Genomic DNA, 144,179 nt, shown 5'->3' with positions numbered 1-144,179 from the left:
CTTAGGTCTTTACTTCATACCCACAGGCGGGAACTGAGGGGAGATCAGTACCCGCAGTACTATTTATACCCCTATGGCCAGGAGTGGTACTACGGTATCACTACGCCCTACAAAGTAGTGCTGCCCTGGCCATAGGGTTAAAGTAGCATACATATTACATACACAACATTCCTCCCCTTTTAATTAAAACGTACCCGTGCAATTAAGTCAACAGATGCACCATAACTAGGGCTAATAACATTTGGTAACACAACATACATAACATATTTACATCAGAGTTGTCTACCTATATATATATAAAAAGAAACATGTTATAGATTCAGTCTCTGAGGAGGCCTCCTGTCTCGACTAGGGTAACGTCTTTCTCTAGTCGGTCTCGGTGTAGGCGGCGGTACTTCCGTCACCACTTCATCGCTGGAGTCGTCGGTGTCTGATGGCACATCCTGTGCCGTGGAGCTCACTGGAGTGCTGAACTCCTCGCCATCCTGAGACTTCTGTAGCGACGAGCTGGGCCGTGATTCCGCTGGAACAATGTGCTGAGACGTTTGAGGTAGTGAATCAGTTGGGTTTCTGGACTCCACAAGTTGATCAGCATGTCGTCTGATTATGCCGTCCCCAGTATCCACTGTGTACATCAAAGGTCCCTGGCGGGCCTTTATCGTACCAGACCGCCACTTTTCATTTCTATAATCACGGGCCAACACTTGCTGCCCCACCTCGAAGCTCCGTGTCTGTCTGTCAGGAGCCCTACGAAATACTCGGTTTTCCACATCTCTCCGGATGTTTGGTCTGAGCAATTCGAGGCGAGACCTTAACCTTCTATTAAAGAACATGACAGCGGGGGCCTGGTTGGTCACCGTATGTGCAGCATTACGGTACGCGAATAGGAAATTGTCCACCTTGTGTTGTAGTGGCAACCTTTCCTCCCCCATCGCCTTGATGGCCTTTTTAAAAGTCTGTACAAATCGCTCTGCCAGCCCATTTGTAGCCGGATGATATGGTGCGGACGTATAATGTCGCACTCCATTCCTTTTTAGGAATGCTTGAAATTCTTCTGCCACAAATTGTGGCCCATTGTCCGAACAGACTTGCTCGGGCACCCCGTTTCGGGCAAAAATGGTCCTTAAGGCTGCGACCGTCTTTTCGGCTGTCGTTGATGACATCTTTATGACCTCCGGCCATTTTGAGTGGGCGTCCACTACAATAAGGAACATCGCATCCATGAAGGGCCCAGCGAAGTCCACGTGGATCCTTTGCCACGGCGTTGAGGGCCACTCCCACGGATGTAGTGGGGCTTGGGGTGGTACGTTCTGTACCATCTGGCACCCTTGGCATGCTTTTGCTACTTCCTCGATGTCCCTGTCAATGCCGGGCCACCAGACGTAGGCTCTGGCGAGGCTTTTCATTTTGACACCCCCCAGATGACCTTCGTGTAAGTCCCGCAACACTTTATGTTGTAATTTTTGAGGGACCACCACCCTGGCTCCGCACATCAATGTGCCCCGGCATACGGACAACTGGTCCTTCCTTGCCGAAAACGCCGGCAATGATGCGTCACCCTGCGCCGGCCAGCCTTTCACGGTCAATTCGTAAACCCTTGCCAGTGTCGGGTCATTCTGTGTTTCCCGCTCGATACATTGGCTGGTGATGGGCAAGTGTTCCATAACCGCCGTATGATATATTTCCACGGGGTCCTGTACTATCTCTTCGATCTCTGCAGGCAATGGTAGCCGCGACAGGCCATCCGCATTGCCATGCTGTTTGGTACCCTTATATTCGATAAGGTACTGGTGTGCTCCTAAGAACAGTGACCATCTCTGTAGCCTTTGGGCCGTCATCAGGGGCACCCCTTTTGTTGGATTAAATATCGACACCAACGGTTGATGATCCGTCAGTAGTGTGAAACGTTGTCCATGTAGATAGTGGTGGAATTTTTTTACACCCCACACCAGACTGAGGGCCTCCCTGTCGATTTGCGCATAGTTTCTTTCGGCTGTAGTTAACGACCTTGAGGCAAATGCTATTGGCCTCTCCGTCCCATTGGGAAATTTGTGTGACAACACTGCCCCTATACCGTACGGGGAGGCGTCACATGCCAACCTCATTGGCATTTTTGGGTCAAAGTGTGCGAGCACTTCCTTTGATGTAATGAGTTGTTTACCCTTTTTAAAAGCAGCCTCACACGCTTCGTCCCAATTCCAGGAGACTCCCTTTTGCAGCAATGAATTTAGTGGATGTAAAATGGACGATAAGTTCGGGAGGAACTTATGGTAATAGTTTATAAGGCCTAAGAATGATCGTAACTGAGATACATTCTCAGGGGGCGGGGCCTTCACTACTGCCTCGATCTTTTCTGGGGACTTATGCAGGCCTTCCTTATCTATAATGTGACCACAGTATGAGATACGTTCCTGGAAAAACTCACATTTCTGCTTGTTCGCCCTGAGTCCGTATTGTTGCAACCGCAGAAGTACTCGCTCCAGGTTAGCGAGGTGGTCGTTATCCGTTTGTCCTGTCACCAGGATGTCATCCAGGTAGCACTGCGTTCCTGGAATGCCCTGTAGGACCTGTTCCATGGTCCTCTGCCATATGGCTGGGGCGGACGCCACACCAAATACCAGGCGATTGTACTGGTACAATCCCTTGTGGGTGTTAATCGTTAGGAGCTTTTTCGAGTCCTGCTCCACCTCCATCTGTAAATAAGCTTGACAAAGGTCAATCTTCGTAAAGTGTCTACCCCCAGCTAACGATGCGAATATGTCCTCTATCCGTGGCAGCGGATACTGTACCGTGTGCAGGACTGGGTTAATAGTTATTTTAAAATCCCCGCAAATGCGAACCTTCTTTGGTTCCCCCGGCGTGTTATTTGCAGATTTCTTTATAACTGGGACGATGGGCGTGGCCCACTCGCTCCACTCAATCTTTGTAAGGACACCTGCACTCTCTAAGGCATCCAGTTCTGCTTCCACAGCTGGCCGGATGGCGTAAGGCACCAGTCTGGCCTTACAAAACTTGGGGTTTGCGTCTTGAGCAATAGTTATTTTTGCTCTAATGTCCTTTAAGGTCCCCAGCCCTTGTTGGAACACCTCTGGCGTTTTTGCCAATAGTTTCGACAGCCTGCTTGTAATGGTTGTATCATCCTTGGTGGTCTCTACTTTTATCTCGTGTATCGACTTCCAGTCGAAATGGATTTTTCTTATCCATTCCCTACCCAAAAGTGGTGGTCCGCCGTTTGGTAGGACGTATAAATAAAGTCCTGGCACTTTTCTGCCATTGTATTTAACTGTTACTTGCATTTTTCCCTTCGGGTAAACTTTTTGTCCCGTATATGTTTTTAATTTGATTTCGGTATCCTTTAAGGGAATGCGTTTGAACAGCCTGTTATAATCTTGTTCATTAATTACTGATAGGGCTGAACCCGTGTCCAGCTCCATATTAACTTCGACGCCTGCTACCTTCATTTTAACCCACATTGTGCTGTGGTCCTCCGTTTTGTCTACACCATATAACTTGAGACATCCCAGACCTTTAGGCTCTGCTTTTGTGCCTTCCTGTGACTCGTCTGAGCTACTGTCAGATATCTTATGTATTTTTGTCCTTGCCTTGGTACTGCTCGGATTGCCCCCACTATTGGGTTTCGTACCCGACCGACAAACTTTCGCTATATGCCCTTTTTTCCCACACTGCCGGCATATTTTATCACGAAACCAACAATTACTTTGGTCGTGGGTGGTTTTGCCACAACGGTAGCATTTACCTTTGTGAAATGTCACCTCATGGGTGTCATAGCCGGTTGTATTTTGTCGTATTTGGGCAGCACCCTGTGCTGCTGCTTCATGTGCCAATGCTATTTCTATCGCCTGATCTAGGCTGAGCTGTTTCTTGGCCAGCAACCGTTTTCGTGTACTCTCATTTAACATGCCACAGACAAATCTGTCTCTGATCGCTTCCGCCAAAAAGGCTCCAAACTGGCAATGTTTGGACAACCGTCTGAGCTCAGCCAAATAGGCTGCCTGCGACTCATCATTCCTTTGGTCGCGTCTGTAAAAGCGGTACCTTTCCGCTATAAATGGTGGCTTAGGGTTTAAATGTTCCTTTAACGTATCAACAATTTGAGCATACGTTTTGTCTGCTGGCTTTTCTGGCTTTCCCCCTTTTGTCCACTAGATGGCGCTGTTCATTTTAAACTGCTGAAGAGAAAAACTTTTCCCCTTTGTCCACTAGATGGCGCTTTTCCCGCCTTTTCTCCCTCTGCTGTCAACGACGTCTCTCCAGGTTCGTTATTTTCTTTTCTTGCAGCTCCCGTTATTGCCACCGCCGCTATTACAACGACCTTCCCCTCTCGTGGCCCACTAGTCCTCGTGGCTCCGTTTGTTCCCCAGATCGCCTGCCCGTTCTGGCCCTTGCAGCTCACGTTCCCCGGGAAGGATTGCAGTTTACCTGACCCTGGGTGGACTTTTGCCCCGTGGCTGGAACGCCCGTTCAGCCTCTTCTCTCAGCTGCTGCAGCCTTCGCTGGAACCTCTCTCTCTCGCTCCGTTGCTGCCGCTCCTCCTGAACTGGGTGGCCTCCTTCGGTCGACGCTGGACTCTGCAGGCTGGTGAGAAGCTTCTCTCCCCGTACTGCTACCGATCCTTTGTTGCACCTTGTACTGGTGAGTTCGAACGTTCCTAGTCGCCAGTGTAAAGTATGCGCATATACTTGATACAAAAAGGAAGAGACAGCTTGGAAGGGTTTAACTTAGGTCTTTACTTCATACCCACAGGCGGGAACTGAGGGGAGATCAGTACCCGCAGTACTATTTATACCCCTATGGCCAGGAGTGGTACTACGGTATCACTACGCCCTACAAAGTAGTGCTGCCCTGGCCATAGGGTTAAAGTAGCATACATATTACATACACAACAATTATAATCGCTCAACCATTGGTGGCCGTGCCTTCTGTTGCCTGGGCCCCAAGCTCTGGAATTCCCTGCCTAAACCTCTCCGCCTCTCTACCTCTCTTTCCTCCTTTAAAACGCTCCTTAAAACCGACCACTTTGACCAAGCTTTTGGTCACCTGCCCTAATTTCTCCTTATGTGGCTCGGTGTCAAATTTTTTGGCGAGTAAAATTGCGTCACGCCCCCTTTGGGGCACTAACTTCGTCGGGGCGCTAAAAGTAGCGCCCCCGTGGCCAAAATTCACCGGTAGCGCCCCAAGAGGGAAGCGGGGTAGTACTGGAAGTGCCCCAGCTCCCTCTTGGGGCGCTGCGAGTGAATGTCGCGCCGTGGTACTGCAGGCCTTCCTGCCCTTAGTAAAGGGGAGGGGCCTTGCGCAGCGCGACCCGGGGCCCAGCTGGGCCACCAGGGATCGGTATGCCGGCGAAAGATCCCGGCACTCAAGAGAAGTGCCAGGCTCACGGAGCGCAGCCGGCAATCCGCGGGTGGGGGGGGGGGCTGCAGGGGAGGCCGGGGACGGCAGAGGGGGCAGGTGCTGGCAGGCGACCAGCAACAAAAATGTCCGCCCGGCACCTCCCCTTTAATTAGCGCCGCCCCGGCTGCAGGTAGGCCCCCCTGACCCCGTCGGACATAGCGTCCGGCGGTAAGTCAGGGGGCGCTACTGAAGATTGCGGCCGGGGTGCGAGCGGGGTGCTGCGCACGGCGATTACGTCAGCGCTGGCGGCGCAGCCCCACGGGGCGCTAACGGTTACTGACCCCGTTGAATTTCGCGTGAGGCGTTGGTGGTGCCACGCCTAGGCGCGAGTTGCTTTGTACCCCGTTAGCGCCCTAAGAGGGCGCAAAGCAACCAAATTTTTAGGCCTTTGTCCTTTAATACTCCTGTGAAGCGCCTTGGAATGTTTTACTATGTTAAAGGCGCCATATAAATAGAAGTTGTTGTTGTTGTTCTCCTTCGCTGCAAGCGGGAGGCAAACGCGACCTTCGGCCTCCTGCTGAGCTTAGCGCTGGAAAGAGTGCGGTACACCACAAAATCAATGCTCCACTGATGTTACCCAGCCAGCAGCGCCAAAATATCACGGTCGGCGCTTGTCACCGGCGGGTTTCCAGCGTACGTGAACTTTTAGCCCTCGATGTTTCCACTAGTGGGCGAGTCCCAAAGTAAAGGCCAACATATCAGATAGTCACTAATCAATCCAAGAAGGAATTCAGGCGAACCATCTCAACCCAGAGAGTGGTGAGAATGTGGAACTCGCTACCACAGGGAGTGGTTCAGGTGAACAGCATAGATACCTTTAAGGGGAAACTGGATAAGCACATGAGGGAGAAAGGAATAGAAGGATATGGTGATGGGGTGAGATGAGGTAGGGTGGGAGGAGGCTCATGTGGAGCACGAACACTAGCTTCTGTGCATGTAATTCTATGTACAGTAATGTCACCGTTAATGATACCTGGGATGGCAGGAATGACGTATGAGGAGAGATTGGGTCGATTGGGCTTATACTCGCTGGAGCTTAGAAGAATGAGAGGAGATCTCATTGAAACTTATAAAATTCTGGCAGGAGTAGACAGACTAGACGCAGGAAGGATGTTCCCGATGGCGGGGAGTCCAGAACCAGGGGTCACAGTCTAAGGATAAGGGGTAGGCCATTTAGGACAGAGATGAGGAGGAATTTCTTCACCCAGAGAGTGGTGAACCTGTGGAATTCTCTACCACAGAAGGCAGTTGAGGCTAATTCATTAAATATATTCAAGAAGGAGTTAGATATATTTCTTAAGGCTGAAGGAGTCAAGGGATATGGGGAGAAGGCAGGGACAGGGTACTGAATTTGGATGATCAGCCATAATCTCATTGAATTGTGGAGCAGGCTCGAGGGGCCGAATGGCCTACTCCTGCTCCTATCTTCTATGTTTCTATGTTATGCGGTCTTACTGGAATTTCCGTTGATCTTCCACTGAAGTTGCAGCAACCGATCGGGTGGATCCCCTGAGGAAATTCTCAGCCTCTATCACTGGGCCATGCAGAGCAGGAAGGTCCCAGGTGCCTATGTTCCTACGTTCCTGTCAAAGCAGCAGGTTGAAGTCTCTCCCCGCCTCCCTAGCCCTTCGTCCAGTCCACTGAAAAGGTTCGGCAGAATTTAGGTCGCCCAGGTGCAATTGTTGAGGAACAGCAGTGGCCATGTTACTTGTGCTTTTTTATCTTAAGACTTGTGAGAAAAATTATATCGTCAGTAAAGCAAAACAACAGACAGAATGTTAGGAATAGGAAAAGGTTAATACGACAAAGAAGGCAGTCCACTTTTCTGCCATTTCCCTCAATTTCTTCTCTCTCTGACTGTTTCTTGAACCCTTTGACATTGTCCTTTCCTGCTGACTTACTCTGTAACTCAATCACCTTCAAGGTGACAAAGATCCCACTGACTCCGCATCTTACTCTGAATTTTTAACTCGCACCCCCTGAGATTTGACCCCTTGTACCGCCGGGAGCAACGGAAGTCGATTTGTTTTGTTCATGCCTTCCTGTTTAACGTTTTTAATACGCACCCCATGTGCAGGAACCGCTTACATTAGTGCCATCGTCCTCAAGGGCTCGGAATCTGGAATGGACGCGGACTACTTAGGAAAGGATTATGAAACAAAACCAAAGTTGGTTTCTGATGTGCTGGCAATCAGCATCGGCAGTCTGAAGACAGGGAATCTCTCCTCTCCAATCACCATGAGTTTCTCATTGAGTGAGGTTGGTTACTTTGTGCTGTTCAATGTGCAAGAACACCAGCATTCTGCTTCCACGATTTTATGTGAATTTATTGATGACATCAAGATGAGAAATGTCAATGTTGAGGAATGGAACATTTTGCATTTCAATACTCAATAGCGGCATCAAACCCTCCCAGGGCAGGTACAGCATGGGTCAGATTCAGAGTAAAGCTTCCTCTATGTTATCCCATCAAACACTCCCAAGGCAGGTACAGCACGGGTTAGATACAGAGTAAAGCCCCCTTAGCACTGTCCCATCAAACACTCCCAGGGCAGGTAGAGCACGGGTTAGATACAGAGTAAAGCTCCCTCAGCACTGGCCCATCAAACACTCCCAGGGCAGGTACAGCACAGGTTAGATACAGAGTAAAGCTCCCTCTACATAGCCCCATTAAACACTCCCAGGGCAGGTTTAAACACATGTTAGATACAGAGTAAAGCTCCTGCTACACTGTCCCATCAAACACTCCCAGGGCAGGTAGAGCACGGGTTAGATACAGAGTAAAGCTCCCTCAGCACTGGCCCATCAAACACTCCCAGGGCAGGTGCAGCACAGGTTAGATACAGAGTAAAGCTCCCTCTACATAGCCCCATTAAACACTCCCAGGGCAGGTTTAAACACATGTTAGATACAGAGTAAAGCTCCTGCTACACTGTCCCATCAAACACTCCCAGGGTAGGTACAGCACGGGTTAGATACAGAGTAAAACACCCTCTACACTGTCCCATCAAACAATCCCAGGGCAGGTACAGCACAGGTTAGATACAGAGTAAAGCTCCCTCTACATAGCCCCATTAAACACTCCCAGGGCAGGTTTAAACACATGTTAGATACAGAGTAAAGCTCCTGCTACACTGTCCCATCAAACACTCCCAGGGTAGGTACAGCACGGGTTAGATACAGAGTAAAACACCCTCTACACTGTCCCATCAAACAATCCCAGGGCAGGTACAGCACGGGTTAGATACAGAGTAAAGCTCCCTCAGCACTGTCCCATCAAACACTCCCAGGGCAGGTACAGCACGGGTTAGATACAGAGTAAAGCTCCCTCTACACTGTCCCATCAAACGCTCCCAGGGCAGGTACAGCACGGGTTAGATACAGAGTAAAGCTCCCTCTACACTGTCCCATCAAACACTCCCAGGGCAGGTACAGCACGGGTTAGATACAGAGTAAAGCTCCCTCTACACTGTCCCATCAAACACTCCCAGGGCAAGTACAGCACAGGTTAGATACAGAGTAAAACACCCTCTAGACTGTCCTATCAAACACTCCCAGGGCAGGTATAAACACATGTTAGATACAGAGTAAAGCACCCTCTACACTGTCCCATCAAACACTCCCAGGGCAGGTACAGCACGGGTCGGAAACAGAGTAAAGCGCCCTCTACACTGTCCCATCAAACACTCCCAGGGCAGGTACAGCACGGGTTTGATACAGAGTAAAGCTCCCTCAGCACTGGCCCATCAAACACTCCCAGGGCAGGTACAGCACAGGTTAGATACAGAGTAAAGCTCCCTCTACATTGCCCTATTAAACACTCCCAGGGCAGGTATAAACACATGTTAGATACAGAGTAAAGCTCCTGCTACACTGTCCCATCAAACACTCCCAGGGTAGGTACAGCACTGGTTAGATACAGAGTAAAACACCCTCTACACTGGCCCATCAAACAATCCCAAGGCAGGTACAGCACGGGTTAGATACAGAGTAAAGCTCCCTCTGCACTGTCCCATCAAACACTCCCAGGGCAAGTACAGCACAGGTTAGATACAGAGTAAAACACCCTCTACACTGTCTTATCAAACACTCCCAGGGCAGGTATAAACACATGTTAGATACAGCGTAAAGCTCCCTCTACACTGTCCCATCAAACACTCCCAGGGCAGGTACAGCATGGGTTAGATACAAAGTAAAACACCCTCTACACTGTCTTATCAAACACTCCCAGGGCAGGTATAAACACATGTTAGATACAGAGTAAAGCTCCCTCAGCACTGTCCCATCAAACACTCCCAGGGCAGGTACAGTACGGGTTAGATATACAGAGTAAAGCTCCCTCAACACTGTCCCATCAAACACTCCCAGGGCTGGTACAGCACGGGTTAGATACAGAGTAAAACACCCTCTACACTTTCCTATCAAACACTCCCAGGGCAGGTATAAGCACATGTTAGATACAGTACCCGACCACATTGCTACCCAGGAGGCCACCAATGGCATCACCATGGCCAGATTTATTTCACTTGACGCTGTATGCCCTGGCTGCCACATGATGTGTCAGGTTGACACCACCCCACACCAGCACCATAAAGCATCCCTACAATGTCCAAGTTATTCCTTTCACACTCATCACATTTATGGGGGCTGGGGGGTGGAGTTATGTCTCAACATTCACTGGAACTCACTAAGACACTTCCAAAGGTGAGCACAGATCTGTCCAATAAGGCAAAGTGTTGAAAATAAAGATTTCAATGTTTGACAACATATTAACAGAAAATTTACATGAACATTGCATTAAACACCCAAGTGCCTACCCTTGTGTGTTGTTAGTTGCTATGATTGCACTAGGATGAGGGTGAGTGTGAGGGGTGGCTCATGAGATGGGGATGTGATAATGTAGATAGAGAGGGATGGGTGGAGGTGTAAGGTAAGTTGGTGTGAGTAAGGATGTGCAGGAGTAGGGTAGGGAAGGCAGAGTGATGGGGATGTGATGAGTGGCACAGCAGGATGAGGTTGAGTGTGGCTTTGCAGTAACGTTTCGTGATCTACTGAGATCATTGAAAGGTTTGCACCACTGCAGCCAGGTCCTCCTGACAACATCCCTGCTTGTGTCCTCCTGTGCAATGGCTGCGTTGGTATCCTGGGGAGGTCTCTTCCGCCCATTGGAAGGGACAAGAACCTCCCTGCGTGCTGTGACTGCCTCCATAAGCATATGGAGAGAGTCATGGGAGAGCCTGGGTGCAGCCGTCCACCTTTGTGCAGTGATTGTCAGTGTTTGCAGCACCTTAATGCTGTAGAACACTGATAGGGCAATAGGCGAATAGCATAGAATCATAGAATGGTTACAGCACAGAAGGAGGCCATTCAGCCCATTGAGCCTGTGCTGGCTCTCTGCAAGAGCACTTCAGTTAGTCCCACTTCCCCCGCCCTTTCTCCGTAGCCCTGCAAATGATTTTCCTTCAGGAACTTATCCAATTCTCTTTTGAAAGCCACAATTGGATCTGCCTCCACCACCCTTTCGGGCAGTGCATTCCAGATCCTAACCATTCGCTGTGTAAAAAGGTTTTTCCTCATGTCGCCTTTGGTTCTTTTGCCAATCACCTTAAATCTGTGTCCTTTGGCTCTCGACCCTTCCGTGAATGAGAACGGTTTCCCTCTATCTACTCTGTCTAGACCCCTCATGATTTTGAACACCTCTATCAAATCTCCTCTCAACCTTCTCTACTCTAAGGAGAACAACCCCAGCTTCTCCAGTCTATCCATGTAAATTAAGTCCCTCATCCCTGGAACCATTCTTGTAAATCTTTTCTGCACCCTCTAAGGCCTTCTCATCCTTCCTAAATTGCGGTGCCCAGAATAGGTCCATGCTGGTGTTTATGCTCCACACAAACCTCCTCCCACCCTATTTGATCTCACCCTATCAACATATCCTTCCATTCCTTTCTCCCTCAAGTACATATGTAGCTTCCCCTTAAATGCTTCTATGCAAAGGTACTGGCCATAATCTTCCAATCCTTCTTGGATACGGGGCTGCTGCCAGAGGGCTGGAGAATTGCAAATGTTACACCCTTACAGTCATAGAGTCATAGAGTTATACAGCACAGAAAGAGGCCCTTCGGCCCATCGCATTCGCGCCGGCCATCAAGCCCTATCTAATCTAATCTCAGTTTCCAGCACTTGGTCCATAGCCTTGTATGCTATGGCACTTCAAGTGCTCATCCAAATACTTCTTGAATGTTGTGAGGGTTCCTGCCTCTACCACCCTTTCAGGCAGTGAGTTCCAGATTCCAACCACCCTCTGGGTGAAAAAGTTTTTCCTCAAATCCCCTCTAAACCTCCTGCCCCTTACCTTGAATCTATGCCCCTGGTTATTGACCCCTCTACTAAGGGGAAAAGTTCCTTTCTATCTACCCTATCTAAGCCCCTCATAATTTTGTACACCTCAATCAGGTCCCCCCTCAGCCTTCTCTGCTCCAAGGAAAACAACCCCAGCCTGTCCAGTCTTTCTTCATAGCTGAAGCGCTCCAGCCCAGGTAACATCCTGGTAAGTCTCCTCTGCACCCTCTCCAAAGCAATCACATCCTTCCTATAGTGTGGCGACCAGAACTGCACACAGTACTCCAGCTGTGGCCTTACCAGCATTTTGTACAGCTCCATCATAACCTCCCTGCTCTTATATTCTATGCCTCGGCTAATGAAGGCAAGTATCCCATATGCCTTTTTAACCACCTTATCCACCTGTTCTGCTGCCTGCAGGGATCTAGGTACATGCACACCAAGGTCCCTCTGATCCTTGTTCAAAAAAGGGTGTAAGGATAAACCCAGTAACTACAGGCCAGTCAGTTTGACCTCGGTAGTGGGGAAGATTTTAGGAAGCTTTATAAACACCAGATTGGACCTATTCAATCATATCTTTCAAAAGGGAGTTGGATAAGTAGCTGAAGGAAAAAAAATTGCAGGGCTACGGAGAAAGGGCGGGGGAGTGGGACTAGCTGAAGTGCTCTTGCAGAGAGCCGGCACGGACTCGAGGGGCCGAATGGCCTCCTTCTGTGTTGTAAAATTCCATGACTGCAATATAAAAATGTTTCAGAGATAATTATTTCGTGTAACTTTGTTGCCTTGCTTATATACAGGAGAAGAACTCGCATGACCACGCGTATTGTGTCTTCTGGACAAGTGTCAGCGATATGATCGGTTGGCTGTCTGATGGTTGCTCAGTGATCTCTTCCAAGGGGAAGATAATAACTTGCAGTTGTACACATCTGACCAGCTTTGCTGTGCTGGTTTCACCATACCCGATCCCGGTACAATCTATATTTGGTTAAAATGTCTCTTTGGTTTATGCTGAATGGAACAGTGGGCCTCAAAAAGAACATCTTGGAGGGTATCAAAGGCTGGCGAGTCTAGAACCTGGGGTCACAGTTTCAGAATAAGGGGTCGGCCATTTAGGACTGAGATGAGGAGAAATTTCTTCACTCAGAGGGTGGTGAATCTTTGGAATTCTCTACCCCAGACGGCTGTGGAGGCCAAGTCACTGAATATATTTAAGGAAAGAAAGACTTGTATTTCTACAGCGCCTTTCATGGCCACCGGATGTCCCAAAGCACTTCACATCCAATGAAATACTTTTTGAAGTGTAGCCACTGTTGTAATGTAGAAAACGTGGCAGCCAATTTGCGCACAGCAAGCTCCCCCAAACAGCAATGTGATAATGACCGGATCATCTGTTTTAGTGGTGTTGGTTGAGGAATAAATATTGGTCAGGACTCCGGGGATAACTCCCCCTGCTCTTCTTCAAAATGGTGCCGTGGGATCTTTTACGTCCACCTGAGAGAGCAGACGGGGCCTCGGTTTAACGTCTCATCCAAAAGACAGCACCTCTGACAATGCAGCCCTCCCCTAGAGTGTCAGCCTGGTTCTTTTATGTTCAAGTGTCTGGAGTGGGACTCTGAACCCACAACCTTCTGACTCAGAGTTGAGGGTGCTACCCACGTAGCTACATCGATAGATTTTTGGATACTAAGGAAACCAAGTGATATGGTGATAGTGCGGGAAAGTGGACTTGAGGTAGAAGATCATCCATGATTTTATTGTATGGTGGAGCAGGCTCGAAAGGCTGAATGACCTACTCCTGCTCCTATTTCTTATGTTTCTTATTTTCTTAGGTTCTTAAGGCGGTTAAATGGAATTGAGGTACAGATCAGCCAGGGTCTGATCAAATGGAGAGCAGGCTCGAGGGGGCCTAGTGGCCTACTCCTGTTCCCATGTTCCCAGTTACGGTGGATGTATCCATGAAATTGTCAGGACAGTGCAGTAAACAAGGCAGATGAGGTACTGGGTACAAGAGCAGAGGGATAGAATACAACTCCAAAGAGGTTGTATTGTTGCTGTATATGGCCAGACCACATCTGGAGCCCAGAACCGCTTACTTGCAGTCTCAGGCACAGCTCACTAGGAGCCCTTTTCCCTTTATGCCAGAGGATTGTGGGTTCAAGCCTTGCTGCAGGCCTTAAGTACGTCATCTGGGCCGACCGTCCAGTGCAGTGCTGAGGGGGCGCCGCACTGTCGGAGGTGCCGTCTTTCGGATGAGATGTTATACCAAGGCCCCATCTGCTCTCTCAGGTGGACGTAAAAGATCCCATGGCACTATTTCGAAGAAGAGCAGCGGGAGTTCTCCTCGGTGTCCTGGCCAATATTTATCCCTCAACCAACATCACTAAAAAACAGATTATCTGGTCATTATCACATTGCTGTTTGTGGGAGCTTGCTGTGCGCAAATTGGCCGTTGCGCTTCCTACAGTGACCACGCTTCAAAAGTATTTCATTGGCTGTAAAGCGCTTTGGCACATCCTGAGGTCGTGAAAGGCGCTGTATCAATGCCAATTCTTTTTTTTGGTCTTTCTTTTAAACTACTGAGTGATGATAGGGCATTCCAGGATATATTTTTCCACGAATCGAAGACAACTTAATGGGCTTGTCCACTTCTTCTCTAACATTACCGATTGACGGAATGTATATTTACCATTATCTTTCAGGGTCGAGAGATATTTGAGTGAAGATGTCTGATCCTGGGCATCAACGCTTTAGTTTTGTGTAGAAAGTTAAACAGTGCGCGGGCACTACCCTGATAGATCAGTGTGTAAAGGTATAACTCATATAGTACAGACCAGAAGGGTCCCTGTCCGAAAACCAATCTGCGCTGAGTTAATTGAGTTCAATTGGGCAGCCGTATGGAGCTCTATAATTGGCCAGTGCACCCCTGGGTCAGGCAGCTGTATGGAGCTCTACAATAGGCCGGTCGGTCATCAGTATGAAACTTAACTGGACCAGCCACTTAAATACTGTGGATGCAAGAGCAGGTCAGAGACTGGGTATTCTGCGGCGAGTGACTCACCTCCTGACTCCCCAAAGCCTTCCGCCATCTACAAGGCACAAGTCAGGAGTGTGATGGAATACTCTCCACTTGCCTGGATGAGTGCAGCTCCAACAACACTCAGGAAGCTCGACACCATCCAGGACAAAGCAGCCCGCTTGATTGGCACCCCATCCACCACATTAAACATTCACTCCCTCCACCACCGGCGCACCGTGGCTGCAGTGTGTACCATCTACAAGATGCACTGCAGCAACTCGCCAAGGCTTCTTCGGCAGCACCTCCCAAACCCGCAACCTCTACCACCTAGAAGGACAAGGGCAGCAGGCGCATGGGAAACACCACCACCTCCAAGTTCCCCTCCAAGTCACACACCATCTTGACTTAGAAGTATATCGGCCGATCCTTCATCGTCGCTGGGTCAAAATCCTGGAACTCCCTCCCTAACAGCGCTGTGGGAGTACCTTCACCACACGGGACTGCAGCGGTTCAAGAAGGCGGCTCACCACCACCTTCTCAAGGGCAATTAGGGATGGGCAATAAATGCTGGCCTTGCATGAATTAATAAACAAAAAAGTAGGCCGGTGCACTCCTGGGTCAGGAGAGGGGCAGGGGAAATCAGTCAGGGCGACTTTTGCTGGAAAGTGCAGGTGTGGGTGTTGGGTGAGAACTGGATTGGACTTGATTGTGATGCCCCCCCACAAGATGTTGTTTGTGACTTTTAATGCAGAGGAGCAGGGATTGATCAGCTGAACGGCTCTTCAAAGATGTGCTGCTGGAGAGCTCTGGTTGCAGGCAAGGGTTGCAGCCCTCCTCTAACTCAGCAGTGTCCTCTCCCCCATCACGTTGATGGTCCTTGTCCAGTTGTGGCTTGGCGCCCCCCGCCCCTTGCACAGCAAAGTTATGGAGCGCAAAGCAATCTGCTATCATAAGGGACGCGGTTTCTACCCTGCAGTGCAGGACTTTGCCAAGGTTCAAAAGATGAGATAGGTCAGAAAGCAGCGGTCAGCTGTCCCAAGTTTAAGTATTAAAAGTTTTGGGGCGAAAAATTTCGTCGCACCTCCTTTGGGGCGCTAACTTCGCTGCCTGGAAAAATTAGCGCCTCCGCGACCGAAATTGAGTGGTAGCGCCCCAAGAGGGAAGCGAGGCGCTACTGGAAGCACCCCGCCTCCCTCTTGGGGCGCTGCGAGGGAACATCACGGCGCTATGTGCCACAGTATTGCAGGCCTTTCTCCTCTTCTTAAAGGGGAGGGGCCTTGCGCAGCGCAACCCATGGCCCAGCTGGGCCCCCGGGGATCGGGAGTGCCGACAAAAGAGCCCGGCACCCAAGAGAAGTGCCGGGCTCATGGAGCACAGTCGGCACTCCGCGGGGGGTGGGAGGGGGTGGCTGGTAAGGGGGCTGGGGACGGCAGCGGAGGCAGGTGCTGGCAGGCGGCCAGCAACAAAAATGGCCGCCCGGCACCTCACCTTTAAATAGCGCCTCCCCGGCCGCAGCTAGGCCCCCCTCTGCCCCGTCGGACATAGCGTCCGGCGGTAAGTCAGGAGACGCTACCGAAGATCGTGGCCGGGGTGTGAGTGGGACGCTGCGCACGGTGATGACGTCATCACTGGCGGCGCAGTGCCGTGGGGCGCTAGCGGTTAGCGCCGCCGCTAACCTCCCGCTGAATTTCGCCCGGGCGCGTGTTGCTTTGCGCCCCATTAGCGCCAGGGCGCTAACGGGAGGCGCAAAGCTGCCGAATTTTCCCCCTTTTGTTTGTAGGAAGGATGGAAAACAGAGGGGGAGTTCCACAGATATGAATCCTTGCAAAAAGAATGAGTACAAGATGGTGAGATGCTTTCCACAGAGTGAAGGATCACCATCACTGTAATGGTTTTTTAAATTCTTTCTTGGGATGTGGGCGTTGCTGGCAAGGCCAGCATTTATTGCCCATCCCTAGTTGCCCTGAAGAAAGTGGTGGTGAGCCTTCTCCTTGAACCAGTGGTAGCAGTTTGACACAGAGTGGCTTGCTAGACAGTGCTGTTAGGTAGGGAGTTCCAGGATTTTGACCCAGCGACATTGAAAGAACGGCCGATATATGTCGGGATGGCGTGTGACTTGGAGGGAAAAATGTACCAGGAGTTTAATGTCTTTTTTTTTAATCCCTTTCCTCAATGCGTTGACCCCTTGCTGGGGTATGGTTCCAGGGTGCCCTCCAGCATCTCAGCCAAGTGGCCACCACTGATGCGTGAGTTGAGACAGTGAGTATAAGCAGGACGTTCCGTCCCGTGAGAGCCTCATAGACTGACCTGATCCATTCTGCACCCAATACCCAAAACATATGCATGAACCTCTAGCATGGAACATTGGTTCGAGATGAAGAGTTTGGCTAATCTTCACCTCCTCAAATGGGGGTAATTACGGTCAACTGTAGCTTACCTGACATTGAGCACAGACTGGGAATCAAACCTGGGACCTTTCTGGACTGCGTGGATCTATCACTCACTGGTGAACTCGCTGAGCACGGTGAAGTTTAATTTCTGTATATTTCAATGTATTGTTCTTTGCTCTTCCTTATCAAGCCTCACGATGAACAGGGACTGCAATACATCACTTATGTCGGAGTTGGAGTGTCATTGGTTTGCCTCCTGCTCTCTCTCATTGTCTTCTTCATTTGCCGTTCAATTAAAAACATTAGAATCACTATCCACACACACCTGTGCCTGAGTCTGTTCCTGGCAGAAATCCTGTTCATTATGGGCATCGACAAAGCCAACAAGGTAAGTCCGCAACTCTTTACAGCGAGTAACATCATTGTTCAACAGGTAGCACTCTCTCACTCTGAGGCAGAAGGTTGTGGGTTCAAGTCCCCACTCCAGGGACTTGAGCACAAAATGCAGGCTGACACTCCCAGTGCAGTGCTGAGGGAGTGCCGCACTGTCGGAGATGCCGTCTGTCGGATGAGACGTTAAACTGAGGCCCCGTCTGCTCTCTCAGGTGGATGTAAAAGATCCATGGCCACTATTTCGAAGACGAGCAGGGGAGTTCTCCCCGGTGTCCTGGTCAATATTTATTTCTCAGCCAACATCACCGAAACAGATTATCTGTGACTACACTTCAAAAGTACTTAATTGGCTGTAAAGTGCTTTGGGGTGTCCTGAGGCCATGAAAGGCACTATATAAATGCAAGTCTTTCTTAATACAGATACTGCAGTCTCATCTGACTGCTTCTGAAATGAGCTTGGGGCAGTTCTGAAAAAAGGTCCTGGTGGCCACGAACATATAGCATGAAACTCCTGCTAGTTTGGACCTGATTGGTATTAAATTGATAATCTCACACGGGGAATTTCTGTCTGATTGCCCTCCTGTGTAGCACCTTGGGTCATTTTAAAGGGTTAAATAAATACAAGTTAAAGTTGCTTCATGCGCTTCAGTGTCAGCCCAGATTACATGCTCAAATCTCCGAGGTGAGACTTTAACTAACGATCTTCTGGTGCAAGGCAAGACTTCTACCCACTGGGGCAAGGGTGGCAGTGCAGAGCTCACCCTCCATTTATCCAATGAGGTGCCTCCCCATTGCACGTGTGTGGCATTTTACCATCGTACTTGATGTAACAAAAGAGTCTCACACATCAAGGAACTTTAAAGTAAGCTTTAAGCAACTTATAATTAAACTATATACAAGAGCGGTCTTCACCATGCCTCCAGGTGAAGCCCTTTTACCATACTGAGCAGTTCAGTATTTATACTAGTCCAAACACAGGAAGTGACGTATGCACAGGAAGTGATGTATGCACAGAGTTCACAGTTCACAGGAAGTGATGTGCACATAATTTCCCGGAAGTTATTATTATTATCACAGTACTCACCCCACCAGCCTACAGCCATCTTAATCTTCATTAAGTGTCGGGCCAAAGGAGGAGATATTAGTTGGGTGACTGAAAGCTTGGTCAAGGAGGTAGGGTTTAAGAAGCGTCTTAAAGGAAGAGAGGCCAAGGTAGAGAGGCGGAGAGGTTTAGGGATGGTGGGGGGGCGAAGGAAATTGAGGGTGCATAAGAGCCAGAGTTGGAGGAACGCTGCTTTCTCAGGGTGTTGTAGGGCTGGAGGAAGCTACAGAAATAGGGAGGGGCGAGGCAATGGAGGATTTGAACACATGGATGATCATTTTAAATTTGAGTGTGGGCCGGGAGCCAATATAGGTCAACGAGCACAAGGTTGGTGGCTGAGCCAGACTTGATGCGAATTAGGATATGGGCAGCGGAGTTTGAGATGAACTCAAGCTTTTGGAGGGTAGAAGATTGATGGCTGGCGAGGAGAGCATTGTCGAGTCCAGGATATGGGATGAGAATCTGAGCTCAGGGTCAAATATGACACCCGAGGCTGTGAACAATCAGGTTCAGCCTGAGACAGTGGTCAGGGAATGGGATGGAATCGATGGCTTGGGAACGGAGTTTGTGGCTTTGGTTTACCCAACGTTCAATTGGAGATAATTGTGGCTCATACAGGACTGGATGTCTGACATTTCAAGTGGTGGAGGGGTCAAGAGAGGTGGTGTTGAGCTCAGCTGGACAATGGAGCAGGGGCATTGGAAGTGGATGGTGTGGTCGGCCCTGTCAAAGGCTGCAGATGGGTCAAGAAGGATGAGGAGGGATAGTGCACCATGGCCGCAGCCACATAGGAGGTCAGGAGTACAGGAGTAAAGAAGTCTTACTCCAATTATACAGGGACTTAGTGAGACCACACCTGGAGTACTGTGTACAATTTTGGTCTCCTTACCTAAGGAAGGATATACTTGCCATAGAGGGAGAGCAACGAAGGTTCACCAGACTGATTCCTGGGATGGCGGGACTGTCGTATGAGGAGAGATTGAGTAAACTAGGCCTGTATTCTCTTGAATTCAGAAGAATGCGAGGGGATCTCATTGAAGCATACAAAATTATTACAGGGCTTGATAGGGTGGATGCTGGGAGAATGTTTCCCTTGGCTGGGGAGTCTAGAACCAGGGGCCACAGCCTCAGGATAAAGGGTAGGCCATTCAGGACTGAGATGAGAAGAAATTTCTTCACACAGAGGGTGGTGAATCTTGTGAATTCTCTACCCCAGAGGGCTGTGGAGGCTCAGTCATTGGGTATATTCAAAACAGAAGTCGATAGATTTCTGACTAGTAAGGGCATCAAGGGATATGGCGATAGGGCCGGTGAATGGAGTTGAGGCAGAAGATCAGCCATGATCTCATTGAATGGCGGCGCAGGCTCGAATGGCCGACTCCTGCTCCTATTTCTTATGTTCTTATGTCATTGTGACTTTGATGAGGGCAGGGGCAGAAACCTAATTGGAGAGATTCAAACCTGGGGTTGGGGGAAAGATAGGAACCGATTTGTGAGGCGACAACAAAACCCTGGCGAGGGTTGGATCCGGATTGCCTGTGATGCCCTTCACGGGCACATACACCATCTAGGCTCACAGATAAAGAACGCCCAGTTGAGTAGACGCAATTGGCCAAACAATACATGTGGAAATGTAAATATTATCAGGAGAGGTGGGAAGAAAACTGGTAAAAGATGCATAAGAGCATGTAAAAGAACTAGGGGGGCATAATTTCAGAATAAGGGGGCACCCATTTAAAACAGAAATGAGGAGGAATTTCTTCTCTCAGAGGGTCGTGAATCTTTGGGATTCTCTTCCCCAGAGAGCTATGAAGGCTGAGTCATTGTATATATTTAAGGTGGAGATAGACAGATTTTTGAAAGGTAAGGGGGTCAAGGGTTACGGGGAGCGGGCAGGGAAGTGGAGTTGAGGCCAAGATCAGATCAGTCATGATCTTATTGAATGGCGGAGCAGGCTCGAGGGGCCAAATGACCTACTCCTGCTCCTACGTCTTAAGTTCCAATGTTCTGACTACTAATTACAGTTGTCTACTGTTGATCAGCTGAGATCAGTAACTCAGCACAGACCAGGGATCAAGCAAGGGACCTTCTGGCCTGCGTGAACCACAGCCGATAATGTGTGTGATATCCTCACTGTATCTTTGGAATTTATGATTCTTTCAGATTGCGTGTAAGGCCGTAGCCATCTGCCTTCATTACCTGTTCCTGGCGTGTTTTGCCTGGATGTTTCTGGAAGGAGTCCAGCTTTACCTCATGGTGGTGAAGGTCTTCCACTCAAGGAGCCTTCGACGGAGATACCTGTATCTGTTTGGCTACGGTACCCCTCTTATCATTGTTGTAGTCACAGCAGCACTCAATATAGATGCTTATGGGACCGAAATGTAGTAAGTATGGGATGTCCAAACCTAAGTACACTATCTGTTATTTCAACAATGTCTTTAACAAAGATACTTCTATTATTTATACTTCTATAAATTACTAAATGATCTGAAAATAGAAAATTCACAAGTGTTAAATTAAGTTGTTATATTGTTTCTTCCTCCTCCCCCAACACACATTTGGGATGAACTCGAATCTCCCAATTATATAATTGGGGTACGGTAACATAGTGGTTATGTTACTGGACTAATAATCCAGAGGCCTGGTATAATGATTTGGCAGCAGTGAGTTCAAATCCCACTAACAGCAGCTGGGGAATTGAAGTTCAGTTAATTGAAAAGCTAGTATCGGTAATGGTGACCATGGAACTACCGGATTGTCATAAAAACCCACCTTGTTCACTAATGTCCTTTAGGGAAGGAAATCTGCTGTCCTTACCTGGTCTGGCCTATATGTGACTCCAGACCCACAGCAATGTGGTTGACTCTTAACTGCCCTCTGCAGTTCAATGAAGGTAGCTCACCACCACCTTATCATGGGCAACAAATACCAGTGATGCCCACATCCTATATAAAAATATCATAATGGAAAACTGGCTCAACAGTTGTCATCTGTATTTTTTGAAAACTTTGGTAAGGCACCAAGATGATGAGAGAGAAAACACAGGGACCAGCAAAGGGGTAATTCCTGATTTATGAATTTGGCACCTTGTTCATGTCAGTATTTCATTATTCTAACAGCAGATTCGCTGAATTGTTAATCGGAATGCCTGTATTACCACCTGACAGAGCCTTGGCATGTAGAGACATGCTGCATTTACACTGGGTTGGCCCTGGTAGAACAACTGATGCCAATGGGCTTAGTTGGTAAAGACACTGCCCAGTGCAGCAATACAGGCCAAGTACTGCCCAGTCCCAGTGTAGGAGATACATCAGGCATTGTCCAGTGTACCCAACCTGACCAAACACTGTCCAGTGTACCCAATCAGACCAGACACTGTCCAGTGAACCCAACCAGACCAAACACTGCCCAGTGAACCCATACAGACCAGACACTGCCCAGTGAACCCATACAGACCAGGCACTGCCCAGTGTACCCAACCAGACCAGACACTGCCCAGTGAACCCATACAGACCAAACACTGCCCAGTGAACCCATACAGACCAGACACTGCCCAGTGAACCCATACAGACCAGACACTGCCCAGTGTACCCAACCAGACCAGACACTGCCCAGTGAACCCAGACAGACCAGACACTGCCCAGTGAACCCATACAGACCAGACACTGCCCAGTGAACCCATACAGACCAGGCACTGCCCAGTGTACCCAACCAGACCAGACACTGCCCAATGAACCCATACAGACCAGACGCTGCACAATGAACCCAGACAGACCAGACGCTGCCCAGTGAACCCATACAGACCAGACACTGCCCAGTGTACCCATACAGACCAAATGCTGCCCAGTGAACCCATACAGACCAGACACTGTCCAGTGAACCCATACAGACCAGACACTGCCCAGTGTACCCAACCAGACCAGACACTGCCCAGTGAACCCATACAGACCAAACACTGCCCAGTGAACCCATACAGACCAGACACTGTCCAGTGAACCCATACAGACCAAACACTGCCCAGTGAACCCATACAGACCAAACACTGCCCAGTGAACCCATACAGACCAGACACTGCCCAGTGTACCCAACCAGACCAGACACTGCCCAGTGAACCCATACAGACCAAACACTGCCCAGTGAACCCATACAGACCAGACACTGTCCAGTGAACCCATACAGACCAAACACTGCCCAGTGAACCCATACAGACCAGACACTGCCCAGTGAACCCATACAGACCAGACACTGCCCAGTGTACCCAACCAGACCAGACACTGCCCAGTGAACCCATACAGACCAAACACTGCCCAGTGAACCCATACAGACCAAACACTGCCCAGTGAACCCATACAGACCAGACACTGTCCAGTGAACCCATACAGACCAGACACTGCCCAGTGAACCCATACAGACCAAACACTGCCCAGTGAACCCATACAGACCAAACACTGCCCAGTGAACCCATACAGACCAGACACTGTCCAGTGAACCCATACAGACCAAACACTGCCCAGTGAACCCATACAGACCAGACACTGTCCAGTGAACCCATACAGACCAGACACTGCCCAGTGAACCCATACAGACCAAACACTGCCCAGTGAACCCATACAGACCAGACACTGTCCAGTGAACCCATACAGACTAGATGCTGCCCAGTGAACCCATACAGACCAGACACTGCCCAGTGAACCCATACAGACCAGACACTACCTAACACCAATTTCACTGCGACCACGTGATCAAGCGTGTGATGCATGCATCTAGCCTCCTGTGTGCTCCCGATTTCAGGTGGGATCGAATTCCTGGGCCATTAACTCGGAACTCTGATCCATCTAAGACTTGAATACTGCTCCCAAATTTTCTATCATCTCTTGGACACTCCTGGGTAGGATTAAAGGGGAAGCTAGGGGGAGGAACTACCTCGCTCACCTGTCGCCACTTATCGGAGAACCCGGACCGCTGACCCTTCATAAAACCTACTTCTTTGGCCATACAGACTGGACAGTTGCAGGTTTGACCCTTGGCCTGTGCTCTTGCGAGCAACAGTTGCGTCGCTCCCATTGGCCTGCTCGCTTCAAGGCTGGAAAGGGAAGAGCAGCCAAGGTTCAGCTGCCATTAAGGGTATCACACAGAAGCTCTAGAAACATAGAAGATAGGAGCAGGAGTAGGCCATTCAGCCCCTCGAGCCTATTCTGCCATTTAATGAGATCATGGCTGATCATCCAAATTCAGTACCCTGTCCCTGCTTTCTCCCCATATCCCTTGATCCCTTTAGCCTTAAGAAATATATCTAACTCCTTCTTGAATATATTTAATGAATTTGCCTCAACTGCCTTCTGTGGTGGAGAATTCCACAGGTTCACCACTCTCTGGGTGAAGAAATTCCTCCTCATCTCAGTCCTAAATGGCTTACCCCTTATCCTTAGACTATGACCCCTGGTTCTGGACTCCCCGGCCATCGGGAACATCCTTCCAGCATCTAGTCTGTCTAGTCCTGTTAGAATTTTATAAGTTTCAATGAGATCCCCACTCATTCTTCTAAACTCCAGCGAATATAAGCCTAATCGACCCAATCTCTCCTCATACATCATTCCTGCCATCCCAGGTATCAGTCTGGTGAATCTTCGCTGCACTCCCTCCATTGCAAGAACATCCTTCCTCAGATAAGGCGACCAAAACTGCACACAATACTCAAGGTGTGGTCTCACCAAGGCCCTGTATAACTGCAGCAAGACATCCTTGTTCCTGTACTCAAACCCTCTCGCTACGAAGGCCAACATACCATTTGCCTTCTTAACCGCCTGCTGCACCTGCATGCGACTGGTGCACAAGGACACCCAGGTTTCGTTGCACTTCCTCTGGATGACAGAATGCCCCAGAAACTGATGGAGCCGGTAGGGACAACATTCCAGTCACCAGTGGATGTCCAAGCCCGTTAGAACAGGCAAATCAATGTTAGTGTGTTTAGTTGTATGAGCAGTTCAACTTGGAGCTTTGCACTGTAACTAGAATCTTCAATGAAAGTCCACCATGTACAATTAGAGTGACTTGAAACTTTTCTTTTCTTTCAAGCTGCTGGTTGTCACATGAATCTGGATATATCTGGGCTTTCCTCGGACCAGTCTGTGTAATTATCGGGGTAAGTTCCAGAAACAATCATCAAGGTGAAATAAGCTGCCATTCGTCGCAGTCATACCGACAGTTTTGAAGGGGAACTGAAGTCTGGAGAATGCTCCACGAAGCCTGTTCAAGAGCTGAGAACCGCTCCCTTATCTGGGAGGCTTGCCATCCCCTCTCTCGCGCTGTACAGGATGCAAGAAAAGCTGATAGGCCCCGTCACCTCCAACATCCCTCTCCGTTGCAGTCTGCCTCTTTTACCAACGGCCGATGCTCCTCTCATTTGTCCACTTTAATTCCTTCCCAGCTGCAACTATGTGACCTCCCGCACCCTCCCTCCATGGTGTTGAACTTCTTTGTTTCCTGGATCGCAGAATTATGGGATTCCTTCCCTCCCTCGCCCAACATCCGGGCTCTCCATCTGGGGCCAACGAACAGAGACGAGGAGCAGGAAACATGTTCCTGGCCAAGGGTCATCGACCTGAAATGTTAACTCTGTTTCCCTCTCTCTCTGCAGATGTTGCTGAGTATTTCCAGCAGTCTCTGTTTTTAACTGCTGATTTTACCTTCCCTCTCCCCAAAGGCCACAGCTTGGGAGGTAGGAAGCTGCTGAGGTTCCATCGAGGGCACTTCAAATGACCGGGGTGGGCGGCCTCGAGCAGTTCTGGGCCTTCAGGGCTCCGCTACAGATGGCGCCATCTTGGCCTGGGGCTAGGGGGGTGCAGTCTAGCCCAGCTGGCTACAGGAAACTCTCGATTTACCGGCACCTAAATAACCGGAAATCTCTGTTAACCGGCAAAATTCAGGAGTAGGTTCAGGTAAGTTTTACTTCATATTAGTGGCCGTTCCTGGATCTGTGGCCGTGTAACCGGGGTTCCTGCACCTGTTGCTATGCAACAGGGTCACCTGGATCTGTGGCCGTGTACTGGGCTCTCGTACCTTTTACGATACCTCTCTGTAATCCGGACTTTTTGATAAACCGGCACCACACCGGTCCCGTCGGTGCCGGATAAAAAAGAGTTTCCTGTATGTGGCGCTCTAACAAGGGCGCCGGTGGAGTGAGTGGCGAGGGAGCAGGCACGCTGTCGTCCTGAGAGAGGGGCAACAGGTGTCTCTCCCGTGGAGCCAAGGCCACTCTCCTGGGAAAAGGAGGAGAAGGTGTGAAGAAACCATGCATATCCTGGATCCGCAAAAAAAAAAAGAAACGAGTGCGTTAGCGACAGTCTTGTGAGGTGTTTAGAGGATGCGCCTGTCGTGGACGAATAGTTTGCATGCAGGTTGCAAGGTGTGAGGTACGGGGAAGTGAGGGTTGCATTCGTGGCGAGTATGTGTGAGTATGTGGAGAAGGAGGTGGAGCGAAGTGTGACGCAGTGATTGTAGGAGATTTAGCATTGTAAGCACTAAGGCTGGAGGTGTGAGCAGAGAGTAAGAGAGCAGTGTTCTTACCTTGACAACCCTGGTGAGATCACTGAACTTCTTTCAGCCATTTGCGCCATGTCCAGGGAGGTAAGCTCCTGGCATCGACCTCCTCAGCAACCTCTTCCCTCTAGCGGTGAAGATGTTACATGTGTAGCGCCAGCTGCAAGCCTGAATCATTATGAGCGGCCCAGCCCCAATTTCACCTGATCCCTGCGACCGCGTGATCAGGCGTATGATGCACGCTTGCCTCCTGTGTGTGCCCGATTTCAGGTGGGATCAAATTCCTGGGCCAGTAACTCGGAACTCTGATCCACCTGAGACTTGACTACTGCTCCCAAATTATTTATCGTCTCTTGGACACGCCTGGGTCGCATTCAAGAGGAAACATAGAAACATAGGAGCAGGAGTAGGCCATTCGGTCCCTCGAGCCTGCTCCGCCATTCAATGAGATCATGGCTGATCATCCAAATTCAGTACCCTGTCCCTGCCTTCTTCCCATATCCCTTGATCCCTTTAGCCTTAAGCTTGTTGCTAAGGGAAACTACCTCGCTCACCTGTCTCCACTTATAGGAGAGTCCGGATCTCCGACACTCCTTAAAGCCTACTTCTTTGACCAAGCTTTGACCATCTGTCCTGATATCTCCTCCTGTGGCTCCGTGTCAAAAATGGTTTTGTTAAGCGCCTTGGGATGTTTTGCTACGATAAAGACACTCTATAAATGCAAGTTGCTGTTGCTGTTATTGATGGCTAATTCATTGTTGTTAATTTTCAGCTTAATACAATTTTCTTCATCATTACTGTGGGGAAGCTGGTTGATAAATTTTCCATGCTCAGCACCGATATCCCGCACTTTAAGAAAGTGAGGTAAATTTTTAAGTTTAATCTACTTTCATTCTTCAGCCTTTCGCCTTCTTCTCTCAGTTAATCGATTTTCTATCTCAGTGAAAGACTAACATTGGTTGACTGGCTGCATCTGGTTACCAGTAAAAGTGACCATGAAGCAGTCAGATTGTTGTGAAAATTCCAATTGGTTCACCAGCGTCCCGTTCACCCATCACCCCCTGTGCTCGCTGACCAACATTGGCTCCCGGTCCGGCAACGCCTCGATTTCAATATTCTCATCCGTGTTTCCAAATCCCTCCATGGCCTCGCCCCTCCCTATCTCTGTAGCCCCCTCCAGCCCTGCAACCCCGCCGAGATCTCTGCGCTCCTCCAATTCTGGCCTCTTGAGCATCCCTGATTTTCATCGCTCCGCCATTGGCGGCCGTGCTTTCAGCTGCCTGGGCCCCTAAGCTCTGGAATTCCCTCCCTAAACCTCTCCGCCTCTCTCTCCTCCTTAAACCCTACCTCTCTGACCAAGCTTTCGGTCACCTTTCCTAATATCTCCTTTTCCGGCTCGTTGTCAAATTTTGTTTGATCATTCCTTCTGTGATGCACCTTTGGGCATTTTACTACGTTAAAGACGCTACATAAATGCAATTTGTTGTTGTTAAGGAAGGTGATCTGCCGTCCTTATCCGGTTCGCGCCACCACGTGACTCCAGTCCCATACCAACACGTTTGACTCTTAACTGCCCTCTGAAGGGACCCAGCAAGCCACTCAGTTGTATCAAAGACTTCAAAGAAGAAAGCCGACCATCCCCTTCCCAGCGCATCTAGGCGTGGGCAATAAATGCACACATCCCGAGAGTGAATAACAAAAAAATCCACTGTTGATTCATTTCAAGACCTTTCAGTTGGTTCTCCTAATTGCCTTGCAGGGAAAGCCAGGTTGCCAGGACACCCAAACCAGGAGGCCTAGGGGTTTGAGTCCATTCAGCCAAGGCTGCAGATTGAGTGTTACATATCACCTTGTATGGGGAGATTAGGCACAGACAAGATTGGTTGTACAAAAAGGAAAATACTGCAGATGCTGGAAATCTGAAATAAAAACAGAAAATGCTGGAGATACTCAGCAGGTCAGGCAGCATCTGTGAGGAGAGAGAAACAGGGTTAACGTTTCAGGTCGATGACCTTTCGTCAGAACTGGGAAAAAGCAGGAAATGGAACAGATTTTTAAGCAAGTGTAGGGGCTGGGAAAAGGGGGAAGAGGATGAAAGAACAAAAGGGAAGGCCTGTGATAGGATAGAAGGCAGGAGAGGTTAAGAGACATCGAGAGATATTCAAGGCGAGAGGAGATGGTAATGGGAGAGGTTAAGAAACAAAGGATGGCTCTAGATGAAGTGTGAATTGCGCCGGCAGAATGAAGGACAGCTGCCCTGTGGGAGAGAAGAACAGACACAAACAAAAGGTGTGGATAAAAAATATATGTGATAGGGGCCGAGGTTATGATCCGAAATTGTTGAACTCGATATTGAGTCCGGAAGGCTGTAAAGTGCCTAATCGAAAGATGAGGTGCTGTTCCTCGAGCTTACGCTGAGCTTCCGTGGAACAATGCAAGAGGCCGAGGACGGTGAGGTCTGAGTGGGAGTGGAGCGGAGAATTAAAGTGACAGGCGACCGGAAGCTCGGGGTCCCCCTTACGGACTGAACGGAGGTGTTCCGCAAAGCGGTCACCCAATCTGCGTTTGGTCTCCCCAATGTAGAGGAGACCGCACCGTGATTGGTTGTAGCTGTGCTTCTCGCCTTCAGTCAAAAGCCCACTGACTATAGTTGTCTTGGCTCATTTGGATTAGGTAATGGATGAGGCAGGGCCCCTGAATGTGAGTCAGTGCCTATATCTCAGGTGGACATCAAAGATCCCAGGGCACTATTTGAAAGAAGAGCAGGGGAGTTCCCTCCGATGTCCTGGGCCACTATTTATCCCTCAATCAACATCACAATAAAAAAAAACAGATGATCTGGTCATTATCACATTGCTGTATGTGGGAGTCTGCTGGGTGCAAATTGGCTGCCGCGTTTCCCACATTACAACAGCGACTACACTTCAAAAGTACTTCATTGGCTGTAAAGTGCTTTGAGACATCCGCTGGTCATGAAAGGCGCTATAGAAATGCTGATACCATTCTTTAATACTGATCTCCATTTTAAATAACTCTTGCTCATTTTCTTTCACTCTCTCCTGACGATTCTCACTGGGACACAGTTAACCCCATTGAGGCAGAGAGTGGCAGAAGGCCAGTCAACTGTGGAAATTACCACTCGGACCCAGTCCTACCCTCAAACATGCCGATGAGGGGTGAGATCCCGAATGGCTATTTGCTCTCTCTAGCTTGGCGGAGGCGGGGGAATGGGGGGGTAGAGGCAATGAACGCAACTCACCCTTTAATCTCTGAAGGTAGACAGGAGAAACAGTCGCAATGACTCTCAAAATACTTTTAATGGTGTTTACCTTTCCGCAGGTCATTCACAGGCACGGCGATCGCTCAGCTCTTTCTCTTGGGCGGTACTTGGTTGTTTGGCATGTTTCATTTCACCGATCGAACCATTGTCATGGCCTACATATTCACCGGACTCAACAGCTTCCAGGGGTTTTTCATTTTCGTCTTTCACTGCCTCTTAAACAAGCAGGTAGGCTACGGCGGAAAGACGTCAATATAGCGAAGTCAAGCAGTGCCGATTCTGCGACGCGGTACTCTCGCCTGGCAGCTCGAGTCCGAGGCAGGGCTGCAGCCACCGTAGCCCCCATTCTCCGACCCACACTGCCCAGGGGCATGACTCCCCGCTGGGGACCACAGGATGGTGGAGTCATTCCCTTCTGCGCTTATCAAGCCAAGGGATGTTGGTGTTGGAGAAAGGGACACTTTCCCTTTTTTGCGGGCACCAAGTGTCAGGAACAGCACATGTAGGTGCAGAATAAAACGTCAAGGTCAAGGTCTCAGCCGTGGCTCCAGTGGGTAGCACTCTTGCATCTGAGGCTTGACGCTCCCAGTGCTGCACTGTTAGTGGTGATGTCTTTCAGATGAGATGTTAAACTGAAGTGGACTTGTTCTCTCAGGTGGACATAAAAAGTCCCATGACGCTCTTTCAAATGAAGAGCAGGGGGAGTTCTCCGCAATGTCCTGCCCAAAATTTATCCCTCAACCAATACCTAAAAAACAGGTTATCTGGTCATTATCACATGTGGGCACAGGTTACAGCAGTGACGACACTAAGGGACATCCTGAGGTCGTGAAAGACCCATATCTAAATGCAGCTTCTTTCCTTCTTTTGCCCCACCCACGTCCTAATTATCTCCATTTCTCCCCCCTCCCCTGAAGGTACTAGCTCTTGTTGGGTATGGTTACAAGTGGCCTTTCTTCGTGCTAGAGTCTAGGCTGGAAGGTCACCCAGTTCGCCGTGCAGGGCACCAGCTCCAGCCCACACACTCGCGTTGTCCGGCTGGATTGTCCGGGTGGCGGATTTCTCCCCTCCCCCCACCCCTCGCTAACCCAGTGCGACACAGGCCAGTTGTCGCACTGCTGCTCCTCGCTAATCCTCCTGGTTCTGACCCAACAGAAGTAGCCGGCAGAGGAGGGGGGAGATCACTGGTGGCCGGGGGCGGGGGGGGGAGGTGTACACAAAGCAAGCATCGATTGGGATGTTACCGCAACAGGCTTGACTGAGCAGAGAGTGGCTGCTGCAGAATAAGGCTCATTCAGTACTGACGCATTTTTATGTCCTTTTACGTTTTGACAGATACGCAATGAATTTACAAACGCATGTTGCAAGTTCTCCAAAAGCACAAGTGGAACCAAAGGCCCTGGGACATCTTCCAAGGTAAGGGTCAAGGGTCAAGGGTTACAAATAGCATTGGAGTCAGAGGGAGTCAGTGAGAGGGGGAGAGGGAGGGGCCGTGTGTGTGAGGGAGGGGCCGTGGGTATTGAGGGAGGGGCTGTGTGTGTTGGGGGAGGGGCTGTGTGTATTGGGGGAGGGGCTGTGTGTATTGAGGGCGGGGCTGTGAGTATTGAGGGAGGGGCCGTGAGTGTTGAGGGAGGGGCCGTGTGTTGAGGGAGGGGCCGAGTGTATTGAGGGCGGGGCCGAGTGTATTGAGGGCGGGGCCGAGTGTATTGAGGGCGGGGCCGTGTGTATTGAGGGAGGGGCCGTGTGTATTGAGGGAGGGGCCGTGTGTATTGAGGGAGGGGCCGTGTGTATTGAGGGAGGGGCCGTGTGTATTGAGGGAGGGGCCGTGTGTATTGAGGGAGGGGCCGTGTGTATTGAGGGCGGGGCCGTGTGTATTGAGGGAGGGGCCGTGTGTATTGAGGGAGGGGCCGTGAGTATTGAGGGAGGGGCCGTGTTTATTGAGGGCGGGGCTGTGTGTATTGAGGGAGGGGCCGTGAGTATTGAGGGAGGGGCCGTGTGTATTGAGGGAGGGGCCGTGTGTATTGAGGGAGGGGCCGTGAATATTGAGGGAGGGGCCGTGTTTATTGAGGGCGGGGCCGTGTGTATTGAGGGAGGGGCCGCGTTTATTGAGGGCGGGGCCATGTATTGAGGGCAGGGCCGTGTGTATTGAGGGAGGGGCCGTGAGTATTGAGGGAGGGGCCGTGTGTATTGAGGGAGGGGCCGTGTGTATTGAGGGCGGGGCCGTGTGTATTGAGGGCGGGGCCGTGTGTATTGAGGGCGGGGCCGTGTATTGAGGGCGGGGCCGTGTGTATTGAGGGCGGGGCCGAGTGTATTGAGGGAGGGGCCGTGTGTATTGAGGGAGGGGCCGTGTGTATTGAGGGAGGGGCCGTGTGTATTGAGGGAGGGGCCGTGTGTATTGAGGGGGGGCCGTGTGTATTGAGGGAGGGGCCGTGTGTATTGAGGGCGGGGCCGTGTGTATTGAGGGAGGGGCCGTGTGTATTGAGGGCGGGGCCGTGTGTATTGAGGGCGGGGCCGTGTGTATTGAGGGAGGGGCCGTGAGTATTGAGGGAGGGGCCGTGTGTATTGAGGGAGGGGCCGTGTGTATTGAGGGAGGGGCCGTGTTTATTGAGGGCGGGGCCGTGTGTATTGAGGGAGGGGCCGTGTGTATTGAGGGCGGGGCCGTGTATTGAGGGCGGGGCCGTGTGTATTGAGGGAGGGGCCGTGTGTATTGAGGGCGGGGCCGTGTGTATTGAGGGCGGGGCCATGTGTATTGAGGGCGGGGCCGTGTGTATTGAGGGAGGGGCCACTGCCAGGAGCAATGTGTGAACCGTTTGTAACAATGATTGTGAACACCCCGTGGCATTGCTCTGGGTCAGTCCGAGGCAATGGTGGGCTTGATTCTCCTCCACAAACCCCACCTGGAATCAGGGTGGCATTGGCGAATGAAGAGGGGCGGACCACCGCTGCCTCACTGCCTGAGCTACATTTCCCTCCCCGACCTGCTGGGGCCGCTGCTGGCCCTTCCTGCTCTGCCCACCCTGAGCATATGGCAGTCACACCATGGGGGGTGAGGTCCTGGTTTCCAGGTCGATTTCCTTCTCGTTTTAGGGAAATAAATCTAGCGTCCTTACACGGTCTGGGGTTACATGTGACTCCAGTCCCTCACCAACGTAGTTGAGGCTGAACTGCCCCCTGAAGTGGCCCGACAGACCACTCAGTTGTAACTAAGGCTAGCGATGCCACATGTCCTAAGAATGAAGACTAGCTCCCACATCTCCTCACGACAGTACAAGCAACTTGAGGTCTGATGAAACAGGACGGCAAATTGATTTAAGCGCGATCTATTGTTGATGGGGGTAACGGTAGCCGACTGGACCCATCGACAAAGCAAAGCCTGGGGAGTCAGCTCTCGGCCTTATGGGAAGCTGGAGGAGTGGATTGAAAAGTGTTCTGGGACACTGGTAATCTCGTTGCTGATGCACATTCCTGTCTATTTGATTTCAGGGCCTGCAGAATTCGCGAAATACCCAAATAACCAATTCGAAAGTAGCCAGCAACATTTATGGTTGAGCAGCTGAGCTGCTCTCAGTCATTTCGTTTTGACCTGACCCTCTCCTGCCCTTTTCCTTTACGCTGGAGTTGGGCTTCGTCCGTGTCTACCCATTCTTCTGTGTTGCCCCATCCGTGCCGTGATTGATGGGCCAAATTCTTGGTCCATGAACTCATGCCCCTCCGCCCGCCTCCCTTCAGTGACCTCCTCCACTCAACATCCAAGCCTATGCATTCCTTTACTCGCAGTTCTGCTCGACGGGAGTCATTTCGACTTTGGCCGATAGTGTAAAACGGGGCGATCTCGGATCACCCGTCCCTTATACATCTCCCGACAAAAGATTCCTTCCTCTTCGACTTCAACAGAAAGCAAAATCAGGAGAGATGTATGTTGGGCGGCCGATCCGATATTACACGATCACCAAACGTTAATGCTACCGCGCCCCCTGTCCCCCCCTTCCCCCTCAAACATTTTTCAACGTCCTCCAGAGACCTGGACCAATAATCCAGTGATTGCAAATTCAAATCCCCACCACGGCAATTTGAGAATTTGAATTCAGTTTTTAAAAAAATTACAAACCTGGAAATAAAAAGCTGTCGGCAGTGCCCGTGAAGCTATTGGATTGTCGTGGCAACCCCCACCGGCTCGCTAATGTCATTTTCGGGAAGGAAACCTGCCGTCCTTTACCCGGTCTGGTGCCTCTACGTGACTCCAGTCCCCATGCCAATCTGGTTGACTCTTAACCACCCTCAGAAGCAGCCCAGCGAACTACTCAATTGTACCAAACCTCTACCAGCGATTCAAGGAGGATACCCACCACCACCGTCTCAGGGCGAATAGGGGATGGGCAATTAATCCCGGCCTTGCCAGCGACGCCCACATCCCTAGTGTGGATTTCAAGAAAAGATACGACACCATCAGCTTTGACAACCTTGCCTGTTTTTTCTTTTCACTGTGCGTGTTTTATTCAATTATTCATAATTTTTTGCGGGTTTAATTGTTTCGGTAACAATGTTACATGTTCTAGGTTAACGCTGGGCACTTCCAGGAGCGGGGACTGCTACAGCAGCGGGCTTTTTAGACTGGATTGCCATAGTTTGTGAGCCACATTTGCCTCCCTGGTCACAGATTGGATAGATGCGCTCGAGGTAACGCACGCCACACCTGCAGTGGAAGGAGCGATAGGACTCCCAGGATATTAAACATAGAAGATAGGAGCAGGAGTAGGCCATTTGGCCCCTCGAGCCTGCTCCGCCATTCAATGAGATCATGGCTGATCATCCAAACTTAGTACCCTGTCCCTGCCTTCTCCCCATATCCCTTGATCCCTTTAGCCTTAAGAAATATATCCAACTCCTTCTTGAATATATTTAATGAATTGGCCTCAACTGCCTTCTGTGGTAGAGAATTCCACAGGTTCACCACTCTCTGGGTGAAGAAATTCCTCCTCATCTCTGTCCTAAATGGCTTACCCCTTATCCTTAGACTGTGACCCCTGGAGAATGAAGTAGTTGACTCAGAGACAAGGGTCCTCAATTTAAATAAAGGAAACTACGATGGTCTGAGGAGCGAGTTGGGTAGGATTGATTGGGGAATGGCACTCAAAGGGTTGACGGTGGATAGGCAATGGCAAACATTCAAAGACCGAATGGATGAGCTACAGAATTTGTTCATCCCAGTTTGGCATAAAAATAAAACAAAAAAGGTGACTCAACCGTGGCTAACAAGGGAAATTAGGGATAGCATAAGATCCAAGGAGACGACATATAAATTGGCCAGAAAAAGCAATAATCCTGAGGATAGGGTGCAGTTTAGGATTCAACAAAGGAGGACAAAGGGATTAATTAAGAAAGGGAAAATAGAATATGAGAGTAAGCTTGCAGGGAACATAAAAACTGACTGTAAAAGCTTTTATAGATATGTCCAAATCTCCATCGCAGCCTATCCAGTGTCGAGGGAAGGGGTTGTGGGGGGTGCGGGGGCGGGGGGCGGGTAGCATTACATTCCTTCAGCTTGGCTTTGTACTGTTTCTTCCACTCGTGGGAAGAACACTTTACTGAATTTCAGCACACAGTAAAACACACCAAAACATCAGGACACAATAACATTGGAGAACAAAATGGTTGTCACAAGGCCATTAAGGAGGGAAATCAGGAAGCACTTCCTCACACAAAGGGAAGTGGAAATGTGAAATTCTCCCCTCCAAAAGGCTGAGGATGCTGGGATAATTGGACCTTTCAAAACTGAGATCGACAGATTTTGGTTAGTTAAGGGTATCAAGGGATATGGGGCAAAGACGGGTAACAGAAGTTGGTATAAATCAGCCACGACCTAATAGAATGACTGGGCAAGCTCGAGGGGCTGAATGCCTCCTCCTGTTCCTATGTTCCTCTGTTTGGTGACTATATTTAATGAAATAGGCTATATAGATATACTAGTAAATTGCATATGACCATTTGATCAATATAGGGTTTATTTTATATAGAATTACACAGAATGTACAGCACAGAAACAGGCCATTCGGCCCAACTGGTCCGTGCCGGTGTTTATGCTCCACACGCGCCTCCCTCCCGCCCCTCTTCATCTCACCCCATCAGCATGTCCTTTTATTCCTTTCTCCCTCATGTGCTTATCTAGCTTCCCCTTAAATGCATCTACGCTCTTCGCCTCAACCACTCCATGTGGTAGCAGGTTCCAGATTCTAACCACTATCTAGGCAAAGAGGTTTCGCCTGAATTCCTTATTGGATTTTTTGGTGACTATCTTATATTTATGGCCCCGAGTTTTGGTCTCACCTACAAGTGGAAAGAAGAGACTTCAGGAAACCCCCCTCCCGAGCAGAGCTACCTAGTGGCCAGGGTCGGCAACTACGCCATAACAGTTGACGTGACAAAATTGATTGGGAAATGTTGACATAGCAATTTAGAATGGTAAAGCGTGACCAAAAATTGTGACAATGGGAAGCAAGGTTTCTGAACAGGAAGAGCACAATTATTAATGATATAAAGATGTATATGAATCAGTAACTTTTCAATAATGTTGTTATATTTGTAAGTTTTGTTTTTCAATAGTTAACGGGTTAACTTCTCGGGTTAAGTATGGGCACTTTAATCATTTGAATATTACTATTTCATTGTGTACGCTTGCTTTCATTTTTAAGGATACAGTGTGATTATGGATATTTATATTGTATTACTATTACATTTTTGAACTGACATTGAGGCTGTTCAAAGTCACAAGTGTAAATAACTACCTTTGAACTTAATTGTTTCTTGCTTGCTTTGAGGTTTTTCCTGATTTTCATCATATTTACCCCAGTTTTTTGGGATCTACGGTTTTCCACCCTGATTTCCCCCTGATTTTTTTGATGCTAAAAATGAAAACTAGAAACACTCAAACAAACGTAGGTTCTTAAATCGGTAATAAAGGTCCATTACGTATTGATGCCCAAGACCAGGTATGGGTTATTATTGCCATCCAGTGGCTGGGCAAGCAATGGCAGGTGGTATTCTGCGGAGTTGCAGGTTTGACTGGGAACCGTGTTGGTGGCAAATACTGGTGGAAAAGCTTGCACGACAATAAACACTACCTGTGCGTAAAGAGCTGTTGCGTTGCGTGTCTGATTTGGCCGTGGAATTAACACTGAGACATCACAGTTTAAGATGAATAGTTAAAAGAGTAAAGGCCCTGCGATCCTGCCCCCGAAAAATGTGATTCAGCCCCAACATCATAGAGATTTTCTTTATTATTCATTCTCGGGGTGCGAGCATCGCTGGCAAGGCCGGCATTTATTGCCCATCCCTAGTTGCCCTGAAAAGATGGTGGTGGGCCTTCTTGTTCAGCCCCTGGTAATGGTTTGATATGACTGAACGGCTCGCTAGGCCACGTCACAGGGCAGTTAAGAGTCAACCATGTTGGAGTGGGACTAGAGTCACATCGCTCAAGCCAAGCGCCCCATACTGCCATTGTTTCCCATTTTTCCAAGCCAGCCACCTTTTTTTAAAATTCATTCTCGGGATGTGGGCATCGGTGCCAAAGCCAGCATTTATTGCCCATCCCTAGTCCTTGAGAAGGTGGTGGTGAGCCGCCTTCTTGAACCGCTGCTGCCCGTGTGGTGAAGGTACTCCCACAGTGCTGTTAGGGAGGGAGTTCCAGGATTTTGACCCAGCGACGATGAAGGTGTAGGGGGGTGGCGTGCGCCCAGTCAGCTTCGCCTCTGACTGTCTCTGAGCGGTTCGAATCGCTCCCACACCCCTGGGTTCTAGACACTGGACTTAGGTACAGGCGGCGATACAGAAAATCGAGTAGACAAGTGGTTTGGTGCAAGAAAACCAAAATTTTAGTAAAGGCTGAATAAAACACAATCTTACTGAGAATTACTGGTATAATTACAGGCATATACGATTAATACACTTATATGGGAATGGGGAACACACGGCACATCGAGGGAAACAAATGCATTAAAATTCCCCTTATCCTTATCCCACTCCCTATACCTAACTAGATTAAGCTATGAGGGGCCAGGAATTCATGCTCACCAATTCGAAACCTGTTGCTTTAACTGGTTGGGTTTTGAGGTTCACTCTGTCTGTCCTTTGGGGTACCTCGTCGCCACGTGGTCACAGGGCGCGGCGGTGGAGTTGTTTATGCGAATCACCCTCCTTTTCCTCAGCTAATGTCGTCGTCGAGTCGCGTCTTCATCTTCTTCTTCTTCCTCGGGCAGTTTAGTCGCTGATGAGTTTTTAAAACGTTTGGGGCTCAGTTGGCGGTTTACACTGTTAAACTGATTTTACTACCCATCCTTCAAACGCCAGTTTATTCGTCTTGGACGCTGCTATCCATGCTTTAAATGCCAGTTTATTCGTCAAACGCCAGCTTATAACTAGACGTTTGGCCCCCAACGCGTCTTTCCGCTGCCCTTCTCTGCCTTTATCGGTTTACCGTATTCTTCGTCTCGTCTCGTCTCGTCTCGTCTGCCCGTTTGTGGCCTGTGTGTCCTGTGTGTTTTCGAATTCGGGTCTCGTCCTCCTCCCGCGTTCGGCCCTCGGTGTCCTTGGTGTTGAGCAGCGCGGGGAGCGACAAGAGAGCCTGCCACGACGCCAGGGCATGAGAACGAGAGGCAGGGGGCCAAGGGCCAAGCAATGAGAGGCAAGAACAAGAGAGCGCTCACTACCAATGGGCCTACAATTATACCCGGTTCTTCATTCCTTATCTGCGCGCCAAATCAGGTCAGTCCTTTGTCTAACTTTTGGCGGGCTCGTTTAAAATGATTACTGCCATTTACTTTAACGACTTCTGGAGTGGCTGTCTCCGTGCTTAATGGCTTCGATGTCCTGGCTGTTTGTCATTCATGAAATTTAATTGTCCTCATCCTGGCTTGATGGCTACTGTGAGCTGTTACCGATTAAATATGCAGAAACCTAATGGCCTCAATTTAGGCCCATTCTAACCTGATCTGTTCCAAGGTGAATGAATGCATATTCTGTGTTTGCTTAGCTGTCTGGCTCCACAAAGTCTCTTCACAGATTCATGCATTTTAGGTTTCGTTTCAGGCTTTGAAAAGGTGCCTGCCTGTTTGCAGGGCCTTGCTTTTAAAATCCTGTAGTCTTGGTCACGAGGTTGCAGAAGCCATTTTGGGTACCCTTTTAAAAAATAATTTGTCCGTACAGGGTCCCTTTATCCATAACTTTTGGGGAATGTGGGAATTTTGAGAACCCTACGAAGGAACGGCCGATATACTTCCAAGTCAGGATGGCGTGTGACTTGGAGGGGAACTTGGAGGTGGTGGTGTTCCCCATGCACCTGCTGCCCTTGTCCTTCTAGGTGGTAGAGGTCGCGGGTTTGGGAGGTGCTGCAGAAGAAGCCTTGGCGAGTTGAACCTCTTTGAACGAACTTGCCACTTTAATACTATTGACACGGTGATGGGGTTAAGACTTCACAAACTCATTTTACAAAGCATCATTACATCTAACTGTCAATAGTTAGAGACAGGGTGACCGCGATTAGATTCGTGGTCGCTGTTTAGTAATCTCACTTACATTAAACCCCAGTGATTCAAAATCCCTAATATTGCACGGAATATACTTGGTCTTTGGTACCGCACTCAATTGACATTCTCCATGAGTGTGGGTGCGCTATTTGACTGTATGTGTCAGCTGTGGCTTAGTTAGTAGCACAATTGCCTCTGAGTCAGAAGGTTGTGGGTTCAAGTCTCGCTCCAGAGACTTGAGTGTGTAAAGCTAGGCTGACACTCCCAGTGCCAGTGCTGAGGGAGTGCTGCACTGTCGGAGGTGCCGTCTTTCGGATGAGATGTTAATTCGAGGCCCCATCTGCTCTCTCAGGTGGGCGTAGAAGATCCCATGGCACTATTTCAAAGAAGAGCAGGGGCGCTCTCCCCGGTGTCCTGGCCAATATTTATCCCTCAATCAACATAACAAAAAAAACAGATTATCTGGTCATTAACACATTGCTGTTTGTGGGAGCTTGCTGTGCGCAAATTGGCTGCCGTGTTTCCCACATTACAACAGTGACTACACTTCAAAAGTAATTAATTGACTGTGAAGCACTTTGAGACGTCCGGAGGTCGTGAAAGGCGCTATAGAAATGCAAGCCTTTCTTTCTTCTTCTGTGGGGTGGCAAATCGGAACTGAGTTTGACCCTCCCCCTAAACAACATCTACACTTTTAACCCGGCGTGTCACTGAATGGCAATCAGGGCATTTGGCACAGCTAGAGGGGGAACGATATCATTGAACACAACAAGAGCATGGAACTGGGGAGCTTCCTGTCAATAAGCCCAGTCGCACCCCCACAGGGGAGCTTCCTGTCAATAAGCCCAGTCGCACCCCCACAGGGGAGCTTCCTGTCAATAAGCCCAGTCGCACCCCCACAGGGGAGCTTCCTGTCAATAAGCCCAGTCGCACCCCCACAGGGGAGCTTCCTGTCAATAAGCCCAGACGCACCCCCACAGGGGAGCTTCCTGTCAATAAGCCCAGTCGCACCCCCACAGGGGTGCTTCCTGTCAATAAGCCCAGACGCACCCCCACAGGGGAGCTTCCTGTCAATAAGCCCAGTCGCACCCCCACAGGGGTGCTTCCTGTCAATAAGCCCAGTCGCACCCCCACAGGGGAGCTTCCTGTCAATAAGCCCAGTCGCACCCCCACAGGGGAGCTTCCTGTCAATAAGCCCAGACGCACCCCCACAGGGGAGCTTCCTGTCAATAAGCCCAGTCGCACCCCCACAGGGGTGCTTCCTGTCAATAAGCCCAGTCGCACCCCCACAGGGGCGCTTCCTGTCAATAAGCCCAGTCGCACCCCCACAGGGGAGCTTCCTGTCAATAAGCCCAGTCGCACCCCCACAGGGGAGCTTCCTGTCAATAAGCCCAGTCGCACCCCCACAGGGGAGCTTCCTGTCAATAAGCCCAGTCGCACCCCCACAGGGGTGCTTCCTGTCAATAAGCCCAGTCGCACCCCCACAGGGGAGCTTCCTGTCAATAAGCCCAGTCGCACCCCCACAGGGGTGCTTCCTGTCAATAAGCCCAGTCGCACCCCCACAGGGGAGCTTCCTGTCAATAAGCCCAGACGCACCCCCACAGGGGAGCTTCCTGTCAATAAGCCCAGTCGCACCCCCACAGGGGTGCTTCCTGTCAATAAGCCCAGTCGCACCCCCACAGGGGCGCTTCCTGTCAATAAGCCCAGTCGCACCCCCACAGGGGAGCTTCCTGTCAATAAGCCCAGTCACACCCCCACAGGGGAGCTTCCTGTCAATAAGCCCAGTCACACCCCCACAGGGGAGCTTCCTGTCAATAAGCCCAGACGCACCCCCACAGGGGAGCTTCCTGTCAATAAGCCCAGACGCACCCCCACAGGGGAGCTTCCTGTCAATAAGCCCAGACGCACCCCCACAGGGGAGCTTCCTGTCAATAAGCCCAGTCGCACCCCCACAGGGGAGCTTCCTGTCAATAAGCCCAGTCGCACCCCGACAGGGGAGCTTCCTGTCAATAAGCCCAGACGCACCCCCACAGGGGAGCTTCCTGTCAATAAGCCCAGACGCACCCCCACAGGGGAGCTTCCTGTCAATAAGCCCAGTCGCACCCCCACAGGGGCGCTTCCTGTCAATAAGGCCAGTCGCACCCCCACAGGGGCGCTTCCTGTCAATAAGCCCAGACGCACCCCCACAGGGGAGCTTCCTGTCAATAAGCCCAGTCGCACCCCCACAGGGGAGCTTCCTGTCAATAAGCCCAGACGCACCCCCACAGGGGAGCTTCCTGTCAATAAGCCCAGTCGCACCCCCACAGGGGCGCTTCCTGTCAATAAGGCCAGTCGCACCCCCACAGGGGCGCTTCCTGTCAATAAGCCCAGTCACACCCCCACAGGGGCGCTTCCTGTCAATAAGCCCAGACGCACCCCCACAGGGGAGCTTCCTGTCAATAAGCCCAGTCGCACCCCCACAGGGGCAATTACTGAGACAACGTCAGCCTAAAGACATAAGGCTAGGAGTCGAAGCCGACACTGCTCTCAGCTGAACACTTAACACACTCGTGTCAAACCGCTCGCCGCACTAACTTAATGGAGAGCTTGGCTCTTCGGGGTCCTTTTTACCTTTTGGGCGGCCAACAGCCTCGCCCGTTCTGGGGGGAAGGGTTGGCGAAGAGGCCGGAGCCATTTTGAGGCCCGGGCCTCCTTTAAATGGAACGGGCGCCAAAACGGGGCTCCAGATTCAGGCCGGCCCAATATTATTGGGTGTCCCAGAGACCATTGGGACGGCAGCTAGATAAGTGGGGTAGGGGAAGCGGGGGGGTCGCTATCCTGGAGAGGGGAGAGGAGCCCTGGGCGGCAGCAGCCCAGGTTATTTTTGCGGCCCCCGGAAATTAAACTAACTAAAACCTTCCCCGAGCCAGAGGGGGCTGCTCCTCAATGTTTGGTTGCAGTTCAGCCCTATGATCCTGATCTTTGGCCGCCCAGTGCTGACAGGAGAGGGGAGCGGGCAAGTCGGAGGACCTTCTCATGGGCCTGGCAAAGACGGCTCCTTTCTGTGGCCTTGTCCATGCCCGGGTGGGGACCTGGTGCCCACCGCTATTCTTGAAGCCTTCTGTAAGTAAGCTCTGGGGGCAGAGTGTCTACTAGACCTGTAGAACCACCTTGTGATTTAGTTACATAAGGTTTCCTTTTGGGTTGGTTGGAATGGGACTTGGTTGTTTTATTTTAATCATCTTCCACTTTAATTGAACCATATGTTAGATTGGCCCCTCGAATGGGTCGCTTGTGGTGCTGACCTTTGTCAGGTGACACTGGGGCAACTCAGCGCCCCCTCCCCCTCCCCTCCTATTCGTACAACATAAGAACATAAGAACATAAGAAATAGGAGCAGGAGTAGGCCAATCGGCCCCTTGAGCCTGCTCCGCCATTCAATAAGATCATGGCTGATCTGATCCTAACCGCCAATCTACTATCACAGAACCATCTCCTGAATCTAACAGAATTAGACACACGAAATAGGAGCAGGATCAGGCTACACGGCCCCTGGGCCCGCTCCGCTACCCACAGGGCCATGACCGATCCGAACCTAGACTCATGTCCAAATTCCTGCCCGCTCCCCGTAACCCTTAATTCCCTTTACTTCTAGGAAACTGTCTATTTCTGTTTTAAATTTATGTAATGATGTAGCTTCTACAGCTTTTTGGGGCAGCATATTCCATGGACCTACCACCCTCTGAGTGAAGTAGTTCCTCCTCATCTCAGTTTTGAAAGAGCAGCCGCTTATTCTAAGACTATGCCCCCTAGTTCTAGTTTCACCCATCATCGGGAACATCCTCCCCGCATCCACCCAATCCAACCCCTTCACAATCTTATATGTTTCAATAAGATCGCCTCTCATTCTTCTGAACTCCAATGAGTAGAGTCCCAATCTACTCAACCTCTCCTCATATGCCCATCCCCTCATCCCCGGGATTAACCGAGTGAACCTTCTTTGTACTGACTCGAGAGCAAGTATGTCCTTTCTTAAGTATGGACACCAAAATTGTACGCAGTATTCCAGGTGCGGTCTCACCAATACCTTGTACAACTGAAGCAATACCTCCCTATTTTTATATTCTATCCCCCTAGCAATGAAAGCCAACATTCCATTGGCCTTCTTAATCACTTGCTGCACCTGCATACTAACCTTTTGAGTTTCGTGCACCAGGACCCCCAGATCCCTTTGTACTTCAGTGCTTTCCAGTTTCTTGCCATTAAGATAATAACTTGCTCTACGATTTTTCCTGCCAAAGTGCATAACCTCACACTTTCCAGTATTGTATTCCATCTGCCAAATCTCTGCCCACTTACTTAGCCTGTCTATGTCCCCTTGCAGGTTTTTTATGTCCTCCTCACTCACTACTTTCCCTCCCATCTTAGTATCATCTGCAAACTTTGATATGTTACACTCGGTCCCCTCCTCCAAATCGTTAATATAGATTGTAAAGAGTCGGGGACCCAGCACTGACCCCTGCAGAACACCACTAGTTACTGATTGCCAGTCTGAGAATGAACCATTTATCCCAACTCTCTGCCTTCTGTTAGATAGCCAATCCTCTATCCATGCCAGAATATTACCCCCAATCCCGTGATTTTTTATCTTAAGCAATAATCTTTTGTGTGGCACCTTGTCAAATGCCTTCTGGAAGTCTAAATACACTACGTCCACTGGTTCCCCTTTATCCACCCTATATGTTACTTCCTCAAAGAACTCCAGCAAATTTGTCAAACTATCGCAAGCCCAGGGCCTCTTTGGCTCTCTCGCCAATGAAACCGCTCGCAGAGCACGTGGAGCGCACTCCGGCCGGTTCTGTCCTAAAATGGCGACTGTGGTCCCGTGTAGGGTCATAGGACCCCGATTTACATATTAACCGGGGGCCTACCGCCCGAAACAGGCAGCTGCTGCGACCTCCCACGCCCAGTTTAAAAATCGACCCTTTTTTTAATTCATTCATTGGATGCTTCGCTGGCAAGGCCAGCATTTATTGCCCATCCTTAACTGCCCTTGAGAAGGTGGTGGTGGTGAGACAACTGAGTGGCTTGCTGGGCCATTTCAGAGGGCAGTTAAGAGTCAACCACATTGCTGTGGGTCTAGGAGTTACATATAGGCCAGACCGGGTGAGGACGATAGATTTCCTTCCCTAAATGACCTTAGTGAACGAGGTGGGTTTTTACGACCATTACCAACACTAGCTTTTTATTCCAGATTTATTTAATTAACTGAATTTAAATTCCCCAGCTGCCCTGGTGGGATTTGAACTCAAGATCATTAGTCCAGGCCTCTGGATTGCTGGTCCAGTAACATAACCACCATGCGACCGTTCCCCTCGTTCAGTGCGGGCGCGTGCGAAGTGCTCGGACGGGAAATGGCGCTGACTGCGATCGCCACGCTACGATAAAGGAGGGTGGCTCAAGCCAAGGACGTTCTCCTTTTATTTGAAAGGAAACTGGTGATAAGATCAGACCACACCGTTGAGTGATAATAGTTATGACAGAGTGCAAAACGTGGCAATAAATTAGAAATATATTCATGACTGAAAATGATCACCAGCGCTCCTTAATACAAAGTTACCTCAGCTCATCGCTCTCCACTTGACAGACAGAACAAGAACAAAAGCGAACGCATGACGACGTCAAGGTAAAAACGCTAAACCCGTAAGGGAATATTTTGCTCGAAGTACCGATGAGCGCTGGGGGTTGCTTGGGGGGGAGGGAGGGGGGGCGGAGGCCGCGGTCAGCCCGGGGTGGAGCGCGCAGGAATAACTGGCTGGAGAGCTTCACTCACCCGTCACAGAGCGCGTCCCATTCGAAGCCGATTGGAATGAATGGATGTGGAATGTCAGGCCGGCAACCCGTGAGCGGCATTGGATCCTCCCCCGGCCCAGTTTCCCCCCTTCGAGTGGTCAAGTGTCGGAGTGAAAAGCGCTTCCCGCCACAACACCCCACCCACCCCCGCACTCGTTTACCCTTCAGCCCCGGTTTTAACCTAATCCGACCGAGCAGGGTGTAAAACGGGCATCCGACCCGAACCCGGCCTGTTCCCGCCCGGGTGGGGTTTGGTTGAAATCGGGGCCTTTCTGTTTCTCAGGCAAAGCACCAGTTTGTGAACATTCACAAATGTCGGAATCAATGTTCCCCGCGAGCTGCGCTTCGCTCTGCGCGGCCTGTTCCTTTTAATGCGCGGCCCCTTTAAATCTCGGTGCCTGCACGCTATTCATGATGTAAAAGCTGCTGAGCGGCCCCGCACGGGGCCTTTCCGAGTATCGTGTGACCGTGCGCGCCCGCCCCTTAGCGGGAACATTGGTTGGAATATAAATATATAAACAGAACAGGAGTCGTTAATCGGTGTGGTTTTTTTTATAAATAGCATTACACTTTAAAAAAAAAAGTTTTACATTTTCACATAACAGCATATTGCAACAAAGTACGAGCAGTTCCACCATCATACCCTCACAAAAACTTTCCTTTTCTTGGCTTTATTGCGCTGGGTAACCTGCATTTGGTTTAACTGCAGCGGTCACCTGGCAAACTGCGGGCAGAGGGCACAGTAACAACTCCTCCATGATTAAAGAGTTGGGTTGACTGTGGCTTTTTAATTACTTCTCGGGATGTGGGCGTCGCTGGCAAGGCTCAGCATTTATTGCCCATCCCTAATCTGCCCTCGAGAAGGTGGCGGTGAGCCGCCTTCTTGAACCGCTGCAGTCCGTGTGGTGAAGGTACTCCCACAGTGCTGTTAGGGAGGGAGTTCCAGGGTTTTGACCCAGCGACGATGAAGGATCGGCCGATATACTTCCAAGTCGGGATGGCTTTTGCGACTTGGAGGGGAACTTGGAGGTGGTGGTGTTCCCATGCGCCTGCTGCCCTTGACCTTCCAAGGTGGTGGAGCTCACGGGTTTGGGAGGTACTGTCGAAGTGTTGGGCATCCCTCTGCTGTGGCACTTATGTGTCCTGGTTCAGGCCAACTCAGTTAGGCGAGGTTAGACTCTGGCTTAAAATAACAACAGAAAATGCTGGAAAATCTCAGCAGGCCAGGCAACATCCGTGGAGAGAGAAATAGAGTCCAGGGCCTAGAAATTGAGTTTTGGCTTAGCCAGGGCTTTAGCGCCGGAAGTTAGTGCCGGCGCTAAGTCCCCCTGCGCGCGCCAAAAATTCAGCAGGGCCGCGCCCAAACGGCTGCCGGCGCTACTGAAGGGTCTTTGCGGCGGTAAATCGGCGCTAACTGCCGTTTCGCGCCGCAATTCCGGTGCTGCGGCACCCGATGCGGTGCGGCAGGCTCGGGAAGTGCAGGCCTCCTCCTTCCCTTAAAGAGGAGCTGCCTGCACCCGGCCGCGGCCCGCGAAAATCTTTTTAAAAATGAGCCCGGCACCTCGGACAAGTGCCGGGCTTGCTTCTGTTCCGGGGGGGGGGGGGGGGAAGTCCGGGGAGGGAGCTGCGGCCAGGCGGCCGGCGGGAAAGCGGCCGGCCGCCGCGGGGCCTTTAATGCGCCGGCGCAAAGACTTGTAAGACTCTGTTGCCAGAGTCTTAGTTGCGGCTGCCACGGGCGAGGCGGCCGCAACTGAATTTCGGCGCTGGGGCCCGTCGGCATGGCAACCGGGACGCTGCGCACACCGATGACGTCATCGGTGCCGGCGCAGCGCTACCGGTCTACCGCGGCGGAAGGGCCCCAGGCAATTTAGGAACCGGCGCCAATTGCAGCGCTAGGCCCTCTAGCGCCGCAAAATCGGCGCTAAGGGCACTCAATTTCTAGGCCAACGTTTCAGGCCGAAACCCTTTGTCAGGACTTCAAGTCCTGATGAAGAGTTTCGACCTGAAACGTTAACTCTGTTTCTCTCTCCACAGATGTTGCCTGGCCTGCTGAGTTTTTCCAGCATTTTCTGTTGTTATTTTGGATTTCCAGCATCCGCAGTATTTTGCTATCGTATTAGACTCTGGCTTGTTGCCAGGCACCTGAGTTAAGTACTGGAATGTTTCTGTTGATGGTGAGCTGTTGGCACTGAGCATGTGTTGACCTTAAAAGAAATGGAATCACCGCCTCCGATGGTGCCCGGGCCAATCTGAAGCTGTCATTGTCAGTGGAGAATACAAGCTGGCTTCTTATTGGCTCTTCAACAGCCCCAATAATGACTGGCTGGTACAGGAAAAGGGGTGTGGTCTTTGTAGGTCACATGTGTCCTCGTCACTTTGCTCTGTCTCTACCCAATGTGAGGAACAGCAAAAGCCCACGCTAGCCTTGCCCTATCTGCCACCTTACTTTATCTCAGTCACTTAAGGAGACAGCAGTCAGCACTCTCATTTCAAGGTTTGATTTCTAGGAACAGAGAAACATAGAAACATAGAAGATAGGAGCAGGAGTAGGCCATTCGGCCCCTCGAGCCTGCTCCGCCATTTAATGCAATCATGGCTGATCATCCAAATTCAGTACCCTGTCCCTGATTTCTCCCCATATCCCTTGATCCCTTTAGCCTTAAGAAATATATCCAACTCCTTCTTGAATATATTTAATGAATTGGCCTCAACTGCCTTCTGTGGTAGAGAATTCCACAGGTTCACCACTCTCCGGGTGAAGAAATTCCTCCTCATTTCTGTCCTAAATGGCTTACCCCTTATCCTTAGACTGTGACCCCTGGTTCTGGACTCCCCGACCATTGGGAACATCCTTCCTGCATCTAGTCTGTCTAGTCCTGTTAGAATATTATAAGTTTCAATGAGATCCCCTCTCATTCTTCTAAACTCCAGCGAGTATAAGCCCAGTCGACCCAATCTCTCCTCATACGTCATTCCTGCCATCCCAGGTATCAGCCTGGTGAATCTTCGCTGAACTCCTTCCTTGGCAAGAACATCCTTCCTCAGATAAGGCGACCAAAACTGCACACAACAGAGGTACAGGAGTGGACCATTCAGCCCCTCGAGCATTTAGATTATGGTTCTATCAACTCATACACTCTCCTACACTCCCCTCGCCAGCCCCGCCGCAAAGTCCGCCCTAGACAAGCTCCAATTCATTCCAAAGCTCATCAGCCTCATACAATATCCCACACAAAGACCAGCCCTATCCTCACCGACTTTCAAATGGCTCCCTGACCCCCAGCAACTCCGACTTCAAGATCCTTGTTTCCCAATTCCTTCATTGGCCTCACCCCAATCTTCTCTGGACCTCCTTCCCAGCACGCACTGCTCTCCCAGCGTGGATCTACTGCATGTCCACCCCTCCCTCCGCTCTACAATCAGTGGTAGGAACTTCAGCCACCACACCCTGTGTATTCTGGAATTCCAAACCTCTCTGTGTAATTATTCCTATTCACACACACCTTTCTGAACCACGCGTTTACCCAAAAGAACTCCGGGACATCCGTCCCTCATCAATACCTTGCCCAAGTTGCCTTCCTTCCAAGTGCGATCTTGGGAAAGTGTGGAAGAGCATCAAAGCCCTGCCTGAACATCCAGAGACACGCACTCTTAGCAGAGAGAGCAGTGAACTCGCGAGTCCACCTGCTTCAACTGTCTACCCAACAGCCACCCAGAAGAGTGTTTCACTCCCCCTTGGCATTCTCCTACTCCCAAGGGATTGGGATGGACTCACAGTGGAAACAGTTGCATTCTCCGCACGCTCTGTGACCCCTCACCCCCGGTCCTGATGTGCTGGTATGTCTATGACTTGTATCGAGGTCATTGAACCCAGTGCAGCTATAGATGGTGGTGCCCCGATTGACTTTACCGCATTATTGCATATAAACTATAACATTGCAACTATATATATATATAATATACACATGCACACGCACGTATACTGATAGCCGCCTCACATACAGACACACACATACATAGACACGCTAAACAATCTGTCAGCTTAAACTGAAGTTGGTTTCTGTGAATCAATAATATAATAACTTTGAATGTGATTTGGTCAGTCCTTGCATCAGCCAACACCAGTTCTATGTAACTGTGCCTGTTCGGCAAAGGGTGTTGAGGAGGAGGGCGGTTGAGGAGCTGGACATTTTGGCCAGGGAATAGTTCCATCCCAGCACCATGAGGTTGGGCTGTCACTCTGACCGCCAGTGACAGTCAGCCATGTTGGGTTCCCATCCGCCAGCAGTCACGATGCCAACACACAGGGCGACACCGAGGTGACAGGTGGCTGTGCCTCAGGAATTGCGCTAACTGCCCCCCCCCCGCCCCCTCGCACAGTCCAACGTGCCACACCTACACACCCTTCAGTGCTGAGATCAGGCGGAGGCTGGGTTCTAGGTGGTCCGCTCAATTTTTTGGACAGGGGCAGCCCAAATGTCAAATGGTTGGTCTGGAAAATGCTACAAAGTAAATCAAACATCGAAAAAAGTCTGTCAATTAAAAATAAAACGACATTTTCTTCCCCCACTTGCACCAATACCTCGCAGTGCAAGGGGTCGAATTATTAATGTTTTTGATGAATTTCCAACAGCAGCATGGCAATCCACAGATCGTAAGATGTCACCTCGGACCCTTTGCCCTCTCCGGCCCCTGTACCGTACCTGGCCGGTTCAGCATTCAACAACCGGTAGGAGGGCAATGTTGGTACTGACCCCACCCCCCCCCCCTCCCCCGCCTTTATTCACCCTTCGCGAGTCTCCCGTTTTCCAGATGGAATTCCGAAGCGCTGGGGATGTGGCATAACAACTGGAGCGGGAGACTGGAGAGAAGCGAGTAATAGTCGACTTCTTTCGAAGGTCAGGGGTGTTAGCACTGGAGAATGGAACACCTTCCAGTTCAGACACTTGCATCAAGCATGCCCAGGGTTAGATACGCCCTTCACTCTGTAACGTTCCCATCACTCTGTAACGTTCCCTTCACTCTGTAACGTTCCCATCACTCTGTAACGTTCCCATTACTCTGTAACGTTCCCATCACTCTGTAACGTTCCCTTCACTCTGTAACGTTCCCTTCACTCTGTAACGTTCCCATCACTCTGTAACGTTCCCTTCACTCTGTAACGTTCCCTTCACTCTGTAACGTTCCCTTCACTCTGTAACGTTCCCATCACTCTGTAATGTTCCCATCACTCTGTAACGTTCCCTTCACTCTGTAACGTTCCCTGCGCTCTGTAACGTTCCCTTCGCTCTGTAACGTTCCCATCGCTCTGTAACGTTCCCTTCGCTCTGTAACGTTCCCTTCACTCTGTAACGTTCCCTTCACTCTGTAACTTTCCCATCACTCTGTAACGTTCCCTTCACTCTGTAACGTTCCCATCACTCTGTAACGTTCCCTTCACTCTGTAACGTTCCCTTCACTCTGTAACGTTCCCATCACTCTGTAACGTTCCCTTCACTCTGTAACGTTCCCATCACTCTGTAACGTTCCCTTCACTCTGTAACGTTCCCTGCGCTCTGTAACGTTCCCATCACTCTGTAACGTTCCCATCACTCTGTAACGTTCCCTTCACTCTGTAACGTTCCCTTCACTCTGTAACGTTCCCTTCACTCTGTAACGTCCCCTTCACTCTGTAACGTTCCCATCACTCTGTAACGTTCCCTTCACTCTGTAACGTTCCCATCACTCTGTAACGTTCCCATCACTCTGTAACGTCCCCTTCACTCTGTAACGTTCCCATCACTCTGTAACGTTCCCTTCACTCTGTAACGTTCCCTTCACTCTGTAACGTTCCCTTCACTCTGTAACGTTCCCTTCACTCTGTAACGTTCCCATCACTCTGTAACGTTCCCATTACTCTGTAACGTTCCCATTACTCTGTAACGTTCCCTTCACTCTGTAACGTTCCCTTCACTCTGTAACGTTCCCATCACTCTGTAACGTTCCCTTCACTCTGTAACGTTCCCTTCACTCTGTAACGTTCCCATCACTCTGTAACGTTCCCTTCACTCTGTAACGTTCCCATCACTCTGTAACGTTCCCTTCACTCTGTAACGTTCCCTTCACTCTGTAACGTTCCCTTCACTCTGTAACGTTCCCATCACTCTGTAACGTTCCCATTACTCTGTAACGTTCCCATCACTCTGTAACGTTCCCTTCACTCTGTAACGTTCCCATCACTCTGTAACGTTCCCATCACTCTGTAACGTTCCCTTCACTCTAACGTTCCCATTACTCTGTAACGTTCCCATCACTCTGTAACGTTCCCTTCACTCTGTAATGTCCCCTTCACTCTGTAACGTTCCCATCACTCTGTAACGTTCCCATCACTCTGTAACGTTCCCATCACTCTGTAACGTTCCCATTACTGTGTAACGTTCCCTTCACTCTGTAACGTTCCCTTCACTCTGTAACGTTCCCTTCACTCTGTAACGTTCCCATCACTCTGTAACGTTTCCATTACTGTGTAACGTTCCCTTCACTCTGTAACGTTCCCTTCACTCTGTAACGTTCCCATCACTCTGTAACGTTCCCTTCGCTCTGTAACGTTCCCTGCGCTCTGTAACGTTCCCTTCGCTCTGTAACGTTCCCATCACTCTGTAACGTTCCCTTCACTCTGTAACGTTCCCTTCACTCTGTAACGTTCCCATCACTCTGTAACGTTCCCTTCACTCTGTAACGTTCCCATCACTCTGTAACGTTCCCTTCACTCTGTAACGTTCCCTTCACTCTGTAACGTTCCCATCACTCTGTAACGTTCCCTTCACTCTGTAACGTTCCCATCACTCTGTAACGTTCCCTTCACTCTGTAACGTTCCCTGCGCTCTGTAACGTTCCCATCACTCTGTAACGTTCCCATCACTCTGTAACGTTCCCTTCACTCTGTAACGTTCCCTTCACTCTGTAACGTTCCCATCACTCTGTAACGTTCCCATCACTCTGTAACGTTCCCATCACTCTGTAACGTCCCCTTCACTCTGTAACGTTCCCTTCACTCTGTAACGTTCCCATCACTCTGTAACGTTCCCTTCACTCTGTAACGTTCCCATCACTCTGTAACGTTCCCTTCACTCTGTAACGTTCCCTTCACTCTGTAACGTTCCCATCACTCTGTAACGTTCCCTTCACTCTGTAACGTTCCCTTCACTCTGTAACGTTCCCATCACTCTGTAACGTTCCCTTCACTCTGTAACGTTCCCATCACTCTGTAACGTTCCCTTCACTCTGTAACGTTCCCTTCACTCTGTAACGTTCCCTTCACTCTGTAACGTTCCCATCACTCTGTAACGTTCCCTTCACTCTGTAACGTTCCCATCACTCTGTAACGTTCCCTGCGCTCTGTAACGTTCCCATCACTCTGTAACGTTCCCATCACTCTGTAACGTTCCCTTCACTCTGTAACGTTCCCTTCACTCTGTAACGTTCCCATCACTCTGTAACGTTCCCATCACTCTGTAACGTTCCCATCACTCTGTAACGTCCCCTTCACTCTGTAACGTTCCCTTCACTCTGTAACGTTCCCATCACTCTGTAACGTTCCCTTCACTCTGTAACGTTCCCATCACTCTGTAACGTTCCCTTCACTCTGTAACGTTCCCTTCACTCTGTAACGTTCCCATCACTCTGTAACGTTCCCTTCACTCTGTAACGTTCCCTTCACTCTGTAACGTTCCCATCACTCTGTAACGTTCCCTTCACTCTGTAACGTTCCCATCACTCTGTAACGTTCCCTTCACTCTGTAACGTTCCCTTCACTCTGTAACGTTCCCTTCACTCTGTAACGTTCCCATCACTCTGTAACGTTCCCATTACTCTGTAACGTTCCCATCACTCTGTAACGTTCCCTTCACTCTGTAACGTTCCCATCACTCTGTAACGTTCCCTTCACTCTAACGTTCCCATTACTCTGTAACGTTCCCATCACTCTGTAACGTTCCCTTCACTCTGTAACGTCCCCTTCACTCTGTAACGTTCCCATCACTCTGTAACGTTCCCATCACTCTGTAACGTTCCCATCACTCTGTAACGTTCCCATTACTGTGTAACGTTCCCTTCACTCTGTAACGTTCCCTTCACTCTGTAACGTTCCCTTCAATCTGTAACGTTCCCATCACTCTGTAACGTTCCCTTCACTCTGTAACGTTCCCTTCACTCTGTAATGTTCCCTTCACTCTGTAACGTTCCCTTCACTCTGTAACGTTCCCATCACTCTGTAACGTTCCCTTCACTCTGTAACGTTCCCTTCACTCTGTAACGTTCCCTTCACTCTGTAACGTTCCCATCACTCTGTAACGTTCCCATCACTCTGTAACGTCCCCTTCACTCTGTAACGTTCCGTTCACTCTGTAACGTTCCCTTCACTCTGTAACGTTCCCTTCACTCTGTAACGTTCCCTTCACTCTGTAACGTTCCCATCACTCTGTAACGTTCCCTTCACTCTGTAACGTTCCCATCACTCTGTAACGTTCCCTTCACTCTGTAACGTTCCCTTCACTCTGTAACGTTCCCATCACTCTGTAACGTTCCCTTCACTCTGTAACGTTCCCATCACTCTGTAACGTTCCCTTCACTCTGTAACGTTCCCTGCGCTCTGTAACATTCCCATCACTCTGTAACGTTCCCATCACTCTGTAACGTTCCCTTCACTCTGTAACGTTCCCTTCACTCTGTAACGTTCCCATCACTCTGTAACGTTCCCATCACTCTGTAACGTTCCCATCACTCTGTAACGTCCCCTTCACTCTGTAACGTTCCCTTCACTCTGTAACGTTCCCATCACTCTGTAACGTTCCCTTCACTCTGTAACGTTCCCATCACTCTGTAACGTTCCCTTCACTCTGTAACGTTCCCTTCACTCTGTAACGTTCCCATCACTCTGTAACGTTCCCTTCACTCTGTAACGTTCCCTTCACTCTGTAACGTTCCCATCACTCTGTAACGTTCCCTTCACTCTGTAACGTTCCCATCACTCTGTAACGTTCCCTTCACTCTGTAACGTTCCCTTCACTCTGTAACGTTCCCTTCACTCTGTAACGTTCCCATCACTCTGTAACGTTCCCATTACTCTGTAACGTTCCCATCACTCTGTAACGTTCCCTTCACTCTGTAACGTTCCCATCACTCTGTAACGTTCCCTTCACTCTAACGTTCCCATTACTCTGTAACGTTCCCATCACTCTGTAACGTTCCCTTCACTCTGTAACGTCCCCTTCACTCTGTAACGTTCCCATCACTCTGTAACGTTCCCATCACTCTGTAACGTTCCCATCACTCTGTAACGTTCCCATTACTGTGTAACATTCCCTTCACTCTGTAACGTTCCCTTCACTCTGTAACGTTCCCTTCAATCTGTAACGTTCCCATCACTCTGTAACGTTCCCTTCACTCTGTAACGTTCCCTTCACTCTGTAATGTTCCCTTCACTCTGTAACGTTCCCTTCACTCTGTAACGTTCCCATCACTCTGTAACGTTCCCTTCACTCTGTAACGTTCCCTTCACTCTGTAACGTTCCCTTCACTCTGTAACGTTCCCATCACTCTGTAACGTTCCCATCACTCTGTAACGTCCCCTTCACTCTGTAACGTTCCGTTCACTCTGTAACGTTCCCTTCACTCTGTAACGTTCCCTTCACTCTGTAACGTTCCCATCACTCTGTAACGTTCCCTTCACTCTGTAACGTTCCCATCACTCTGTAACGTTCCCTTCACTCTGTAACGTTCCCTTCACTCTGTAACGTTCCCATCACTCTGTAACGTTCCCTTCACTCTGTAACGTTCCCATCACTCTGTAACGTTCCCTTCACTCTGTAACGTTCCCTGCGCTCTGTAACGTTCCCATCACTCTGTAACGTTCCCATCACTCTGTAACGTTCCCTTCACTCTGTAACGTTCCCTTCACTCTGTAACGTTCCCATCACTCTGTAACGTCCCCTTCACTCTGTAACGTTCCCTTCACTCTGTAACGTTCCCATCACTCTGTAACGTCCCCTTCACTCTGTAACATTCCCTTCACTCTGTAACGTTCCCATCACTCTGTAACGTTCCCTTCACTCTGTAACGTTCCCTTCACTCTGTAACGTTCCCTTCACTCTGTAACGTTCCCATTACTCTGTAACGTTCCCATTACTCTGTAACGTTCCCTTCACTCTGTAACGTTCCCTTCACTCTGTAACGTTCCCATCACTCTGTAACGTTCCCTTCACTCTGTAACATTCCCTTCACTCTGTAACGTTCCCATCACTCTGTAACGTTCCCTTCACTCTGTAACGTTCCCATCACTCTGTAACGTTCCCATCACTCTGTAACGTTCCCTTCACTCTAACGTTCCCATTACTCTGTAACGTTCCCATCACTCTGTAACGTTCCCTTCACTCTGTAACGTCCCCTTCACTCTGTAACGTTCCCATCACTCTGTAACGTTCCCATCACTCTGTAACGTTCCCATTACTGTGTAACGTTCCCTTCACTCTGTAACGTTCCCATCACTCTGTAACGTTCCCTTCACTCTGTAACGTTCCCTTCACTCTGTAACGTTCCCTTCACTCTGTAACGTTCCCATCACTCTGTAACGTTCCCATCACTCTGTAACGTCCCCTTCACTCTGTAACGTTCCGTTCACTCTGTAACGTTCCCTTCACTCTGTAACGTTCCCTTCACTCTGTAACGTTCCCTTCACTCTGTAACGTTCCCATCACTCTGTAACGTTCCCTTCACTCTGTAACGTTCCCATCACTCTGTAACGTTCCCTTCACTCTGTAACGTTCCCTTCACTCTGTAACGTTCCCATCACTCTGTAACGTTCCCTTCACTCTGTAACGTTCCCATCACTCTGTAACGTTCCCTTCACTCTGTAACGTTCCCTGCGCTCTGTAACGTTCCCATCACTCTGTAACGTTCCCATCACTCTGTAACGTTCCCTTCACTCTGTAACGTTCCCTTCACTCTGTAACGTTCCCTTCACTCTGTAACGTTCCCATCACTCTGTAACGTCCCCTTCACTCTGTAACGTTCCCTTCACTCTGTAACGTTCCCATCACTCTGTAACGTCCCCTTCACTCTGTAACATTCCCTTCACTCTGTAACGTTCCCATCACTCTGTAACGTTCCCTTCACTCTGTAACGTTCCCTTCACTCTGTAACGTTCCCTTCACTCTGTAACGTTCCCTTCACTCTGTAACGTTCCCATTACTCTGTAACGTTCCCTTCACTCTGTAACGTTCCCTTCACTCTGTAACGTTCCCATCACTCTGTAACGTTCCCTTCACTCTGTAACATTCCCTTCACTCTGTAACGTTCCCATCACTCTGTAACGTTCCCTTCACTCTGTAACGTTCCCTTCACTCTGTAACGTTCCCATCACTCTGTAACGTTCCCATTACTCTGTAACGTTCCCATCACTCTGTAACGTTCCCTTCACTCTGTAACGTTCCCATCACTCTGTAACGTTCCCATCACTCTGTAACGTTCCCTTCACTCTAACGTTCCCATTACTCTGTAACGTTCCCATCACTCTGTAACGTTCCCTTCACTCTGTAACGTCCCCTTCACTCTGTAACGTTCCCATCACTCTGTAACGTTCCCATCACTCTGTAACGTTCCCATCACTCTGTAACGTTCCCATTACTGTGTAACGTTCCCTTCACTCTGTAACGTTCCCTTCACTCTGTAACGTTCCCTTCACTCTGTAACGTTCCCATCACTCTGTAACGTTCCCTTCACTCTGTAACGTTCCCTTCACTCTGTAACGTTCCCATTACTCTGTAACGTCCCCTTCACTCTGTAACGTTCCCTTCACCCTGTAACGTTCCCTTCACTCTGTAACGTTCCCATCACTCTGTAACGTTCCCTTCACTCTGTAACGTTCCCATCACTCTGTAACGTTCCCATCACTCTGTCCCAACATGTCTAATGCCCACCCTCAAAAGGAACACTTAGTGGGGCAATCATCCTGTGTCCAATCAGTGCCTAATGGAAACTAGATTGAGAATACTCAAACTCAATTCACGTGGGACCTTTAAGACAACAGAGAATGGCAAAGGGTGGATAGAACCTGAGTCCTTCAGGTGAAAGGACCGTGTAACCAACTGCACCATCCAGTCCCCACTCTGGCGTTACTGTGTGTTATTGTACAGTCATGTCCAAATCTTAGAATCACACGAGTTCACATGACAGACATGCTCATTTAGAAGCAGTGAGCTAGAAACCGCCCGAGTGGGTTAGAACATCCCAGGTTGGAGATGGCGAAATGTTTTTTTTTTCCTTCCTTCCGAAGCTCGTACCGCATTTACACAGAGAGAGACGGCGGAAAATCCGGGGCGACAGGAATGGGGCAAAGTGCCGGTAGAGAGGCCGGTTTCAATCCCAAGCAGAGTGAGTCAGTGCGATGCCGTCTCTCTCTCTCTCTCTCTCTCGTATTGCACAAGTTCAAGCATCTCTCCAGGCAGCTGCGCAATCATTCACATCCCTGTCTCGTGCGTGTTTTTCAGTCCCTGAGGGAAAGCAGAAAAAAAACCCATCAGTTGTTTGAAATGGTTGAGCAATTTTTATCATAACTCAATTTCTTGGCCGACTTGCTCTCCTGAAGAAAGAAAGAATTACATTTCTATAGCACCTTTCACGACCACCAGACATCTCAACGCCCTTTACAGCCAATGGAGTACTTTTGAAGTGGAGTCACTGTTGTAATGTAGGAAACGCGGCAGCCAATTCACACACAAGCAAGGTCCCACAAACAGCAATGTGATACAGTAATCTGTTTTTGTTATGTTGGATTGAGGGATAAATATTGGCCAGGACACCGGGTAGAACGCTCCTGCTCTTCTTCAAAATAGAGCCATGGGATCTTTTACATCCACCTGAGAGAGCAGACGGGGCCTATGGTTTAGCATCTCATCCGAAAGACGGCATCTACGGCAGTGCAGCACTCCACTAGAGTGTCAGCCTAGCTTTATGCACTCAAGTTCCTGGAGTGGGACTTGAACCCACAACCTTCTGACTCAGAGGCAAGTGTGCAACCCACTGAGCCACAGCTGAGTCACTGTTGCACCAGACAATGTAGCAGCCAATTTACACACAGCAAGATCCCACGAATAGTAATCTGCTAATGCCCAGGTAATCAGTTTTTTAATGATGCTGGTTGAAGGATAAATATTGGGGCGGGAAAGCGGAGATGAGGTAGAAGGTCAGCCATGATCTTACTGAATGGCGGAGTAGGCTCAAAGGGTCAACTCCTATTTCTTATTGGGCAGGATACTGGGAAGAACACCCCTGTTCTTCTTCGATTAGTGTCATGGGATCTTTTATGTCCACCTGAGAGGACAGACGGTGCCTTGGATTTAAGTCTCATCTGAAAGACGTCACCTCTGACAGTGCGGCACTCCCTCAGTACTGCACTGGGCGTGTCGGCCTAGATTTTTGCACTCAAATCTCTGGAGTGGGAGTTGATCCCACAACCTTCTGACACTGGGCCATGGCTGACACCACAAGGTACCATCCAATACACTGAGGAGTGCTGCCTGGTTGAAGTAATGTTCCTGCGGCCATTGGCGGCCTCCTCTCTGACTGGCACAGTGCCTGATCTGACCACGTACGTACCTGGGTAGAAGAGCTTGAAAACTCTGAGTACTTCGAGGCTTTCTTCAAGTGACAAACTCTGAAGAAGACCTTGGCATATTCGTCCCTCACCTGCAAGACAAGAGGGGTTACGGAGTTTGTGTGGCTTTATCTACACCGACCATAGCGCTGGGGCCCGCCGTGGGCCTCAGCGCGCCTACAGCCCCGAGTGTCACTGAACCCTCTTGCCACTGCCACCTGGGTGAGGGCTGGTGACGGAGCCGGGCTCTTGGCTGCTCACTCTCCTTTCCTTGCTAAACCGTGAAGACATGGGATCGCTATGAGGAAGATGGGTTATCCTGATGGAAGATGGCAGCACGGTGGCATAGTGGTTAGCACTGTTGCCTCACAGCGCCAGGGACCCGGGTTCAAATCCGGCCTCGGGTGACTGTCTGTGTGGAGTTTGCACATTCTCCCCGTGTTTGCGTGGGTTTCTTCCGGGTGCTCCGGTTTCCTCCCACAGTCCAAAGATGTGCGGGTTAGGTTGATTGGCCATGATAAAAAAATAAAAAAAATTGGCCCTTAGTGTTAGGGGGAATTAAATATGTGGGGTTACGGGGATAGGGCTTGGGTGGGATGGCTGTCGGTGTAGGGACCGGGTGCTAGGGTTTGGATGATCAGCCATGATCTCGTTGAATGGCGGAGCAGGCTCGAAGGGCCGAATGGCCTACTCCTGCTCCTAGTTTCTATGTTTCTATCCCAGCTGTAGTGCGGCGAGTAAAAGGACCGCACGAACGGTGCAGTGGGGTACTAGGCCACACAGCCTGGAGTACTGTGTACAGTTTGGGTCTCCATATTTAAGGAAGGATATACTGGCATTGGAGGCAGTGCAGAGAAGGTTCATGAGGTTGATTCCTGTGATGAAGGGGTTATCTTATGACGAAAGGTTGAGCAGGTTGGGCCTATACTCATTGGAGTTTAGAAGAATGAGAGGTGATCTTATTGAAACATATAAGATTCTGAGGGGGCTCGACAGGGTAGATGCTGAGAGGATGTTTCCCCTTGTGGGGGAATCTAGAACTCGGGGGCATAGTTTCAGGATAAGGGGTCGCCCATTTAAGACAGAGATGAGGAGGAATTTCTTCTCTGAGGGTCGTGAATCTTTGGAATTCTCTTCCCCAGAGAGCTGTGGAGGCGGAGTCATTGAATATATTTAAGGTGGAGATAGACAGATATTTGAGCTACAGGAGAGTCAAGGGTTACGGGGAGTGGGCAGGGAAGTGGAGTTGAGGCCAAGATCAGATCAGCCATGATCTCATTGAATGGCGGAGCAGGCTCGAGGGGCCGAATGGCCGACTCCTGCTCCTGTTTCTTATGTTCTTATGAAGGTCTCGGCTCCAATCTCTCTTCTGCATTGAGGTTGCAGACTTCATCTGGCAATGGGGGGTTCCTGCAATTGAACTTAATATCTCTGGGACAGTGAGGGTTAAAATCAGCCTGCGTACATATCCCTCACCGGTATCTCCAGACCCTTGCTGAGATGTGCAGGTATATGGATGTTGTGGTCGGCTATGGTGCTGCCTACCCTTGTGGAATAGCCTACCAACACTCCCGCTGTAGGCTCAGACACGCAGAGCTGACATTCGTGCATGGTATGGAGAGGAGAGAACGTTGTGGGGGAGGGGGGCGATACCCGCTGGCTGGAGGCCTGACATACTGATATACGAATTAGGAGCAGGAGTAGGCCACTCGGCCCCTCGAGCCGGCTCCGCCATTCAGTGAGATCATGGCTGATCCGATTACTCCACATTCCCACTTACCCCCGATAACCTTTCACCCCCTTGCTTATCAAGAATCTATCTACCTCTGCCTTAAAAATATTCAAAGACTCTGCTTCCACTGCCCTCTGAGGAAGAGAGTCCCAAAGACTCACCACCCTCTGTGAGAAAAAATTTCTCCTCATCTCTGTCTTAAATGGACGACCCCTTATTTTTAAACAGTGAGCCCTAGTTCTAGATTCTCCCACAAGAGGAAACATCCTCTCCAAATCCACCCTAGTCGACTTCCAAGCTCCATTAAAAAAAATATTGGGGCTCACATTCCTCTCAGGGCCCCCGCTGAGCTTCTGACGGGCGCGGCAGGCCGGAGGTGCACTTGCACTGCTCCAGTGAGGGGAAGAAAGCACCCAGTTGTCCTGGCCCGGGCTATTTGCACAGCCTGGACTTTCTCTTGATGCAGGCCTACCCCTCCCCCTCTCCTACAGTAGGGCCTTGGGGTGGAATCGAGTGCGGCAAACAGGCAACCCCGAGGCCTGAAGATTTCTGTGTGGGGGGGGGGGGGGGGGAGGTGGGGGGGGGGCAACGAGGGGGCGGGGCGGGAGGGAAAATACTACAATTACCTTCAGGAAACCTGTGGCTCTGATCTTCAAGGTGCTTCCAGACCTCCCCAATGCCAGGAGGCTCTTGGCACAAGCTAGCTCCACCAGTAGGTATTATGGGCACATCTTCTGTTTGGGCACATCTTCTGTTTGGGCGCCCCATGTCAACGAGCGGCGGGGGACAGTGATCACCTTCTCCCGCCTCGTCAACAGGCTGACAGCGCCCACTACAGGCACAGCCCACTAACGGCCATTACGGGAGGTCCCGGGGCAGTATAGCTGGGGTGGCGGGGGGGAGGGCAGCCGGAACATGCCTGCATCCCCATTTCCTCTTCACTGCACCCCGGGTGTTCAACAGGTGCAAAGAATTTTTGTCCTGTAGTTTGACATTTTAGAAAGTGAAGTTGCGTTGAGAGTGTGACCCCAAGAGGAGTGACTCGTCCTGCCAATGAGTTCGGACTCTTACCTGCTTGTTAAAGAGACAGTGCAGGATAAAGATGAACGCCCCCTGCACGCTATTGACGATAGTGAAGATATAGGACATCAAAACGGTCCCATCCTGGAAGTGCATCATGCCAAGTATCCACGTACATCCCAGGAGGCAGAGCTGGGCGATGGCAGTGAAGGTGAAGGCCCTGAGGGAAAAAAACATGAGATATGGTTCACGAGGTTGATTCCTGAGATGAAAGGGGTTGTCTTATGAGGAAAGGTTGAGCAGGTTGGGCCTATACTCATTGGAGTTTAGAAGAATGAGAGGGGATCTTATCGAAACATATAAGATTCTGAGGGGGCTCGACAGGGTAGATGCTGAGAGGATGTTTCTCCTAGTGGGGGAATCTAGAACTAGGGGGCATAGTTTCAGAATAAGGGGTCGCCCATTTAAGACGGAGATGAGGAGGAATTTCTTCTCTCAGAGGGTCGTGAATCTTTGGGATTCTCTACCCCAGAGAGCTGTGGAGGCGGAGTCACTGAATATATTCAAGGTGGAGATTGACGGATACTTGCGCTACAGGGGAGTCGAGGGCTATGGGGAGCGGGCAGGGAAGTGGAGTTGAGGCCAAGATCAGATCAGCCATGATCTTATTGAATGGTGGAGCAGGCTCGAGGGGCCAAATGGCGGAGCAGGCTCGAGGGGCCGAATGGCGGAGCAGGCTCGAGGGGCCGAATGGCGGAGCAGGCTCGAGGGGCCGAATGGCGGAGCAGGCTCGAGGGGCCGAATGGCGGAGCAGGCTCGAGGGGCCGAATGGCGGAGCAGGCTCGAGGGGCCGAATGGCGGAGCAGGCTCGAGGGGCCGAATGGCGGAGCAGGCTCGAGGGGCCGAATGGCGGAGCAGGCTCGAGGGGCCGAATGGCGGAGCAGGCTCGAGGGGCCGAATGGCGGAGCAGGCTCGAGGGGCCGAATGGCGGAGCAGGCTCGAGGGGCCGAATGGCGGAGCAGGCTCGAGGGGCCGAATGGCGGAGCAGGCTCGAGGGGCCGAATGGCCGACTCCTGCTCCTGTTTCTTGTGTTCTTATGACAATGAGGGCACCGAATGTAAAGAATCTGTTTGCTGTGTTCCACTCCCACTGCAGCTCACACATCAACAACACAATATAAGCTCGCCTGGAGGAACTGGGATCTTATTCAGTGGAATTTGTTTTATTATTCTTCACCGTCGCTGGGTCAAAATCCTGGAACTCCCTCCCTAACAGCACTGTGGGAGCACCTTCACCACACGGACTGCAGCGGTTCAAGAAGGCGGCTCACCACCACCTTCTCGAGGGGCAATTAGGAACGGGCACTAAATGCTGGCCTTGCCAGCGACGCCCACAAATCCAGAGAATATATTAAAAAAAGAGAATATTATCATTACCTTCCCCGAACTAAAACTGAGGAATTTTAGTGGTCCACTTTAAATTGTAAAATGCAATGATGGATGATAGTTTGTAACACCAGGGTTGAAACCAGAGTAAGCCAAAATATAAAATAACAACAGAAAATGCTGGAAGCACTCAGCAGGCCAGGCAGCATCCGTGGAGAGAGAAACAGAGTTAACGTTTCAGGTCTGGGACCCTTCATCAGAACTTGAAAAGGTTAGTGATGTAACAGGTTATAAGCAGTTGCGGAGGCAGGGAAAGCGGGGGCGGGGGGAGGAAGGAATTGAAGTAATAGTCTGTGCCAGGATCGGAGGCAGGAGTGATTAAGGCCTAGAAATTGGGTTGGGGCGCCAAAGTGGCACCAAAGTCGCCTGAGCGCAGGACTTAGCGCAGCGTTCGAGGCTTTAGCGATCGTCAGATATTCAGTTTCATTGCCCCTAGAGGGAGACGGGGCGAGGCTCGAGGCGCTCCGCGTCCCTCTTGGGGCGCTGAAACTGAATATCGCAGCACAACGTGCCGCAGAGCCACACGCTGCGGCACGGCACGCTGCGGTACTGCAGGCCTTCCTCCCATTGTTAAGGGGGAGGGGCCTGCAACAGCGCGATCCCCGCTCGCGAGTGCCGGCAAACGAGCCAGGCACCAAGGAGAAGTGCCGGGCTCTCGGGAAACAGCCGACAATGCCGCGGGCGGGGGGGGCGGTCAGGAGGCCGGGGACGGAGGTGCTGGCAGGCGGCCGCCTCGCACCTCCACCTTAACTTGCGCCGCTGCCGGCACAGCAAGGCCCCGTGAACCAGGCGCGGGTAGCGAACGGCACAACTGCGCCGTTCGCTACCAAATATCGCGAACGGGGCGCGAATGGGGCGCTGCGCACACCGATGACGTCATCGGTGGCAGCGCAGCGCAAATGGCTAACGCCACCATTAGCGCCCCTGCTGAATATCGCGGGAGGCGCAGCCAGTGGCGCTACAGCCACTGACTGCCTCTTTAGGCGCTAATAGGTGGCGCTACTCACCCAATTTTCCCCCCTAAATGTTGTAAATGGGGATGGCAGAATCATCAACAGCCTGAAAAATGGGGGCAGGGGTTAGAGTCTGAAATTGTTGAACTCAATGTCGAGTCCAGAAGGCTGTAAAGTGCCTAATCGAAAGATGAGGTGCTGTTCCTCGAGCTTACGTTGAGCTTCGTTGGAACAGTGTAAGAGGCCGAGGACAGAGAGGTCAGAGTGGGAGTGGAGCGGAGAATTAAAGTGACAGGCGACCAGAAACTCGGGGTCACCCTTACGGACTGAATGGAGGTGTTCTGCAAAGTGGTCGCCCAATCTGCATTTGGTCTCCCCACTGTAGAGGAGACCGCATCGTGAGCAGCGAATACAGTATACTAGATTGCAAGAAGTACAAGTAAATCGCTGTTTCACCTGGAAGGGGTGTTTGGGGCTCTGGACAGTGGGTAGGGAGGAGGTGAAAGGGCAGGTGTTGCATCTCCTGCGCTTGCACGGGAAGGTGCCGGGCAAAGCGGAAGGGCTGTTGGGGGTTATTGAGAAGTGGACCAGGGTGTCGCGGAGAGAGCGGCCCCTTCGGAATACTGAAAGGGGAGGTGAGGGGAAGATGCGTTTTGTGGTGGGATCATGCTGGAGGTGGCGGAAAATGATCCATTATAATCCAAAATATAATTGGATGCCATTATGGAAGAATAAATATATTAATTCACATTCCTAATTTTACATATGCCATTATTTGTTTAAAGGCGGCTTGTCTCACCGATGACCCTAGGGTCAACCGTTCTCCCTGAGCCCTGGTAATCAGGCCTTCGAAGCCCAGGCCAGCTCAGTACTTATGTACTTAGATCTGAGTTGCTGGTTTGCCCAGTTTGAGTTTGATAGGCCTGGAGGTTTGGGAAGGGCTGTTCTCAGCACTGTTCTCTCATTGGTGGATGAATCCTAAGTCAGAACAGCAAGATCTGTTCGTCTCAGCAATTGGAAGGGGTAGGCCATTTAGGACTGAGATGAGGAGGAATTTCTTCACCCAGAGAGTGGTGATCCTGTGGAATTCTCTACCACAGAAGGCAGTAGAGGCCAATTCATTAAATATATTCAAGAAGGAGTTGGATATATTTCTTAAGGCTAAAGGGATCAAGGGATATGGGGAGAAGGCAGGGACAGGGTACTGAGTTTGGATGATCAGCCATGATCTCATTGAATGGCGGAGCAGACTCGAGGGGCCGAATGGCCTACTCCTGCTCCTATCTTCTATGTTTCTATGGAAGTTTATGATAGGGTGGCCATATTTCCTGAACCAAATCCGGGGACACACAGGGTGGGAGCACAGCGAAGTGGCCAGGACTGAAAATACAGGTTGAGCAACACAGCGAGGCAAATTTTTTGTTATTCCGATGCAAAGTGAATCTGCAAAAAAACCAGCGGCAGAATTTTCCGCCTGAATAACGGGGCAGCCGTCCACAGCATCTGCCAGTGGCAGTCACCGGCTCCTCCTCCTCCTCTCAACCCGACACTCACCCACACCGTCTGAGGCGGCGCAGCGGGCTCTGATCCGGCTCCCGGGACGCCCGCGGGCCCGGCTCCAGCCACCCCGCTCATTAGTCCCGTTTACCAGCGGCCTCCGTACTCGGGGCAGTTTGGCTCCGGGGCCGATTTCCCTTCAACCGAATTTCACAGGACTATCCGGGGATTCGGTGAGGGATGGGGGTGCGGGGTTGGGGGGGGGTGGTGGTGGGGTTGGGGGCGGAGCGCGCGTTCTGCGGCCACAGAGCGCGATCTCCGCATAAATTAACGTCCCCCCGGTGAGCCCAGCCCTTCTACTGGTTGTTCACTTCCTGGCCTGTCTGGGTCACCGCCCACCAATCGGGCTCCGGCCCGCCGCACAGCCCCGCCCACTTTACCGATCAACCACAGGGCAGCTCGGGGTCACGTGGCTCCTGCTTTGAACCCGTGTGCATTCGGGGACGAGTTTCCTGAACCGAGGACTCTTCCGGGGACATTGTTTTGCCCGGGGACACAGGGACTGTCCTTGGAAAACGGGGACGCACGGTCACCCTAGTTTATGAGGAATTAATGAGAGCAGGGATTTAAACTTTCAAGCGCGGTCCCCTGAGGTATGGATCAATATAAAGACACTAGCCTAGACTCCCTGCGTTAACGGACGTAAGGTATCATTCCATGCATCAGATCTCCTCACCTCACTTTCTTCAACTGGTCCATATCAGGATTAAGGCTTGAAAACTTATTGACGAGCTTCCACACAGTAACAATGAAGAAACCTGCATTGACCTGCCAGGGTAAAGAAAAGAACACTATTTTAAGCTAGGTACAGGAAACTCTCGATTTACCGCCACCTAAATAACTGGAAATCTCTGTTGACCGGCAAAATGTAGGAGTAGGTTGTGGTAAGTTTTACTTCATATTAGCGGCCGTTCCTGGATCTGTAGCCGTGTAACCGGGGTTCCTGCACCTGTTGCTATGCAACAGGGAAGCCTGGATCTGTGGCCGTGTACGGGGCTCTCGTACCGTTTACTATACCTCTCTGTAATCCGGACTTTTTGATAAACCGGCACCACGCCGGTCCCGTTGGTGCCGGATAAAAAAGAGTTTCCTGTACTGGTTTACTTTAATACAGTACATTGCTTTGTCGGTCAGCGCTTTCATGGACTTGCGTCTCTCACTGGAGAATGGCTACACCTGGCCTTGTTCTAATTTGTTCTATTTGAAGATCTTATCAAATGCTTTAATGAGGCATTGCCTTCATGAGGAGCTTTTAGATTAAGGGTACGGTAGTGTAGTGGTTACAGTCATGGACTAGCAACCCAGAGACGAGGAGGTCATTTTAAATCTCAACCATGGCACAACGGGAAGTTGAATTTAATAAAATTGATCATTAATGGGCTTGCAACAAGGAATGGCCATGAAAAGACAATGGGGGGAAAATTCAGTTGCTTTGTGCCTCCCGTTAGTGCCCGAAGAGGGTGGTAACGGGGCGCAAAGCAACTCGCGCCCGGGCGGGGCGCCGCCAACGCACCCCGTGAAATTCAGCAGGATGTTAGTGGCGGCGGTAACCGTTAGCACCCTGTGGCGCCGTGCCGCCGGCGATGATGTCATTGGCGTGCGCGGTGCCCCGGCCTCGATCTTCGGTCGCGCCGCCGGATGCTATGTTCGACGGGGTATGGGGGGGCCCTACCTGCGGCCAGGGCGGCGCTAGTTAAAAGGTGGGGGCGCCAGGTGGCCATTTTTGTTGCTGGCCGCCTGCCAGCACCTGCCCCTGTTGCTGTCCCCACCCCCCGTGAAGCCCCCTCGCGGGGGGGGCCGGCTGCGCTCCGTGAGCCCGGCACCCCTCTTGAGTGCCGGGCTCGTTTGCCAGCACTCCTGATCCCTGGTGGCCCAGCTTCCAGTAGCGCCCCTCCTCCCTCTCAGGGCGCTACCTGGGAAAATCGGCCGCGGGGGCGCTAATTTTTTCGCCCCAAAGTGGGCGCGACTCAATTTTTCCCCCAATGTTCACCAGTGTCCTTCAGAGAACCTACACATGACACAGTTCTACATGGTTGAATCTTAACAACAACAATGTGTATTTATATAGCGCCTTTAACATAGTAAAACATCCCAAGGTGCTTCACAGGAGCGATTATCAAACAAAATTTTACACCAAGCCACATAAGGAGATATTGGGGTAGGTGAGCAAAAGCTTGGTCAAAGGAGGTAGGTTTTAAGGAGCGTCTTAAAAGGAGGAAAGAGAGGTAGAGAGGTGGAGAGGTTTAGGGAGGGAATTCCAGAGCTTACGGCCTTGGCAGCTGAAGGCACAGCCGCCAACGGTGGAGCGATTAAAATCAGGAATGCTCAGGAGGCCAGAAATAGAAGAGCGCAGATATCTCGGGGGGCTGTGGGGCTGGAGGAGATTATAGAGATAGGGAGGGGCGAGGCCATGGAGGGATTTGAAAACAAGGATGAGAATTTTAAAACACCTGTAGTTGCTTCTCAGGGTAACGAGGGATGGACAGTGATTGTGGCCTTCCCAAATTGGGCTACATTCTGAGATTCAACAACCTGCTGAGTTAGCCCATCTCAGCTTGGGAGCGAGTGGGAGCATTACACCACAACTCATTGTCCATGGGCTAGGCGGGGAAACCTGCTGCCCCTGATACTCTCTGGGGGGACCCCTACGGAGTGTCAACAATAGGTGCGGAGAGGATCAAGTGAGGCTCCATGTAAATTATCTTTCAAACTTGTTTACATATGAAAAATGGCCCACTTGTTTGAGGTGCCTGAGAGTTGCCAGCACCGTGGAACTGCTACCAGCAAATCACAAGATAATTATGGGTGAGGAAGGCCATTCGGCCCATCTTAATCCATCCTAATGCCTCCCCTCCCACCCCGCATTGTAATATCCATTCTTTTTTCATACTTCATTGGAGGAGGAGACAGTGATTTAGTAAACCATTTCTCATGGGAGTACAGGCATACATAACGCAATGACACAAACGCCCACCTCCTCAATAACACCAAAATGGCGAGGCGTCAGGCAGCCCCTTTGAGGACCGTTGGTTAGTCCACACAGCGCCTGATCCCATTGGTCATTGAAAAGAGCACTGGGAGTCCGACAACCGGCATCGGACCCTGTCTTAAATACCGTCTGTTCTGAGGCCGCTGGAACATCAACGCGGGTGGGCCATCGGGAGGCCAATGAGCCAAACATTCCCGCTTCGATTTTCAACTGCTTACCGTCCCGGGTTTCCAGTGTGAATGGAGTGGGGCGGCAATCGAAAAATCGCCCCCAAATTTCCCACGGGTGGCGTTTCTTTATGTGAAGCAGAAGCGAAGCTGCTCAGCACATTGTGATTGCTTTTTAATTCATTCTGTGGGATGTGGGCGTCGCTGGCAAGGCTCAGCATTTATTGCCCATCCCTAATCGCCCTTGAGAAGGTGGCGGCGAGCCGCCTTCTTGAACCGCTGCAGTCCGTGCGGTGATGGTGCTCCCACAGCGCTGTCAGGGAGGGAGTTCCAGGATTTTGACCCAGCGACGATGAAGGAACGGCCGATATACTTCCAAGTCAGGATGGTGTGTGACTTGGAGGGGAATTTGGAGCTGGTGGTGTTCCCATGTGCCTGCTGCCCTTGTCCTTCTAGGTGGTAGAGGTAGCGGGTGTTGGAATTAGGGGCATTGAGAAGAACCACAAATACAGACAGACAGTCTTTGCGCTTTCATGCTTTAACTTTTAACTAAACTTACCAGAATAATTATACAGACTGGAACCAGGAAAGCCCAGATAAATCCTGATTGCAGATCCAGCCAACAACTAGAGAAGAAGGAAAAGAATTTATTGGTTTCCAGATTCACAGTGTTTTATTTTAACATTCTCCCCCCCCACCGCTTCCCCACCACATACAGACACAGTTTTCTCTCCACCTGTTCTATTGATGCTGTTCCCAGTAGCTCTACTCAAATGGCTATCCCTCTTCTGTGAGCCTGGAAAGTAAGTGCCAACTTGCTATTCGTCCAAGGGGTGCATCACTGCCCAGCTCAATTCGGTCCTCACCCTATTTTCCCACTGTGGGCCATCGGATAGCAATCAGGAGCAGGGACCTTACAATTGCTCTGTGTCCCTGGGCTGGCGAGGGGGTTCTAAAAATTCAGCCAGAGTTCTCTCTCCTGATCATTACTCAATGACTCCTCCCCCTCCATGCCCCCTCCCCCCTCCAGCTAGAAAGAGCTCGTGTGTGGAGGTCGCTTGAGGAGCTAGTTGGGCCCGGCTGTGCTGCCCTCCATGGGTGAATAGCCGACCGAGCCACTGTCGAGGCACACATGAAGGAGGGCCACAACAGCACTTGAGCGAGGTAAAAGGCAACAGCCAGCAAGAATCCAAAGCGGTTTAGGGATCCATAGAATCATAGAATAGTACAACCCAGGAGGCCATTCGGCCCATCGAGTCTGCGCCGGCTCTTTCGAAGAGCAATCCAGTTAGTCCCACTCCCCCGCTCTTTCCCCACATCCCTGCAATTATTTTCTCCTGCATGTATTTATCCAATTCCCTTTTGAAGGCTACTATTGAATCTGTATCCACCGCCCTATCAGGCAGCGCGTTCCAAATCCTAACCACTCGTTGTGTGAAAAAGTTTTTCCTCATGTCGCCTCTGGTTCTTTTGCCAATCACCTTAAATCTGAGCCCTCCGATGTACACAGATCACTAAAATGGTGTAGTCAGGTACAAAAAAAGAATCAAACAGGCTAATGGAGTGTTAGCCTTTATATCTAGCGGGCTAGCATATAAAGGGGAGGAAGATTTGCTGCAGCTATACAAAGCTCTGGTTAGACCACATCGGGCGCGCTGTGTACAGTTCTGGACACCACACCTTAGAAAGGATATATTGGCCTCGGAAGGAGTGCAGCGCAGATTCACCAGAATGTTACCAGGGCTCCAAGAGTTAGCCTATGAGGAGAGATTACATAAACTAGGCTTGTATTCCCTGGAATATAGAAGGTTAATGGGTGATTTGATTGAGGTTTTTAGGATTTTGAAAGGAATTGATAGGGGAGAGAGAGAGAAACTTTTTCCGCTGGTGGGGGAGTCGAGGACAAGGGGACATAACCTTAAAATCAGAGCCAGGCCATTCAGGAGAGAAATTAGGAAACACTTCTTCGCTCAAAGGGTGGTAGAAGTGTGGAACCCTCTCCCACAAAGAGCAGCAGATGCGAGCTCAATTAATCATTTAAAATCTAAGATCAATAGATTTTTCTAGCCAAGGGTATAAAACATAGAAAAGTAGGAGCAGGAGTAGGCCATTCGGCCCTTCGAGCCTGCTCCGCCATTCAATATGATCATGGCTGATCCTCTATCTCAATACCATATTCCCGCTCTCTCCCCATACCCCTTGATGTGTCTAGAAATCTATCTATCTCCTTCTTAAATATATTCAGTGACTTGGCCTCCACAGCCTTCTGTGGTAGAGAATTCCACAGGTTCACCACCCTCTGAGTGAAGAAATTTCTCCTCATCTCAGTCCTAAATATCAGTCCTACCCTGAGTCCTGAGACTGTGACCCCTCGTTCTAGACCCCCTGACCGCTCGTTCTTGACAAGATATGGAGACAAGGCGGGAGGATGGAGAGAAGGTTCGGATCAGCCACGATCTAATTGAATGGCAGAACAGGCCCAAGGGGGCTGAATGGAATGCTCCTGTTCCTAAGCAACAACGTCATGAGGTAAAAGTGGAGAACACCGAAGGACAATCCTTTCTCATATACAAGCTCAACTAGAGTTCCGACGCGCTGAATTAAAAGGGCTGTTCAGTTCAAGAAAGGCGCACATTTTCCATACTTACTAGTTGTCCTTTCCATAGCCCTGGGAATGCGCGGCCGCCGAAATCCCAACCACAATCAGTGGAAACCCGTAGCCAAACATGTACATGTACTTCGGTCGAAGGCTCTTTGCATTGAAGACCTTCACCACCATGAAGTACAGCTGGACGCCTTCCAGGAGCATCCAAGCAAAGCACGCCAGGAACAGGTAGTGCAGGAATCCGGCGACGACGGCGCAACTGGTCTGGAAAGGGGACACGCAAAGAACAGCAAGCTTGTTAACCTCGCGAGCATGTTGCAGGGCAGGGGGGGGGTCAGCTGCAACCCAATCCCGACGTGAAGTGAACCTGACCAGCACGCCCAAGAGCAAAAACGGGGACGTAGGGCGAGGAAAGGTCTTGCGATCAGGATCATTGTCCCTTCGCCAGGGAATGGGGACAATCTGGACATGGCATCCTGCTCCTGATCGCACCATCCAATGCTGGAAAGTTCACTCCTAGGGTTAGTAGTTGAGGCAGAAACGACGTCACCATTCAGGTTTAGATTGGACAGGCGGATGAAGGAAAAGGGTATGAAGAGAGTCAGCAAATGTGATTAGAGCTATTTGCTCGTGGGGAGGGTAAACGCCGACATGGACTGAAATAAAAACAGAAAATGCTGGAAATACTCAGCAGGTCAGGCAGCCTCTGTAGAGAGAGAAACAGAGTTAACGTTTCAGGTCGATGACCCTTCGTCAGAACTGGAAAAATTTGGAGATGGAACAGGTTTTTAAGCAAGTGCGGGGGCAGGGCAAGGGGGGAGGGGAGGAAAGAACAAAATGGAAGGTCTGTGATAGGATGGAAGGCAGGAGAGGTTAAGAGACGAAAGGGATGATGGTGCGAGGCAAAAGGAGATGGTAACGGGACAAGCTAAGAAACAAAAGATGGCTCGAGATGAAGTGTAAATGGCAGAATGATCGACAGCTGCCATGTGAGAGAGAGAGAAAAAAAAAATAGGGGCCGAGGTCATGGTCTGAAATTGTTGAACTCGATGTTGAGTCCGGAAGGCTGTAAAGTGCCTAATCGGAAGATGAGGTGCTGTTCCTCGAGCTTACGTTGAGCTTCATTGGAACAGTGTAAGAGGCTGAGGACAGAGAGGTCTGAATGGGAGTGAAGCGGAGAATTAAAGTGACAGGCGACCGGAAGCTCGGGGTCATCCTTACGGACTGGTTGGGCCAAATGGCCTGTGTCCATGTTGTAGCTTCTATGTAAACAGAGATGTCCCAGTTCTGGTTAGAGCCTATCAGTGCTTCAGTTAGGGTCTAACCAGAACTGGCTAGCATTTACATTCTCTTATACAATAGCAAAATACTGCGGATGCTGGAAATCTGAAATAACAACAGAAAATGCTGGAAACACCCAGCAGGCCAGGCAGCATCCACAGAGAGAGAAACAGAGTTAACGTTTCAGGTCGATGACCCTTTGTCAGAACTGGAAAAAGTTAGAGATGTGACAGGTTATAAGCAGGTGCAGAGGCAGGGAAAGTGGGGAGGGGAGGAACTGAAGGAACATTCTGTGCTAAGGTTGGAGGCAGGGGAGATTAAATGTTGCAAATGGGGATGGTGGAATCATCAACAGCCTTAAAAATGGGGGCAGGGGTTACAGTCTGAAATTGTTGAACTCTGTGTTGAGTCCTGAAGGCTGTAAAGTGCCTAATCGAAAGATGAGGTGCTGTTCCTCGAGCTTACGCTGAGCTTCATTGGAACGGTGTAAGAGGCCGAGGTCGGAGAGATCAGAGTGGGAGTGGGGCGGAGAATTCTCTTACCTTGTTTTCAGTCCTGGTTATTCCAACGAGGAAGAGCAACTCTGCCAAGAACAGGCTCAGGCAGAGGTGGGTGTGAATAGTAGTCCTTATGCTTTTAATTGCACGGCACAGGATGAAAGTGAGGATCGAAACGAAGAGGCACACCAGTGACAAAATGATGCCGACTGTAGTGATCACAGCTAGGTTGTAACTGTCACTCTCCTGAGGAGAAAGAAAAGGGCACTTTTAAAAACCATTGACAGACCAAAGTGAAGGCCTAAACCCCCGTGCCGCAGGACGACACCAAGCTTGCAGTGAGTACGAGCGGAAAGGCCAATCAGGAAGCAGCGACTCGATGACGCCAACGTTGGCTTTAAATGCCTGAGTGTGTTGTATGGGGAAGGGAAATCTGAGGGCGATAAAGAGGTGTAAATTCCTGGAACTGAATGAATTAGAGAAGGAGAGGCTGTCCTAATTCGCACCAAGTCCCGTTCACCCATCAGCCCTGTGCTCGCTGACCAACATTGGCTTCTCGGTTAAGCAAAGCCTCAATTTTAAAATTCTCATCCTTGTTTTCAAATCCCTCTGTAATCTCCTCCAGCCCCACAACCCCCACCCCCCTGCCGAGATCTCTGCGCTCCTCCAATTCTGGCCTCTTGCTCATCTCCCAATTTTAATCATTCCAACATCGGCGGCCGCGCCTTCAGCTGCCTGGGCCCTAAGCTCTGGATTCCCTCCCCAAATCTCTCCGCCTCGCATTCCTCCTTTTAAGATGCTCCTTAAAACCGACCTCATAGAGCAAGTTTTTGGTCATCTGCCCTCATTTCTCCTTAAGTGGCTCGGGGTCAAATTTTGTCAGATAATCGCTCCTGTGAAGCGCCTTGGGACGTTTTACTACGTTAAAGGCGCTATATAAATACAAGTTGTTGTTGCTTGGACCAAACCATTAGCAGGTAGAAGGGTGGGTAAGAGTGTCAGTATTGTAGTGCGCTGGAGTGACATGGGGGGACATGCGTAGATGCGCATCCTTGATTTCCATCGCTCCACCATTGGCGGCCGTGCCTTCGGTAGCCTCAGCCCTAAGCTCTACAATTCCCTCCCTAACCCTCTCCACCTTTAAGTCGCTCTTTAAAAGTGACCCCTTTGACCAAGCTTTTGGTCACTTGTCCTTCATGTCAAATTATGTTTGAGTATCGATCCTGAGAAGCGCCTTGGGACCTTTTACGACGTTAAAGGGGCTATATTAACGCAAGTTATTGTTATTGGGGTGCAACAAGAGGGCGTGCACCGTTGGGTGTAAAGGGTTGGGGACCTTGAACAAGTGCTGTGTTTCTCGCAACATGGTTAGATGCAGAGCAAACACCCCTCGACACTGGCTCAGGAGGTGCCCCAGGCCCGCCACAGGAAGAGCAGCAACACCAATGTGTGAAACCTTTCATTTTTCACTTGAACCACACTGTGGCTGCTCTGAGTGAGATTGCCGATCTTGTTGGACAATGGCCGGTTGGAAACGGTTTTCAGATTTTTTTTTTCCATTCACGGGGTGTGGACGTCGCTGGCGAGGCCAGTGTTTATTGCCCATCCCTATTTGCCCTTGAGAAGGTGGTGGTTAGCCGCCTTCTTGAACCGCTGCAGTCCGTGTGGTGATGGTACTCCCACAGTGCTGTTAGGCAGGGAGTTCCAGGATTTTGACCCAGCGACGATGAAGGAACGGCGATATACGTCCATGTCAGGATGGTGTGTGACTTGGAGGGGAACTTGGAGGTGGTGGTGTTCCCTTGCACCTGCTGCCCTTGTCCTTCTAGGTGGTAGAGGTTGTGGGTTTGGGAGGTGCTGCCGAAGAAGCCTTGGTGAGTTGCTGCAGTGCATCTTGTAGATGGTGCACACTGCAGCCACGGTGCGCCGGTGGTGGAGGCAGTGAATGTTTAAGGTGGTGGATGGGGTGCCAATCAAGCGGGCTGCTTTGGCCTGGACAGTGTTGAGCCTCTTGAGTGTTGTTGGAGCTGCACTCATCCAGGCAAGTGGAGAGTATTCCACTGCCCCAGACTAATTTCTATGGGACAAGTAACAGTATTCCCTTTCCAATTAAAGCTCGTTGATTGCTCTCCCCTCACCCCACCGCCGCCCCACCTCCCCCCACTCCCCAACAATTTCGCTCTCTTCCCGCGTGGACTGTACCTTTATGTCGTGCAGGGCCATGAGCACAGCGAAGCTCGACAGATGTGAACAACTGCATACGGTGTGTGTCGTGTTGAACGTATTCACCTTGCAGCCACGAGCAGACCAGGCACTCGCTGCACTCTCCCAGTAGACGCATTTCACATTTTCATTCTTGTACTAGTGAAAGAGCAAAACAATGTTTTAAGAATGACATTAATTTTCTATTCTCTTGGCGTCCAACACGTTTTGTGTTGTCATTGGGTTTGTCTCTGGAACTTTAAAAGAATACAGCTTGCATTTATATATCGCCTTTCACATCCTCAGTACATCACAAAATACTGCACAACTAATGAATGAAGAAAGAAAGAACTTATATAGTGCCTTTTGTAACATCCCAAAGCACTTTACACCCAATGAAATACTTTTGAAGCGTAGTCACTTTTGTAATGTAGGAAACACAGCACCCAGTTTGCGCACAGCAAGCTCCACAAGCAGTAGCGGAGGCGGCAGCGGCGGTGCGGACCTGCGAGGGACGAGGCTGAGCGGCGGTTTAAAAAGGGCGCCAGAGTTCAGGTGAGGCATACCAGTCTCCAGTCTCCGAGCTCAGAGGGAGGGAGAGAAGTAAAAAGTAATTGAAGTGTGACGTCACCAGAAAGCAGGTAAGTGATTGGTTGGTGAGTATTTCTCTCTTTTTAAACTTAACTCTGTGGGTTGTAGTTATTGAGGTCTCTCTGGTGTAATGGGCACTGTTGGTAAACCATTTAACTGTAGTGTAATTAGTGGGATTGATTGATTTAATTTAATTTCAATTAATTAAAGGGTAAGTCATGTCAAGACAGCCCGGCCACATGGTATGCTCCTCCTGCGATATGTGGGAACTCAGGGACACTTCCTATGTCCCTAACAACTACGTGTGCAGGAAGTGCATCCAGCTGCAGCTACTGACAAACCGCATTGCGGCGCTGGAGCTGCAATTGGATGCATACTGGAGCATTCGCGATGCTCGGGACGTCGTGAATAGCACGTTTTTGGAGTTGGACACACCGCAGGTAGAGATTGGACAGGCAGAAAGGGAAGGGGTGACCAACAGGCAGAGTACTAAGTACAGGCAGGTAGTGCAGGGGTCCCCTGTGGACATCCCCCTCTCAAACAGCTACACCACTTTGAGTACTGTTGGGGGGGATGGCTTATCAGAGGAAAGCAGCAGCAGCCAACTTCCTGGCACCAGGGGTGGCTCTGCTGCACAGGGCGGGTGGAAAAAGAGGGGTAGAGCTATAGTAATAGGGGATTCTATTGTAAGGGGAATAGATAGGCGTTTCTGCAGCCGCAAACGAGACTCCAGGATGGTGTGTTGCCTCCCTGGTGCAAGGGTCAAGGATGTCTCAGAGCGGCTGCAGAACATCTTGGAAGGGGAGGGTGAACAACCAGTTGTCGTGGTGCATATAGGTACCAATGATATAGGTAAAAGCTGGGATGAGGTCCTAAAAGCTGAATATAGGGAGTTAGGAGGTAAATTAAAAAATAGGACCTCAAAGGTAGTAATCTCAGGATTGCTACCAGTGCCTCGTGCTAGTCAGAGTAGAAATAGAAGGATATTTCAGATGAATACGTGGCTAGAGGAATGGTGCAACGGGGAGGGATTCAAGTTCCTGGGACATTGGAACCGGTTCTGGGGGAGGTGGGACAAATTCAAACCGGACGGTTTGCACCTGGGCAGGGCTGGAACTGATGTCCTAGGGGGAATGTTTGCTAGTGCTCTGGGGGAGGGTTTAAACTAAAATGGCAGGGGGTTGGGAACCTCAGCAGGGAGACAGAGGAAAGGGAAACAAGGATAAAAGCAAAAGATAGGAAGGAGAAAAACAAAAGTGGCAGTCAGAGAAATCAACGGTTTAAATCAAATATGGCCACAGTAAATAATAATTCTAATAGGTCTAAGAGCGTTAAAAAAACAAGCCTGAAGGCTTTGTGTCTTAATGCGAGGAGCATTCGTAATAAGGTGGATGAATTGGCTGCGCAAATAGAGGTAAACGAATATGATTTGGTTGGGATTACGGAAATGTGGCTCAAGGATGGTCAAGGCTGGGAACTCAACATCCAGGGGTATTCGATATTCAGGAAAGATAGGCAAAAAGGAAAGGGAGGTGGGGTAGCATTACTGGTTAAAGAAGGGATTAACACAATTGTAAGGAAGGATATTAGCTCTGATGATGTGGAATCTGTATGGGTAGAATTGAGAAATATCAAGGGGCAGAAAACGTTAGTGGGAGTGGTATATAGACCTCCAAACAGTAAGGCGGAGGTTGGGGATGGCATTAAAAGGGAAATTAAAGAAGCGTGCAATAAGGGCACAGTAGTCATCATGGGTGACTTTAATCTACATATAGATTGGGCTAATCAAATTAGTAACAATACTGTGGAGGAGGAATTCCTGGAGTGTTTACAGGATGGTTTCCTGGACCAATATGTCGGGGAACCAACCAGAGATCAGGCCATCTTAGACTGGGTATTGTGTAATGAGAAAGGATTAATTAGCAATCTTGTTGTACGAGGCCCCTTGGGTCGGAGCGATCATAATATGATCGAATTCTTCATTAAGATGGAGAATGAAGTAGTTGACTCAGAGACTAGGGTCCTAAATTTAAATAAAGGAAACTACGATGGTCTGAGGCGCGAGTTGGGTAGGATTGATTGGGGAATATCACTCAAAGGGTTGACGGTGGATAGGCAATGGCAAACATTCAAAGACCGCATGGATGAACTACAGAATTTGTTCATCTCAGTTTGGCATAAAAATAAAACAAAAAAGGTGACTCAACCGTGGCTAACAAGGGAAATTAGGGATAGCATAAGATCCAAGGAGAGGACATATAAATTGGCCAGAAAAACAATAATCCTGAGGATTGGGAGCAGTTTAGGATTCAACAAAGGAGGACAAAGGGATTAATTAAGAAGGGGAAAATAGAATATGAGAGTAAGCTTTCAGGGAACATAAAAACTGACTGTAAAAGCTTTTATAGATATGTGAAGAGAAAAAGATTGGTGAAGTCAAGCGTAGGTCCCTTGCAGTCAGAATCAGGGGAATTTATAATGGGGAACAAAGAAATGGCAGACCAACTAATATATATTTTGGTTCTGTCTTCACAAAGGAGGACACAAATAACCTCCCAGAGATGCCGGGGAACATAGGGTCTGATGAAAGGGAGGAACTGAAAGAAATCAGTATTTGTAGGGAAATGGTGTTAGGGAAATTGATGGGACTGAAGGCCGATAAATCCCCAGGGCCTGATAATCTACATCCAAGGGTACTTGAGGAAGTGGCCCTAGAAATAATAGATGCATTGCCTATCATCTTCCAACATTCGATTGAATCTGGAACAGTACCCATGGATTGGAGGGTAGCTAATGTTACCCCACTATTCAAAGAAGGTGGTAGAGAGAAAACGGGGAATTACAGACCGGTAAGCCTGACATCGGTAGTGGGGAAAATGCTAGAGTCCATTATAAAAGATGTAATAGCAGAGCACTTGGAAAACAGTGACAGGATCGGACAAAGTCAACATGGATTCACAAAAGGTAAATCGTGCTTGACTAATCTACTGGAATTTTTTGAGGATGTAACTTGTAAAATAGATAAGGGAGAACCAGTGGATGTGGTGTATCTGGACTTTCAGAAGGCCTTCGATAAGGTCCTGCTTAAGAGATTAGCGTGTAAAGTTAAGGCACATCGGATAGGGGCAAGGTATTGTTGACTTGGATAGAGAACTGGTTGGCAGACAGAAAGCAAAGAGTTGGAATAAACAGGTTTTTTTCCGAATGGCAGGCAGTGTCTAGTGGGATACCGCAGGGATCGGTCCTTGGACCCCAGCTATTCACAATATATATAAATGATCTGGACAAGGGAACTAGATGTAATATCTCCAAATTTGCAGACGACACAAAGCTGGGTGGGCATGTGTGCTGTGAGGAGGATGTCGAGAAACTCCAGGATGATTTGGACATGTTGGGTGTTTGGGCAGAAACATGGCAGATGCAATATAACGTGGATAAATGTGAGGTTATCCACTTTGGTGGCAAAAACAGGAAGGCAGATTATTATCTGACTGGCAATAGATTGGGAGAAGGGGAAGTGCAACGAGACCTGGGTGTCCTTGTGCACCAGTCGCTGAAGGTAAGCATGCAGGTGCAGCAGGCGGTTAAGAAGGCAAATGGTATGTTAGCCTTCGTAGCGAGAGGGTTTGAGTACAGGAACAAGGATGTCTTGCTGTAGTTGTACAGGGCCTTGGTGAGACCACATCTTGAGTATTGTGTGCAGTTTTGGTCGCCTTATCTGAGGAAGGATGTTCTTGCCATGGAAGGAGTTCAGCGAAGATTCACCAGGCTGATACCTGGGATGGCAGGAATGACGTATGAGGAGAGATTGGGTCGATTGGACTTGTACTTGCTGGAGTTTAGAAGAATGAGAGGTGATCTCATTGAAACTTATAAAATTCTGACAGGACTGGACAGACTAGATGCAGGAAGGATGTTCCCGATGGTCGGGGAGTCCAGAACCAGGGGACTCAGTCTAAGGATAAAGGGTAGGCCATTTAGGACAGAAATGAGGAGGAATTTCTTCACCGAGAGAGTGGTGAACCTGTGGAGCTCTCTACCACAGAAGGCGGTGGAGGCCAATTCATTAAATATATTCAAGAAGGAGTTGGATATATTTCTTAAAGCTAAAGGGATCAAGGGCTATGGGGAGAAAGCAGGGACAGGGTACTGAATTTGGATGATCAGCCATGATCGCATTGAATGGAGGAGCAGGCTCGAGGGGCCGAATGGCCTACTCCTGCTCCTATCTTCTATGTTTCTATGTTTCTATCATCTGTTTCAGTGATGTTTGTTGAGGGATAAATATTGGCCCAGGACACAGAGGAAAAGTTCAGAGACAATTCACTAGGTTGATTCCTGAGAGGAGGTGGTTGTCTTCTGAGGAAAGGTTGAGCAGGTTGGGCCTATGCCCATTGGAATTTGGAAGAATGAGAGGTGATCTTATTGAAACATATAAGATACTGAAGGGGCTTGACAAGGTAGATGCAGAGAGGATGTTTCCCCTCGTGGGGGAATCTAGAACTTGGGGGCATAGTTTCAGAATAAAGTGTCGCCCTTTTAGAACTGAGATGAGGAGGAATTTCTTCTCTCAGAGGGTCGTAAATCTGTGGAATTCTCTGCCCCAGAGAGCCGTGGAGGCTGGGTCATTAAATACATTTAAGGTGGAGATAGACAGATTTTTGCAAGATGCGGGAGTGAAGGGTTATGGGGAGCGGGCGGGGAAGTGGCTTTGAGCCCAAGATCAGCCATGATCTTATTGAATGGCGGAGCAGGCTCGAGGGGCCAAGTGGCCTATTCCTGCTCCTGTTTCTTATGTTAAAGCTCCCCTGCTCTTCCTCGAAATAGTGCTGTGGGATCTTTTACATCCACTTGAGGGGAGAGGGGGTCTCAGTTTAAGATCGCATCCGAAAGGCAGCGCCTCCTGAAGTGCAGCACTCCCTCAGTACATCGCTGGAGTGTCAGTGGATTTATGTGCTCAAGTCTGATGGAGTGGGGACTTGACCCAACAACCTTCTGACTCAGAAGTGAGAGTGCTACCCACTGAGCCATGGCTGACACAGTAGGTGTGCTAGATGTCTGAGGTTCCACACTTCAAAAGCATTTCCTTGGCTGTAAAGCGCTTTGTGATATCCTGAGGTCATGAAAGGCGCTATATAAATGCAAATTCTTTCTTCTTTAAACGCAAGACTCTTGCACCATCTCCCACTCTAACTCATTCATCCCAACCTCAGGCATCTACAACTCCACGCCTCACTCAATCGTTGGTTTTCCCTACAATCCGCAGCCATGTTCAGAGAAGCACGGCCAACAGTGGCAGTAATCAAACAGAGAGATGAGAAAGATTGCCCATGTTAAGGCAAGTGTTGCCATGGCAACAGTTAAAGTGGGCCAGAGCTCCTTCAGAATTGCATAGGCCAAAGAGCCACCCTTCACCCAAGAACTGGAAAACTGTCTTGCATATGAACATGCAGAATTGACAGGCAGAAAAGGACCAGCTGCTCCATCAAGCCTGCCCCACATCATGATGGCTGGTGCTTCATGACTGGACACTAGGGTTAGAGTTAGGGTTAGAATTAACACCCCTCCCACATCACCACCCGCTAGTTGATTTGCACATTTGGAGGCAATAACATAATATAATAATGAAGTATCAGAATTGGCTGACCTGCCGCTTGGTGTGGGGTCTGTTCAGGAATGACAGACCCGACACTTGTGAAACTGACACGGAGGCAGGTTGACAGCAGGAAACTGACCCGCTGTCAATATTTGTGATTTTGACAGCGGTCCCGCCTCCGAACACGCCCTTTGAGCGCCGGCAAAATTCCAGCGCACGTGTTCGCACTTTGTGGTCAACTAGGTGCATACCAAAGCTCTCAAGGAAGATCCTATTATAATACTATATTATATAATATATTATAATATCAACCGAATTTAGCCCCCTTACAATCTACATGATGCGATCTCCGCCCCAGTCAAGAACCGGTCCAGCTCCCTCGCGCAGGCTTAAAACCTTATAGCATTCTGGGCCAGCTTAAGCCATGTCAGAACTTAAAAACAAAACTGAACAAACCTTGTTCTGAAAGGTGAGGATGACTGGTTCGGTGAGGTTCTCCCGGCCTTTGTTGGTTACTGTGGCGGTGACGACTTCCGAGGTCAGCTCCATCTTGGTTTCCGTATTATTGTTGTCTAAACAGTTGGGCTCCATAAGAGAGTCCAGCTGTTTGTAGGAGATAAGGACGACGGCAGCAACATCTGCACAAAGGAAATGTTAAACGTTAAGCAGGATTACATTTACTCCAACAACAATGGGCCATCTTTCAAGTGTGGGTCAGGCTGTACTGATGGTGCCAGGGTTAGGGGTCCCCAACCCTGCAGGATTGCCCTGGAGTCTGTAGGAATTAGAAGATTGATCTCCAGGAGCAACACCCGGGAGAAAAGCCACAGGAACATTTTGTAAAAATTGTGTGCTTTTTTTTTTCTGTTTTCGTTAAACACTTTGGGTTTATTACTTGTAAAAAATATCGGAGAATGGGGAGGAAAAGGCTGTTTGGCTGACAGTCAAGAAAGACCCATGGGGGCCGTGGGAAGGAGGAGTGTCAGGAGGACGGACATGTTGGGTGACCAATGGCGGGAGTGTGTGGGGAACCGGCTGGTTAGAGGCAGGAGGTCAGCGGGTCAGGAGTACAGCCAACACTAGTCAGGATAGGTCCATCAAATCTTTCTTATGGGAGAGAATAGGCCACATAACAAAAGTTCAAACACTTTTTTTGAACCGGCAAGGTTGAATGAAACCCAGGCAACGAGGCGCATCTGACTGGATTCATTCTTGTAAGTATCCAGTATCTGACCGGAGCAATCCTCCTAAATATCTAATATCTGACTGGGTTTATCCTCCTCATTATCCAATATCGTAAAGGATTCATCCTCCAGCAGCCTCACACGTGAAGTGTTAATAACTGATTTTGGTTACTCTTTCTCCCTTCTATCAGGAACCACACCCATTAAAATAAAAGCAGATTAGATTAATCCAAATTATATATGATCGGACACCAGAGATCATTTTTGAATTGTGTTATTATCGACAGAAAGTACAAGCAAGCTATATGAATATATATTTACCAGTAAGACAACCATCGGGGTCTGCAAACTACTAACAATCCAGGCAATTTCTCAGCATGGAATCCCAAAGAATTACTGAAAGGGAGCCTATTTATACACCTAGAGGGACAATGTCAGATGACTTGCTCTAAAGTTGTCAATGCTGCAATTTGTTTCATGTGATCTTTATGGGTCCTATGCTACTACACCAGTAGGTAGCAATGGCGCACCACATTCTCACTGGAATGTGCATTTTGTTTATGTAGACGATAGCAACATTTTGCACAGTTATAAACATCGCACCTTAACAGCTGTAACCTAGACATGCTGGCTCCAAGCTAACTATAATTCATACAAAAGCCCTTTGATGCTTCGTAAATTGTATTCACCCAACTTCTGCTGACTTAACATTCCCCAGTGGAATCCTAACCTCTATCACACAGAATATAGAAACATAGAACAATACGAGCAGGAGTAGGCCATTTGGCCCTTTGAGCCTGCTCCGCCATTCAATATGATCATGGCTGATCCTCTATCTCAATACCATATTCCCGCTCTCTCCCCATATCCCTTGATGCCTTTTGTGTCTAGAAATCTATCTGTCTCCTTCTTAAATATATTCAGTGACTTGGCCTCCACAGCCTTCTGTGGTAGAGAATTCCACTGAGTGAAGAAATTTCTCCTCATCTCAGTCCTAAATGTCCTACCCCATATCCTGAGACTGTGACCCCTCGTTCTCGACCCCCCCAGCCAGGGGAAACATCCTCCCTGCATCCAGTCTGTCTAGCCCTGTCAGAATTTTATACAATGAGATCCCCTCTCATTCTTCTAAACTCTGGTGAATACAGGCCTAGTCGACCCAATCTCTCCTCATGCGACAGTCCTGCCATCATCAGGAATCAGTCTGGGGAACCTTCGCTGCACTCCCTCTATAGAAATATGAGAATGAGAATATATTCTCATAATATAAAGATATTAATACTGACTTCTGTATTGTTAAGCAACTTTTTACTATTATATTATGCACTACCCTACACAAGACATGACTTTGTTCTTTCATGCACCATGAGACAGGGAAGAACCAAGCTTGTGACACTTGAAGTGATCTACAACCAAGGTAGCACAGTGGGTCCTAATGATATTGGCTATATTAGAATGGCAAAGATCTAGAGCAGGGAGTGAGCACCAAGGGAAGTTCAGACTCACCAAAACTCTCTTTCCCAGCCACGCTGTTCCAGCCAATGTCCAGGCTGTTCTTGGCAGTGGCTAACTTTGACCTTCCATTCTTTGGGATTGTGTTGTTCCGGATAGCTTGGACAACGATATCTGTGAAGCACAGCAGAACCATGGCGCTCAGCATCAAAACATCAACACTGTGTTAGAAACAGGAACTAAAGGTCATTGAGCCCCAGCTAACCGGTCCCATTATCAGGCAACAGCCTCACCTACCCACCTTTCACCTTTCACCTCAATCCCTTCTCTCTCCAGAAGTACATCTAATTATCTCTTGACCTCATTTATACTGAGGGCTTCAACATCTTTCCCTGCTAACTCATTCCTCAATTCCATTGCCGCTGGAGCAAAGAGGTTATTTAATAGAAGCTCTTTAAACTATAGAATATGGAAGAGACTATTTCCTCTGTTTGGGGAACCAGCAACAAGGGGCCATCCGTTCAAAAATTACGGTGAAGTGAGTGAAGAGAGTTTGGGAGGAATTTCTAGTTAGAACATGGAATGCTTTGCCACAGGAAATGGTTGGGCAGATTGTATCATTTTTGCCATGATTTCTAAGAAGTTCGATTCCAGTTTGTGGCGCTCCTTTGAACTTTTCATGAAAGACTTGCATTTTTGTGCAGCACAGCTCGCAGGCATTGAACATACGAACAAACGAATTAGGAGCAGGAGTCGGCCACTCGGCCCCTCGAGCCTGCTCCGCCATTCAATAAGATCACGGCTGATCCGATTACTCCACATTCCCGTCTACCCCCTGATAACCTTTCACCCCCTTTGCTTATCAAGAATCTATCTACCTCTGCCTTAAAAATATTCAAAGACTCTGCTTCCACCGCCCTCTGAGGAAGAGAGTTCCAAAGACTCACGACCCTCTGAGAGAAAAAAATTTCTCCTCATCTCTGTCTTAAATGGGCGACCCCTTATTTTTAAACAGTGACCCCTAGTTCTAGATTCTCCCACAAGAGGAAACATCCTCTCCACATCCACCCTGTCCAGACCACTCTGAATCTTATGGGCTAAATATTGTGTTGCGCCCCCTGACTTCCCCTGAAAAATTAGCGCCCCGTGCCAGAAATTGAGTGGTTGCGCCCCAAGAGGGAAGCGGGGTGCTACTTCAAGCGCCCCATAACCCTCTTGGGGCGCTACAAGTCAATATCGCGGCGCTACGTGCCACGGTATTGCAGGCCTTCCTCCCCTTCTTAAAGGGGAGGGGCCTTGCGCAGCGCAACCCGGGGGGCCCCCGGGCATCGGGAGTGCCAGCAAAAGAGCCCGGCACTCAAGAGAAGTGCTGGGCTCTTGGAGCGAAGCCGGCACTCTGCGGGGGTGGGGGCAGCTAAGGAGACGGGGACAGGAGTGGATGCAGGTGTTAGCAGGCGGCCAGCAACAAAAGTGGCTGCCCGGCACCTCGCCTTTAAATTGCACCTCCCCGGCCGCAGGTAGGCCCCCCTGACCCCATCGGACATGGCGTCCGGCGGTAAGTTAGGGGGCGCTCCCGAAGATTGCAGCTGGGGAACGAGCGGGGCGCTGTGCGCGGCGATGATGTCATCGCCGGCGGCGCAGCGCCGTGAGGCACTAACAGTTAGCGCCGCCACTAACCTCCTGCTGAATTTCGCGGGAGGCGCCGTGCCCGGGCGCTCGTTGCTTTGTGCTGCATTAGCACCCTCTTAGGGCGAACAGGAGGCGCAAGGCAACCCGATTTTTCCTCCTATATGTTTCAATCAAGTCACCTCTTACTCTTCTAAACTCCAGCGGATACAAGCCTAGCCTGTCCAACCTTTCCTCATAAGACAACCCGCCCATTCCAGGAATTAGTCTAGTAAACCTTCTCTGAACTGCTTCCAACGCATTTACATCCTTCCTTAAATAAGGAGATCAATACTGTACACAATATTCCAGAAGTGGTCTCACCAATGCCCTGTATAGCTGAAGCATAACCTCCCTACTTTTGTATTCAATTCCCTTCGCAATAAACAACATTCTATTAGCTTTTCTAATTACTTGCTGTACCTGCATACTAACCTTTTGCGATTCATGCACTAGGACACCCAGATCCCTCTGCATCTCAGAGCTCTGCAATCTCTCACCATTTAGATAATATGCTTCTTTTTTATTCTTATGCCAAAATGGACAACTTCACTTTTTCCCACATTATACTCCATTTGCCAGATCTTTGCCCACTCACTTAACATATCTATATTCCTTTATAGCCTCCTTATTTCTTCTTCACAATTTACTTTCCTACCTATCTTTGTGTCATCAGCAAATTTAGCAACTATACCTTCGGTCCCTTCATCCAAGTCATTTATATAAATTGTAAAAAGTTGAGGCCCCAGCACTGATCCCTGTGGCACACCACTCGTTACATCTTGCCAATCAGAAAATGATCCACTTATGCCTACTCTCTGTTTCCTGTTAGCTAGCCAATCTTCTATCCATGTCAATATGTTAACCCCTACACCATGAGCTTTTATTTTCCACAATAACCTTTGATGTGGCACCTTATCAAATGCATTCTGGAAATCTAAGTACAGTACATCCACCGGTTCCCCTTTATCCACAGCACATGTTACTTCCTCAAATAACTCCAGTAAGTTGGTTAAACATGATTTCCCTTTCACAAAACCATGTTGACTCTGCCTGATTACCTTGAACTTTTCTAAGTGCCCTGCTATAACATCTTTAATAATAGCTTCTAACATCTTCCTTATGACAGATGTTAAGCTAACTGGCCTGTAGTTTCCTGCTTTCTGTCTCCCTCCCTTTTTGAATAAAGGAGTTACATTCGCTATTTTCCAATCTAATGGAACCTTCCCCAAATCTAGGGAATTTTGGAAAATTAAAACCAACGCATCAACTATCTCACTAGCCACTTCTTTTAAGACCCTAGGATGATTCAAAATAGCTTTTGAAGTCAAATGCTGCATCCAATTGCCACACAGCAAGATCCCACAAACAGCAACAGGACAGGTTACCAGTTAATCAATTTTGGCGGTATTAGCTGGGGGAAAGACCGTTGGCCAGAAAGCTAAGAACATAAGAAATAGGAGCAGGAGTAGGCCATTCAGCCCCTCGAGCCTGCTCCACCATTCAATAAGATCATGCCTGATCTGATCTTGGCCTGAACTCCAATTTTCTGCCCCCCTAGAACTGGGATCTTTAGCATCCACTGACTGATATATATATGGATATATATTGTATTGCAGGCTGGGAAACCAGAGTAGGATGAAGCCAATGGCTAAATGGGATTCCAAAGGTTAAGTTACAAGGAGAGATTACACAAATTAGGGTTGTATTCCCTAGAATTTAGACGGTTAAGGGGTGATCTGATCGAAGTTTTCAAGATATTAAGGGGAACAGATAGGGTAGATTGAGAGAAACTATTTCCGCTGGTTTGGGAGTCTCGGACTGGGGGCATAGTCTAAAAATTAGAGCCAGGCCTTTCAGGAGTGAAATTAGGAAACACTTCTACACACAAATGGCGGTAGATGTTTGGAACTCTCTTCCGCAAATGGCAATTGATGCTAGATCAATTGTTAATTTTAAATCTGAGATTGATAGATTTTTGTTAACCAAAGGTATTAAGGGATATGGGCCAAAGGCGGGTACAGGAAACTTTTGTTTAACCGGAGGTTAAATGTCCGGAAAGCTCTATCTACCAGCAAAATTCAGGAGCCGTTTCCTATAAGTTTTTTTTACTTCTCGTTGCTTTTTTTCCAGTCGTGGCTCCCAAGCGTCTAGCTGAAGTTGTTGCTTAGCTACAGAGACGCTTTTAAGCTGCGGCCGACTGTTTTGAAGCTGTTTGTTGATTCACACGGAGCTGAGAAGCTCCGTATGTTTTAACATTAGCGCTGGTTTATACGGCAGTTTTGATGGGACGGCACCAACTCGGTCCCGTCAGTGCCGGATACCAGAAAGTTTCCTGTATATGGAGTTAGGTCGCAGATCAGCCATGATCTCATTGAATGGCGGAACAGGCTCGAGGGGCTGAATGGCCTCCTCCTGTTCCTATGTTCCTATGTTTATAGAACACAGCAAGGACCACATGACTGTTACATTACCAAAACTGTTGGATGAGAAACTCTTTTTTTCTTTGTGAAGTAATTTGCGGGCAGCTGCAATTGTATAATTTTCCATCACTTCCAAGAAATTGGAAACCAGCTTCTGGGCCTCTTTCGAATTTCCATTGTGCAACTTTGAAATGCTGATGAAAGACTGACTGGCAAATGAATCAATATCCTGTTGGGACAGAAGACAGCAATCAGTGAAGCTATTGAATTAAGTTTGGAGAGATCCTTTCACTGATATCACATCACATCAACACATTCAGACTCACTCAAATACAGGGAACTCTCGATTTACTGGCACCGGAAATCTCTGTTAACCGGCAAAATTCAGGAGTAGGTTCAGGTAAGTTTTACTTCATATTAGTGGCCGTTCCTGGATCTGTGGCTGTGTAACCGTGGTTCCTGCACCTGTTGCTAAGCAACAGGGATGCTTGGTTTGTGGCCGGGCTTCTTGCACCTGTTGCTAAGCAACAGGGAAGCCTGGATTTGTTGCTGTGTACGGAGCTCTCGTACCTTTTAACTATGCCTCTCTGTAACCCGGACTTTTTGATAAACCGGCACCACGCCGGTCCTGTCGGTGCCGGATAAAAAAGAGTTTCCTGTAGCTCGTAATGATAGTAATGTTGCGTGTGCTAAAACCAGGAGCTTGATATATGAGGCAGAGGAAGATACAGGGCTATGGGGAGAGAACAGGGGCAGTTTTGGATTGGTCTAGCACAGACATGATGGGCTGAATGGCCTCCTCTGCTGCAAACCTCTATCCATTTGTGCTAAATTTTTTGATCCCAGCCAGGGTATCAGTGGGCTGGGTTGTGGGGGGGTGGGGTGCGGAGAGACATGGGGGGTCGGGGGTGGGGGGGACAGGGCTTCAATTGGTCTCAGCACCCTTGTCTAGGGAAGGGACGAATCAGCCAAGCTTCCCGCTCCCAATTGCTATCCAGTGCCTCCCATTGGTTAAGTGCATGCGTGTGGGCACTGGGTGAGGACAAACCTCAGCTTGGTCATGGCGCCCTGTATGGTTCACTTAATTGCCAATCCATACTCCTGCGACTGGGAGAAGAAGAATGGTCACTTGGGCCAAGAACTGGAGAGCATCCATTGCCTATGAACCTGCACTCCAACAAGGGTCAACTGCTGGGGGCAGGATAAGCGGATATTGGAAAAACAGACAAAAGAAATTGGAGCAAAGCCTTGTCACCACAAGTGCACTTACAAGCTGAGCCATAGTAGATCTAAAAATAAGTTCTACTCAATGTGCGCACTTGGTAACTTACCGGAAGTGATGAAGTCTTAGGATGAAAGTCTTTCAGCTCTGCAAAGAGAAAAGATGGAAATCAAACCACTAATTCAACAGGAAAGGCTAACGCTCCCAGTGCAGTACTGAGGGAATGCTGCACATTCAGAGGTGATGCCTTTCGGATGAGACGTTAAACCGAGGCCCCGCCTGCCCTCTCAGCACCGTTAAGCACCCCATGGCACTATTCGAAGAAGAGCAGGGGAGTTCTCCCCGGTGTCGTGACCAACATTTATCCTTCAACTAACTTCAGCAAAAACAAATTATCTGGTCATTATCACATTGCCATTTGTGGGAGCTTGCTGTGCGCTCAAATTGGCTCCCACACTTCCTACATTACAACAGTGACTACACTTCAAAAGTACTTCATTGGCTGTAAAGGCGCTGTTTAAATATATCTTTCTTTCTTGATGTTGTTTGTAAAGCACCTTCAATCCAACTACATTATTCCTTTTTACTCCTCATTGCATCATTATTCTCTAGTCTTGGGTGTGATTATTCTTAGCAATGGAGCAGTCAATAGGATCCACTCTAAGTGCCCCCAGGGGCCGAGATAAATCCTTCAGATCTTGCTGGAGTGGGGCATCTTGCAGTGTGCCCCATCAGATAGACTTTTTCCTGCACCCTTAAGCGCGAATAATTTTTGCGCCGTCAGTTACTGGAAGTGCGAGCGACTAACGGCGCGGTGAGAGAAACAGAGCATCTGGGGACCTTAGTGAACGACAGGACCAACAGAGCATCTCCTTAACCAATAAGAGTTAAGGATTGAGAAAGAAACAGAGGAACGACGGAGAAGGAGGGTGAATTCGAGTCAAATCAGATATAGAAAGAGAAATAAAGAGGGAAAGAAAGAGTGGATTAATAGAGAGAGAAGAAGAGGCAGAAAGAACAAGTAAGAAAAAAAATCAAAATTTTACATTTTTAAAATCTCTAAAAAGAATTGACTACATGCAGGAATGAAATTGAACAGTTTAAATTGTTCCCTTTCTGGGCCAGAGAGGTTGATTTGCACTGCATTAACAATTATCACGTTGTTAAAAAGTTACTAACACTCGTTAATTGTCCACGTTCTGTGGTGAGCTTAATAGGCAATTAATGCACAAATCCGGCAAGTTCTTAGAAATAACGGCGAGGCTAAGGACGAGATGCCGCTTGTGTAAAGAGTGGAGTGGCGTAAATCGACCAGCAAGTTCCGGCGACTTACAACTCACGGCGTATCTCTTCGCCCCCCTGAACTTCAATTCAATTCAATTTTATTTGTCATATATGCAGCAGACGTGTGTACTGCACAATGAAATGTTGATTTTTACGAGTCCTCCCAACATTGGAATAAACATCGAACTTGCTGGTCGATTTGCGCATTGATGACGCTGTGTGTCGTTAACCCGTCGTTATTTATCCAGCACGATCCGGCCGGTTGTTAATTCAGACAGACGCCATTGTGGAGGCGAGTCGGGCACAGAACCGCAGTGGGAGGCAGACAAACATGCTGGCTTGAGAAGGTCAAAGAGAACAAAGAATCGCAACAACAACAGAAAATGCTGGAAAAACTCAGCAGGCCAGGCAACATCCGTGGAGAGAAAATAGAGTCGACGTTTCGGGTGAAAGCCCTTTGTCAAGACTAAAGAAGCACAGGAAATGAAATAGATTAAGAGGCCAGGCTGGGAGAGAACAAAAGAGAAGAAGAAACATTAAGAGGTATTCAAAATGAGATGAGATGGTGATAGGACTAGTGGAGACAAAAGACGGCTCTAGAGTAGGTGTGAAATGCGCAGAATTGGAGACAGCTGCCATGTGGGAGAGAGAAAATAAAGAAATTGTGGGGGGGGGGGTGGAGGCCAAAACAAAGGTGTGGATAAAAAATATAAGTAAAAATGTAATAGGGGCCGAGGTTATGATCTGAAATTGTTGAACTTGATATTGAGTCCGGAAGGCTGTAAAGTGCCTACTCAGAAGATGAGGTGCTGTTCCTCGAGTTTACGGTGAGCTTCCGTGGAACAATGCAAGAGGCCGAGGACGGTGAGGTCCGAGTGGGAATGGGGCGGTGAATTAAAATGACAGGCGACCGGAAGCTCGGGGTCACCCTTACGGACTGAACGGAGGTGTTCCGCAAAGTGGTCGCAAAGAATCGCAACACTCTCATTCCTGGGACTCATTGCGAGGGGGTGTAAAGTCGTTACCCTGACAGTCTTTGGTTTATCGGTAAAGGCAGGCTCTCCATTGACTGGAACAAAGCCTCCATCACAGAAGAAACCTCCCACTGTATTGTTACAGGTTGCACTGGGCCTGCAAGCACTCATTAGGCGCGATCTTGCCAGCCCTGGGGAGGCGGGACTACCGGGAAAATGGCAGAATCTGGGGGCGGGTGCCCATCTCCTTGGAGGCGGGAAGGGGATTACAGCCACTTATCTTCCTATTAACAGGTAGTTAACAGGCAGATAAGAGGATTATCTCCATTTTGCCCACACAAGCGCGGGCTTCCCGAAGGCTCCAAACCCCGCCAGGGTCACCGAGGCGAGCAGTGAGTCTGCGGGGGTCGGAGGGGTGCAAAAGTGCGCTGTGAAGGTAAGTGATGGGTGCAAGTGTAGAGTGGTGAGTATGTGAGGTGAGTGGAAAGTGTTAGAAAAAGTTTACTTACCTTTGTTTCTTCCTGCAGGCTTCAAGCGTTGGGGATGCGGAGAGTCTCGTACCTCCGCGGCAGAGATGACAGATGGCTGCTGCATTCTCCAATGCAGCAACTATCTAATTTCTGCTAAAGAAAGAGGTTTGATGAGGTCTTGAATTCAAGAACTCATCAAACTACAGAGAATGTCAGTGTTTGACAGCTTCACAGACAATTGATCTGTCAATAATTTTTGACAGCTGAAACGTCATAGGCTGACGTTCTCTGTAATCCGCTTCCCCTTAATTGGCCTGCTAAGCCTGCTGGGCGGGCTTAACAAGGTCAATCAAAGGAAAATAGCGTGGGTTGGTCAGAGGTCGATGGAGGCGGGACTAAAACCCAACAAGTCGGAGTCCCGCCTCCAAAAGCTGTCCATTGGCAAAATCCAGCTCATTGTATCCACACACGCATTAAAATCTGCAATAAATAAGAAAGTGACTTTACGAACTTAATCAGCTTTTGGGAGATCTTCTTAAAAAAAAGTTGGGGAAAGCGGTGAAGCGAAGGAATGTTTCGCTCATCAACTTGAAGGAAGTTAGTGCCAAAGAACAATGGTTGAAGTGGGCCTGGCTGGCATGACTCTGGAACGGCCGGTCCCCCGAGCCCTGCCCTGCTGGGTCCCACCTGCCAATCGGCCATCTCCTGAGGCCGGCCTAATGGACATCTGCCACCTCGACCCCGAGCCCCCAGTGTGCCGCAGTGTCATGGAAAGAGCCCGAAACTCAAAGTCAAGGGGAACTGGGGACCGGGACTGGATACAGCCAGCATTCAAGAGTTCATGGAGGTGGAGAGATACTCTGAATGGCAGGATGTAAATGGAAGGTATCGCCTTAGGGTAGTAGGTGGGGGTAGTGCTGAGAAGGGGCAGATAAGTAGCAGATGGGCTATGGAGAATTACTCCATTATATTTCAGCTCTGTGATATAATCCAGTTCCCTAACATCCAAATCAATCCTCTTGGTATTATAGGCTGGACTTTATGTATAAAATTATGAGGGACATAGATAAAGTAGATAGAAAGGACCTATTTCCCTTAGCAGAGGGGTCAAAAACATGGGGGCACAGATTTAAAGTAATTGGGGGAAGGTTTAGAGGGGATTTGAGGGGAAATTTCTTCACCCAGAGGGTTGTGGGGGTCTGGAACTCACTGCCTGAAAGAGTGGTAGAGGCAGGAACCCTCATCACATTTAAAAAGTACTTGGATGTGCGCTTGGGATGCTCTAACCTGCAGGGCTATGGACCAAGAGCTGGGAAGTGGGATTAGGCTGGATAGCTCTTTGTTGGCCGGTGTGGACACGATGGGCCGAAATGGCCTCCTTCCGTGCTGTAACTTTCTGAGATTCTATGATTTGCAATAATGAAGCTGTGAAACGGTGTATATTATAAAGACTAATAGAAGAAATATCCCTCGTGACAGAGATTAACCCCCTCTAGCTTCCAAAGTCCAAGGACACAGTGGCTGAAGAAAATCCTTCGATACACTCACAGTAGGACCGGCCATTTTTAGTGCGACACCCGGCATTGGGTCCACAGGTACGGGACAGACACAGATCAGCTGCAATGGATGTCAAACAAACATACGCAAGTTCAAGAAGTTCAGAAGGGGCAGACGGAGAAAAAAGAAAGAATGAGTGACGTTAACACTTATCATCCTCAACTTCATAGATAGCTCATTGTGTTTTCAGCCGTGGATCAGTGGGCCGTGTTCTCACATCCGAGTCAGAAGGTTGTGGGTTCAGAGTCCCACTTCAGGGATGATAAGCAGGCATGCTAGCTTGAGGAGAGAACAAAGAATCACAACACTCTCAGCCCGGGACTCATTGCGATTGGGAGTAAAGTCTTTACCTTGACACTGAACATTTGCTTTAATGGTAAAGGTAGCTTCTCTGTTGGTTGAGATAAAGCCTCCATCACAAGTACAGTAGAAACTTCCCGCTGTATTGCTACAGGTTGCATTGGGCCCGCAAGCTCTCATTGTATCCACACACTCATTAAAATCTGCAATAAATAAGAGAGTGACTTTACTAACTTAACCAGCTGTTGGGAGATCTTCTTAAACGTTTTCTGGGGAGGCGGTGAAGCGGAGGAATGTTTCGCTCCTCAGTGTGAAGGAAGTGAGTGCCAAAGAACAACGGTTGAAGTGGGCCTGGCTGGCATGACTCTGGAACGGCCGGTCCCCCGAGCCCTGCCCTGCTGGTTCCCACCTGCCAATCGGCCATCTCCCGAGGTCAGCCTAATGGACATCTGCCGCCTCAACCCCGAGCCCCCAATGTGCCGCAGTGTCATGGAAAGAGCCCGAAACTCAAAGTCAAGGGGATCTGGGGACCGGGACTGGATACAGCCAGCAGTCAAGAGTTCATGGAGGTGGAGATATACTCTGAATGGCAGGATGTAAATGGATGGTATCATCTCAGGGTAGTAGGTGGGGCTAGTGTTGGGAAGGGGCAGTTAAGTAGCAGATGGGCTATGGAGAATTATTCCATTATATTTCAGCCCTGTGATAGAAATATCTCTGTGATATAACCCAGTTACCGAGCAGCTAAATCTCTCCTCTTGGTTTTGTAGGCAAATAACAAAGCTGTGATGTGCCAGCTGTGGCTCAGCTGGTGGCCACTCTCGCCTCTAACTCAGCAGGTTGTGGCTTTATCGTCCCACTTCAGGGACTTGAACACAAAAATCTCGGCTGACACTTCAGTGCTGTACTGAGGGAGTGCTGCACTGTCGGAGGTGCCGTCTTTTGGAGGAGACGTTAAACCGAGACCCCGTCTGCTCTCTCAGGTGGACGTAAAAGATCCCATGGCACTATTTCGAAGAAGAGCAGGGGAGTTCTCCCCGGTGTCCTGACCAATATTTATCCCACAACCAACATCATTAAAACAGATTATCTGGTCATTATCACATTGCTGTTTGTGGGAGCTTGCTGTGCATAAATTGACTGCTGCGTTCCTACATTACAACAGTGACTACACTTCAAAAGTTCTTCATTGGCTGTAAAGCGCTTTGGGACATCCTGAGGTCGTGAAAGGCGCTATAGAAATGCAAGATTTTTTTCTTTTTGTGCTTCATTACGAAGGAGAATAAAGTCTTTCTTTACCTTGGCACTGAGCTAATGTTTTATTGGTAGATTCTCCAGTGCTTGACTGAAATTCACTCTCACAGGTGCAGTAGAAATCTCCCAATGTGTTGGTGCATATTCTAAATTATATTCATAATTTACCATTTACTGTATTCTGTTAACAATACCTAATGAGTTAATCTATCCCTTGGGTTCGTGCCTTCTAATGACCTCCTATATCCTACAACCCATCTTTTTCCATTTTAGTTTTCTTCCAGTGTGAAAGGTGCTTTTCTACATAGGTCAACTCATCATCAAATCTTATAATACCGAAGGAGGCCATTCGTCCCTTTGTGCCTGTGCTGGCTCTTTGAAAGAGCTATCCACCACTCTTTCCCCATAGCCCTGCCAATTTATCCGTTGATTGAAAGGGCAATTTTTATTATCAATCATGATCCAGTGTTCCCCTGGCAATCTATTCAATCCTTTGTGTGTGCTCTGCACCCTGTGTCACTTTGAGCATTTACTGAAAGACAGGTGAATGTTTTAGATGCAGCTCCTGCAGCAGAATAGTCTTTACCTCGGCACTGAGTCTGTGTTTTATTGGAGAAGGTACGTGCTCCAGTGGTTGAGTTAAATCCTTCATCGCAGGTGCAGAAGAAACTTCCGAATTTGTTGGTGCATCTTGCATTCAAGCCACAAGGGTCTGCCTCACACTCGTTAATATCTGGAGTAAAAAACAATCTTATAATCTCCTTGAACGCCTTCATGTACTGATCATCTCTCAGTCCGGCTCTAACTTCTGTTTGAAGTGGGGTTCCTGCGACATTTATCTCCCTGTGTCATGGCTCAACATCTGGAGAATTCAAACTCAGAGAACGTCAACACCGTTCAGCACCGTGTAGCAAGTGACGTGCTGGGAGGAGATACCAACAACATGGACAGTAGGTCCTTTCTGGGCCAATGTTTCTCCCCTCCTGAAGGCGATGACTCCCATTGGGGGCTCTCCAACCTCTCATCCAAGTGTCCGATCCTCCTGGGTGAGGCTAGACAGTGAGAGTCAGCAGATTGTGGGGGGAGGCATCACTGGTGGGTGTGACTTCAGATTGTCCACCCATTCATAGAAACATAGAAACATAGAAGATAGGAGCAGGAGTAGGCCATTCGGCCCCTCGAGCCTGCTCCGCCATTCAATGCGATCAGGCTGATCATCCAAATTCAGTACCCTGTCCTTGCTTTCTCCCCATATCCCTTGATCTCTTTAGCCTTAAGAAATATATCTAACTCCTTCTTGAATATATTTAATGAATTGGCCTCTACTGCCTTCTGTGGTAGAGAATTCCACAGGTTCACCACTCTCTGGGTGAAGAAATTCCTCCTCATCTCTGTCCTAAATGGCTTACCCCTTATCCTTAGACTGTGACCCCTGGTTCTGGACTCCCCGACCATCGGGAACATCCTTCCTACATCTAGTCTGTCCAGTCCTGTCAGAATTTTATAAGTTTCAGTGAGATCCCCTCTCATTCTTTTAAACTCCAGCGAATATAAGCCCAATCGACCCAATCTCTCCTCATACGTCATTCCTGCTATCCCAGGTATCAGCCTGGTGAATCTTCACTGAACTCCCTCCATGACAAGAACATCCTTCCTCAGATAAGGCGACCAAAACTGCACACAATACTCAAGGTGTGGTCTCACCAAGGCCCTGTACAACTGCAGCAAGACATCCTTGTTCCTTCTGTTCACTCTGAATGCAAAGAAAATCCAATCCTTAAGTCTCTCTGAGGTGCCAGAAAATTCATAATTTACCATTTTTTCTGCTAACAATGACTGACAAGTTCTCTTATCCTTTGGGTTCATGTCTTCTAATGACCTTCTATATTCTTCAACCTATCAAGTTCCATTTCAGTTTTCTCCCAGTATGATTGGTACTTTTCTACATAGGTCAATTGATCACAGAATCATAGAATGTTCCAGCACAGAAGGAGGCCACTCCAATTAGTCCCACTAACCCTGCTCTTTTCCCATTTTTCCTTTGATTGATAGGGCAATTTTTTAAACTATCAATCATGATCCACCATTCCCCAGGCAATCTATTCAATCCTTTGTGTGTGCTCTGCACCCTGTGCCACTTTGTGCATTTACTGAAAGACAGGTGAATGTTTTGGATGTCGCTCCTGTAGCAGAATAGTCTTTTCCTTGGCAATGAGTATAGGCCCAGCCTGCTCAACCTTTCTTCATAAGTCAACTCCCTCATCTCTGGAATCAATGGAGTGAATCGTCTCTGAACTGCCTCCAGGTGAGTGTGAAGCGAGATTGCCCACCCATTAACTCGGTATGTGAAGACAATCGAGGGGGTTATTTTGGCCAAAGGGCAAAAACAGGCACTAAATGGGTGCTGTGCTGATAAGAAGTGCCTGTTTGATAGTGTGGATTTAGCATGCAATTTTCGGGCTAATTTATGATCATCATGAGTTAAACATGCCTGAAGGTGCTGAAACCGACAACTGCAGGTTCAGCAATCAAGTGCTGATTAGGCACAATATTCCTGGAGCTGTACATGTAGCCTGCACTCTTCCACTGAATGTGTGGAGTGGGCTGGCTGGGAGAGAATCCAACGTGGAATGTTGGCTCAGGGACCGAGTGAGAGGGCCGCCCAGGTTCTCGGACACGGCACTGGAGGTCCTGGTTGAGGAGGTCCAGAGGAGGAGGGATTTCCTGTACCTGCAGGGGGTGGGGGCGGAAGGAGTCCACCTTGCCCTTCCTGTCCCTCCTATCCCTTTCTCCTGCAGCAGCTGGTGCTGGTAGCATAGTGGTACTGTTACTGGGCTAGTAATCAGTCCATCCTGTCCGCGCCGGCCAACAACGAGCCATCCAGCCTCATCCCACTCCCCAGCTCTTGGTCCGTAGCCCTGCAGGTTAGAGCATCCCAAGTGCACATCCAAGTACTTTTTAAATGTGGTTAGGGTTCCTGCCTCTACCACTCATTCAGGCAGTGAGTTCCAGACTCCCACAACCCTCTGAGTGAAGAAATTTCCCCTCAAATCCACTCTAAACCTTCCACCAATTACTTTAAATCTGTGCCCCCTGGTTTTTGACCCCTCTGCTAAGGGAAATAGGTCCTTTCTATCCACTTTATCTATGTCTCTCATAATTTTATACACCTCAATAAGGTCTCCCCTCAGCCTCCTCTGTTCCAAGGAAAACAGACCCAGCCTATCCAGTCTTTCCTCATAGCTAAGATTCTCTATTCCCGGCAACATCCTTGTAAACCTCCTCTGTACCCTCTCTAGTGCAATCACATCTTTCCTGTAATGTGGTGCCCAGAACTGCACGCAGTACTCTAGCTGAGGCCTAACTAGTGTTTTATACAGTTGAAGCATAACCCCCCTGCTCTTGTATTCTATGCCACGGCTAATAAAGGCAAGTATTCCGTATGCCTTCTTAACCACCTTATCTACCTGGCCTGCTACCTTCAGGGATCTGTCGACATGCACTCCAAGGTCCCTTTGTCCCTCTACACTACTGTGTCCTATCATTTAATGTGTATTCCCTTTCCTTGTTAGCCCTCCCCAAATGTATTACCTCACACTTCTCCAGATTGAATTCCATTTGCCACTGTTCTGCCCACCTGACCAATTTATTGATATCTTCCTGCAGTCTACAGCTTCCTTCTTCTGTATCAACCACACAGCCGGTTTTAGTATCATCTGCAAACTTCTTAATCATACCCCCTATATTCAAGTCTAGATCATTGATATATACCACAAGAAGCAAGAGACCTAGTACTGAGCCCTGCGGAACCCCACTGGAAACAGCCTTCCAGTCACAGAAACACCCATCAACCATTACCCTCTGCTTCCTGTCTCCGAGCCAGTTTTGAATCCAACTTGACACTTTGCCATGGATCCCATGGGCTTTTAACATCGTGACCAGTCTGCCATGTGGAACCTTATCAAAAGCCTTGCTAAGGTCCATATACACTACATCAAACGCACTACTCTCATCTACCCTCCTTGTTACCTCCTCAAAAAATTCAATCAAGTTTGTCAGACACGACCTTCCCTTAACAAATCCGTGCTGACTACCCTTGATTAATCTGTGTCTTTCTAAATGAAGATTTATCCTGTCCTTCAGAATTCTTTCCAATAATTTTCCCACCACCGAGGTTAGGCTGACTGGCCTGTAATTACTCGGTCTATCCTGTTCTCCCTTTTTAAACAAGGGTACCACATTTAAATTTAAGTATCAGTAATGGGATTGTTGTAAAAACCCATCTGGTTCACTAATGTCCTTTAGGGAAGGAAATCTGTCGCCCTTACCCGGTCTGGCCTATATGTGACTCCAGACCCACAGCAATGTGGTTGACTCTTAACTGCCCTCTGAAATGGCCCAGCAAGCCACAAACCGCTCCGAAACAAAATTAAAAAAAAGAAACCGGACCGACTACTCGACCTCGGCACAGGCTACGGACACGGCAACGGCACACCCAGCCCAATCAACCCTGCAAAGTTCTCCTCACCAACATCTGGGGAATTGTGCCAAAATTGGGAGAGCTGTCCCACAGACTAGTCAAACAACAGCCTGACAGTCATACTCACAGAATCATACCTTTCAGCCAATGTCCCGAACTCCTCTATCACCATCCCTGGGTATGTCCTGTCCCACCGGCAGGACAGACCCACCAGGGGTGGCGGCACAGTGGTATATATTTGGGAAGGAGTGGCCCTGGGAGCCCTCAACATTGACTCCGGACCCCATGAAGTCTCATGGCTTCAGGTCAAGCATGGGCAAGGAAACCTCCTGCTGATTACCACCTACCGCCCTCCCTCAGCTGATGAATCAGTACTCCTCCATGTTGAACACCACTTGGAAGAAGCACTGAGAGTAGCAAGGGCACAGAATGTACTCTGGGTGGGGGCCTTCAATGTCCATCACCAAGAGTGGCTCGGTAGCACCACCACTAACTGAGCTGGCCGAGTCCTGAAGGACATCGCTGCCAGTCTGGGACTGCGACAGGTGGTGAGTGAAACAACATGAGGGAAAAACCTACTTGACCTCGTCCTCATCTGCCCATGACAGTATTGGTAGCAGTGACCACCGCCCAGTCACTGTAGAGACGAAGTCCCGTCTTCACACTGAGGACACCCTCCATCGTGTTGTGTGGCACTACCACCAGAACAGATCTAGCAGCTCAAAACTGGGCATCCCTGAGGTACTGTGGGCCATCAGCAGCAGCAGAATTGTATTCCAGCACAATCTGTAACCACATGGCCCGGCATATCCCTCACTCTACCATTACCATCAAGCCAGGGGACCAACCCTGATTCAATAAGGAGTGTAGAAGAGCATGCCAGGAGCAGCACCAGGCGTACCTAAAAATGAGGTGCCAACCTGGGGAAGCTGCAACACAGGACTACATGCATGTTAAAAAGCAGAAGCAACATGCTATAGACAGAGCTAAGCGATCCCATAATCAACAGATCAGATCAAAGCTCTGCAGTCCTGCGACATCCAGTCGTGAATGGTGGTGGACCATTGGACAACTAATGAGAGGAGGAGGCTCCATGAATATCCCCACCCTCAATGATGGTGGGGCCCAGCACATGAGTGCAAAAGACAAGGCTGAAGCGTTTGCAAACATCTTCAGCCAGAAGTGCCGAGTGGATGATCCATATCGGCTTCCTCCTGAGGTCCCAGTTACCGAGCAGCTAACTCTCTCCTCTTGGTTTTGTAGGCAAATAACAAAGCTGTGATGTGCCAGCTGTGGTTCAGTTGGTAGCACTCTCGCCTCTAACTCAGCAGGTTATGGCTTCATCGTCCCACTTCAGGGACTTGAACACAAAATCTAGGCTGACATTTCAGTGCAGTGCTGAGGGAGTGCTGCACTGTCAGAGGTGCCGTCTTTTGGAAGAGACGTTAAACCGAGGCCCCGTCTACTCTCTCAGGTGGATGTAAAAGATCCCATGGCACCATTTTGAAGAAGAGCAGGGGAGTTCTCCCCGGTGTCCTGGTCAATATTTATCCCTCAACCAACATCATTAAAACAGATGATCTGGTCATTATCACATTGCTGTTTGTGGGAGCTTGCTGTGCATATATTGACTGCCACATTTCCTACTTTACAACAGTGACTACAGTTCAAAAGTTCTTCATTGGCTGTAAAGCGCTTTGGGACGTCCGGAGGTTGTGAAATGCGCTGTATAAATGCAAGTTTTTTTTTTCTTTTTGTGCTTCATTACGAAAGAGAATAAAGTCTTTCTTTACCTTGGCACTGAGTTACTGTTTCATCGGTAAAGGTAGATTCTCCGGTGCTTGACTGAAATCCACTATCACAGGTGCAATAGAAATCTCCCTCTGTGTTGGTGCATGTTGCATTCGAGCCACAAGGGTCTGTGCCACACTCGTCAATATCTGGAATAAAAAACAATCTTATAATCTCCCTGAACGCCTTCATGTACTGATCATCACTCAGTTCGGCTATGGCTTCTGCCTAAAGTGGGGTTCCTGCGACATTTATCTCCCTGTGTCATGGCTCAATTTCTGGAGAAGTCAAACTCAGAGAACTTCAACACTATTCAGCACCGTACAGCAAGTGACGTGCTGGGAGGAGATACCAACAACATGGGCAGTAGGTCCTTTCTGGGCCAATGTTTCTCCCCTCCTGAAGGTGGTGACTCCCATATTCACTAGAGTTTAGAAGCATGAGAGGGAATCTCATTGAAACATATAAAATTCTGACAGGGCTAGACAGACTGGATGCAGGGAGGATGTTTCCCCTGGCTGGGGGGGTCTAGAACGAGGGGTCACAGTCTCAGGATACGGGGTAGGACATTTAGGACTGAGATGAGGAGAAATTTCTTCACTCAGAGGGTGGTGAACCTGTGGAATTCTCTACCACAGAAGGCTGTGGAGGCCAAGTCACTGAATATATTTAAGAAGGAGATAGATAGATTTCTAGTCACAAAAGGCATCAAGGGGTATGGGGAGAGAGCGGGAATATGGTATTGAGATAGATGATCAGCCATGATCATACTGAATGGTGGAGCAGGCTCGAAGGGCCGAATGGCCGACTCCTGCTCCTATTTTTCTATGTTTCTATTACGAGGCGTTCATCATCCAATCTCTCAGCCAAGTGTTCATTCCTCTTGGGTGAGGCTAGACAGTGAGAGTCAGCAGATTGTGGGTTGAGGCATCACAGGTGAGTGTGAAGCGAGATTGCCCACCCATTAACTCGGTATGTGAAGACAATCGAAAGGGTTATTTTGGCCAAAGGGCAAGAACAGGCACTAAATGGGTGCTCTGCTAATAAGATGTGCCTGTTTGAAAGTGTGGATTTAGCATGCAATTTTCGGGTTAATTTATGATCATCATGAGTTAAACGTGCCTGCAGGCGCTGAAACCGACAACTGCAGGTTCAGCAATCAAGTGCTGATTAGGCACAATATGCCTGGAGCTGTACATCCAGCCTGCGCTCACCCTCTTCCACTGAATGTGTGGAGTGGGCTGGCTGGGAGAGAATCCAACCTAGAAGGATGGCTCAGGGACCGAGTGAGAGGGCCGCCCAGGTTCTCGGACACGGCACTGGAGGTCCTGGTGAAGGAGGTCCAGAGGAGGATGGATGTCCTGTACCACCGGGGGGTTGGGGAAGGAGTCGACCTCGCCCTCCCTGTCCCTTTCTCCTGCAGCAGTTGGTGCTGGTAGCATAGTGGTATTGTCACTGGGCTAGTAATCCAGAGACGAGAGTTCAACTCCCACCACGGCAGCTGGGGAATTTAAGTTCAGTTAATTAAATCAAACTAGAATTTAAAAAAAAATCTAGAATCATTAATGAAACTATCGGATTGTCATAAAAACCCATCTGATTCACTAACATTCTTCAGAGAAGGAAATCTGCTGTCCTTACCTGGTCTGGCCTATATGTGACTCTTAACTGCCCTCTGAAATGGCCTAACAAGCTACGAATCAAAATAATAAAAATGAAACCGGTCATCCACCTCGGCACCGGCTACGGACACGGCAATGGCACACCCAGCCCAGTCGACCCTGCAAAGTCCTCCTCACCAACATCTGGGGACTTGTGCCAAAATTGGGAGAGCTGTCCCACAAACTAGTCATGCAACAGCCTGACATAGACAGACTCGTACCTTTCAGCCAATGTCCCAAACTCCTCCATCACCATCTCTGGATATGTCCTGTCCCACCGGCCGGACAGACCCACCGGGGGTGGTGGCACAGTGGTATACAGTCGGGTAGGAGTGGTCCTGGAAGTACTTAACATTGACTCTGGACCCATGAAGTCTCATGGCTTCAGGTTAAGCATGGGCAAGGAAACCTCCTGCTGATTACCCCCTACCGCCCTCCCTCAGATGATGAATCAGTACTCCGCCATGTTGAACACCACTTGGAAGAAGCACTGAGAGTAGCAAGGGCACAGAATGTACTCTGGGTGGGGGGACTTCAATGTCCATCACCAAGAGTGCTTCGACAGCACCACTACTGACTGAGCTGACCGAGGCCTGAAGGTCATACCTGCGAGTCTGGGCCTGGGCCAACACGAGGGAAAAACATAATTGACCTCGTCCTCACCAATCTACCTGTCGCAGATGCAACTGTTCATGACAGTGTTGGTAGCAGTGATCACCGCACAGTCATTGTGGAGACGAAGTCCCTCTTCACACTGAGAACACCCTCCATCGTGTTGTGTGGCACTACCACCAGAACTGATCTAGCAGCTCAAAACGGGACATCCCTGAGGTACTGTGGGGCAGCAGAATTGTATTCCACCACAATCTGTAACCTCATGGCCCGGCATATCCCTCACTCTACCATTACCATCAAGTCAGGGGACCAACCCTGATTCAATAAGGAGTGTAGAAGAGCATGCCAGGAGCAGCACCAGGCGTACCTAAAAATGAGGTGCCAACCTGGGGAAGCTGCAACGCAGGACTACATGCATGCTAAAAAGCGGAAGCAGTATGCTATAGACTGGGATAAGCGATCCCACAATCAACGAATCAGGTCAGAGCTCTGCAGTCCTGCCACATCCAGTCGTTAATGGTGGTGGACCATTAAACAACTAACAGGAGGAGGTGGCTCTATGAATATCTCCATCCTCAATGATGGTGGAGCCCGGCATGTGAGTGCAAAAGACAAGGCTGAAGCTTTTGCAACCATCTTCAGCCAGAATTGCCGAGTGGATGATCCATTTTGGCCTCCTCCCGAGGTCCCCACCATCACAGAAGCCAGTCTTCAGCCAATTTGATTCACCCCACGTGATATCAAGAAACGGCTGAGTGCACTGGATACAGCAAAGGCTGTGGGCCCCGACAACATCCTGGCTATCGTGCTGAAGACTTGTGCTCCAGAACTAGCCGCGCCTCTAGCCAAGCTGTTCCAGTACAGCTACAACACTGGCATCTATCCGACAATGTGAAAAACTGCCCGGGTATGTCCTGTCCACAAAAAGCAGGTCAAATCCAATCCTGCCAATTATCGCCCCATCAGTCTACTATCAATTATCAGCAAAGTGATGGAAGGGGTCATTGACAGTGCTATCAAGCGGCACTTACTCACCAATAACCTGCTCACTGATGCCCAGTTTGGGTTCCGCAAAGACCACTCGGCTCCTGACCTCATTACAGCCTTGGTCCAAACATGGACAAAGGAGCTGAATTCAAGAGGTGAGGTGAGAGTGACTGCCCTTGACATCAAGGCAGCATTTGACTGAGTGTAGCATGAAGGAGCCCTAGTAAAACTAAAGTTAATGGGAATCGGGGGGGAAACTCTCCACTGGCTGGAGTCATATCTAGCACAAAGGAAGATGGTTGTGGTGATTGAAAGTCAAGCATCACAGCCCCAGGACATCACTGCAGGAGTTCCTCAAGGCAGTCTCCTAGGCCCAACTATCTTCAGCTGCTTCATCAATGACCTTCCCTCCAACATAAGGTCAGAAATGGGGATGTTCCCTGGTGACTGCACAATGTTCAGTGCCATTCACTGCTCCTCAGATAATGAAGCAGTCCATGCCCGTATGCAACAAGGCCTGGATGACATTCAGGCTTGGGCTGATAAGTATCAGGTAACATTCGCGCCACAGAAGTGCCAGGCAATGACTATCTCCTACAAACGAGAGTCTAACCACCGCCCCTTGACATTCAATAGCATTACCATCGCCGAGTCCCCCACCATCAACATCCTGAGGGTCACCATTGACCAGAAACTTAACTGGACCAGCCTCATAAATACTGTGGCAACAAAAGCAGGTCAGAGGCTGGGTATTCTGCGGTGAGTGTCTCACCTCCTGACTCCCCAAAGCCTTTCCACCATCTACAAGGCACAAGTCAGGAGTGTGATGGAATACTCTCCACTTGCCTGGATGAGTGCAGCTCCAACAACACTCAAGAAGCTCGACACCATCCAGGACAAAGCAGCCCGCTTGATTGGCACCCCATCCACCACCTTAAACATTCACTCCCTCTACCACCGGTGTACCGTGGCTGCAGTGAGCACCATCTACAAGATGCACTGCAGCAACTCGCCAAGGCTTCTTCGGCAGCACCTCCCAAACCCGCGACCTCTTCCACCTAGAAGGACAAGGGCAGCAGGTGCATGGAAACACCACCACCTCCAAGTTCCCCTCCAAGTCACACATCATCCTGACTTAGAAGTATATCGCTGATCCTTCATCGTCGCTGGGTCAAAATCCTGGAACTCCCTCCCTAACAGCACTGTGGGAGCACCTTCACCACATGGACTGCAGTGGTTCAAGAAGGCGGCTCACTACCACCTTCTCAAGGGCAATTAGGGATGGGCAATAAATGCTGGCCTTGCCAGCGATGCCCACATCCCATAAACGAATAAAAAAATAATATGGTGCTGGTCAGCATGGCCTCACGTCCTCCCTTTCCCCTGGTGACTCCTATGAGCTGTCCAATGAGGTGGAGTAGCACAGCACCCACTCTTTTTAGGTGAAGTCCTCAGAGAATTTCCAGAATAAATGTTGATAGAGTGTTGGTGAAAGTCTTGACAAAGTGCCCCAGAAAGCCTCCCGATATGTTTCTAACCCCAGCAGCAAGTTAACAGTAAAAGGCGATATACCTTTAGATAGCGCTCAATTTGGCCTAGAAATTCAGTTGCGTTTGCGCCCAATTAGGGGCGAAAGAGTGGGTTGCGCCGGAAGTTGCGTCGCGCCCGAAATTAGGTGGGCCCTAACATCGGCGTTAGCCGGTAGCGCTGCGCCGGCACCGATGACGTCATCGGTGTGCGCAGTGCCCCGGTACCGCCCGAAACCACGCCGATCCCCATCTTCAGTAGCGGCCGCCTCTTCCGTGGCGGGCGCTAACAACATCGGGAGACCGGGTCCTTACTGCAGCCTTAGCGGCGCAAGTTAAGGTGGAGGTGCGGGGCGGCCGCTTTTTTGGCGGCCGCCTGCCCGCACCTCCTTCCCCGGCCTCCTCCACCCCCCCCCCGCGGCATTGCCGGCTGGTTTCCGTGGAGCCCGGCACTTCTCCGTTGTGCCGGGCTCTTTTGCCGGCACTTGCAATCGGGGCTCCGGCCGTTGCAGGCACCTCCCCCTTAAGAGAAGGGGGAGGCCTGCAGTACAGCAGCCTGCCGCACCGCATCGGGTGGTGCAGCGGGACCGGGAGCGCTGAAATTCACTTTCAGCGCCCCAAGCAGGGCGGACACACCCTGTACCAGCGCCCGGTTCCGCTTTGGGGCGCTGAAAGTGAATATGGGGCGGGCACAACTGGCTCCGCGGCGGGCGCAAAATTTTCAGCGCAAACGTGCTGGCGGGGCTATACCCAATTTCTAGGCCAAAATCCTTAGCAACTCCATGCTTGCTCCCGATCAGCTGGTCGCTGTTCGGAGAGGGCACTCAGTCAAGCGCTAGCCACCAAAACGCTGTGCAGCCTCCTTAATGGATGCTAGCAGGCAATGGAAGTGGCAATCAGCTGTTTAACTATCCTCCGGACGGCCATTCCCAGTGCAGGCTTCAACTCCTTTACCAAGATGGTGGCTTGCGCTAAACGCGGGCTAAACCAGCGTTTCAACTTTGGCCACCTCGGAGGCTCTTTAGCGCCTGAACTATCCAGTATCCAGGGAAAATTGCCAATCCTTAAGTGTTTCTGAGGTGCAAACAAATTCATAATTTACCATTTACTGTATTCTGTTAACAATACCTAACGAGTTAATCTATCCCTTGGGTTCGTGCCTTCTAATGACCTCCTATATCCTACAACCCATCTTTTTCCATTTTAGCTTTCTTCCAGTGTGAAAGGTGCTTTTCTACATAGGTCAACTCATCATCAAATCTTATAATACCGAAGGAGGCCATTCGGCCCTTTATGCCTGTGCCGGCTCTTTGAAAGAGCTATCCACCACTCTTTCCCCATAGCCCTGCCAATTTATCCGTTGATTGAAAGGGCAATTTTTATTATCAATCATGATCCAGTGTTCCCCTGGCAATCTATTCAACCCTTTGTGTGTGCTCTGCACCCTGTGTCACTTTGAGCATTTACTGAAAGACAGGTGAATGTTTTAGATGCAGCTCCTGCAGCAGAATAGTCTTTACCTCGGCACTGAGTCTGTGTTTTATCGGAGAAGGTACGTGCTCCAGTGGTTGAGACAAATCCTTCATCGCAGGTGCAGTCGAAACTTCCGAATCTGTTGGTGCATGTTGCGTTCGAGCCACAGGGGTCTGCCTCACACTCGTTAATATCTGGAGTAAAAAACAATCTTATAATCTCCCTGAATGCCTTCATGTACTGATCATCTCTCAGTCCGGCTCTAACTTCTGTTTGAAGTGGGGTTCCTGCGACATTTACCTCCCTGTGTCATGGCTCAACATCTGGAGAAGTGAAACTCAGAGAACGTCAACACCGTTCAGCAGTGTGTAGCAAGTGACGTGCTGGGAGCAGATACCAACAACATGGGCAGTAGGTCCTTTCTGGGTCAATGTTTCTCCCCTCCTGAAGGCGATGACTCCCATTGGGGGCTATCCAACCTCTCATCCAACTGTCCGTTCCTCCTGGGTGAGGCTAGACAGTGAGAGTCAGCAGATTGTGGGGGGAGGCATCACTGGTGGGTGTGACTTCAGATTGTCCACACATTCATAGAAACATAGAAACATAGAAGATAGGAGCAGGAGTAGGCCATTCGGCCCCTCGAGCCTGCTCCGCCATTCAATGCGATCATGGCTGATCATCCAAATTCAGTACCCGGTCCCTGCTTTCTCCCCATATGCCTTGATCTCTTTAACCTTAAGAAATATATCCAACTCCTTCTGGAATGTATTTAATGAATTGGCCTCTACTGCCTTCTGTGGTAGAGAATTCCACAGGTTCACCACTCTCTGGGTGAAGAAATTCCTCCTCATTTCTGTCCTAAATGGCCTACCCTTCATCCTTAGACTGTGACCCCTGGTTCTGGACTCCCCGACCATCGGGAACATCCTTCCTGCATCTAGCCTGTCCAGTCCTGTCAGAATTTTATAAGTTTCAATGAGATCCCCTCTCATTCTTCTAAACTCCAGTGAGTATAAGCCCAATCGACCCAATCTCTCCTCATACGTCATTCCTGCTATCCCAGGTATCAGCCTGGTGAATCTTCACTGAACTCCCTCCATGGCAAGAACATCCTTCCTCAGATAAGGCGACCAAAACTGCACACAATACTCAAGATGTGGTCTCACCAAGGCCCTGTACAACTGCAGCAAGACATCCTTGTTCCTTCTGCTCACTCTGAATGCGAAGAAAATCCAATCCCTAAGTCTCTCTGTGGTGCCAGAAAATTCATAATTTACCATTTTTTCTAACAATGACTGACAAGTTCTCTTATCCCTTGGGTTCATGTCTTCTAATGACCTTCTATATTCTTCAACCTATCAAGTTCCATTTCAGTTTTCTCCCAGTATGATTGGTACTTTTCTACATAGGTCAATTGATCACAGAATCATAGAATGTTACAGCACAGAAGGAGGCCATTCGGCCCATCGTGCCTGTGCCGGCTCTTTGAAAGCGCTCTCCAATTAGTCCCACTAACCCCGCTCTTTCCCCATTTTTCCTTTGATTGATAGGGCAATTTTTTAAAAATTATCAATCATGGTCCAGTGTTCCCCAGGCAATCTATTCAATCCTTTGTGTGTGCTCTGCACACTGTGCCACTTTGTGCATTTACTGAAAGACAGGTGAATGTTTTGGATGTCGCTCCTGTAGCAGAATAGTCTTTACCTTGGCACTGAGTCTTTGTTTTATCTTTAAATATAGATTTCCCAGTGTTTGAGACAAATCCGTTGCCACAGGCGCAGTTGAAAGACCCGGCTAGGTTGATGCAGCTTGCATTGGGGCCGCATGGGTTTGACTGACACTCGTTGATATCTGGAATGAAAAAGATACTTACAATTTGCCCTGAGCACTTCACCCTACTGACCACCTCTCAGTCCAGCTCTAGCTTCTGAATCTCAGGGAGCTTAACACCATCCAGCACCGTAGCGGTGATGGGAGGAGATACCAACAACATGGAGAACGGATCCTCTTCAGGCCAATTTTTTTCTCCTCTTCCTTCCCCAAAGACATTGTCTGCCCTAGTACCCCAGCCAACTGACAATCCGTCATGTGTGAGCTTAGCCAGTGAGTGTCAACAGGCTATTTGACTATGGGGTCGTAGGAGGCCAGAGGCCAATCCTGTCCTCACGCAGCATCCACGCGCTGGTACTGTCTAGTAGGGGTCGCTAGAGAGGCATCAGAAGTACAAAACATGGCTGATGTTCCCTCCCTGTCTCAGGGTTATTGAGGCTAATTGCAGTGTTCCTACTGCTACCCTGACTGAGATCAACTAACTCAGCACAGACCAGGAATAAAACCTGGGACTTGACAGCAGGTTCATACAGTGTAAGACAGTCCCACTAGTGATCATCATATTGAACACAGAGGTATATAACTTGTGCTGGTTCACACATTGTTCTGATGTCACCACGGGTTATGAAGGTTAATGAATTGCTTTCAGTTGGAATGGTTTAGCGGGACAGATAAGGGTCTAAAGACCACTTAGATTATTAGTAGCAAATCTGTTAACTGTGAAATCGCCCTGAAAAATCAGTATTTCTCAACATGAATTACGTGCACCATTGGGTGCCAGGAGTGTTTTCATTGTGTTATATTACTCCTTAACCCCTTGGTTTCTCCCTTTCTCCTGCAATCTGTAGGCTGTGAAACTCATACCGAGCACTGCATGATCACTACTACCCCGTCACCGCATCGTCTTTCCAACTCCCGTCAACCTCAGCATGTCCTGCACTGTGGAGCTTCATCTGGGTTTGTCAATCAGCACAAATATTCCTTTTCCATGGAATTGAATTTATTTTACATTAATTTTTCCTCCCATTCCCTCGTCCTCTGGAAATCTTAGCCTTTCAAAATCATCTAGAGGTTAGAAACTACGCTTGTTGATATTAACACATCAACACTTCATATGTTTACGTGACATTCCTCAGTCCATCATTTTCATGGGTTAATGTCTACATTAAAATGCCAGACAGAGGAACGTCATATGAAAATGTTAAGCATTGGTTCTCTAATTTCAAACCCTTGACCATCAGTATTGACTTTACCATGAGTCACTTCAACTAATTTGGACTGGAAGAACGTGATGGAGAAGTCATGGGACAGTGGGAATGATGTGTCTAATTCTAGTTTACTATAGCTAAGTACAGTGGCGTAATGGCAGTGGCCTCGTAGTTATGGTACCGAACTAGCAACACAGGGGTCAAGTCCCAATCATGGCAAGTTGTGAAATTGAATTCAATAAATGTGGGCTGGCACCAGAAAATGGATTGTCACAAAAACCCGACTGGTTCTTTAATGCCCTTCGGGAAAGGGAACCCGCCATCCCTAACTGGTGGATGTAACTTCAGTCCCACACTACAGGGTTGACTCATAATGCCTCAGGGAGGTTAACTAGGGATGGGAACATCCAATAAACAATAATAAAAAAAAAGAATTGTAGTACTCCTTTAGAGAGTGGGGTATCATCAGCACAACTCGTTATTTCAACTAACAGCAATATTCACAATACAGAGCTCTTTGACTGTGGCCCTGGACCAACTAGATGTCCATAGAGTGCATTCCTCTTGTGATGACTATGATGGAATGCTACACAGATGCTTCAATGGCCACGTGGATACCATCCACCCAACGGCACCTGGACAATAACAAGAGATTTAGATCGGGTCAGAAAATCGCAAGTTCCTGACCACAAAAGCAGACCAAAGCTATCTCACTCATTATTAGAAGCATCAGCCTTTACATCACCATTGACTGGAGCAACACGTACGTAAGCGCCAAATTTCATCAAATTAACTCAAGGACTCCCTATCTCCTGCACGAGGTGCATAACCAGCACAGGACCACCTAATTATCAACAAGCACATTCATTCATCACCTTGAGCCAACATCTCATTCAGAACCGATCTCCATCTCCGGCTGGATGATCCATAATTTCTGCACAGATTACAAGCAAATTTAGGCCAGTCAACACCTAATCATCTAATAAATCCTCAAATTACAATTCTCTTTGTAACTCTACAGCTGTGTTAACTCATTTGGCAAGGCGCTTGGCTTGAAACTGAAAAGATTAGAAACCCACTGAGTTCCAATTATCCTTCCATCCGCTGGAGGGCAACAAAGCAAACATGAGAAGCAGACAAGGCCCATGCATGTTACTGGGCATGTTACCACGGAAACTGGCCAGTTGGCAGTCCTAACTCAAAGCAAAGCAAACAGAATTATCAGTCTTTCCTTTCTCCACAACAACATGTTGACAATCGTAAATGGCTTCAGAATGTACCAACGGATGAATATTAAGAATCTTACTCTTCAAGAGCACTCAACTATAACATTTACTTAAGATCTGTGAAGCCAGTGTTGGATGTAAAGGGTTACCATACAAAAGAGAGATTGAAACAGAGCAGAAGAATTTGTCATCGATTATTTTTTAGTTACAAATTTATCATCTAACCAGCCAAGTCAGTACAAGAGTGACACGAGGTAATCTCGCTTCATTTTCCGTCGATTTTCTCGTTTTACTCTCCTCTTCTTGTCGGTGAGCAGATTCTTCCTGAATTTAGTTCCGCGGGATCCAGACGCCCTCCATTATCTCATCCAAGTGGTCATTCTTGATGTCGGTGCCTAGACAGGCAATATGGCCTCACTGACAAGGCCAACCCTGTCCCCAGCTGATACTTCGAGATGCAAACTTCCAACAGGGGTCAGTGGATCGGAATCGGGGGCAGGGACTTTGGCCCGTGTCTAACCCTGTTGGCTGAGATCAGGAAAAAAACCAGCACAAACTGGCCTAACCAGCTGAGCTACTGGGACAACAGCTTCCCAATGCTAAACCTGTTAGAAACATAGACATAGAAGATAGGAGCAGGAGTAGGCCATTCGGCCCCTCGAGCCTGCTCCGCCATTTAATGAGATCATGGCTGATCATCTAAACTCAGTATCCTGTCCCTGCTTTCTCCCCATATCCCTTGATTCCTTTAGCCTTAAGAAATATATCTAACTTCTTCTTGAATATAGAAACATAGAGCCAACACTCTCATTATCTCCAATGTAAACTACACTGGGATCCATCTCCACCTCCTTTATTAATTATATGAATCTAGCTGGTGCCTTTGAATTGAGGTATGGAGATTTAAAACACTCGAACAAGACCACTTTCTTCTAACTCCGTCACATCACCCGTCTCCGTCCCTGCCTCAGCTCATCTGCTGCTGAAACCCACATCCAGGCCTTTGTCACATCCAGACTTGACCATTCCAATGCTCTCTTGCCCTGCCTCTCACCTTGCACCCTCCCCTAAGCTCACCCCAAACTCTGCTGCCTGAATCCTAACTCGCACCAAGTCTCGTCCGCCCATCACTCTTGTGCTCGCTGACCTACATTGGCTCCCGGTCCGGGAATGCCTTCATTTTAAAATTCCCATCCTTGTTTTCTAATCCCTCCATGGCCGCGCCCCCTCCCTATCTCTGTAACCTCCTCCAGCCCTACAACCCTCCGAGATATCTGCATTCCTCCTAGTTTGGCCTCCTGCACATCCCCGATTTTAATCGCTCCACCATTGGCAGCCATGCCGTCGGCTGCCAAGGCCCTAAGCTCTGGAATTCCCTCCCCAAACCTCTCTGCCTCTCTGCCTCTCCTTTCTCGTTTAAGACGCTTCTTAAAAACTACCTCTGTGTCCCAGCTTTTGGTCACCTGCCCTAATATCCCATTATGTGGCTCGGTGTCAAACTTTAGTCTGATAACGCTTCTGTGGAGCGCCTTGGGACGTTTTACTACATTAAAGGTGTTATATAAATGCAAGTTGTTGTTTTACTGTTGCTGCATGCTTTGCTCATGACGGGTAGTGTGGCGCTGTTTCTCCACCTTTGAATTTGTATTCAGTGCCAGTGTCAAGCATACTCTGAGCTCCCCCGACGTTCTTCAGACATGTTGCCTCATCCGCAACCTTGCCAATGGTAACATTGCAATTCCCCTTCTTAACATACATAAGAACATAAGAACATAAGACGTAGGAGCAGGAGTCGGCCATTCGGCCCCTCGAGCCTGCTCCACCATTCAATAAGATAATGGCTGATCTGATCTTGGCCTCAACTCCACTTCCCTGCCTGCTCCCCGTAACCCTTGACTCCCTTATCGTTCAAAAATCTGTCTATCTCCACCTTAAATATATTCAATGACTCTGCCTCCACAGCTCTCTGGGGAAGAGAATTCCAAAGATTCACGACCCTCTGAGAGAAGAAATTCCTCCTCATTTTTGATTTAAATGGGTGCCCCCTTATTCTGAAATTATGCCCCCTAGTTCTAGATTCCCCCACGAGGGGAAACATCCTCTCTGCATCTACCCTATCAAGCCCCTTCAGAATCTTATATGTTTCAATAAGATCCTCTTTCATTCTTCTAAACTCCTTCTAAACTCCAATGAGTATAGGCCCAGTCTGCTCAACCTTTCTGATTGATCTGGGTTGACGGCAAAGATCATTCAATTAGTCGTACTTGAGGTTAGCTTTATGCTGCCACTGGTCTCTACTGCAAATGGAAGTGAGACCATCCAAATCCATGCCTTTTGTGAACAGGCAAGATAGTTCCGGGTATGTTGAGCAGAACTATTTACACCAGGATGTACCCAGCAATACATAGCCTAACTCTCTCTGAGCTTAGCATAGGGACAGCATGCTTTGAAAGGGCTTAGTAACGTTCTTACCTATACACCCTGTATTACCATCTGTAAACTTAGTTAGTCCCGATGATGTGATGAATCCTTTCTTGCAGAGACAGTAGAAACTCCCCACTGTATTATAACATATTGTATTTGCCCCACATACTGGTGGAATTTGGTAACATTCATTATTTTCTGTAATAAATATGAAATGGACATGTAAATATCATCTATTATCTACATTGTGTTGCAGCCCCCTTGTTCCCCTCTGTAGAGTCTCATCTTAGTCTTCTTAGCAAGTGCTGACAGCTAGTGATCCATCCAGTATATTTGAGAGCCTGCTAGTGGGCCGGATGTGGATTGGGTAATCACAAGAGTAACAAGGAACGGATCAATTAGGGCCCCTAGAAACCTTTGCGTTTGAACTATTTGGGGGAGATTTAATAAATCAGACGCTTGATAATTCTAGAATTGCCAAGTGTGATACAACAGAACACCTCTCAGCTGCTCGAAGGACCAACAATGCTCACCAATGTTTTGTTGAGGACTATATTCGAAGTGAGGATTTGGTTGAAGGCCATTCTCAGTTGGGTCTCAGACTGCCTGGAGGTCCTGGCTTCTACTGGGTGACACTCAGGAGCTGCCAAGTGGCTCTTCCATTTGGTGCTATGGGTGCCGAGATGGTCCCACTGCTCACAATGCTGGGGAGCAGGAGATGAAAATGGAACTACACTGCCCGCCCAGCTCCAGCAACATCTCACAGCGGAGCCAACGATCTCCAATCGTAACTTCATGGGTGTAAGATCACGTCCATTTCTCTCTGATTGCGCTTCTGTGATCAGTGGTTGATGGTTCCATTGCTTCCATTCATCATTCCTTCTGTTTGAACCCCGTGCAGTTTGATCCGCCAATGTGTGCGATAGCTTTGTGTGCTCGGAGAGGGGGGCCAAGGCCCATAGTGCAAGGTTGCAAAGAGTAAAAGTGAAGCTGAAGTGAATAAGATTATGGGATGAAAGAAAGTCTGAATGAGCTAAGGAGTTTTGAGGTTGTGGGAAATAAGTCAGCATTGTAACGGTTTAGATTTTAAATCCATAAAACTAATGCTACAAACATCCTGGAAGATAACTGCCTACATATAACAGGAAAATGGAAATCAGACTTCATGCCATTCACTGACTCCCACAGATACCTGGACTACACTTCCTCCCACTCCGCCTCCTGTAAGGACTCTATTCCATTCTCCCAGTTTCTCCGTCTCCGCCGCATCTGCTCCAATGATGCCACCTTCCACACCAGTGCTTCCGACATGTCTTCCTTTTTCCTCAACTGAGGATTCCCCTCTACCGTGGTTGACATGGCCCTCGACCGTGTCCGTTCTATCTCCTGCACTTTCGCCCTCACCCCTGCCCCTCCCTCCCGGAACCACGATAGGGTTCCCCTTGTCCTCACCTTTCACCCCACCAGCCTCCACATTCAACGGATCATCCTCCGCCATTTCCGCCACCTCCAACGTGATCCCACCACCAAACACATTTTCCCCTCCCCTCCCCTTTCAGCATTCCGTAGGGACCGCTCCCTCCAAGACACCCTAGTCCACTCCTCTATCACCCCCAGCACCCCTTCCCCTTCGCCCGGCACCTTCCCGTGTAAGCGCAGGAGAGGCAACACCTGCCCTTATACCTCCCCGCTTCCCACTGTCCAGGGCCCCAAACACCCCTTCCAGGTGAAACAGCGATTTACTTGTACTTCTTGCAATCTAGTATACTGTATTCGCTGCTCATGATGTGGTCTCCTCTACATTGGGGAGGCCAAACGTAGAGTGGGTGACCGCTTTGTGGAACACCTCCGTTCAGTCCGTAAGGGTGACCCCAAGCTTCCAGTCGCCTGTCATTTTAATTCACCGCCCCATTCCCACTCTGACCTCACTGTACTCGGCCTCTTGCATTGTTCCACGGAAGCTCAGCGTTAGCTCGAGGAACAGCACCTCATCTTCCGATTAGGCACTTTACAGCCTTCCGGACTCAATATCGAGTTCAACAATTTCAGATCATAACCTCGGCCCCTATTACATTTTTACATATATTTTTTATCCACACCTTTGGTTTGTGCCCTTCCCCCTTTTTCTCTCTCCCACATGGCAGCTGTCTCCCATTCTGCCAGCGCATTTCACACCTAATCTAGAGCCGTCTTTGTCTCCACTAGTCCGATCACCATCTCGTCTGGTTTTGAATACCTCTTAATGTCTCTTCACTTCTCTTTTGTTCTCTCATCCCCATTTCCCAGCCCCCAAACTGGCCTTTTAATCTGTTCCATTTCCTGTGTTTTTTCTCAGTCCTGACGAAGGGTTTCGACCTGAACCATTGACTCTATTTCTCTCTCCACGGATGTTGCCTGGCCTGCTGAGTTTTTCCAGCGTTTTCTGTTGTTATTTTGGATTTTCAGCATCCGCAGTATTTTGCGATCGTTCATGCCATTGGCCATTGTCACTGCAAAAAGCTTGGCTCGCACAGTCCATCCAAGGACCTCACTGTAGTTACTGTAAATATGGTTTGGAGCAGACTGGAACTCCTTTGCAAAATGAAATAGGAAGAAGAAAGAACTTGCATTTATCTGGTGTCTTGTTGTGATCGCTGAGAAACCTTTCAAAGTGCTTCAGGTGCAATGTTACTTTGAAGTGCAGTCCATGCCGCTTGTTATGTCGACAAAGTGTTCTTTCGTCATTTGGCAAAAAAGCAAGGTCCCACAAACGGCAGTAAGGTAAACGACCCGTTCAGAAGATAAGGAAAGAGGAGATTTGAAGGTTATGTTATCGAAGTGATCAAGATGATGACGGCATTTGACAAAGCTGATCCAGGTAACTTGTTCACTTTGATGGTTCGAGTACCAGGGGACACAGAGATTAGGAAGGAAAGTCAGATGCAACCTTTTCGCCTCAGAGATGATAGAGTTGTTGAAGAGGTTACTAGGGAAGGACTATGAAGCAGACAGTAGAAATGGGTTCAGGAGAAATTTCTGGAGAACAGAGATTGAGGGATATGCCGAGCAGGTGGGCTTGAGGTCAATCAATAAAAGACGGGCATGATGTCATAGGTGCTCTTTTTCTCCTTCATCTTACTCTCTATCTCTTTCGTCATCTAGGGAGCACTGACTTTATTTAGAAACATAAAAACATAAAAGATAGGAGCAGGAGGAGGCCATTCGGCCCCTCGAGCCTGCTCCACCATTTAATGAGATCATTGCTGATCATCCAAATTCAGTACCCTGTCCCTGCCTTCTCCCCATATCCCTTGATCCCTTTAGCCTTAAGGAATATATCCAACTCCTTCTTGAATATATTTAATGAATTGGCCTCAACTGCCCTGATAGTTGCTCTACCTTTCCCCCTAGTGGGAATGTACCTCGACTGTGCCTGAACTATTTTCTCTTTAAAGGCAGCCCATTGTTCCATTACAGTTTTGCCTGCCAATCTTTGATTCCAATTTACCCGGGCCAGATCCGTTCTCATCCCACTGAAATTGGCCTTCCTCCAATTAAGTATTTTTACTCTAGATTGCTCCCTGTCCTTTTCCATAGCTAATCTAAACCTTATGATACTACGATCACTGTTCCCTAAATGTTCACCTGCTGACACTTGCTCCACTTGACCTACCTCATTCCCCAGAACCAGGTCCAGCAATGCCTCCTTCCTCATTGGGCCGGAAACATACTGATCCAGAAAGTTCTCCTGAACACACTTCAGAAATTCTTCGCCCTCTCTGCCCTGAACACTATTACTATCCCAGTCTATATTAGGATAGTTGAAGTCCCCCATTATCACTACTCTATAGTTCTTGCACCTCTCTGTAATTTCTCTGCAAACTTGCTCCTCCATATCTTTCCCACTAGTTGGTGGTCTATAGAATACACCTAGTAGTGAAATGGCACCTCTATTATTTCTTAACTCTAGCCATATAGATTCTGTCCTTGACCCCTCCAGGACATCCTCTCTCTCCAGCACTGTAACATTCTCCTTAACCAATACTGCCACACCACCTCCTATCTTCCATCCCTATCTTTCCTGAACACCTTGGGCTAGATTTTCAGTATAGACAGTTTTGGGGCGCTAACCTTAGCGCCCGCCCCAAAGTAGCGCCCCGTTGCCGGTAATTCAGTGGCTTCGCCCTAAGAGGTTGGTGGAGCGCTAACGGAGGCGTTCCACTACTATCGTTAGGCGCTCAGCCGGCGGTCCAGAGCGGGGGGGAGGAGGAGGAGGAGGAGGAGGAGGAGGTGATGATGATGATGATGATGATACACCGTTCACAACAACATACTGGATCCTTCCACACAACACATGCAGACTGCCGTTTATAGTGCAGGAGGAGTGCCCTTTAATTTGCGCTGCCCAGGGTGTGTTGCGTTCCATTTTACAAACGCTCTGGACGCCAGCCGCACAATGGGGCGGTCCGACTGAAGTTTGGATTCGGGGCGGCCAAAGGGCGTTGCACGAGGCTGTGACGTCATTTTCTGCGCGCGCATCCGGGCGGCCGCTAAACTTTGCGCCGGCGCTAACGGGCAACTTAATTTGGGGCGGGGCGCAAACTGCGCTGCGCCCGGGCGCTACACGCATAGCGCCCGAAAATCACTTCTCTTAAGGCGCCAACTGCTGGCGCAAGCAACTGAAAATCTAGCCCCTTATATCCAGGAATATTTAATACCCAATCCTGCCCTTTTTTGAGCCAGGTCTCCGTTATTGCCACAACATCATATTCCCATGTGGCTATTTACGCCTGCTCACTTACCTTGTTTACTATGCTTCATGCGTTCACATATATACACTGTAAACCCATCTTAGACCATCCGGTGTTTTCTCTTAGTCTGACCCCATCTAATACCTTACTATTTCTTACTTCAGTGCTTTCCATCTCTCCCATCCTGGTGCCCATCCCCCTGCCAGTGAACTTTTCACAGTGGCATATTGAACTTTTCCTAAATGTGTGTTCTGACTCAGAGGAATGCTGGTGTTCAGAGAAACTTAACCACACAACCAGATCAGGAGACTTAGGTTAATCCCTACAGTTTGGGAATATAAGAGAAGAAATGTAGGAAATCTCTGAACAGCTGAGTCTCACTCATCACAGGTGCTTGACGTCCACTGGTTTTGGCAAACCATTTGCAGGAGAATGAGAGAACTCGTAGGGAACTTTCCAATACCTGACACAAGCTCACCTGTTGGTTGGGACAACTAAGGAGCAAGTGGGAACTTTGTGGGCTCTGGGTGTCAGAGTGACAAAGATAGTACGGATGTTAGGAGTCAAGAAAAAGTGAAACAGGGGAAAAATACAAAAAGACAAAGGTTCTGGGGAATGAGGTAGGTCAAGTGGAACAAGAGCCAAGAAGGACAATTAAGAATAGGCCTGTTAGTACCAAGACGTTCAGGCATATCCTGGCATCAATTTACAGTCATTATGGTATCCGCACACCCCACGTGGTGTTGCTACACTCCTGTAGAGTGTTCAAGGGCTCAACGAAGAGCAAAGAGTAATCTTTTATCAGCACTGTTGTTGAGCTCTATGCAGTGTGTTGCAGAGAAGGTGCTTTGTAAAAGGACCATTGACAATGTCTGTCATGTTAGGAGTTGTGGTATAGCAGACTGTTGTCACGGGGGTTTCTGAAAGACGACATTCGTTCTGTATTTCGGGTAACTCATCTCTTATGCTGCTATCTAAAGTCTGGAGAGGTTTGCGTGCTAAGAATGAAGCCAGTTCAATCAAAGGGCATTGAACATGGTGACAGCATCTACAAACTGTTAAACAATTGTCTTCTTCTTCCCTTAACTAGTCCCGTCGTTACTGTCCTTCAGGCAGTTGAGAAGTGAGTTCTACCTTATCAGAGTGGTACATTAGAATCTGTCACACATAACTATTGTGATAAATAGCAAGCAAGAAATGATTTGTCCAGATATGCTAATTGTTGAGGATGATGAAAGAATGGATGACGTCTTTGATTGGTCACTGAGGCCCAGGAAAGCATCACTGTCAAAATCCAGAAGGATGGGTCACAAATCAGCAAACCAGACAACATTTCAAAACAACTACAATCATCAGGATATCACAGTTAAATGGCACTTCATCATCAGTCACTGGGAGGAGGTACTGCATTCTTACTAAGTACAGGGGCCCCTGTACTTCTCCACATCAAGCTTTTCGTTGAGAATCCAATAGCTCTCCCCAGGGACAGGCCTCAACAGTTTATCTCTCACAGTTGCACGCAGCTCGGTTCAATTTTTTGCTCAAATGATACGGTACAACTCATTATAAGATGGTGTTGGGGGGCAACACATGGCATGTTCATGAACACAGAGCAATCAAGGGTATCTAAGGATCAACATTACTTCAGCAACGTTGGAGACAAGGTTTGGAGAATATGGGTAATCTTATACCTGAGGCTGGGTCGTGCACCATAAAATGAAGGTGATGTCAACAACGACAGAAACCCCATTCTTGATCACACGGAGACCAGGTGGAGAACCCTGTTCTGGATATGGGCAACTTTTACTTTAGAATTGGGACTTTTGTTCTGGATGGCCAACATTTACTCTAGAATACCTCATCTGAGGAAGGATGTTCTTGCCATGGAAGGAGTGCAGCGAAGATTCACCAGGCTGATACCTGGGATGGCAGGAATGACGTATGAGGAGAGATTGGGTCGATTGGGCTTGTACTCGCTGGAGTTTAGAAGAATGAGAGGGGATCTCATTGAAACTTATAAAATTCTAACAGGACTAGACAGACTAGATGCAGGAAGGATGTTCCCGATTGTCGGGGAGTCCAGAACCAGGGATCACAGTCTAAGGATAAGGGGTAAGCCATTTAGGGCAGAGATGAGGAGGAATTTCTTCACCCAGAGAGTGGTGAACCTGTGGAATTCTCTACCACAGAAGGCAGTAGAGGCCAATTCATTAAATATATTCAAGAAGGAGTTGGATATATTTCTTACGGCTAAAGGGATCAAGGGATATGGGGAGAAAGCAGGGACAGGGTACTGAATTTGGATGATCAGCTATGATCGCATTGAATGGCGGAGCAGGCTCGAGGGGCTGAATGGCCTACTCCTGCTCCTATCTTCTATGTTTCTATGTTTCGAGTACAATGTTGTTCTGTTACGGGACAACTTGTACTCGAGAACAAGGGACCCTTGTTACAGTGCTGCTAAAATTCCAATATTATAGGACGGGGGCAGAACTGGCCAACTGGGAGAGATAATGAAACATGTACAATGAAACACGTGCAGTAAGATAGGCTTTTCTGCTCAAACCCATATGCATAAAACATTTCCACCACAGGTATCTCCAAACACAACTTCCAACGCTTTAGCCAACTCGAACGCCTGCGAAGAATCTTGCATCGTTGAATCAACCGAGTAGTCAACAAGCATCATGCCCAAAGTATCGCTGCCAACAGTGGAGAATGCCAGCCATGCCATCTGCATATACCATACCGTACGGACTAACTAGACCAGCCGCAGCACCTGTTGGCTGGCGTTTTCTCTGCCAGCTATGCACCGCTGTTAACTGCTTGCCAACGCTGCCGCTTGTCTAGGCTTTGACGCTCTTGCAAGCATTTCCTTGCGGTATTAAGATTACAGCCATGCCATGCCAATTGAGCCAACTGCGCCAGGTTGTGTGTGTTAATTGTGAGCAGGTAGGTATTCAGCTCTACCTGCCTTGCCATCCATGCCACGTAAGCCATTCCGCAACCCGTGCCACCTAGTGCCCCACATGCCAGCCAGTTTGCCAAGTCTGTTGAACGGGCCAATTGTGCCAAACGCAGAATTAAAACAGGTTGGCATGTTTCTACAAAGCTTTTAGACAGTGCTGAGCAGGTTAGTGTAAAATCTATCACCGTATTCCCAGTTTCGGACACCTGTGGGAGTTTTGTAGATTGAAATCCGATGCCAACAACACTGGTTCTTTCTGAGCATAAAGAGGGTATAATAATAATTGAAAAATAATATAACTTTTCCAGAATCTTTTTGAATACAGGTTTTTCTCTTCTGTTTTCCCTTCCTCCCTGAAGGTGGTGACTCTGGCTGTGGCGCATTACAAACCTCCAGCCCCTCACCAAAGTCACCATTCCTCATGTTTGAGTCTCGACAGTGAGCAGCCTTTCGACAGGCGGGGGAAACCAGAGCCGAGCCCAGCCCCCGTCCTTAGCCGGGCGTGGAGGCGTGATTATCGCCAGAACAAATGAAGAGAGAGCTTTAGGGGAAATCTCTTTAAGACAGAGGTCTGGTTAGGGGAAGCAGAATCCATGATAGCTTTAAAAAGGGGAGTGGATAAATATTTGACAAAGACATTTCAAAAGGGTGCTGGGAAAGGTCAGTGGGGGGTGGAATGGGACAATGTGGCTCGCTCTCTCGCAGACACAATGGAGTAGAACTTCATCTTGGAGTTCTATTGACTTCAAGAGAACTGATTATCGGGCGGGGCGGATAACGGGCGGTCCATGCGATCCCGCCTGCTTTGCGCTGTCGCCCGAGGTGAACTTCTACCCCAATGGGCCGAACGGCCTCCTTCTGTGCCCCAGAGGCCTCTACTTCGAGGATGGTTGCCCAGTCATCTTTCAGCAGGAGGCATTGGAGGGCGATCAGGGGCAAGGGGGCTGGTACTCAGACCAACTGTGGGGGGGCCCCCGCCCATACAGATCAAGAAGCTGGCGAGCTTGGATCCCTGGTCCGTGCTCAGATAGGTGACCACAGCGGCCCTGGGCTTGGGAGGGGAAATCTGGCCAGGGTGAGGAGGGGGTGGGGCGGGGGGGGGGTGTTATCCTGCCCCTGATTGCTATCGTGTTGTAGGTGCACTTTTGGGGGAGAGGGGAATATGCTGGGATGTGACGCCATCCATGGGTGAATAGCCTGCCAACATTCACTGAGCTGGGTACCGCAAGGCGACAGATGCCCGCGGAATTGTTCCCACGCACTTAGATTCCAAGCTCGCGGTGTTTCAAATCTCAGGCTCAAGGGAGTTCGATTTCTTAAAGGGGCCACCCTCACTTGAAATAAAATTTCCAATAATGCCTGTTTTATTGATTTATTTGATGGCTGTGAAGGAAATCACAGCCCAGTGCCTCTTTATGCCACATTTGGGTAACAACAGTGTGGTAAAATTAGACTCCTCAACCCTTCCTCAGCCATTAAAATTTGTCAAATACTTTTTCTTTTAGGTTGGTGAAGATGATACTCCTTAAATGACGATTGACTCAGGCTCGTTGCACCCTAAAGGTCATCGGACGCAGCCCATTCAGCGCTCCCGGTGCCTGTCTGGAAAGGGCAGCTGGAAACGGCAGAGCCCCCAGCCCGTGACCTTCCGCCCTTTGACCTGTGACAGGTTCGCTGAAATGGGCAAACTCCCCTATGGTCTCACAGAGTAAGCATTAAATACCAAATATAAGAGTGTTCCCACCTCGGCAGTTTGTCCTGGTGGTAAAGTTATTGTTTCCTGATGGGGTGACGTATCCTTTCTTACAGGTACAGTAGTGACTCCCGAGGGTGTTGTAACATTCTGTGTGTGAACCGCACAATGCATCTGCAACACCTTTACCCCCCTCACACTCGTTGGTATCTGAAATGAAGAGAAAGAAGATTACAGGCTTTAATAAAAACATAAGAATTTGGAGCAGGAGTAGGCTATACGGCCCCTCGAGCCTGCTCCGCCATTCAAAAAGATCATGGCTGACCTTCTACCTCATCTCCATATCCCTTGATTCCCTCACAGTCCATAAATCAATCGATTTCTGTCTTGAATATACTCAACGACTGAGCCTCCACAGCCCTCTGGGGTAGAGAATTCCAAAGATTCACCACCCTCTGAGTGAAGACATTTCACCTCATCTCAGTCCTAAATGGCCGACCCCTTATCCTGAGACTGTGCCCCCTAGTTCTAGACTCTCCAGCCAGGGGAAACAACCTCTCAGCATCTACCCTGTCAAGCCCTGTAAGAATTTTATATATTTCAATGAGATCACCTCTCATTCTTCTAAACGCCAGCGAGTATAGGTCCAATCTACTCAATCTCTCCTCATAGGACAGCCCTCTCCTCTCAGGAATCAATCTAGTGAACCCTGTCTTTGTATTACTTTAAATAATCTATCATATGAGATCAGTATATTTTTTCTTGGACTGTTCACAACTTAAGGCTCCAGTGGAACCCAGCAGGATGGGGCAGGCCCACATGTCTGAACTTCTGACATTTGCACTCTGGCCCTGCAGAGTGTGGGGTCCTGGGCATCAGGCGGTCTTTCCTTGTCACGCCTAGAGGAGCCCGGTATTCAAGAGCCTGCAGATTGTAGGAGGAGAATGGGAAGACCGAGGGGAGGTGAGGAGTTCCCGTGGTGGAATGAGTTCGAGTGAGAGAACGTGAGAACAGATAATTTAAAGGCCCAGAACTTCGGGTCTCCATGGGTGAGTACGCACGGGGTACTCACCCGTAGGCCCAATGGAAGTGTCGGTTTCCTGCATGCACTGCGCATGCGCGGGAAACCGGCACTTTCGTTCCCCTGAAAGCAGGGGTTCAGAGGTCGAACGCGTGTGCGGGAGAGGCAGCGCGTGCACATCGAACTTATGTTTTTTTTGCAGGTTTTCCCGAGAGGGTAAGTCTGCAGAAGTTACACATTTAAAAAGCAGGCGTAAGGCCTGCTTTTTACAAGGTAAGTGGTGAATTAATTAAAATTAAAACATTTTTTCCCCAGGTTTATTATTTTTAAATACTTAAAGAAAGGTAAGTTTATTTTTAGCCCCGTTAGAAAATAAAATTATTTTTTTCAAAAATTTAAACTATTGTTTTAAATAGTTATTTCATGTAATTTATAGTTAATTTAAAAAATGTGATTTAAAAAAAAAATTATTTGAAGATTTAGTGATGTTTTGGGGCCCGTAGTATTTAAGTTTTGACAGCACTTCCTGTCAAACTTATGAATGGAGCATTCCCTGCTCCGATTGGCCCCCACACATCGAATTAACTGCGCCCCTGGGATACGTAAGCACTGCGCGCCGGCAGCTGGCCCACAGCACAATGGCCAGCGCGCAAGGTAAGTGCAGGTCGGGGGCTTACACCCGCGGGAAGCCCCCGACCCGAATTTCTGGGCCAATCATTTTTGTTTAGTGATGTTGGTTGAGGGATAAATATTGGCCAGGACACCGGGGAGAACTCCCCTGCTCTTCTTCGAAATAATGCCATGGGATCTTTTACGTCCACCTGAGAGAGCAGACAGGGCCTCGGTTTAATGTCTCATCTGAAAGACGGCACTTCCGACAGTGCAGCACTCCCTCAGTACTGCACTGGAGTGTCAGCCTGGATTATGTGCTCAAGTCCTTGGAGTGGGACTTGAACCCACAACCTCCTGCCTCAGAGGTGAGAGAGTGCTGCCCACTGAGCCACAGCTGAAATCAACTGTCTACAGGGTCGCAGGTATCCAAGTGGCGTTGTGGACTGTTAGTGAGCTCCTCATCATTCCTAGGATGAGACAGAGGGAAGGCTCATCACCAGGCTGCTCAGTCATAAGAACATAAGAAATAGGAGCAGGAGTAGGCCATTCGGCCCCTCGAGCTTGCCCCGCCATTCAATAAGATCATGGTTGATCTGATCTTGACCTCAACTCCACTTATCTGCCTGTTCCCCATAACCCTTCACTCCCCTGCAGTTCAAACATCTGTCAATCTCAGCCTTGAATATATTCAGTGACTCCGCCTCCACAGCTCTCTGGGGGAGAGAATTCCAAAGATTCACGACCCTCTGAGAGAAGAAATTCCTCCTCATCTCCGACTTAAATGGGCGACCCTTTATTCCGAGACTGTGCCCCCTAGTTCTAGATTCCCCCACGAGGGGAAACATCCTCTCAGTATCTACCCTGTCAATCCCCATCAGAATCTTATATGTTTCAATAAGATCCCCTCTCATTCTTTTAAACTCCAATGAGTATAGGCCCAACCTGCTCAACCTTTCCTCATAAGACAACCCCTTGAACTCAGGGATCAACCTAGTGAACCTTCTCTGAACTGCCTCCAACGCAAGTGTATCCCTCCTTAAATAAGGAGACCAAAACTGTACGCAGTACTCCAGGTGTGGTCTCACCAGCGCCCTGTACAGTTGCAGCAGGACTTCCCTACTTTTATACTCCATCCCCCTTGCAATAAAGGCCAACATTCCATTTGCCTTCCTAATTACTTGCTGTACCTGCATGCTAACCTTTTGTGTTTTATGTACGAGGACACCCAGATCCCTCTGTATCACAGCATTCTGTAGTCTCTCTCCATTTAAATAACATTTTGCTTTTCTATTCTTCCTACCAAAGTGGAGAACCTCACATTTTACCACATTGTACTCCATCTGCCAAATTTTTGCCTACTCATGACCTCTCTATATCCCTTTGCAGACTCTTTGTGTCCTCTAAATCAAGAGAGGAAGAGAGGAATAAACAGCTCCCTCAAATGAAGCTTCTAGGTTCTGACTCACCAATGCAGGACCTGTTTCTTGCTCGGTAGAATCCAGGGTCACAAGCACTGGCTATACGTAGAATCACTACGGCGCAGAAGTAAATCGCTGTAAAAAATCAGAGCAACAGGAGTCAGACACTGGGAGCAATCCATTTCTAGGCAGCTAAATTACAATCCCACAGAGCTGGAGGTGTAAGGAGAACATCCCCAGAAAATGCTTTGCCTTTTAGTTACAGGAAACTCTTGATTTACCGACACCTAAATAACCGGAAATCTCTGTTAACCGGCAAAATTCAGGAATAGGTTCAGGTAAGTTTTACTTCATATTAGTGGCCGTTCCTGGATCTGTGGCCGTGTAACCGGGGTTCCTGCACCTGTTGCTATGCAACAGGGACACCTGGATCTGTGGCCGTGTACGGGGCTCTCGTGCCTTTTACTATACCTCTCTATAATCCAGACTTTTTGATAAAGTGGCACCACGCCAGTCCTGTCGGTGCCAGATAAAAAAGAGTTTCCTGTACTTGAACAAAAGAAATTATGTTAACAACAACTTGCATTTTATATAGCGCCTTTAACTTTGAAAACAAAGTCTTACAATGTTGCCAAGATTGTTGGGAGACCACTGGGAAATTTTTAAAAAACCAGCAATTGATGACTAAAAAAATAATAAAGAGAGAGAAGATGAATTATGAGAGTAAACTGGCAAGAAATTTTAAAACAGAAAGTAAGAGCTTCTACAGGTATATAAAAAGGAAGAGAGCAGTTAAAGTAAACGTTGGTCCCTTAGAGGATGAGACTGGGGAATTAATAATGGGGAACGGGGAAATGGCAGAGACTCTGAACAAATATTTTGTATCTATCTTCACAGTAGAAGACACTAACAACGTCCCAATAATGGATAATCAAGGGTCCACAGGGAGGGGGGAACTAAAGACAATCATTATCACTAAGGAAATAGTACTTGGTAAAATAATGGGACTAAAAGATAACAAGTCCCCTGGACCAGGTGGCCTGCATCCCAGGGTCTTAAAAGAAGTGACTGCAGAGATAGTGGATGCATTGGTTGCAATACACCAAAATTCCCTGGACTCTGGAGAGGTCCCAGCGGATTGGAAAACCGCAAATGCAAGACCCCTATTTAAGAAAGGAGGGAGTCAGAAAGCAGGAAACTATAGACCAGTTAGACGAACATCTGTTGTTGGGAAAATGCTGGAGTCCTTCATTAAGGAAGCAGTAGCAGGACATTTGGAAAATCATAATGCAGTCAAGCAGAGTCAGCATGGTTTTATGAAAGGGAAATCATGTTTAACACATTTGCTGGAGTTCTTTGAGGATGTAACGAGCAGGGCGGATAAGGGTGAGCCAGTGGATGTGGTGTATTTGGGTTTCCAGAAGGCATTCGATAAGGTGCCACATAAAAGGTTACTGCATAAGATAAGAGCTCACAGAGTTGGGGGTAATATATTAGCATGGATAGAGAATTGGTTAACTAACAGAAAGCAGAGAGTCGGGATAAATGGGTCATTTTCCGGTTGGCAAACGGTAACTAGTGGTGTGCCACAGGGATCAGTGCTGGGACCTCAACTATTTACAATCTACATTAATGACTTGGATGAAGGGACCGAGTGCAATGTAGCCACGTTTGCGGATGATACAAAGATGGGTGGGAAAGCAAGTTGTGCAGAGGACTCAAAGAATCTGCAAAGGGATATAGACAGGCTAAGTGAGTGGGCAAACATTTGGCAGATGCAGTATAATGTGGGAAAGTGTGAGGTTATCCACTTTTGGCAGGAAAAATAAAAAAGCAAATTATTATTTAAATAGAGAGAGGTTACAAAATGCTACAGTTCAGAGGGACCTGGGGGTCCTTGTGCATGAAACACAAAAAGTTAACATGCAGGTACAGCAAGTAATCAAAAAGGCAAATGGAATGTTGGCCTTTATTGCAAGGGGGTTGGAGTATAAAAGCAGGGAAGTCTTGCTACAACTGTACAGGGGATTGGTGAGACCACACCTTGAGTACTGCGTACAGTTTTGGTCTCCTTATTTAAGGAAGGATATACTTGCATTGGAGGCAGTTCAGAGACGACTCACTAGGTTAATTCCAGAGATGAGGGGGTTGACTTATGAGGAAAGGTTGAGCAGGTTGGGCCTATACTCATTGGAATTTAGAAGAATGAGAGGTGATCTTATTGAAACATATAAGATACTGAGGGGGCTCGACAAGGTAGATGCAGAGAGGATGTTTCCCCTTGTGGGGAAATCTAGAATTCGGGAGCATAGTTTCAGAATAAAGGGTCGCTCTTTTAGAACTGAGATGAGGAGGAATTTCTTCTCTCAGAGGGTCATAAATCTGTGGAATTCTCTGCCCCAGAGAGCCGTGGAGGCTGGGTCATTAAATACATTTAAGGTGGAGATAGACAATTTTTTGCAAGATAAGGGAGTGAAGGGTTATGGGGAGCGGGCGGGGAAGTGGCTTTGAGCCCAAGATCAGCCATGATCCTATTGAATGGCGGAGCAGGCTCGAGGGGCCAAGTGGCCTATTCCTGCTCCTGTTTCTTATGTTCTTATGTTAAGGCACTTCACAGGAGTGTTATCAAACACTGAGGCACGTAAGGAGATAATAGGGCAGATGGGGGTTATGGGGAGCGGGCAGGGAAGTGGAGTTGAGGCCAAGATCAGATCAGCCATGATCTCATTGAATGGCGGAACAGGCTCGAGCGGCCGAATTGCCTACTACTTGTAATGAGAGAAGAGAGATGCTAAAAAAGATCCATGGAGGACATCTGGGAATCGAAAAGTGTAAGAAAAGAGCACGAGAGGTGATGTACTGGCCACGAATCAACCAAGATATGACAAATGAGGTGTCAAACTGCACAATATGCCTGAAATATCGAGCAAGCAATCCGGTAGAACCACTAAAGCCACACCCAGCACCAGACAGACCTTACCAGAAGGTAGGCGCTGACCTATTCGTATGTCAAGGGAAGGACTATCTTGTAGTCACAGACTATTACTCCCTGTATCCAGAGGTTTGTAGACTGCACACCACCACTGCAGATGCTGTGGTAACATGTATGAAAGCCATATTCTCCAGACATGGCGTGGCAAGCGAGGTCTTCACAGACAACGGACCTCAGTTTTACAATGCAAGTTTCCGACACTTTGCCAAAGAGTGGGACTTTGTCCACACAACGTCAAGTCCTCACTTTCCACAGTCCAATGGACTAGTGGAAAAATCGGTCCAGACAGTGAAAAGACTGATGTACAAGGCAAAAGACAGTGGAACTGACTTCTACCAGAGCATGCTTGTATACCGCACAACGCCGCTCGAGTGTGGTATGTCACCAGCCCAACTCCTGATGGGACGTTGGCTAAGGTCAAACCTACCCATCCCGGAGAACCTCCTGAAAACAAAAGAGGGGGAGAAAGTGAGGAAGTTCAAAGAACAACAGAAAGAAAAGCAAAAGTACTACTATGACAGAGGAACACAAAACCTACCTGAACTCCACACTGGTGACCAAGTAAGGTTCAAAGACAAAACAAACACATGGACTCAGAAGGGAACTGTCCTGAGTGAAGTTCAACCAAGATCATACACCATTCAGACAGATGAGGGTGCTGTTCTGAGAAGAAATCGTCAAGATCTTCTCATGGGACCAGACACAGCAGGTCAAGAGAGTGATACTGTTGAACAACCTGATCACACAGCTGAGAACCAATCATCTGAGGCAACAACTCAGATTCAAGGACAATCAATCAGAAAATCCTCAAGACACGTGAAGCCTCCTGAGAGACTCATTGAGCAAATTTAAGGACTATTGTTATAGAAGGAAGTAATGTTATCTTATTCTTTCTTCAAGTTCTAGTGTAATGACATATTTCATGTGAACACACAAAGCAAGGTTAAAAAACCTTGATCATGATAATGATAATGTAAGTTCATTAAGTGTTACAGTTAAAATGCAGATTAATACAAAGAAAACATGTTGTTAGTTAAAAGTAAAATACTTTTGTTTTAAGGAAAGGAGATGTAATGATATCAGCAAATAGAGATGGTATTTGCCTGTTCGATTATGATGCCTTAGCAGCATGATTGCAGGTATTGATTGCTTGTGCCTGACCAGCAGAGGTCATGTGACCGAGACAAGCAAGGCAGTGGAGTTTAGTTTCAGTTTCGTTCTAGATGCATCACTAGCATAATGGTGTCTCCTGAATGCTGTATAAAGAGTTGAACAGACTTTAGATTAAAACTCATTCTCTTTCATAAATGTCTCATCATTGAACCCACAAAGAAATCAATACACTACTGCTCATATTTCTTATGTTCTTATGACCAAAAGCTTGGTCAAGGAGGTAGGTTTTAAGGAGCATCTTAAAGGAGGAAAGCGAGGAAGAGATGCAAAAACATTTAGGGAGGGAATTCCAGAGCTTAGGGCCTCGGCAGCTGAAGGCACAGCCGCCAATGGTGGGGCAATTAAAATCAGGGATACTGAAGAGGTGGTCATCTGATGCACGGCACATGGGGAAGACCCTATTAACGAGGGCAGCAGGCACCTCCAAGTTCCCCTCCAAGTCACACCCCATCCCGATTTGGACATATATCACCTTCCTTTATCGGCGCTGGGTCAAAATCCTGGCACTCCCTCCCTAACAGCAGTGTGGGAACACCTTCACCACACGGACTGCAGCAGTTCAAGAAGGCGGCTCACCACCACCTTCTCAAGGGCAACTAGGGATGGGTGATAAATGCTGGCATTGCCAGCGATGCCCATACCTGAGAACTAATTTAAAAAACACACACGCACTACAGGGGAGTGGGGATCATTTAGAATATTAGCTACCGTGGCGGCTAGGAAGGGAAGTTGGATGATCAACAGCTTAGTGGGAATGGGGTCAAGGGAGTAGGTTTGGCGTGGTGGGCAACTCAAAGGGGAAGGGGAGAAGCATTCAAGGCTGCTGAACAGGTGATCTCAAATGCAGTGACAAAGAAATTAAATAAAGAACAAACTTTAATTTCTATGGCACTTTTCATGACCTCAGGACATCTCAAAGTGCTTCACAGCCAAAGAAGTTCATTGTTGAAGCGTAGTCGCTGTTGTAATGTAGGACACCCAGCAGTCATATTTGTACACAGCAAGGTCCCACAAACAGCAATGAGATAAACAACCAGATAATCTGTAATATTCTTTGACAAATAAATATTGACAAAGACACTGGGAGAACTCCCCGGCTCTTCTTCCAATAGGATCTCGTTTTAACGCCTCATCTGAAAGACAGCACCTCCGACAGTGCTGGACTCCCTCAGTACTGCACTGCAGTGTCAGCTTAGATTATGTGCTCAGCTCTATGGAGTGAGGCTTGAACCCACGACCTTGTGAAAGGTGGGAGGTGAGAGATTGCTTGAACAGATCGATGGCTGTGGGGGTACTGTGCCAAATAGAGGCCCAAAGGCTCGATAGTTTGAGGCCCAAAGGCTAGAAGGCTCCTTGAGCTTCTTACACTTTTGTTGGAGGTGAGGGTGGAGGGAGCGGGGGGCCGGGGGAGGGGGTTCAAGGAGATGGTTGGTAGTGAAGATAATAAGCCAGGAGTTACCTTTGCTGTCTAAGATGATCTGAGAGTACTGGGCAGTGAGGCTTGGTAGAACCTTAAAAAGGCATATGGGATACTTGCCTTCATTAGCCGAGGCATAGAATATAAGAGCAGGGAGGTTATGATGGAGCTGTACAAAACGCTGGTGAGGCCACAGCTGGAGTACTGTGTGCAGTTCTGGTCGCCTCACTATAGGAAGGATGTGATTGCTTTGGAGAGGGTGCAGAGAAGATTCACCAGGATGTTACCTGGGATGGAGCGCCTCAGCTATGAAGAGAGGCTGGACAGGCTGGGGTTGTTTTCCTTGGAGCAAAGAAGGCTGAGGGGGGACCTGATTGAGGTGTACAAAATGATGAGGGGCATAGATAGGGTAGACAAAGAGGAACTTTTCCCCTTAGTAGGGGGGTCAATAACAAGGGGGCATAGATTCAGGGTAAGGGGCAGGAGATTTAGAGGGGATTTGAGGAGGAACTTTTTCACCCAGAGGGTGGTTGGAATGTGGAACTCAATGCCTGAAAGGGTGGTAGAGGCAGGAACCCTCACAACATTCAAGAAGCATTTGGATGAGCACTTGAAATGCCATTGCATACAAGGCTATGGACCAAATGCTGGAAAATGGGATTAGACTGGACAGGGATGGATGGGCGGCGCAGACACGATGGGCCGAAGGGCCTCTTTCTGTGCTGTAAAACTCTATGACTCTATGACTCTATGAACCTGATGTAGTCCAGCCAGCTCTGGTGATGGACGGCTAAGCCAGAGAAGCCTGATATGATCTAGTCAGCGTCCCTTGGACCTGAAGTGTAGATGGGGGTCATAACAGTGGGAATGACTGGGATGGGAGGTCGTGAAGATTTGGTGGTGGGAAGGGCATCAAAGGTGGAAGTGAGACACTGGTTAAGCAGAGCATTGAAAATGGAGGGCCGCAGACGAGTCAGTTGGGTGTTTGGAAGTGTAGCTTTAAGGGGCTTAGGTGGGTTTCCTTCACCTCAAATGCCTGGAAATACTCCTGGTAAGGTTGACGGGGGCGGGGGGACGGGGGTTAGTGTTTAGTCATGACGTTCCGGCCATCAGGAGTGTGGGGCAGGCTTGCTGGAGCAGCTGGTCTTTTTGTGCGTTCACAACCGTCGACAGAATGCTGCGACTGGACAACATCTCGCCGCAACCAAATGCTGCAGGTTAGCAAAGGACGGAAAGGGAGGGCTGTCCCTTTCCCCAGCCCGACACTCCAACCAATTCCCCTGGCACAGGTTAACTCATACTGCTGCTGCCTGGGGCCGCCTCACTTCGACTCATAGAATCAGAGAAATTTACAGCACAGAAGGAGGCCATTCGGCCCATCGTGTCCATGCCGGCCGACAAAGAGCTCTCCAGCCTAATCCCACTTTCCCGCTCTTGGTCCGTAGCCCTGTAGGTTACCGCACTTCAAGTGCATATCCAAGTACTTTTTAAATGTGATGAGGGTTTCTGCCTCTACCACCCTTTCAGGCAGTGAGTTCCAGACCCTCACCACCCTCTGGGTGAAGAAAGTTCTCCTCAACTCCCCTCTAAACCTCCACCAATTACTTTAAATCTACGCCCCCTGGTTATTGACCCCTCTGCTGAGGGAAATAGGTCCTTCCTATCCACTCTATCTAGGCCACTCATAATTTTATACACCTCAATTAAGTCTCCCCTCAGCCTCCTCTGTTCCAAAGAAAACAACCTCAGCCTATCCAATCTTTCCTCATAGCTAAAAATTCTCCAGTCCTGGCAATGGAGGACCTCTTGGAATCGTGAGGGGTAAGGAGACAGACCCACAGCATCACGCCCTGCTCCCAAATCCACAAGGGCCAGTTGATGGCCGTGCAATGCACCTGTCAGATGCGGGTAGGATTGGGCTTGATTAGGTCCCCCATGGTTGAATAGCTTGCCTCGGCTACCTGACGAATGGCCACTCGGTGAACTGTTGGCCAGCGTCTAGTCACTGTGAGCCGTACCCAGCAAGAGTTAATGCCTTCAGAGAAGAAAAAATTGTAGGGAGTAAAATGACTCGGTTTTTTGAGGAAGTGAAGTAATCTGAGAAAATAAAGTAGGAATTTAAAAAATAAATCAGGCCTTAACCCAGCTTTGGGGAGGCCTTTACAACATCTGTTGGCTATTTCTATTGGCCTGGTTGTACATCCATACTCAGTCCACCAGGTGGCAGCCTACTCCATCAGTTCGAAGCTCGGAGGGTGAAGTCAACCCTCGTGTTGGATTTTGCTGGTATCTTCAGCAACTTAAAGCCATGTCACCGGTGTCTTAAGCAGTGAGCCCGAGCTGTGAGCATTGTAGAAACGTATGGAATTATATGCAAGACTAAAAGATGTGGGTTTTAAGGAGCGTCTTAAAGGAGGAGAGAGAGGTAGAGAGGCGGAGAGGTTTAGGGAGGGAATTCCCCGATTTCCATCGCTCCACCATTGCCAGCCGTGCCTTCAGCTGCCTAGGTCCTAACCTCTGGAATTCCCTCCCTAAACACCTCCGCTTGGCTCTCCTCCTTTAAAACGTTCCTTCAAGCCTCCCACTTTTGACCAAGCTTTTGGTCACCTGCCCTAATATCTCGTCGTGCGGCTCAGTGTCAAAGTTTGTTTGTTAACGCTCCTGTGAAGCCCCTTGGGACGCTTCACTACATTAAAGGCGCTATATATAAGTACAGGAAACTCTCGATTTACCGGAAATCGCTGTTAACCGGCAAAATGCAGGAGTAGGTTCAGGTAAGTTTTTCACAGAATCACAGAAACCCCACAGTGCAGATCGAGGCCATTTCGGCCCATCGAGCCTGCACCGACACATATCCCACCCGATCCCCGTAACCCCTGCACCGACACATATCCCACCCTATCCCCATGTATTTAATCCCCCTAACACTAAGGGTCAATTTATCATAGCCAATCAACCTAACCCGCACATCTTTGGACTGTGGGAGGAAACCGGAGCACCCGGAGAAAACCCACGCAAACACGGGGAGAATGTGCAAACTCCACACAGACAGTCGCCCGAGGCCGGATTCGAACCCGGGTCCCTGGCGCTGTGAGGCAACAGTGCTAACCACTATGCCACCGTGCTGTTTAGTGGCAGTTCCTGGATCTGTGGCCGTGTAACCGGGGTTCCTGCACCTGTTGCCATGCAACAGGGATGCCTGGATGTGTGGCCGGGGTTCCTGCACCTGTTGCTATGCAACAGGGACGCCTGGATCTGTGGCCGTGTAACCGAGGTTCCTGCACCTGTTGCCATGCAACAGGGACGCCTGGATCTGTGGCCGTGTAACCGGGGTTCCTGCACCTGTTGCTATGCAACAGGGATGCCTGGATCTGTGGCCGTGTACGGGGCTCTCGTACCTTTTACTATACCTCTCTGTAATCCGGACTTTTTGATAAACCGGCACCACGCCGGTCCCGTCGGTGCCGGATAAAAAAAGAGTTTCCTGTACAAGCTGTTGTTGATACCTACACATTCTCAACTTTCCAACGGGGGGTCACTGGAGTGAGATCAAGAGCAGGAAGGCCGACCGATTTCCCCCCGCCCCCTGCCTGTAACCCAACAGGGAAGGAAATCTGCCGTCCTTACCCGGTCTGGCCTACGTGTGACACCAACGTGGTTGACTATTAGCCACCCTCTGAAGTGATCGAGCAAGCCACTCAGTTGTTCAGGGCAACCAAGGGATGGGCAACGACCGCCGGCCTTGCCAGTGACGCCCACATCCCATGCATGAGTTAAAATGCCGCGAGGGCAGTCATCTGTATAAGTTGCGTAAGCACAGAACTAGGTCAGGCGTTGGGAGGTTTTTTTCTTTGTGCAGAGGGTCATCGACCTAGGAAACAAGTTGCCGTCACATGCAGCGAGTGCAGACTTGCACAAATGCTGGGCGCCGCACTTTAGGGAGGACGTCAAGGCCTTGGAGAGGGTTCGGAGGAGATTTACTAGAATGGTACCAGTTATGTGGAGAGACTGGAGGAGCTGGGATTATTCCCCAGAGAGCGGAGAAGGTTAAGGGGAGATTTAATAGAGGCGTTCAAAATTACAAAGGTTTTTTGGTAGAGTAAATAAGGAGACACTGTTTCCAGTGGCAGGAGGTTTGGTAACCAGAGGACAGAGATGAAAGATAATTGGCAGGGGGGTGGGGAGATGAGGAGAATTTTTGTTATACGCAGGGAGTTGTTGTGATCTGGAATGCGCTGCCTAAAAAGGTGGTGGAAGCAGATTCAATATTAACTTTATGAAAAGCAGTTGGATGAATACGTGACATTTGCAGGGCCATGGGAAAAGAGCAGGGAGAGTGGGGCTGACAGGAGAGCTCGTTCAAAGATGGGCTGAATGGCCTCCTTCTGTGGTTTCTGATTGTAAGGAGCTTAAAATGAAGAAGATGGGAGTAAGAGGGCCCGAGTTTTCTGGGGCGGGAGATGGGTGTGACACATTTACGCTTGGTGGAGGAGGGGGTGCCGTATTCCATATTCTGGATCCACCAGGATTCCAGTCCATTTGGACCGTTGAATTTCGTAATGATGTCTGTATGCCAAAGTCTGATGATTCAGGTGAAGGGTAATGATCCCGTGGCACCATTTAAGGAAACAACAGGGAGCTGTCCCGGTTGCCCCGGGCAACATCCCACACCCTTGACCAGCACCAGAAATGGGATAGCTTGTCGTTGATCACAAAATGGCCGCTGCATTTACCCAGGCAACGACTGCCCTTTGGGGTATTCCTGAGAGATGCGATGAGGAGGGGAGGATGGGGAGAGTTCCCAAGTGCCCCCCGTGAACGGTTCAGCGGCGCCGCGTCATCGGCGCTCCCATTTTTTTCCTGAGGAATCCCGCGCGCTTTTTGGAGGGAGCCAGTCCGCCCCTGGTGATGGGGAGGCAGGTCTATTGGCAGCACAGAGTACAGGATCATAGTGTCGCACTGTCCAGGTCTCTGTGTGTCATGCCTGCCTCCCTCCAACGATTAAACATTCACGACCTGCTTTGCAGGTCCCAGGTCTGAGGTCATATGTTTTTGTGCACGTGTGATTGCATCTTTCAATTCTCAGAAGTCAGGAAGCTTGCACTGTGTAATGGGTTTGGTCATGTCCGACAAATTGGTGGTAGATTTTTTATTAACTTAACACCTCTCTTTCCAAGCTCGGTTCAAATGTTGATAACACAGCTTTACCAAAGGTTCAGCACTGACCTCGGTTGGGTTAGAGAGAGGGGGAGCCATTGTCCCTGGGCCTCAGGACCTCCAGCTGATGGAGCCGCCATTCGATGGGGTAAGCTTGTGCGGCCTCGTCGTGGTGGCAACACACCCGCACATTTAATGGTGAGTTGTAGGGCCCACCATGCCCTCCGTGGAGACCACCTGGTGCTTGTTGTCCACAAGATCAGAAACATGGAGCTTTCTGGTTGCTTAATGACTGAACTGATAACGCCCCTACTGAATGGGGCGGGAGAGAGAGGTGAGTGAGGTCTCCTTGGGTGGAGTTGGTGCCATGGTGGAACGTTTGGCAATGGGACGTTGGAATCACGTTGGCCTGCTGGGTAAGTTGACACCCGAGCCAAGCAGACTCACTGAGGGACCCGGACAGGTCAACCTGTGGCTGGGGATTGGGTTGGGTTCTTCCCAATCAGCTCTGCAAACTAATGCTCTAATGGGCAGGGTTGTCCTAGCTGGACAAATAAGGGTAGTGTTATAAATGTGGTGTGCCCAAACAAGCCAAGCTCACCTACTTCCCTCCTCATTATATTCCTCAACCCCACCGACCTACATCCTCAATCCCACCTCCACCTTGTCATCATATCCCTCAACTCCACCTACTTTACCATGACCTCACAAATGTTTCTCGCTACAGAAGCCTTGGTCCTGATATTTACAGGTAGGGAGCAAGCGTGATAGTGGAGGCGGGGGGGGGGGGTTCCCGGAAATCCCAGAGGTCCAGCCGAATTTAATGGCGGGACATCATTATCATTTTTTAAACTTCCGTTTCCCGTCCGGCAGCATCAAGAGGCTGGTCAGCTGCCGGGGTGGAAAGCCTGCGGCAGATAGTCCGCAGCCAGGGTCATCGGGAAAGACCGGGGTGTGGTGGGGGCGGAATCTGTGCATCTTACCTGTATTGTTGCGGGGCGGAGGGGGGGGCTGTCCCCACAGGGAGGAAGTGCAGGAGCACTGAAACTCTGCAAGCATCCATTTCTTGACATGGCAGCGCTGAGGTTGATCGACTAGTGGCTGAGTTAAGGGAGCCCAGCATTGTAAAGGGGAATTACTGACAGCCCCTGTTCCAAACGGCCCCACAGCTCAATTGAAACACTCCTTCTTTACAAGGGTGAGTGATGATGCTCTCAATGGGTAGCAATCAGGATTGGATAGACTTCCTGAGGACAGAGAATTGCAGCACCTAAGTCTGCCCAGACTGGGACTCGAACCAGGGACCTTCTGGGTGGTATGGCTCACAGTAATGTACTGGGATGGTGATTTAACCATGTGCCATTGGAGGGAGCTCCAATACTCTACATTTCAGCATTGAATTCATCCTCTCCTCCTCCCCTCTCACTACCGCTGGTTCCTGCTTTCGGCCTACATCGCATGGCAGACCACCACCGAGGTTTGGCTACAGCAGTGACTGATGGAACAACAACTGCAACTTCCATTTATATAGTGCCGGTGACGTAGTAAAGCATCCCAGGGCGCTTCACAGGAGCGTTATCAGCACAAAGGAACTAACACCGCGGACAGGTGACCAAAGGCTTGGCCAAAGAGGTAAGTTTTAAGGAGCGTCTTAAAGGAGGAGAGAGAGGCGGAGAGGTTTAATCAGGGAATTCCAGGCAGCTGAAGGCACGGCCGCCAAAGGTGGGGGCGAAGGAAATCGAGGATGCGCAAGAGGCCAGAATTGGAGGAGCGCAGAGATCGCAGAGGGTTGTAGGGCTGGAGGAGGTTACAGAGATAGGGAGGGGCGAGGCTGTGGAGAGATTTGAACACAAGGATGTGAATTTTTAATTTGAGGCGTTGGTGAACCAGGAGCTAATGTAGGTCAGCGAGCACAGGGGTGATGGGGGAACGGGTTTTGGTGCGGGTTAGGACACGGGGCAGCAGAGTGTTGGATGAGCCCAAGTCTATGGAGTGACACAATCAGTGACATTGTATCATGGCCTCCCACTGCATCACTGAGCAAAGCCTCACCCTCTTTACAGCCATAGCCTGAGTATGACACAACCGTGTTTGTTATTGTACAGAGAGTTGCGCAAGTCCTGTCGTGTAGCAATACTCTCTGCAGATTTAGACACTGGTCTCTCTCTGTGAGGTCAAGGTTCAAATCCAGTACAAACTGAGAGGATGAAAGTCCCATATACCCGCCTTTGCCCCACATCTCTTAATTCCTTTGGTTAACAGAAATCTATCCATCTCAGATTTAAAATGAACAATTGACCCAGGATCAGTTGCCATTTGCGGACGGGAGTTCCTAACTTCTAATATCTTGAGAAGAGGAGGAGGAATGTGGTGAGATTCTGGGCGAAGTGCTGAATCCGACTGGTTCTGGCATTGGTCCTGTTGGGGTTACCGGGAACACCCCCTCTCCCTCGGACTGGGCTGAGGCGAGCCAGGGTCAAATCTGCCCCAAACAGGCCGGGGTTAACAGCGTCCCCTCCCTCACCCGCTGTGGTCCTCGGGGACCCCAAGCAAAATAACTCAGGGGGCCTCGACCCCACTGAATGCATGGTGTGGCGATGCCGGTGTTGGACTGGGGTGGACAAATGTAAGAAGTCACACAACACCAGGTTATCGTCCAACAGCTTTATTTGAAATCACAAGCTTTCAGAGCTGTTGGACTATAACCTGGTGTTGTGTGACTTCTTACAACTGAATGCAAGCATCGCCTAGCCACAGAATGGAGCAATCAAGAAACAACTACAGCACCAAGGATTCTGACTGCACAGTGAGACTTTACAGGGACACACGAGAATCCGACAAGCTATGTCGGATTCACTCAGCTCTGCACAGTAGTGAAGTTGCTCCAGACACAGTATAGGAACAACAACAAAATAGGAACAATCCCAATTAACTCGTTGCACCAATGCACTCCCTGAGCAATAGTCACAATCGCCATAAATCATGCCAATTACTACAGCTCTCCCCCCGTTGAAAACTCAAAGTCTGTCTATGGCTTGCTGTTTCTATTCAGTTCAAATTGACATTTCACACGGCCACGTTCCGCTGAAATCCGTGGGAGAAAGTCTTCCTTCACCAAGTGCCCTTCCCACACTCACTGCCCGCAGACTGCCGGCTTCACAGACACTGCTCAGCTCATCATTCCCATTGTTTGGCCGCCAACATCCACCACCGCGCTCAGGCAGAGCAGGCGAACTTTTTCTTTTAAAACTTCTGCAGGGCTGGGTTGACAACCGACTGAAAAAATTCCCACACAAGTTTGGTGGAGACCCTTTGGGAGGCAGAGAGAGAGAGAGAGAGTGTGTGGGAAATGGGATTTGCAGAGAAGGAGTGATTTCGGAATGGGGGGGTGGGGGGGAGAGGAGGAGGAGGGAAGGAAGCAACAGAGGTAAAGAAACATTTACATAGATCGAGAGAGAGCGGGAGAGAGCAGAGAGCGTGTGAAAGGGACAAAGAATGAAGAGAGAGAGAGAGAGAGAGGGGAGATAGCCCGTGAAAGAGACATGGAATAAAGAGAGAGGGACAGAGACCAAGATAAGGAGAATATGAAAGAGACATAGAATGAGCTGAAAGAAAGAAGGAAATAAAGACGGGAAGAAAGAAACTAGGAAAGAAAGACTTGCATTTATATAGCGCCTTTCACGACCTCAGGACGTCCCAAAGCGCTTTACAGCCAATGAAGTACTTTTGAATTGTAGTCACTGTTGTAATGTAGAAAGGTAAACACATACGATGAGAAAAAGCAGAATAGTGTGAGAGAGAGGGAGCAAAAAGTCAGAGAAAGCATATCGAGAGAAAATGTGAGAGTGGAAAGACTGAAACATCATATTTTTGTCTAGACGAGAGGGAAGCAAACTGCACACATATCTTTCTCTATATTAGAGAGGAATGCAGAGACAGAGAGAGATCAGAGTGGAAACTATATTACATTCTTAAACAGAGGAAACACAACAATATTAGACAGTGTACTAATGATCAAACAGTCCTGTACACAGAGCAAACTTCCCAACGCCGATCACAGGTTACATACCGACTACAAGGTGGCTGTGTCTGGTGTCCATGGTTTAACAGTACCCGTCAGCACCAGTTGCACTCTCGCCCCAGCTCTGCTCTCTCTCTCTGTTCCTACAACTGAGATCATCTGGCAGAGCCTCAACAGTTGTAGTCATAGACACACCCAGAAGGGGAGGAGAGATCGGGTCAGCCTCCGAGACTGTTTGGTTTCATTGAAGGACCAGCCTTTTAGCCTGAATTTAAATTCTCGCCGGGCAATCTTCCTTGAGGGCTGAAGTTTCTCCAAGTCTTTGCCTCACACAGGCTCTATTACAATGAGGTCCCAAGCCCTAAATCGGGGGAGTCTTTAATCTCTCCATTCTGGTGTAGGGTGCCTATCCTGCGCACACTGCGCGTGTCCCAAAATGAGCGCTCCTGAATTTTCGGACCCTTGCATTTCTATAGCGCCTTTCACGACCTCAGGACGTCCCAAAGCGCTTCACAGCCAATAAAGTACTATTGAAGTATAATCACTGTTGTAATGTAGGAAACGGGGCAGTCAATTGCGCACAGCAAGCTCCCACAAACAGCAATGTGATGATGACCAGATAATCTGTTTTAGTGATGTTGGTTGAGGGATAAATATTGGCCGGGACACCGGGGAAAACTCTCCTGCTCTTCTTCAAAGAAGTGTCACGGGATCTTTTACGTTCATCTGAGAGAGCAGACGGGGCCTTTGTTTAATGTCTCATCTGAAAGACGGCACCTCTGACAGTGCAGCACTCCCTCAGTACTGCACTGGGTGTGTCAGCTTAGATCTTTGTGCTCAAGTCTCTGGAGTGGGGCCTTGAACTCTAACATAAGAAACAGGAGCAGGAATAGGCCACTTGGCCCCTCGAGCCTGCTCCGCCATTCAATAAGATCATGGCTGATCTTGGGCTCAAAGCCACTTCCCCGCCCACTCCCCATAACCCTTCACTCCCTTATCTTGTAAAAATTTGTCTATCTCCACCTTAAATGTATTTAATGACCCAGCCTCCACGGCTCTCTGGGGCAGAGAATCCCACAGATTTACGACCCTCTGAGAGAAGAAATTCCTCCTCATCTCAGTTCTAAAAGGGCGACCCTTTATTCTAAAACTGTGCCCCCGAGTTCTAGATTTCCCCACGAGGGGAAACATCCTCTCTACGTCTGCCTTGTCGAGCCCCCTCGGTATCTTACATGTTTCAATAAGATCACCTCTCAGTCTTCTAAACTCCAATGAGTATAGGCCCAACCTGCTCAACCTTTCCTCATAAGTCAACCACTTCTTCTCTGGAATTAACCGTGCGTGTGAATCGTCTCTGAACTGCCTCCAATGCAAGTATATGCAACTCTACAACCTCCTTGACTCAAAGATGAGAGGGCGACCCACTGAACCACAGCTGTACACAAACCAAGAAGGCTTCAGGCTCCATCCCCGGCCTCTGCTGAGTTAGTTGGCCTCAGCAATAGAAGCTCCCATAATTCACCCCAGCATTCCCGGGTCAAAGGTATCCCCGCTCCTGATCGCTCCACAGCAGCTCTGGCTGGATGTTCCTCTACAAGTTCGTAGGGTCGCCAATGTAATGTCAGAAGTGGGGGTGTTCGCTGATGGCTGCACAGTGTTCAGCGCCATTTGCAACTCCTCAGATAATGAAGCAGTCCCTGCCCGCATGCAACAAGACCTGGATGATGTTCAGGCTTGGGCTGATAAGTGGCAGGTAACATTCGCGCCACAGAAGTGCCAGGCAATGACTATTTCCAACAAGCGAGAGTCTAACCACCTCCCCTTGATATTCAACGGCATTACCTTCACCAAATCCCCCACCATCAACATCCTGGGGGTCACCATTGGCCAGAAACTTAGCTGGACCAGCCACATAAATACGTTGGCAGCAAGAGCAGGTCAGAGGCTGGGCATTCTGCGGCGAGTGTCTCACCTCCTGACTCCCCAAAGCCTTTCCACCATCTACAAGGCACAAGTAAGGAGTGTGATGGAATACTCTCCACTTGCCTGGATGAGTGCAGCTCCAACAACACTCAAGAAGCTCGACACCATCCAGGACAAAGCAGCCCACTTGATTGGCACCCCATCCACCACCTTAAACATTCACTCCCTCCACCACCGGTGTATCGTGGCTGCAGTGTGGACCATCTACAAGATGCACTGCAGCAACTCGCCAAGGCTTCTTCGGCAGCACCTCCCAAACCCGCGACCTCTTCCACCTAGAAGGACAAGGGCAGCAGGCGCATGGGAACACCACCACCTCCAAGTTCCCCTCCAAGTCACACACCACCCTGACTTAAAAGTATATCGCCGATCCTTCATCATCGCTGGGTCAAAATCCTGGAACTCCCTCCCTAACAGCACTGTGGGAGCACCTTCACCACACGGACTGCAGCGGTTCAAGAAGGCAGTTCATCACCACCTTCTCGAGGGCAATTAGCGATGGGCAATAAATGCTGGCCTTGCCAGCGATGCCCTGATCCCATAAACTAATTTTTAAAAAACCTCCAGCCTTGTCCCGGAGTCTCCAGGAATTGAAGATTACTCTCCTGGACACTGCTGCGGGCGATACCCGGGAGAAAGGCCACAGGGCCGTTAAAAACATTTTATTACATTTTCTTTGAACACTTTTGTTTTTAGTTATAAAAATATCGGAGATGGGAAGAAAGACTGTTTGCCTGAAAGTCAAGAATAATCCAATCGGATAATGAAGAGCCTGCTTGACTCCAATTGGCCCTAGCAAGGCAGTCGGAAAGGTAGAAAGGATCCAAACACATGGCAGAGGTCTCTGTGATCAGTAGCAGTCACTGTACACTGTACAAAAAGACTTGCATTTATATAGCCCC

The 144,179-nt window shown here is 49.0% G+C and overlaps 2 protein-coding genes across 6 annotated transcripts; one reads left to right on the top strand and one right to left on the bottom strand.

The window, feature by feature from the left end:
- Positions 1-12,432: 12,432 nt before the first annotated feature.
- On the top strand, positions 12,433-34,957 carry LOC147097606 (adhesion G protein-coupled receptor E5-like). Its single transcript, XM_085971576.1, has 8 exons — positions 12,433-12,719; positions 17,348-17,545; positions 20,816-21,036; positions 24,728-24,794; positions 26,964-27,055; positions 29,531-29,699; positions 30,807-30,887; positions 32,955-34,957. Exons 1-8 carry the CDS (start codon positions 12,603-12,605, stop codon positions 33,018-33,020), a joined length of 1,011 nt encoding a protein of 336 aa, XP_085827702.1. The 5' UTR covers positions 12,433-12,602; the 3' UTR covers positions 33,021-34,957.
- Positions 34,958-56,855: 21,898 nt separating this feature from the next.
- On the bottom strand, positions 56,856-141,451 carry LOC147097605 (adhesion G protein-coupled receptor E3-like). 5 transcript variants are annotated; one of them, XM_085971571.1, is made up of 21 exons: positions 141,343-141,451; positions 126,583-126,669; positions 123,535-123,693; positions 114,141-114,290; positions 109,109-109,255; positions 107,452-107,598; positions 101,145-101,291; positions 95,458-95,604; positions 93,668-93,820; positions 89,142-89,179; positions 87,862-88,039; positions 83,777-83,896; positions 81,543-81,724; positions 74,900-75,058; positions 72,743-72,943; positions 70,963-71,183; positions 68,874-68,940; positions 65,835-65,926; positions 61,255-61,423; positions 58,454-58,543; positions 56,856-57,348 (listed from the first exon to the last, which is right to left on the bottom strand). In XM_085971571.1, exons 1-21 carry the CDS (start codon positions 141,371-141,373, stop codon positions 57,316-57,318), a joined length of 2,718 nt encoding a protein of 905 aa, XP_085827697.1. In that variant the 5' UTR covers positions 141,374-141,451; the 3' UTR covers positions 56,856-57,315. The 5 variants fall into 5 exon arrangements, with proteins under 5 accessions (XP_085827697.1, XP_085827698.1, XP_085827699.1 ...); XM_085971572.1 differs by lacking the exon at positions 114,141-114,290; XM_085971573.1 differs by lacking the exons at positions 107,452-107,598; positions 109,109-109,255.
- Between the last annotated feature and the right edge of the window lie 2,728 nt (positions 141,452-144,179).

Source organism: Somniosus microcephalus, chromosome 31, assembly GCF_052327205.1.
Source record: "Somniosus microcephalus isolate GS21.2 chromosome 31, FLI_Smic_1.0, whole genome shotgun sequence".
Lineage (NCBI taxonomy): Eukaryota > Metazoa > Chordata > Chondrichthyes > Squaliformes > Somniosidae > Somniosus > Somniosus microcephalus.
The sequence above is the reverse complement of the archived record's forward strand: the minus strand, read 5'-3'. Positions and strand labels throughout refer to the sequence as shown.

Coding starts and splice junctions, on each gene's coding strand:
- LOC147097606 (XM_085971576.1), top strand. CDS start 12,603: ATGATCGGTTGGCTGTCTGATGGTTGCTCAGTGATCTCTTCCAAGGGG. Junction 12,720..17,347: donor TTTCACCATACCCGATCCCG/GTACAATCTATA, acceptor TTCCTTATCAAG/CCTCACGATGAACAGGGACT. Junction 29,700..30,806: donor ACTGCCTCTTAAACAAGCAG/GTAGGCTACGGC, acceptor ACGTTTTGACAG/ATACGCAATGAATTTACAAA.
- LOC147097605 (XM_085971571.1), bottom strand. CDS start 141,373: ATGGACACCAGACACAGCCACCTTGTAGTCG. Junction 81,725..83,776: donor GGCTGGGAAAGAGAGTTTTG/GTGAGTCTGAAC, acceptor TCCTTTGTGCAG/ATGTTGCTGCCGTCGTCCTT. Junction 72,944..74,899: donor TGGCCCTGCACGACATAAAG/GTACAGTCCACG, acceptor CTTTCTCCTCAG/GAGAGTGACAGTTACAACCT.